Here is a 144179-nt window from a genome sequence, read left to right on the forward strand (position 1 = left end):
ATAATTGTTTTAAATAAATAATAATAATAACAATAATAATAATATATGTAAATATAAATAATTTTTAACCTCATAGTCCATAACATAGTAAGGCTGATCAATTTCTGAAACATAGGAAGGATCCACCCATTGTACTGGTCCAACTGGAACTGGTTCACATGGCATAACATTTTGCATTCCTGCATCTGGATACATTGGCCCTACCATTACTGGATATTCATAATAGTATCCACCAACAGGATCATAAAATGTACCATATACCATTTCAGGTACTAAACCATTCATTGGTTGATATTCTGTTAGTCCATTGTCACGATAATCAAATAACTGTTGATCTTCTGTTATTTCACTTCCATCTAAAAATATTTTAAAAAATTCAATTACATATATTTAGACAATTTAAAAACAAGAAAAACAAAAATATATTAAATAAATGAAATAATTACCAGCAGTAGAATGTGAAGCTGATTGACTATCAGTTGTTGATGGTGTTGCACTTGTACTTGGATTGTTACTTGAATAAACCATTTTTTTTGCTAAATAACCTTTTTTAAAAAGCATATCCTGACGTGGTGTAGTAATTTTTGTGTATTCATTTTCATTAAACACAACTTTTTGCTGAAATCGAGGTGGTGATGTTCTAGTAGAATCACTTGAACCAACACCATTTGTATTTGTTGTATTATTTTTTCTATGATGAGGTCTGTGATTTTCTTCATAACTTTCTTCTCGATGTTCTCTTGATGTTTCATTTTTTTCTTCATCTTCTTTACCAGAAGGAGCTGAAAAATTTAATATTAATTTTATTAAACAGTTTTTTGAAAAACCTAAATGTTAAATTAACATCTAAACAAAGAATATCGACTTGTATTGACATTTAAAAAAAATATTAAACTGTACATTCTTTGTTCTAACTGTAATATCAATAAAATATAAATATTATATCATCACTGTATAGAGACATAAAGCCACAAGCTATACATTCTTACTTAAAATAAAAAGTATTTTTTTGTCTTGTCGTCGATAAATTAATGATCTTGTAGAATTTAATGTTAAAAAATAAAAATATCTATTGAAGGTATTTATAAAGATCTCTTATTAATTGATTTTTCAATCTGTCAATCAACATGACAATCTAACTTGAAATAGATATTTAAGTTGCGTGAAGAATGAAAAACTGAATAAAACATGTAAAAAAAAAAAAAATACAAACATTTAGAAGGTAATTTTATTTACAAGAAAAAAAAAGAAAAAAAAAAAAGAATGATGGAAAACTTTCAGCAAGATTCTAGTGGAACGACCAACAGTAACTTAAAATAGTATTTGTCATAAAAATAGGATGGGGCTGTTCAAAGCCTGTGTACAAAGAACAAAAGAGACGTGTTGGATATAAGATAAATTTTTGGCTTCTACAAAACTATTAGAGTCCATCAACCAGTTTAGGGCCAGGCCAATTTTAGAGACCTACTAAAACTCCTTGAACTTAATTAACATTAAAAAAAAAAAAAAAAAAACAAATTTCAACTACAAAACATTTAACATTTATAAAATTTCCAAATATTTTAAATATTTTTCTTTTAGAAACAAAGCATCCAACTTTAACAAATTACAAATCAATAAAATAATAGCTTTTTCTTTATTTTAAATAATTTTTTTTTAAGTGATGAATTCATAAGATGATTGCAAAAAAAAAAATCAACAGAATAATATTATCATTGATGTATTTATTTTTGAGGCTTTATTGATAATTGAGTCACTATATTTATTTTAATTTATTTAGGCAATCAATCATAGCATATAGATTAATTTTCAGTTAACCAATTAGTCATTTAAATTATGTCATTTCGTAACTATGAGCATTGTTGAATTGAAATAAACTGTAAAATAAATTTTGTTGCGGTTGGTCTGTTGTTTATTGCATCAACTAAAAGTCACTAAAAGTTAAACATTATAGCCAGGTGTGTGTATATTATGTGTTGGAAAATTTTCTTTTATGACTTTGTTAAGACTTGAAAATTAGAGATAATAAATTGTTATTGTTAAAATTTTGTGACTGTAAATCAATATAATGAAATTATATGTAGACAAAAATTGAATCTACAGTTATTTATTTAGTGTTATTTTATTCTATAAAAATCATGAATAGATTTAATAGCCATTACCACGAATTGGCAAGCAAAGTGGCTAATAAAAAAAAGTATTCACCCTGAAAAACAAATTTTATGATGTCATAATATGTGATATTGAACTTGAGCTTTATTTGTTTTATTAAAAATATCGTATTTTATTGATTTTATTTTTTTTTTCATGTTAACTTGGTGTGATGCACTTATTACCAGACAAACCATCATCTTATTATGTGTATAGTTAAATTTAAAAAAAAAAAAAATGTAATAGTAACAATTTTAATTATTGAATTGTCGTATCACAACTGAACAAATATCTTTTTTTATATTTATTATATTTTCAACGTAAAGTTCATAAATAGATAAAAAAAATTTTCATCTACTTATAGGTTTGTCAACATTCACATCAATTAGTGAATTAATTTTACAAATAAATTATCAAATTAAATAATAATTATAATTCATTATTGATTAGAAATTAACTCGTGTATTCGAAAGTTCGATTAAATTTTTTAATTTCTTTTTATTTCTATACATTTTTTATTTTTTCGATTAGAAATTTTTTGTTAATGTTACACAGTGGACTGTATAATAATTGTTTTTAACGAATATTTAAATTAACAAGATAAGATTATTTAAAGTGTCTTTAATGTAGCTTATCACAAAATAATATTAAATATTTTTCAATATATACTGTTAAAATCATTTCAAGATAAAATTTATTTTGTTGTTAATACTTTTATTTCTAAATAAAATTTATTTCAATAATATATTCATCATCATTTCGAAAATTCAATCTGCACACTATAAATAACAAATATAATTATATGAATAAATAAAAAAAAAGGTAATTTTATAACTTCAAAAGATGGCGTTACGGGCTAAAAACTATTTCACAAATTGATGATAATATTTGCAACGGTGGTGCAATACACCGGTAGATGTAATACTGTTGAATGATAAAAAAAAAAATAACAATTTTTTTATTCTCATCAACAAATATAATAATTGAATGAACAATGTATTTAGTTGAACAATTTTATTTCACATGCAACTATTCAAGTTATGTATGCTCATTCAACTTTTTTGCGTTTCGAAATACATTGCTCATAGAGACTCGTGATTTTCAGCGAATAAATTTATTATTAGATACATTTCTATCACTGTCTAATACCTAATAATAGTAAATAAAAATTTTTTTGTTTCTTTTTTTTTTCACCTCACTTAATTTTTGAGTGTAAAAAAAATAATTACTAAAAATCACAGACCGGCTTTAACTCATTCACGAACAAACATTTACTCAAGTTAGAATATGTATCATAATTATGGTAACCAGTCTCAGTATGAGGTAAATGCCCCCAAAATCTGTAAAATGGAATATTTTATTTTTTTTACATTATCTAATAATAATAATAATAGCAAGCAAAAAAAATATTATACTCAAACAAATTTAGAAATGGAGCTAGTAAAAAAAAGTTTTTAATTTCTTTAATAAAATATTTTTGTTTATTTAATTTTTAATAATAATATTTTTTAATTAATTGATTAATTACTTTATTGATTTATCAAGTGATAAATTGATAAAAGAAGTATCTTAATTACACATCTCTGTTTAAGAGAAAAAAAAATTTTTTTATGTTTATATAAAAAAACAATTCAAGGTCAAAAAATTAACCCTGTGATAAATTGTTTGTTTGGTTTTTTTGTTTTTTAATTAGAGCACTATTTTGTAATTATTAATTAATAATTAATAATAATATAAAATATAAATTTTTAATAAAACTTACCACCAATGTTCAAAGTTCTCCATCGTGTTTTACGTTTGTAACCCTTTCCCATGTTTTAAACTCAATTTTTTTTTCTTCTTTTTTAAAAAAAGCACAATTATTTTTACAACTGTATTATAAAGCTGTTATTCAATAATTTATTATTATTAGATTTTATGGATTCTACTTTGAAGTAGCTTGATATTTTATTTGATGAAATGATAATGTAATAAAATACGTCATTATTTTTCTTCATCACTACCCCATTTGAATAATAATTATAATTTTATCTCATAATTAATAATAATACGATTCAATGAAACTGCTCATTTTTAATTGAGACAAAAAATAAGAAACAATCATAAGATCAAGTGTTTGTTTTTTTTTTTCTAAATATTTCACAGATTATAGCGTCGTTTAGTGATGATATTGAAATAAATCATAAAAAACAATAAAAAATAAAAAAACAAATAATTTCGAGAGCATCAACCGAGTGCACTATGCTCTCATATTCAACGATTTAGTGTTACGAAGAGTAAGATAACGCAATCCCTACCCCACATTCGTGCCAATCACCCCTACCTAAGAGAAGCACCCTGATCTGTTACGTAACGTGATCACACAATATATAACTTTGTTTTTTTTCGTTACTTGGAACATGTACTTTATTTTTTTTAAATAAAAATTATGATATTTTATTGCAACTGTTTATTATTAATAGATGAGCATTTGAAAATATATTATATTTAAGTTTTAAAAAATGTATTCAATACTCAACGACAATACATAATTAACTCCAACAACAATGAAAAAAATGAGTATCACCATATATCTCTCTATGAGCCATTGTCTTCTTTGAGTTAGTTTTCGATATATCCGTGAACTTTAATCGTAGCTAAGGCTTCTCCCTCTACTATTCTCTTGGTAACCCGAATTAAACCGACAAAATTTACCGTAAATCAACGACAGAGTGACGACAGTTATATTTTGTCATGTAATATTACGTTTATGACTTATGTATATGCAATTTTTTTTTTTTTTTCATCATTTTTTAAGGCTTCATTACATATTTTTATCAATAAACCTATAATTATTTAATTTTAAACATTATTTTTATACTTTTTTAATGATTTTATTATTAATTGTTATTATTGAGTACTTACAATAGCTCTCTGAAGCTTTTCGAATATATATTTCGATATATTTTGACGTTGTAAACTAGACTTTATTGTGAAAATACCTTCAATTTGTAAAATTTTGCTTTCAAATTTACGCGCCATTGTCCGCCATCTTGATAATTTTTACGCATGCGTAAACAAACTAAAAGCCTTAAAGCATAACAGAAAAAAATATATAAATAAAAAAATAACAATCTAGGTTAAAACAATAAAAATACCGGCCGGCTTATTATTTAATAATATAATAATTAATTATAGTCAATAATTAATTAAAAATTGTATACCTATTTATAAATAATTTTTATTGATATTTATCTCTGGGTAAGTTTTTATTTGTCATATTTGTTTATTTGAACATTTTGTTTATCTAAATTTGTGTCACAAAAATCAACAACAAAAATTACAATTGTTTATAATAATTTAATGCAATGTTAATTATTTTATTTAGATAAATTTGTCAACAAAAAAATGTTGCAAGTACAATCATTAAGTGAATTTGAAAGTCCAGCCACAGGTGACAGAGCAACAGTTGCATTAATTAACAGTTGTCCAATATATTGTGACAAAACTCAGCTTAATAATGAAACCCAACAATTTACAAGTTATATTCGTGATTGGAAGGATATTACAATTACACTAGACATGCTTGCAACACGTGAAACATCACGTACAATTGGTGCTGGTGATTTATTTTTACCAGTTGAAGATAGTACATTAAAAAAATTAGTCAGTATTTTACGTGATAAAGGTGTTATTGAAACACTCAGAGCAACATCAATGGAAGAACCAGAAAATGTTGGAAAAGCATTTCACTGGCTTGCTACAAAGTACATAATATTTTAAATACAATAACTATTAATACTTTTAAATTTAACATTAAATTAAATAACACATATATGTTTGTAGAATAATTACAACAATGGATTATGTAGAATCGAAATTACTTGCTTGTGAAGGTTTAGTATCAATTGATTCAAGCTCTGTTCCTGATATTGCTGCTACACAAGATTGGAAAACAGCACTGGTAAATTAATCAATAAATTTTTTACTATTATTATATTAAATATATTATTAATTTAATTTCGATTTTGTAGGTACGTTGTTTAGCATGGCATCCACATTGTTCACGTCTAGCTTTAGCATCACGTGATGATAGAATTAGAATATTTTCACCTGAAATGAAAGGTATTGCAACATTAAGACATGCTGCACAAAAATCAGTATGTTCAATGAGTTGGCGACCAAATGCTGGACGTGAATTAGCAGCAGCATGTTGGTGTGGTGTATTAATATGGACAATTGAACTTGGTGCTGCTAGTAATTCACTTAGTCATGCTGTATTATTAAGACAAAGAAATCATGCACCAGTAACAAGTGTATCATGGAATCCACAAGGTAATTTATTAGTATCATGTTCACCAAATGATTCAAGTATGATTGTTTGGGATGTTGCTAGTGAAACTGGTGTACCATTAAAACGTATTGGTGGTGGTGGTATATGTTTTTCAAAATGGTCACTTAATGGTGATAAATTATTTGCTGCTTCATGTCGAACAGTTTTCAGGTAATAAATTATAATTATTACATTTATTTTCATTATATTTTTTTTTATTTATTTATAATTGTTTTTATAATTTAATTTATTTTAGGCTATGGGATACTGGTATTGGTAATTCTTGGTCAGCTGAAAAATGGTCTGTACCAAATGGACGTGTTGCTGCTGCTTGTTTTGGACCAAAAACACTACTTTTTACATCAACTGATGATTCAGCATCATTGTTTTCAGTTGCACTTAAAGATAATATATTTAATATTAAACAAAAAATTTCATCTGATGATTTTAAAACAGCTGTACCATTAATTAATTTATCACGAGTTTCATTTACTAATAATAATGATGATGATGAAGTTATTGTTGGTGGTAGAGTATTGTCTATGGATTGGGATCCATCTGGTTCATATCTAGCAATTTTATTTCAAGTAAGTTTATTATTATTTTTTTGATAATAAATACTATTTGTCCTTTTAAATAATTTGTTTATATTTTATCATTGTTTTAGGAAAGCCCACTAGTTGCAATATTCAAAACAATTGTAACAAGTTCATTTCTTACTGAATTAATTCCAGGATGTTTGGTCAAAGGTTTTCCAAAAGAAATACCAAATTGTCTACAATTTCATCAATCTATAGATTCAAATAAAATGATTGCTTGTTTAACGATTGCATGGAGCAGTGGGCGTATCCAACAATTTCCAATTGTTGAAAATATCTAAATATTTTCAAAGGTTTTTGTTTTTTATATTAAAAAAAGTAATAAATATTTTCATCGCATCAATTTGGTAATGTAGTAGTTGTTTATTTAATATTCAATAATTATCTTAATTTTATTTGTAATTTTTTTTTTATTAAGCATTCATTTTATGAATTGTTAAGTTAATAATTATATAAATATTTTTTTAAAGTAAATAAATAAAAAAAAAACATACATATGTATTTATTTTTCTATTTATCATTTATTTTGTCAGTTCATTTGATCTGTGTATGAAAAGTAATTCTTGTTAGGGTTTAAAATCTATTTTCATAAAAGCCACATGCAGAGCGCTTGATTTATTTTTGATACAACTTGACAGTATGTAAAACGTTGATAAATCCAATTTTATACATTTCTTATTAAGTTATGATACATGTATACATATATATATTTTTAAATATACCCCATCTTATTTTTTTTCATTTATTTTGTTATTCGTTAAAAAATAAATATTCACGATGATTTTTAATCAAGATTTTTTTTGTATAGGACAATTTATAAATGATTATAAACTATAACTATTTATATGTTTGATCAGATTCGTCTATTTAAATAAAAGAAATGAATTGATCAATTAATGATTACTAAAATATCCATTCAATTGAAATAAATTAAAAAGAAATGTGTTTTTTTTTTGTTTTGTTTTTTAATAAAATATCAATCAATAAATTTAATTATTGAAATGAAAGAAATTAATAATTAATAATTACTAAATTATTACTCCAATTCAAATAAATTGAATAGAAACTTTTTTTTTTTAAATAAAACATCAATTAAAAAAAAAAAAAATCAATTAAATTAATTTTTTGTTAATTTTAATCTCACATGTTAACTTATCGCCAGGGTTTAAAAATAATTTATAAATAAATAAAATCATTGAATAATTCTCATTAAAAATTAACAATCAAATACATATTTTTTTTTTTTTTTAAATCAACAATATTCTTATATTTTTGCAAATGATTTTTAACAGTAAATTTATCATAATTGTTGATTTAATCAATTAATAATAATATTAAAAAAATCTTTCAAGATCAATTTTTGTTTTTATTGGATAATTATTATTTTTAAGTTTTTTTTTTAATGATTTTTTTAGTAATAAAATTATCCTAAAAAAATATACAACGAATATCGTATTGATGTCACGATGCTGTCATAAATAACATATTCAGGGGTAAAAATCCTGGGAAAGTTTTCAGATTAAGAGCCCCAGGCCACTTAGTCCAACACGAAAGCCAAACATGTCCTTAATGCGCTCAGTGTTTGTATGCCATAAGAGAGAAACACAGAACCATAAAACATAAACATATGATACAGTTTGAGTGATAGAAAAATTTTCCACTTTTCAACAATCTCATTAATCATATTGAGTAAATAAAAACTGTAAATTGAGTAAATAAATAATTATCCTATTCTCTTTTTTTTCATCTTTCGTATTTTTTTTTTTTAAATGAGTTCTTGACGTAAATTTTTCCTTCGAAATAATCTATTAATTATTCTCTAAATGAAATAATTGTGTATAAGTTTTTATAATTTTTGCAAAATATAATTTCAAAACACTATGATATTTTATGCTTTGGAATTTCACGTATATAATATTTGAAATATTAATTATTTAATTTGTTCAAGGGATTAAAGTATAAATCTTTGAACAAATAAAATATATTATGTGACATGTTTTGTTAAATATTTGAAAAATATTTTATGATTATTTAATCGGAACGTAGTACATATTTTATAAACGAGCTTGACAGGTGCCTTGTCCAAATAGAAAAAAAAATATATAGATGTATATAAAAACAAAACTATCTTGAAGAAATTAAAAAAAAATAAAAAAAAAAAAAAATACGCTGGGGTCCGCAAGCTCCTGAAAAGAAGAGTATATACGGTATGGCTGGCAGACCATATGTGACACTCTATCACTTTAGCTTACCCATAATATGACATACAATTTTTTTTTTTTTTTTTTTTTCATTTTTTATATTTTTTCTCCGTGCATTGGAGTTGACGCATCTGTGAGGGGCACATATGCACGTGTTTTCACGAAGGGACAAGTGCAAGGACCGACATCAAAACGATTTAACTGCAAGTAAATAAAGATAGAAAATTAGAAAAATTAACTGTAACCCCTCAGTACGGTCATGCTTATTTAATTTTATTATATATGTAATATTATCGTTATTATAAATTTCGTGCTTATTTAATTTTATTATATATGTAATATTATCGTTATTATAAATTTGTTACAAACAATATTTTTATAGTTTTTTCAATTAATTGATTAATTATTTCATTAATTCATTCAGTGATAAATTGATAAATCTTGTATTTACGTGTTTGTTTGAAAAGAAAAAAAAAAACAATTTATGGTCCAAAAATTAACCCTGCGATAAATTGTATGTTTGTTTTTTTTGTTTGTTAATTAGAGCTTTATTTTGTAACTATTAATTAATAATTAATAATAATATAAAATATAAATTTTTAATAAAACTTACCACCAATGTTCAAAGTTCTCCATCGTGTTTTACGTTTGTAACCCTTTCCCATGTTTTAAACTCAATTTTTTTTTCTTTTTTTTTAAAAAAAGCACAATTATTTTTACAACTGTATTATAAAGCTGTTATTCAATAATTTATTATTATTAGATTTTATGGATTCTACTTTGAAGTAGCTTGATATTTTATTTGATGAAATGATAATGTAATAAATTACGTCATTATTTTTCTTCATCACTACCCCATTTGAATAATAGTTATAATTTTATCTATTAATATATAATAACAAGTTTCAATGAAACTGCTCATTTTTAATTGAGACAAAAAATAAGAAACAATCATAAGATCAAGTGTTTGTTTTTTTTTTTTTTTTTCTAAATATTTCACAGTTTATATAGCGTCGTTTAGTGATGATATTGAAATAAATCATAAAAAACAATAAAAAATAAAAAAACAAATAATTTCGAGAGCATCAACCGAGTGCACTATGCTCTAATATTCATCAATTTATAGTGTTTTCTTTATATTTATAACTCAAATTATTTGAACTGAATAATCAGTTCCATTACTAATTGACTTATTGTTTTATTGATTCATCAACTTATTTCTTCACTACATTATTGGTTTATATATCAGCAAATCAAACTTTTCAATGTAAATATTATGACTAAAAATAAAAAAAAATAAAAAAATTACATGAATTGGAAGAGTAATACAATAGTTATTTATCTATTTCAATTTTAAAAATTTGTTTTATAATTCATTGTATTATCATTGTTTTTTAAAAAAAGAGGATTTTCAATGTTTCCATATAAAGACTTATAAAGAGTTATAGAGCCAATGAACCCAAACAGTTAGAAAAAAAAATAAAAGAAAAAAAATTTTCTTAACGAAAATAATGAAAGTCTTGTCACATTAAAAACAAAAAATTGTTTGTAACGTGACGCGTGTGCAGCATCTGGGAATAATTTTTGTTTTCTTTTTCTTTACATATATATGTATTTTTTTTATTTTTTTTTGGTTTTATATCTTCGTCCCTGTGAGTGCAGCGAAATGCACTCCCGTGGGGTTCATAGGACACCAAAAGGCAGGTTGAAGGGTCTCTAAACACCCTTTTGTATCTAATAGCTGACACATGGATTATCAATTTTTTTAACTATTAAAATTTTCTACTAATCCTTTAGAATAATAAAAAATTAATAGATCAAATTTGATATTTATAATCACACGGTTTCAGAGTAAACAAAATTTTTTTATTATTCTTTTGTTTTTTGTTTATAATTTTGATTAAAGTGAGACACTCATAAATTTTTAACCTAGCCGTTAAATTGCTGATATAAAAATTAAAAATCAACTGTCGTATTCTACTTGAGCTTAATGTCAACTTGGTGTGATGCACTTATTACCAGAAAAACCATCATCTTATTACGTGTAGTTAAATTTAAAAAAAAAAAATGTAATAGTAAAAGTTTTAATTATTGAATTTTTAATTATCACAACTGAACAAATATCTTTTTTTATTTTCATTATATTTTCAACGTAAAGTTCATAAATAGATAAAAAAATTTTTCATCTACTTAAGTACTTATAGATTTGTCAACATTCACATTAATTAGAGAATTAATTTTACAAATAAATTATCAAATTAAATAATAATTATAATTCATTATTGATTAGAAATTAACTCGTGTATTTAAAAGTTCGATTAAATTTTTTAATTTCATTTTATTTCTATACATTTTTTATTTTTTCGATTAGAAATTTTTTGTCAATGTTACACAGTGGACTGTATAATAATTGTTTTTAACGAATATTTAAATTAACAAGATAAGATTATTTAAAGTGTCTTTAATGTAGCTTATCACATTAAAGTAACATTAATTTTTTTAATATACTGTTAAAATCATTTCAAGATAAAATTTACTCCAATATTTTATTTCAATCCATTTCACCTCCTATATTAATTGTTTTATTTACATATAAACAATAAAAACCAATATTAAATAATTTAAAAGTAAAAATAATTCACATTAATGTCCAAAAAAAAAAATTGCAACATACATTTTTTTTTTCATCAACATGATTTTTTTGCATTTACCTGTAATTATAAAAACCCTGATAAATTCAATGAATCAATTATTTTTTAAAAGTAAATTGACAAATTAAAATCAATAAAAATTGATTGATTTGAGTCAATAAATAAGTGAGTATTTAGGTATACCGACCGTATTATGACTAGTCAAATTAAAAAATAAAAATATCACACCACTCTCTTGAATCCACTTACGATACTTTTGGGCCCAAAGTGTCTTTTCCAAAAATTAATTCGTTTTAAATATATATGAGTTATAAATGGTGACCATATTTTTTTAATACTCCAAATATTACGATGAAGCTCTTTCAGCAGTATCTACCCATAATAAAAATAAGAAAAATATATAAAAAAAAAAAGATGATGAACGCAACAGATGTTGTCAGTAGCAAGAAAATACCCTCGCTGGTAACGGACCCCTTGGCACTCACAAGTGCATACATACCATCTCCTCATATATATATATTTAACATGTAAATGATATATATATATATATTTATGTACAAAACATTAAAACACATATTTGAATTTAACCAGTAGGCGTTGACTTTTTACACATTCCCCTACTTTAAATTTTCTGGGCCTTCAAAAATAAAAACTTGAAAGAGTGAGGGTGTGATTTCGTTGATTTAAAATAAATTTTTAAAAACGTTGACACAATATTTCGTATCAGTTTAACTCGGGTCAGTAAGTTTGTCAGTCTTGTTTGAATCGTCATTGAGTGCATGTGTAATGATGTATCTTGAAAATTATCAAACAACAAACAACATACAAAATATAACAGCATATAATATGGAACAAGATAACTTATTAATTAATAATAACACAACAAGTAATAATCAAATGACAAATTCATATTTAATATTTTCTGATTCAACAATATCAAGTCCAGATGAATCTGATTGGGAACAAGTGCATAATATATTTGATAATAATATAACAACAACAACAACATCATCAACAACAAATAATAATCGTCCAGTACCATTGACACTTGGTATGTTATCACCAGGTAGTAGTGGTAGTGTTGTTAATACACCAACATCATGGATTGAAAATACACAAGATTTAGATTATACAAATGATATTATGAGATTACCATCAGTTGAAACAGCATTTCCATTTTCACGTCATTTTTCAACAAATAATTATTATGATGAATCAAATAATTATCAAGAATTTGATTATAATAATTATGATGATTATCAAGATTGTTTAGGTGGTGATGATATTTTATTAACATTAGAACAATCAAATATTATTGTTAATCAAAATAATTTGATTGATATTAAAGATATTAATACTGCACAAGCTGTTGATGAATTTGATTTGAGTTTTATAAGAGGTGATCCAACAACATTATTAACAAATACATCAACACTATCTTCATCTTTATCAACATCAACATCATCATCATCGTCGTCGTCGTCGTCATCTTTATCATCATTAGAAAATAAAAAAAATTATACAAATAAAGAAATTAATCAGTGTTATCCAGTTGGTCATTTAATATCAAGTCATTCAATAAATGACAATCAAAATAGTTTTATTGTTAACAGTGGTGATATTGATAATTCAAAAAATAAAATTGTTCTTTCACAAAAAGATGGATTGATGCTTACAAATAATATTACAACACGTTTATGCAATACAGAGAGTGAGTTGAATTATTATTTCAATCATTATGTTAATTGTTGTTTTTTTATTTTTTAATTTACAAATTTTGTAATGATGTTAATTGTATTTTTATTTTATAGAAGACAGCTTGAAATACGAGTGTCGTTGGATAGGATGCGGATGTACATTTAGTGAACAGGAAGGTCTTGTAAGACACATTGAAAAACGTCATGTTGAATCATCAGCAAATAATCATCATACAAAAAGATCATCAAAAGATAAAGATAAGGATGATAATACAAATGGTAATCAGGATGAATTTGCATGTCTTTGGCAAGGTTGTCCGAGAATGCAACCATTTAATGCTAGATACAAATTGTTGATACACATGAGAGTACACAGTGGTGAAAAACCAAATAAATGTCCGGTAAATATGATCATTTTAATATTTATTTAAACATAATATTAACTGTTATTTATATTAATATATATTGTTGTTATTTTTTAATAGTTTGAAGGTTGTAAAAAGGCATTTTCACGATTGGAAAATTTGAAAATACATCAAAGATCACATACTGGTGAACGACCTTATGCTTGTCAGCATCGTGGATGTTTGAAGGCTTTTAGTAATAGCAGTGATCGAGCAAAACATCAAAGAACACATTATGATACGGTAAGAATCCTATCAATATTGCAAAAAGAGTATGTTTTTTTTTTAAATTTCGAATATTGGTTAATTTGTTGATTGTATTTTGTAGAAACCGTATGCGTGTCAAATTGCTGGATGTGGTAAACGATATACTGATCCGTCAAGTCTTCGTAAACATGTAAAAAATCATGTTGAAATTTTACCGTTGACACCGACAACACCAACTACACCAACTATACAAATTCCACCAACAACACCAACAACACCAACAACTCCAACAACTCCAAATCCATACAACAATTGTTTATTAATGAAAGCAGATACAAAAATGTTTAAAAAAAATTCCCAAAATCAAGTACAAAATGTTTTTAATTTTGGATTCAATGAACAAACAAATGATGAATATAGTAATGATGATAATTTAATTGGAGACAGTGGTACATGGCTTGATGCCAATGAATTTAAGGACAATCAACCGGAATTTGTACCAATGGAATCAGTTACAAGATGGTTTGGTGAAGATCGAAGCTACAATGTTAATGATACAAGTAAGAATTCAATTCAATTATTATTAATAACTTAAGTATAAATAAAAAATATCAGTATTTATTTATTTATTTATTTGGTATCTTGAAGCTTTTGAAAAAGATCAAAGATACTTTTAACATTTGAAAAAAAAATTATTCAAGGAATATTGCAAGTTAAAAAAAAATCTCCCCAACTGACGAAATAAAAAATTAAAGATACTTGTTTCAAATTAAATTCAAATTAAGTAAAAATTAATTAATTAATAAATACTTCAAGGTAAAAGTAAAAGTCGAAAAAAAAGCTCTAAAAAAAATATACATGACTACCCTAACTATCTCACACGTGTAACTTTTTTTTGTAATGAGATGTTTTTTAAGTTTTTTTTTTTTCAAGGATCTTAACGTATTTACAATAACAGTTTTCTAGAAATGATTTAATATAGTTTTTTTTTTTTTTTTTTCTATTCATAAAATAAATGATGAAACTACACTTGTTACAACATCTTGATTCGATTATCATTTATTTATTTATTTATTTTTTGATATATATGTTAAATAAAATGTAATTTATTTTTAGAAAATTATTTAATTTTTAAAATTTTTCTTATCAAGTTTAAAGTTTGTTTGTATGGCTCTTGTTGAGATGACATTATTAGACCCCTTTCTATTCATTCTCAGAGGAGGTTCACCAACATTTTTTATGAGCCATTTACCACCCGTCGAGGCTTAAAATAATATTCGTTATGATGGTACATTTTTTTTTTTTTCTTTTCTTTTTTTGTACTTTCATAATTTTTATTTTTATGTTATTATTATTTTTTTTTTTAAATTAAAAGTTTTATACGTTAACTCGCACGTGCCTTTACTTGCAATATGTGCTTTTTTTATATAAATTTATATAGATGAAATAGTTTTTCCCTGAATTTTTAAATAATATTAAATTGATTCAGTTATTCGATTTAATTGTTATATAATTTCAACCAATCAAAGCTTTAATTTTTTTGGAATTTTAATGTTTCAATTTCAATTATTTTAAAAATAATTGTTGTTGAAAATTTTAAAATTGACGAAACATTATTTTTCTTGGTTTTAAATAAATATTAACTTAATTTGTTTAGTCAATTTGAATATTACTGATTTGGTTTCAATTAATTAAAGCTTTAATTTGTTTAAATTTCATTACCCAAAATATTATTTATTTTAATGACTTCAAATATTATTATAAATTTTTAAACTGATAACACATTAATAATTCGAATCCTATTTGAAAATTTGTTTCTAAATAATTGAAGCTTTTATTTATATAAAATTTAAAAAATTGTTCATTGTTTAAAATTTCATTTATTTTTATTATTCAAAATATTATTAAAAACATGAATTTTCAAAATGATAAAATACTATTCATTTAGTTTTAATTAGACTATTTTTTTATGTTATTTAAATTGATAAAAAAATATTATTTTTCTTCATTTTAAATAAATCGATTTTTTTTAGTTTAAATATTATTCAAAATTTACATTTAAATTAAATTAATTAAAGCTTCAATTTATATGAAATTTTCATTTATGTTCTTTTAATTAATAAACATTTTCTTTTGTTCCAGGTGCAGATGAAAATATTGCTGATTTTCAAAAATTCAGTCCAATTATTGAAGGACAATTTCTTGACTTAAATAATTTATGTTACGAAACAAATTTCATAGGAACATGAAAATTAATTTTTCATTCAACAATATGAAAAAAAAACCTTTGATTTATTGAATTATTCAAAAGCTCAAAATGCATATAATTTCAAGTTAAGTAAATTTAGAATTTTATTTCAAAATATATATACTCCAAAGAAATCTCTAAAAAAAAAAAAATTTTTTTTTCTCTTTCTATTATTAAAATATTATGTTTGATATAATTAAGTTTATAATATTAATTTTAGAATTTAAGTATCGTTTATATTTTTGTAAATAAAAATACATATGCAATTTAAAAAGAATAAAATTTTCTTTTTTAAATTGCATAGACTGAACAATGAAAGTTAAAATTCATTTAAAAAATTGTATCAAAAAAAAATTTATATTGAGCTTGAATAATCAACGAAAAAAAATCAAAAAAAAAAAAAAAAATACATTACCATCGTTGTTTTCATGAAAGTTTTAAAAATGAATAATCATAAAATTTATAAATTATATATTTCTATAAAACATAATTGTAGGAATAATTTTTGTACCATGTAAATGTTAAAAAAAAGCGCCTTAAAAAAGACAAAAAAAAAAAAAAAAAGAAAAATATATTGATCAAGTTGACAATATTATTTTTTTTAAAAAAACAATTTATCAATTTTTAAGATAAATAATTGTTTATTTAATAAAGAGCAAATTATTAATTAATTTTTATAAAAGTTTAATGATATCATGAATATACAATAACAAATTCTAATACAAGTCAACTTTTTTTTTTTGGATTAAAATAGAGTTAAATTGAAATTAATTAAAAATCAATTATCAATACCTTGTTGAAATTGTAGTTGTGATCTAACTTTGGCAACATCATTGTGAAGTGATATTGCACGTTGTTTAAATGATTCAGAAAGTTTATCATTTTTTTCAATACCTTCACCACGTGCATACATTTGTGATATGTTTGCACATGCATATGGATTACCAGCATCACATGATTTCATTGATAATTTAAATGCTTTTGGTAAATCAATTTCAACTTCATTTTTAAGACTACCAAGATAAATTGTTGATAATATAAAACAACCTTTTTCTTCGTTAAGTTTATGACATGCTTTTTCTAAATTTTTAATTGACAGTTTTATTTCTTCATCACGATTTTCGACAAATGAATCAAATGGTGATGCAGCCATTTCACCAGCTTTAACACAACCACGTGGATCATCAAGATCACAACTTTTTTGTATATATTTAAAAGCTTCTTGTATATTTTTTGTACATCCTCTACCTATTTTAAAAATAATTTAGATTAATTATTATGTTTTATAATTGTTTATTAATTTTCTTACCAATTGATACATAACCAGCATATTTTGCACAACTTCTTGGCCAATTTCTATCATCACAATTGTCTTTATAAAGTTGTGCTGCTTTGTCATATTCATTTTTTATTCCTTCCATATAATCACCAAGTAAATGACATGCTGAAATTGTTGTTATTTGAAAATTAAAAAACAAATATTTATTTTTGTTTTTAACAAATATTTAGGTTAGATTTATATAACTTACAGTTTCCATTTTTTTCTTTTTCACATCCAAATCTATATTCTAAATAAATATTTTGTAAATATGCTTTGACATCTTCTTCTTTTTTAAAATCAAATGCCATTGTTGTATAAATTTATTACAATATTTACAATTTATCACGTGTGTTTATCACTTTTTTAATACTTGTCAAATTCCTGAATTCTAAATGAATTTTTTAATATTAAGGTGTACCCGGCCTATGAGTACGACAGTTTTAGCTTAATTATAGTTTACATGAAAACTGTCGCCATACAAGTATGGAGTCTTAAAATTCAAATGTCAACAAGTCGATCATGTATAGCATGAATAGCTGCAGCAAAAGTGATGTACTTATGTTTTTTTTTTCTATAATTTTTAAGGAAAAGTTTTCGATAATGGGGCATGTGAGAATGTTGATGGTGATGTTTTAGCTAGCATTGTCAATAGATGTGAAAAACTTAAGAATCTGAGTATATCACGTTGTCAGGTGATTTCTGGAGATGCTCTTGTAAAAATATCGAATTTAAAAAATCTAGAAGTTTTAGATATTCGTGAAACTGGAAATGTTAATGATAATTTTATTATTGAAATTGCAAATAATTGTAAAAAAATAACAGAACTGTATATCCGATCATGCAATAATGTATCCAGTTTGGCTCTTAATGAATTAGCTAAATTAGAAAATCTTGAAGTACTTGAGCTGGTTGATGTTGATAATGCTTGAGATGAAATGTTTAAGAACATGTACAAACTCAAGTCACTTGAGTGTACTTGGTGTCGCAATGTAACTGATACTGGTATCATAAAAATTCTAAAAAATGCATCAAATCTTGAACGTTTGATGGTTTGTCGTACTTTTATAACATGTAAGACACTTGTATATGCTGCAGATGAAATAAAAAAACGTACAAACAATATTGTACTGAAAGTCATAACAAACAAACCAGTACTCCAAGATTATCAAAATCTTAAACATAACTCAGGACATCTCATAGATATGCACGGTTATAACGCATGTGTTGTAAAAATTGCTAATAATAAAATTTCAATAACATATTGTCTTGAAGAATAGTCAGTATTTTATAGTCACATCCACTGGAGTTTCTTTTTTTAGATCAAATGATAGATCAGTCTTTAACATGAGATATTTTAATTTTTAGTAAAAAAAATTTATTAACTCAATTTATCAAAACTTTTATCAACTAAATAATTTTTTGTTTCGTTTGTTAAATTTTTTTAAATGTTATTTTTCATAAACATAATATTAATATATTGATAATTTAATTTTATCATTATGTTCCTCAATAGAAAATTTATATTTCCTTAATCAAAATGCATTATTTATTGTTTAATTTAAGTACATTTGCTGTAATTTTAATATTTAAATTTATTTTTGTTCATATTTTGAAAACAATAACAAAAAGTTGAAATAGAAAAAAAAAACAGATAACACAACTTTTTCTTCTGAAATTAAATGAAAACCATACTATCAAATGACGATTTACTTTGATTTACTCTGATTATTGTATGCATTTTCTTCTCCGATTTTGTACAATCGAAGAAAACCGGAGAAATCATTTTTTCCGGGGCATCAAAAGATGATGGTCTAATTTTCATAACACATGCTTCATATAAGATTTATAAAGTGATTTGAAGGAATAAAATAAAATATACATACAACTAACCAATGAGTATGAGTTTTTCTAAAATTATATTTAAAAAAATATCATAGAACAACGTTCAGCGTTCCGCTTAGGATCAATTAATCAGAGAGATGTCGGAAAATATCCGAGAAAAGCAGGAGAAAATTCATCTACTATCTCTATATTGATGGGCAGTTAGATTTTACACATATTGTGGTATAATAAATTAGTAAATTCATATCAAGGTTGAAAAATGTAAAATATATATAATTGTTAATAATTCATATTTTAAATGTTTTATAATTTTTGTCGTATGAGGGCGATCATGAAAAAAAAGTATATATATATAGGTAAAAATATATGGTTTTGCTAGCACAAATTCTGATAAAAATAATATTAGAAATTATGATAAATCAATATTATTAATATGACCACCAAAACATAAACCAAACTCACTTGCTGTACTTTTAACACCATCACCAACTGATGACAATAAAAACCCAATGGAAATAAATGATGCTGGTGCATCATCTTCCTGGTTAATGAAAATGATTATTATAAAATATAGCAAATTAATAGATATAATAATATTAAGCCAGATGCATTAACACAAGAATTAAATGATAAATTAAATATTGCAACAACGAGTTCTAATGATTATTCAATATTTAGTGATTGTTTTGATGACTTTGATATAATTCATGTCTCAATAAAAGTATATAAATTGATGATGATTTTTTATTAATAGAAAGTGATTTCTATTCACCATCATTAATTGAAAGTGATTTTAATTATATTAATGCTGAATTAAAAAAAGAAACAACACATATAAATGATAGTTTCAACACGACAAATTGGAAAAATAATACAATATTTACATCTTCATACAATAAAATTGAAAATAATATAAAAAATTCATTATTAAATAAATCATTTAAAAATAATTTATCAATTTTAAATAATGGTAAATTAGAAACTAGTAAAATAGTCAATTGTCATTAAGTTTAAGTAATACTAAAAATGGTAAATTAAATTCAGCATCATTATCATGTACTGGTCTTGAATTTGATGATTGGTCACAAGAAATAAAATTAAATGATGATAGTAATTCATTTTATGATCTGCCTGATCGTGTTAAAAATTTAATATTCAAAATAAAAAAAATAACTTATTCATTATAGAAATGGCAGAATCAGTGTTTAAATTTGCCATCAATTAAAAATCGTAAAAATTTAATTTATTCATTACCAATAAGTTGAGGTAAAACACTTGTTGCTGAAATACTTATGTAAAAACAAATAATATTTTATAAAAAAATTCAATATTTATATTACCATTTATATCAATTGTCCAAGAAAAAATACAATCAATGGCACCATATGGTGTTGATTTTGATTTTTTACTTGAAGAATATGCTGCAAAGACAATATCCACCAATTAAAAGAAGAAAAAAAAATAGTATTTATATATGTAATATGAAAAATACTGAATATTGAAAAAGTACTTGGTTTATTAAATAGTTAAATTGAAACAAAAAGACAACTGAAGAAAAAAAATGAATTGAAGATGAGTTTCGTGAAGGTGTACTTTGTGTTATACACTGAGAAAAAAGTTTTCCTAGATCCAAAAAGAGTTCACTTGATTTAAGTATTTTCACTTAATTCTAAAAACCATTCTTGAATTAAGGGAAAAATCATTCGAGAGTAACGAATGTAAACTTGAATGAAAAAGGCATTGAAATAGAGTAAATTTCACTTGAATTTAATGATAAAAAATTAAAATGAAAAAAAAATTCTCATGAACGAAGTATTAGTGTACTTGGCTACCAACCTACTTCATTTAAAAAAATTAAAAATCTTTTCAGGAAAAAAACATGTGAAAAAAAAAAAAAAATTAATTTGGCCGAAAATAAACATTATAGATAATAAAAATAAAATACTTTGAATGGTATTAAAAATACGAAAATGAAGAGCATGAGAACTCGACACGAAGCTTATTTCACTTGAATCAAGTGGAATATCTCTGGTGATCGAATAATATTCACTAGATCCGTAAAGAAAAATAAAAAACTAAACTGAAATATTTTTACTTTTAATTTAAATAGTTATAAACTATTGAATAACTTTTCAATATAAAAAATATATGATTAAATATTTATTAAATGCATTTGAATGAATAAATGCAATAATTCAATGATATAAAATTTATTCGTAATAAAAAGTTAAGGCATTTAAAAACAATGACATAATACTGAAGTCAAGTGTAAAAAAAATCAACGCAAGGCCAGGTTCCCTTGAATCTAGTGAATACACTTGAATTTAGTGAAAATACTTTTATTTGAATAAAATTTTTTTTTCCTTGGACATTTGTATTTTTTTAAAATAAATTTACATGTATTTTATTTATAAAATAAATAAAAAATGTCCAAGGAAAAGCAGTAGCTAAGGAAAAGATGTAGCTAAGGAATTAATGTGACTAAGAAATTAATGTTGCCAAAAAATTGTGTTTCAAGGAAATAATTCCTTAGTCACATTAATTCCTTAGCTACTGCTTTTCCTTGGACATTTGTATTTTTTAAAAATATATTTATATTATTATATTTTTCCATATATTATTTAAATTAATAAATGGTCATAGGAAAAATGGTAGCTAAGGAAAGGAAGTTGCTACATGTTAATTTATACGAAATTAATTTTGCCAAAGAAAATAACAGGTAAACAACATCCTTTCCTTAGCTACCATTTTTCCTATGACCATTTATCAATTTAAATAGATAAAAAGCTATGGGAAAAATATTAGGTAAGAAAAGGATATTGCCTGCATGTTTTTTTTTTTGGCAAAATTATTTTCGTATAAATTAACATGTGACAACTTCCTTTCCTTTGCTACCATTTTTCCTATGACTATTTATTAATTTAAATATATCAAAGCTATGGGAAAAATATTAGCTAAGGAAAAGATGTTGCCTGCATGTTTATTTCTTTGGCAAAATTAATTTCGTTTAAATTAACATGTGGCAACTTCCTTTCCTTAGCTAAAATTTTTTCTATAGCTTTTTGTTTATTTAAATTAATAATACTTAACATTTTTTTTTTAAGAACCATTTGCCAATGGTTTTTTTATCAATTAATAAATGAACTTCATATTAATAATCAATAAAAGAGCCATTGGCAAATGTTACTTGTAAAAGAATGCCAAATAAATCAATTTGTAGTCTATATTTCTTTCAGTCATTCGCTACAATTATTTTAATTTTTTTTTTTATTTTAATTTTCTAAGCTCATTTATTTCTTAATTTTTTTTCATTTGTTTATCTCTTCATTCATTTAATTTATTATTCAAACAATGTATTGTTTGATTTTTATTGAAGGTCATTCTTAATAAGGATGAAAATTTCCACTTTTATATATACGCGCGATGGCTTAGGGGATAACGCACTGGCTTTAGGACGATAGGTTTAGATAGGTTTAGATAGGTTTAGATAGGTTTAGGTCGATGTAGGTTCGGAACTCGGTTAGGACAATTAGAAACAAAAAAAAAAAAACACTCACATACTTCAGTGAAAAAAAAACACACATACTCAGTGAAAATAAAGAATCCTTTTTTTTTTTGTTAAAAACTTTGAAACATATTTCAAAAATTTTCAATTCAACACAAGAGTATAATTGTTGAAAATCAAAAACTTCCACTTGAATTAAGTGTAGGCTCTTTCGTTATGAATATTTTTTTTTACATTTACAAGCAAATATTTTTTTAATTGGAGGAATTGAAGAAATTGAAAGAAAATAAAAAAAAACTCTCAGCAATGAAATTTTTGAAATTAAGTATATAACCCTTTCCAAAAAAACGAAAGTTTTTTTTATCTAAGAATTTAAGGACAGACACTAAAAATCTTTTCACGTCTAGAAAGCACATATAATCTAAACCGAGGTAATAATCTTCGACAATGAACAAACTTCTACTTTATTCAACAGTTTATTTTTTTAGAAGAGAAAATTCCATTTTTGTTTTAAATCCTCAAAGTGTTCAACGCAAGTATAGTTTCTTGATATTAAAGAATCAATACACTTGAATTTAGTGAAAATATTTTTATTTAACAGTTTATTTTTTTAAAAAAGGAAATTCCATTTTTGTTTCAAATCGTTAAAGTTTTTAACGCAAGTATAGTTTCTTGATATTGAAGAATCAATATACTTGAATTTAGTGAAAATATTTTTATTTAAAAAAATTTTTTTTTTTATTCGGTTTTTATTTGTACCACTTAAATCAAGTGAATTCTTTCTTGATCTACGGAAACTTTTTTCTCAGTGTAGACACTATATTTTATATGCCGAATTTTTAATTTTATATGAATGCCCAGAGGTCTTCGAATAAATAAATTATCGTTTTTTTAGAAATAAACGTTTATAAAGTTCTCTAGCCACGAAACAGTTGATCAAAATTTTTTTTTCAATATGTATTTTAAAGCTTTTTTTTAAGCTGTCGAATGGTCGTATTACCAAGTCTCTAGCTCAAAAATTGATAAAGTTATAAACAAAAGTATAAAATGAACATTCTGCTTACATGTATTTTAAATGGAAAATATTCAAAGTCGATGAGCGACATTGAAAAAAAAAAAAAAAAAAAAAATTGAAAATAGTAAATGGTTTGTCTTGTTAAGGCAGTATGTCAAAATATTGAAAAAAAATTCTCTCTCACAGATTTTGATCAAAGAAGGCTTATTTTTTAAGTGAAATAAAGATCTATTTTATCAAATTTTTTTTGTAATTTTCTACCACGATTTGACCGAGATAATTAGGGTCAAAGTTGACAACAATTTAACACTTCAACACACAAGCATAGGAAGCATCGGCACTTTTTCACTTCTATTGAAAAAACGCTCTCACAGAAAACCTTTATTTTACTACAGCTTATACTTCTTTTAATAACAAAAATAATTAAAAAAAAATCATCGATTTCTACCACGAATTTTAAAAGTTATTAATTATTTAAGACGAAAATTTAGGGTCAAAAACAGTCAAAAAGTACCAGGCGAAGCATTGAAAATCTGCTGAAGTAGTATTAGTGTGTGTAAATACGAGACGCCCTCACTCATACTTCTAAAGACGCGTCAGTAAAGTATACAAATTTTAGACATTAGAGGGCACTTATTATTTTTTTAAGCTATGGTTACAAGGGTGCCTCTTTGAACCCAAAGAATTATCCTACCTTGGGATTTACATACTGCCCTGTGAATACGGGCGCAGCATATCTAGGAGTTCACTTTCCAGTTTTATTTTATTTCAGTGGTCTGCGGGTCTGCACTCTGCTGACTGCTGTCAATCTGTCATTCTGATTGATAACTCTGACTGGTAAAGATAAATATAAAGATGAATTGGATTCGTTTCCAAAATTACTGTATGGCCACGGGCGTTGTAGGTACGATGTTTTTGACGTACACTCTAATTCAATGGAACATAGAAAACAAAGTAAAGAGGTAATTATTGATTTTTTTTTTTTAAAATAAAAAATGTGAAAAGAAAAAAGAAATTACGTATTAATTTTTTCGTTTTGTTTTTTTTGTTACAGGGAAGCAATCATAAAAGAAGAGTAATTATTAATTTTTCTTTTTAATAAAATGTAAAAAAAAAAAGAAAAAAAAAAAATTATGTATTAATTTTTTTATTTTGTTTTGTCTGTTACAGTATCGAAAGAAGTCTTGGAAATATCAAGTAATTATTGAAAAAAAAAATTACTTAATCATTAAAAATTTATGTAATTTAATTCAATAAAAATATAAAAATGATTGATTAATTGAAAATAAAAATAAAAAAAATTTTATTCATTGAATTTACCTATTTTCATTAATTTTATTTTATACACGTGGTTATGATGAATTTTATTTTTTAAATTATTATTATTATCTAGATTAATTTTCAACTTGAATATATATTTTATTTAATAAAAAACTAATTGACTAAAGTTGAATTAATTCATTTGACACAAACTTGCAAACTTGATTTTTTAATAAATTTTGCAAAGGAACCACCATGTACTTCTAGAAAGGTCTCGAATTTAACAAACAAAAGATTGAGGTTAGGTTTATTAATTTTTCAATTTTTTTTTTTTTTTTTTTCTTCACTCAATATACAAAGACGTTGATTATTATTTGTTGTTGTACTTGTGTTCAATGAACTTTAGAATCAATGACACTTGGTAAATTTACTATTACAAAAACTAGATAGTAATGAAACGTAAGTTGATAATCACAGGTAAGTTGATTAATAATTATCATTAATGAAAAATAGAAGAAGACAAACAATTTCGATTGAACACACTTATGCTTCAAAATTTAGAAAACAAATAAATAATAATTTTTAGATGGCTGGTGCTGTTACGACGTACCTTGTTATTTTAATCCAATTTCAAAGCTGATGATACCAAAGACACAAGTAATATGCTAAAAAATGCAACTTTATTATTGAGAAATGTCTCGTCACTTCATAATTCAACTGCGATAATAATATTAAAATAAATAACCAACATATTGATAATTATATTAATATAATAACGTTCGATTTTTATTTCATTCCAGCTGGGTATATGTTTTTGCTTGACTTTTTTTTTTAAATTAGTTTATTTTTTATATTCAAAATCAGAATGAAACTTTATTTTGTCTGGTTTGACAAAAAAAATTAAAACTACAAATGATGTTTCAACAAGTCCTTACTTTTTTTTGAGGATAATAAAGTAAGTCTAAAATATAATTGCAGTCAAAACAGATTAATTGTTGTATTATTTTTATTGTAAATACTATAATATATTATTTATTTTTTTTAGATATATTATAAGGGTCCCGTGTAGGAATCGCCAAGCATGGAAACATGGCCATACACTGGCCGATAAACGGCAGCCCATGATTGGTAGCCAAGCAAGGGCCATTAATGGGATATACTTGGCAAACGATCGGTCCATTATTGTGTTGCCAAGATTGGCAGTCTTGTCTTGGCCAACGTCTGGCCATTAATTGGCTGGCCATCCAATAGCTGCCATTCATCGGCCAATTCATGGTAAATGCATTGCTGGCCATTTAATGGCTGCCGTTTATTGGCCGATCCTTGGCAAATTCATGGCTGGCCATTTAATGGGTACCATTCATCGGCCAATTCATGGCAAATTCATGGCTGGCCATTTAATGGCTGCCGTTCATTGGCCGATCCTTGGCAAATTCATGGCTGGCCATTTAATGGGTACCATTCTACGGCCAATTCATGGCAAATTCATGGCTGGCCATTTAATGGCTGCCGTTCATCGGCCAATTCATGGCGAATTCATGACTGGCCATTAATGGCTGCCGTTCATCGGCCAATTCATGGAAAATTCATGGCTGGCCATTTAATGGCTACTGTTCATCGGCCAATTCATGGCAAATTCATGGCTGGCCATTTAATGGCTACCGTTCATCGGCCAATTCATGGCAAATTCATGGCTGGCCATTTAATGGCTGACGTTCATCGGCCAATTCATGGCAAATTCACGGCTGGCCATTTAATAGCTACTGTTCATCGGCCAATTCATGGCAAATTCATGGCTGGCCATTTAATGGCTGCCGTTCATCGGCCAATTCATGGCGAATTCATGACTGGCCATTAATGGCTGCCGTTCATCGGCCAATTCATGGCAAATTCATGGCTGGCCATTAATGGCTACCAACCATCAGCTAATTTTTGACAAAAAAAAAAACAAGACAATAGAAAAAAAAAAAATCAACAATGGAGCATTAAAATTAAATGAATAAATAAATATACATGTATTTGAATAATAATCTTCAAAAAAGTCTACCAAGTCTACGAGTGAACTTAATTACTACAAGAGAACAAAAAACTTCCGAAATATATATATCGCGCTCGTGGCTCAGTTAGTTAAAGCATAGGTTTAGTGTAGGTTTAGGTTTTCGGTCGAGAGTTCGCGCCCGGCGAGAGGCAGAAAAAAACAAACATTTATTATAAAAAAAAACAGAGTTGGACTCGGTAATCTATATATGCAATTGAAAAAAAAAATATTTTTTTTATTTTTATTTATAAAAATAATTGATTTCGCAAGTAATGGGCCAATCTTGGCAAATGTTAATGGGCCAATCTTGGCAAATGTTAATGGGCCAATAATGGCAGCCAATATTAGAATGGTGTAACGCGCCAGGCCCGGCGTATGAGTGGCCCATTAATGGCAAAATTTCGCCATGCATCGGCCGTTGCATGGCCGTGTTGTAGTCTCCTACACGGGGTGATGGTTCCTATCCCCAAGAAGTAATACTTGAGCACGTTAATGATAGTTACCAGCTGGCTGTACGGTCAGATTATATGCCAGGGTGTAAGAATCCAGAAAATGTAATCAACGGTTTTAATGATGCGGGGGAAAGCGGGGCAAAATGGAACACCCAAAAAAATTTTTTGACTCATATTTTTTTTCATTTTTTCATCACTCTTCGATTTAAAAAGCCGGAAGAAAATAGATGCAATAAAAAAAAAATTTTTTGAGCATTTTTTTTAAAAACAAAGAAAATTATTTTTTATATGTTTTTTTTTGTTCGTCGAGAAAAATGGTGATAAATTAATTTAAAAGCAATTGTTCGTAATTATACATGAAGAGAAATAAAAAAAAATTAATTTTTGTAATTAATATCACATTTTATTAAACAATAATAAATAAATTTATAAAGGGTAGTGCCTCGCGTCAAGTATGAAAAAAAAAAAGGGGGAGAAATACCTATATTCAATATTAAGTAGCAATATTAATATTAATGTTAAAAAAAAAAATTAATATATTTTTTTTTACATATTAAGGGATATCTTTAAAAAATTAATAGGAGAAAATTTTGCACTAATATAGTGTTTTTCACAATAAAAAATTTAATAAAATGCTAGGGTTTTTAATTTTTTCTAAGTCATCCAGATAAATCCAGACTTTTGCTCAGCCCCCTCCAGACTTTTCTCTGCTTTTCTCTTAGACTGTCTGGCAACCCTGTTCTGATTGATAACTCTGTTACTCTGACTGACTCTGACTGGTAAAGATGAATACTGGTCTCCAAACTTTCTGTAAGACCTCGGTCATAGGCGGTGGGATGATTTTGACGTTTTTTCTAATTAAATTGAACATAGAAAACAAAGTAAAGAGGTAATTATATTGATTTTTTTTTTCTTAAATAAAAAATGTGAAAAGAAAAAAGAAATTACGTATTAATTTTTTCGTTTTGTTTTTTTTGTTACAGGGAAGCAATCATAATAGAAGAGTAATTATTAATTTTTCTTTTTAATAAAATGTAAAAAAAATTATGTATAAATTTTTTTGTTTTGTTTTGTCTGTTACAGTATCGAAAGAAGACTTGGAAATATCAAGTAATTATTGAAAAAAAAAATTACTTAATCATTAAAAAATTATGTAATTTAATTCAATAAAAATATAAAAATGATTGATTAATTAAAAATAAAAATAAAAAAAATTTTATTCATTGAATTTACCTTTTCATTAATTTTATTTTATACACGTGGTTATGATGAATTTTATTTTTTAAATTATTATTATTATCTAGATTAATTTACAATATGTACTTCTAGAAAGGTCTCGAATTTAACGAACAAAAGATTGAGGTTAGGTTTATTAATTATTCAATTTTTTTTTTTTTTTTTTTTTCGTCACTGAATATACAAAGACGTTGATTATTATTTGTTGTTGTACTTGTGTTCAATGAACTTTAGAATCAATGACACTTGGTAAATTAACTATATTACAAAAACTAGATAGTATATAATGAAACGTAATTACGTTAAGTTGATAATCACAGGTAAGTTGATTAATAATTATCATTAATGAAAAATAGAAGAAGACAAACAATTTCGATTGAACACACTTATGCTTCAAAATTTAGAAAACAAATAAATAATAATTTTTAGATGTGATGGCTGGCGTGTTGTTTACGACGTACCTTGTTATTTTAAGGGATTACCATATCACCAATCAAAAACGCAGATAGAGCTTTGAAATTTTTAAAGTATAGATTAATGAAATAATAATACGCTCAAATTTTTTGATAATTTTCTTGTAGCTAATTACTTCGTAATTAATTATTAAAGTAGGCTACTTTCTTGGAGGTTATACATAGGTTCTTATGGAAAGTCCGGTTTAGTTTTTAGAAACCTGGTTAGCTATTTTATGGAAAACGCAGATAGCTTTATCAAAAACTAAAGATAGATAGAGGAAACAATATAAGGAAACTTTTGATATAAAAAGTAATAGGGCTTTGAGACCTTTTTATTTTACAATATAAATAAAAATAAATTTTTGTCTTTGTCTAAATACTTAGGTGGAAGTGAGAAACAAGATTTTCTCTTATTCTTTTTCATCTCGTTCGCACTCATAGAAATATTATGTTTCTAAATGCCATCCGCAAGAGGCCTTTAGATATGGGTGGGTAAGACCTTAATCCAATTTCAAAGCTGATGATACCAAAGACACAAGTAATATGCTAAAAAATGCAACTTTATTATTGAGAAATGTCTCGTCACTTCACAATTCAACTGCACTCAGAAATTTTTAATGCTAAAAGAAAAAAATGATCATACAGTTGCTGAAGCAACTGTGCCTTCCCTGCAGGGGGAATTTTAATTTCTTCTTTAATATATATTAAAATTCGTGACTACAAATTTATTTCATTCTCTATTGTTACAATGATTATTGTTACAGCTAAAATTTATTTAATTTTCATTCATTTTGCTTGTTCCTTCTAATGGGTCATCTCCATGTCCAGAATCGCTTTCTTCTAACCTTTTAAACTCTCTGTTTTCATTCATTTTGTTGTACTATGATTTTAGCCTGTCAATGTTAAATATTTATTACAAAATTGTCGAGTTCGATTGTATTTATTCTATTTACTTTTTTCTCTCGGTTAAATCAGGATTTAACGTTTTAGTTGTTGCTGAAGTCGTCATTATATTTTTAATTTTTTTATATTCATTTATTTTCAATTCCTTTAATACTATCACATCCCCCTTTTTTCCCTAGAAATTTTCTGCTTTTTCATTCCATATAGTTAGTTCAATCTAAAATATATTTTCTTTGGTAAATTTATTATCTTTATTTAGTTTAATCAAACTTTTTTTCATTTAAATTTTATTTTACTTCATAATCACTGTCGTCTGCTATAATGTTATTGTTCTTTATTTTAATAACCGTCCTGACATTGCATATATAAATTCCACTTTATTTATTGCTATTATGATTGCGATGATATCTAAATAATGTCATCATTACTATTGAATAGTTTTCTTTTTTTTTTTTTTTGCTAAAATTATTTTGCCTGCAAATGAATTAATTGGTAGATGTACAATTTCTTGTATTTTTTTAAACTCGAAATTAATGTTTGGTATATTTTCATTTTCCTCATCGTCATCGAATTTTATATTAGCTTCTACTGGTATCATTATTTCTTTATTATTTATTGATGGGTATTGTTCATTAATTTTTCTCACTAATCCTCCAGTGATCGTATATATTTTGTTTAAATTGAATATTTAATAATTTATCATGTTAATAATTTTTTTTTAAATCTTTTTGTTGAAAAATCTTGTTGAAAAATATGATTTTTCCATGATATTTTGCTATACTTTTCTTTTTTGTTTACTGATATTTTCCTAATATTTTCCTATAATTATCGTATTTTTCTTTATATTCAGTGATTTTTCTATATTTTTGTTTATTCGTTTATATATTCTTTATTTTCCTATATTTTTCTTCATTTTCCATATTCATCGTGTTTAGATTAATTAAGGGACTTGGAAAATTTTCGGGGGGGGGGGGCATAATTGATATGTTCCCTTATTTATCGTTTTTTTCTTTATATTTACTGATATTTTCCCATAATTATGAGAGCTTTCTTTATATTTACCTCTTTTTTTTTATATTTACTGACATTTTTCCATATTTATCGGTTTTTTCTTCATATTCAGCAATTTTTTCTTTATATTCAGTAATTTTTCCTCTATATTTGCTGATATTTTCCCATATTTATTCCCTTTTTTTTCTTTATATTTACTGATTTTTCTTTGATATTTTTCTATTTTTTTCTACATTGTTCTTTACATTTACTGATATTTTCCCATATGTATCGTATTTTTCTTCATATTCAGTGATTTTTCCTTCATATTTACTGATATTTCCCTGATATTTTCCCATAATTATAAGAGTTTTCTTTATATTTAGCGCTTTTTTCTTTATATTTACTGATATTTTTCCATATTTATCGGTTTTTTCTTTATATTCAGTAATTTTTCCTTCATATTTACTGATATTTTCCCATATTTATCGTTTTTTTTCTTTATATTCAGTGATTTTTCTATATTTTCCTTCATATTTAATGATGTTCCCCATTTTTATCGTATTTAGATTAAGGGACTTAGAAAATTTTCGGGGGGGGGGGGGGGGGGGCCAGATGAAAAGCGAAAACAATAGGAAATTAAAATTCCCTAAAAAATATATATATTTATGTACATGTTTGTATTTTTAAGGATAATATTTTGTTTTTTTATTAAGGTTGTTTTTAAATCGCATGACCAGGCGACGTTTTGGGTTCACAGGGCCGGTACTTACAAACGTATGTTAAATAAAAAAATTATAGCGCCCCCTCATGCCTAAAATCTTTTCACTTTACTGATGCGTCATAAGTAGTGTGAGTGTTGCCGGCTTATATTTACAGACACTAATACTACTCTAGCGCAATAAACATTCAGGGGGAAGTTCCAAAACCGTACATTTCTTGTAAGAGAAGGATAGAAGAAGAGATGGAAGATTGAGCCAGAAGAGATAGAGAGAAGGATAGAGCTAGAAGTATAAAACCGAACGGCGGTATTGGAACGTACCCCAAATTTTCAATGTAATTCAGCCGGCTGAAACCCGTAAATTTAAAAAGTAATTAGCCAATATCTTTTGAACGGCACTGAGGAAATGGATAATTTTTTTTTCATTGATTTCGTATTTGTAAAGTGTACAAATCTGTAGAAAAAAATCAAAATTTAAATTAAGAGTTTTAAAAGTACAAGCGCAAACGTACCTATACTCCCTATGCTTGCGTGTTAAAGTTGTCAACTTTGACACTAATTATCTGGATTTGCGTATGTGCCAATATGTGAAAGACCAAAACTTGCATTGGGTATGATATTATAATACTACAATATCGACTTTATTTGATTGAGAAATTATTTGGTAATCGATATTTAATATTTTTTTTTTAATGATTTTTTTAGTATGCAAAAAATGGAAAAATGCCCTTGATGATTCTTGGTTTAAAGTCAAAAAGCTTTTTTCATTCAAAGTTAGACGTCATTACTAGTAATCTACCAGAAATTTTCCAATAATACTTGTGGTAAATGTTTACCGGTAATCTACCATTAATTTTCTGATAATCTTTGTGGTAAATGTTTACTAGTAATTTTCCAGTTACCAGTCTTTTAAAACATTTTGTATTTACCAGTAAATTTCCGGTAATTTACTAGTAGCATATCGTCTTACCAGTTAGATGGTTTATGCGGTTATCTGGGAATATATATATCAATATATATTGAGATATAAACATATTGAACCGAAACTTGGCTATAGTTATGAATTTATGATTATAATGGAAGACCAAGGCCAATCTTTATTTCTGACCCCTTTGGGTGATATCATAAAATTACCCAAAGTGAGGTTAACCACAGGAACCGTATCAAAAAAAATTAAAACTACAAATGATGTTTCAACAAGTCCTTACTTTTTTTTTGAAGATAATAAAGTATACTTATAAGTCTAAAATATAATCGCAGTCAAAACAGAGTAAATGTTGGATTATTTTTATTATAAATACTAATATATTATTTATTTTTTTTAGATATATTATAAGGGTGGAACCGTATCAAAAAAAATTAAAACTACAAATGATGTTTTCAACAAGTCCTTACTTTTTTGAAGATAATAAAGTATACTTATAAGTCTAAAATATAATCGCAGTCAAAACAGAGTAAATGTTGGATTATTTTTATTATAAATACTAATATATTATTTATTTTTTTTAGATATATTATAAGGGTGATGGTTCCTATCCCCAAGAAGTAATACTTGAGCACGTTAATGATAGTTACCAGCTGGCTGTAAGGTCAGATTATATGCCAGGGTGTAAGAATCCAGAAAATGTAATTAACGATTTTAATGATAACTGCTTGGCTGAAATATTTATGTATTTGCCAGCATGTGAAAGATCAAAACTTGCATTGGGTATGATATAACTACAATATCGATTTTATTTGATTTAAAAATTATTTGGTAATCGATAATTAATAGGTATAGGTATATTTTTTTTAATGATTTTTTTAGTATGCAAAAAATGGAAAAATGCCCTTGATAAAGCTTGGTATGGTGTAAAAAAACTTGAATTAATTCATTGGCGTTATGATGAATATCCAAATTGTTTGGTTAAATATCCAACAAGCGATGGAGGATTCTGTCTTATAAAGTCACTGCTTAATAAATGTGGTCGTTATTTAACAACATTAGACTTGACAGCTTATGATAATTGTAAGATAGTGCCAGTTATTAATGAATTGTGTCCAAACCTCGTAACACTTCGCTTGAGATTCACCAACATGGACCAAGTAATATTAGCCAATGCATTCACACGTCTATCTAAACTGAAATCATTAACAATTATATTTCAAAATATAAAGCCTTTTCTGTTGTTACCTCTTGTTGCTTTAATCAATTCATTGAGAAACGTTGCTAATACACTGACTGATCTTAATCTGTTGAATTGGCTTGATGAATTAAAAGGTATCCCTGATTTTACAGAAGCATTTAATAATGTAAGTTACAACTTTATATTTATTGCGAAAAAAAAAAAAATCATAAGTATTCTTTTTATTTTTCACATATTTATAATATATATGATTTCTTTTGCAGGTGATTCGTGACTTGAATGCTCTGAAAAGATTTGAATGTGCTGGTGTAGGAATGTCTGCTGATATATACCATTATCTGGCAGCCAACGGAATTACATGTTCGAATCATACCCCACACCTTAAAAATACTCTTTCTATATCAGAGCCATTCATAAATATCAAGTCATTGAAAATGATGCAATGCCCAATAACAGATGATACATTGTATACTATTGCCAATACTTTCAAGCACTTGGAATTATTACATATAAATAGTAACCTGGTAACCGATGATGGTGTAGTAGCACTTTCAAAGATGTATAATTTACAAAATCTGTTTTTTAATGGCCGTACTAAGATCACTGATTCTTCAGTCAAGCTGCTGAAAAACCTGATAAAATTAGGCTTACCAACCAGTAATAAAATTACTGATGATTCAGTCTTAACAGTTCTTGAAAATTCACCGAAGATGGACGTGCTTTCTGTTCACCGCGCAAATGTGACTGCTGAATCAGTCAAAAAAGCAGCAGAAATATCAAGAAGTCGAAAACAACGTCTAATCTTCTGTGTTCCATCAATGCCAGATATACAACAATATGTTTCGCCTTACTTTGATTTGCGCGAAGAACAAATGATAAACGGAAAACCAGCACCTGTACCTGTCGGTGCAAGTGCTCATGCAAATAGTGGGCTCACAACGAGTTCAGGGGCAAGCACAAATCTCATGAGCGGGTTTTCTGATTCAGCACTTCTTTCAAAATCTACTATTTAGATTTTGAAATATAACATGGAGGACCATTAATTAAATATAATAATCATAAATTAAAAAAAAAAAAAATTTATTCGCATAACTCTATGGTTCTATAAATTTATGATAAGCCTTATCAATTTTCAAAAATTTATATTATATAAAATATATGTATAATATATGTATGATAATATATATATTTTGAAAAAAATTAAAAAAAAAAGTAAATTAAATAATTAACAAACAGTTTTTGTATTTATATCAACTGTTTGCAATTGAAATAATAGACCTAGAAATAATATTGTACTCGATAAAATTTGAATTAAAAATAAAGGTAAATAAACAATAATAAAAAAGTAAACTCTTGGTTTTCGACAAGTACTGAATTTATTTCTATTTAAAAAAGAAAAACTATAGTTCTACTAGGTATAAAGTAATAGATATTTTAAATTACCTTTTATATATATTTTAAGCATCAATGATTCTTAATGATACATTTCAATTGTTTCACCTTGTAGCCAGGCACGTGGTAATGTACTCATGATAACATTACCTTTATCAACAGGTGAAAATATTGTCAATCCAGCCAAAAGATATTTATTGAATAATGAACCTATTACTAAAAATTGAATCTGATAACCGCCAAGTAAACCTTGCCAGCTCAATAAATTTCATAGCAATTTAACAACTATAAATAATGATTTATAATTACTTAACTAACAAAACAAACATTAGATAGAAACACACTTGGAGTCGACATTAAAAACAGTTGCCACTTGCCACAATATAAATGTTGTTCATCAACACAATGAATTCTCCAGGTCAAAATTATTCAAATTTATTAATATAAAATTAATTAATAATCTTTGCCAATGATCATTTTAAATTTATATTAATTTTAAATATTATAAAATTAACAAACCAATTATATTTGTAACAATTATTTTTTTAATAATCGTGAGTGCGACCTCAACCAAGGAAATTTTCCGTTCTCATAAAACTTATTCATACTTGGCTGAATCAAGCTCTGGTGAATTTTTTTTTTGATAGTTGAAATCATTAAAAACATTTGTTAATAATAGAAAACTTGGTGAGACATTGGGAGAGATAAATGTTGATGGGGAAGAAGCTGCTGTTGAACTTGGAAAATCATTTAAAGTTATTTTTAAAAATGGATTATAGTTATAAATTTTAGTATTGAAATTAATAGCTTAATTTGAGTTAATAACATTAAGAAAAGTATTGCTGGAATTTAATTCTGGAAAGTATTTGTTTTTTTTTCAGACTTCTATTCTACAGAAAAAATGTCAATGATACATCTAATGAAATAACAGAGGCTATGCGATCACGTAAAGATCTTGTTGAAACTTTACTTCATGAAATGATACATGGTTATTTATTTTTAACAAATAATAATCGTGTCAGAGATGGCCATAGACCAGAATTTTGTAAACATATGAATATAGAATTAATAATTCAGCTGGTACTGCTATATCAATTTATCATAGATTTCATGATGAAGTTAAATTAAGATGTTGATAATTGTTACTATTTCTTCTCGGACATCAACAACAATAGGTAGAGTGTATATAACAAACAAATATTCAAGTTATATCATGAAATTCTTGTCATGAGTATCGTTTGGAGATGCATTACACTTAATATTTATAAATTTTTATTTATATACTTCTCATTATATTGGTAATAATCGTAGTTAAAAAAAAGGACAGAAGAAGCAAGTGGCTGTAGGCACTTAAAGACAATATTAGATGCGTATGCTCACATATATGTATAGGTATACATTATTTTTTTTTAATTATTAAATATTTTAAACCCGTAATATTAGCTTGGTTTTTATCGACAAATTTTTTCTAGTTTTATTTTTGAGTTAATTTTGTCAAATCGAATTTATTTTTATGATTAGTTTGTTACTACCAAAGAAGAAGGAAAAAGTATTTATTAAAAATAAAAAACAAATAAAATATTTATTAAAAAAATTTTTATACTATACTTCATGTGATTTAGTTTTTTATTTTTATCTGATATTTTTACGCTTTTCTATCTGAAGTTGTTTCGTTTTTCTTCGCATTACTCCATGATTTTCCGATTTCCTCCAATTTTCTCCGACTATTAATAGCCAATTAGATTTTACGCATATTGTGGTATAGAAATAGAAGGGATGAAAAACGGAAAATCATGCGTAAATGTGTAATTGCTAATTCATATTTTGAATGTATTTTAATTTTTGTCGTATGAGGGCGATCATGAAAAAATATAAAATGGCGTCATTGACTGACAAATTGACAATCTGACACAATCTGACATTTATATTTTATAAATAAATTTATAAATATTGTAAAAAATAAAAAAACCATATGTGTAATTTTAATGTAAAAATAAAAATAAAAAAATTTAAAATTTAAAATAAATAAATATCAATAATAAATAATTAAAAATGATTGAATTTTGTACAAAAAAACGTATGTTATTAGCAATTACATTTCTTGGCGGGTGAGTCAAAATATTGGCCCTCATTTTTTCTTTTTTTATTATTTTTCATTTATTTATTTTATATTTTTTATTTTTAATTATTATATTGTAATTATTAATTATTTTTTCGTTTTTTTTTATCAGATTAACAATAGTGGTTTTAATTGTGGAAAGCCAGTGGACTGATGATACAACAAACAAGCCTTATATTGAAAATCTTGAACACAATGCAACATGTACAACAAATGGTGCATATGAAATAATTATTGATTGTCATCCATGTACTGCATTTGAAATTGCAAGTAAAAGTATTGGTGTTTGTATTCATTCAAGATACAAAGAGGTATTGAGGTGTAAAACTGGTGAAACAATAACAAGAAGGTAATTTTTTTAATTAATAAAAAAATATATTTATTTATAAAACCTAACCTCAACAATAAACACACTTGACAATCATCATTATTTTACTTGAATTTTGTTTTAGCTGTGATCGAGTTGCTTGGCTTGAAGAAAACGCATTTTTAAAATTTGAAGGATTTATGTTTGCTTTTGCAGTGTTATCAATTTTATCTGTATTTTTACGTGAAAAAGTATTGAGAAAAAGAATAATAAGAAAAGTTGCTCGACAGCTTCGTTCAGGTGCTTATTAAATCAACAAATAAATTTAAAAAATGGAACAAGAAATATTTTTAGAAATATATCAGCAAGATGTTGATAATATATATCTTGCTCCAGTTGAGACTTTAATTGCATTATTTACAATAAAATATTGTGATTCAAAGATAAAAATAACACTGATTAAAACAAATAAAAAAAGTAATGATAATCATAATTTTATGATTAACATCAATGATTTTATTGTTGATATATTAGAAAATAATGAAACAACAAGATCTGTTGGATACTGTCAACTGCCATATCTTCGTTTAAACAAAAATAGTTTTATCGCTGGTCTTTGTGCATGTTTACGTCAAATAATTAAATTAACACTCAGTGAAAATCCATTACATCATTGTCAAAATCTTTTGGGTTTTAAAAATTCATGTCTTGCTGCACCATCTGAAACAAGTGTGTGGACAAAATTTTGTGAAGTTGATTTGATAAATATGTTAAATAATTGCAATGAAGAAACTCGTTCAAAAATTGAATTACCAGAGACACTTGCAAGATATGAAATACATTTATCACAACCAGTTCGTTTGCATAATATTCACAAATATACAATGTCCAAAAAATATTCACCAAATGGTGTATCAACACAAAATCGTAATATACCTGAACATGTTTATGCTGAAGGTACATTTATGACTCTTGCTGATATAGACATATTTATTTGCATACATTTATTTGTAATATTTATGTCAAATGATAAAATATTCAAGGCAATGCCACTTGTAACAAAGTGGTACACGAAAATTATGGAAAATGAAAATATTAAATCATTGCTAAATATATTTCCCATGATAATAAAATCACCATCAGACATTGATGTTAATTTTGTACTACCAAATGTCATTGATCAGAGTCTCTACCAATGTGATCCAAAATTTTATAAAACTGGAAAACAAGCATTTACAAAACAAGATGACATTGATTTATCATTGGATATAATAAAAAATATTGGAATTAAATATAATCTTGAAGATGAACCATTTGGTGTTGAATTAAATATCGATTGGAATAAAATACCTTTTGAGGCTGGTCCAAATGGTGGTGAATTACCAAAAAAACGTTTACAACGTAAATATGAACAATTGGAAAATTTATGTAAAGCAACATTAAAACTAGCTAAAAGTGGTGATAAAATTGTTGATTTTTGTGCTGGTACAGCACATTTAGGAATACTTGTTGCTTATTTAAGACAAGATTGTCGTATAATTATACTTGAAAATAAAGAAGAATCATTAAATAGAGCAAAGCTAAGAGTTAAAAAATTGAATTTACATAATATTGATTTTTATCAATGTAATTTAGATTATTTTAAGGGTAATTTTGATATTGGTTTATCACTTCATGCATGTGGTGTTGCAACTGATTTAGTTATACAACATTGTATTCGTGTTAATGCAATATTTATAAGTTGTCCATGTTGTTATGGTTCAATTAAAGATTGTCATAATATTCATTATCCAAGAAGTAAAATATTTAAAAATAGTATATCATTAAAAAATTATTTAACACTTGGACATTCTGCTGATCAAACACATGATGATAAAAATCATAAAACAAAACAAGGATATCAATGTATGAGTATTATTGATACTGATAGAAAATTACAAGCTGAAGAAAATGGCTACAAAGTACATTTATCAAAACTTGTACCTGATACATGTACACCAAAAAATCATTTACTTGTTGGTATACCAGAATTTAAATTAACAGACGACAAAACAATTGCTGATTGTTTTAATAATTTATGTAACATATAACAATAATATTCTGGTTTTTTTTTTCTTTTTTTTTTTTATGAAGAGATCTTTATTTTGATATGTACAAAAAAGATAATTAATTCACGAAATATACAAATTATTGTTGTTAAATCTTGTCTTGATACTTTCTAATTTTTTAATTTGTCAATTTTATTTATTTTTTTAATTTGACACAATCCGATGATACATAACGGAATGAGATTCAAAAGAAAAAAAAAAGCTTAACAACGATTTAAAAATAGTCTAAAACTATATCCAAGTACTTGGTACATTTTCACACAATATTATAATGTTTAATTACGTTTTTTTTTTTTTTATTTATTTTTTTTAACTTTAAAAACTTCGTAATTAAATTTAAATTATAAATAAATTATTTTAGAAGCACCATTTACGTGGCCCTCAAATTTGAATGCAGAAATTATTATTTTTTTTTTTTGCTTAAAATTTATTATTTTTACGATTTATTTACAAAACTATGGCTTGTAAAAACCATAAAATACACTAGATGCGTCTGATTTATTATTTTTATAGTACGTTATCGTTTTTTTTTTTTAATTGGACGTCAAAAAATTATCTATTTTTATATTATTCGAAAAAAAAAATCATACACGTTTTTCGTACGACTTTAATTTATTATCCGGATTTAATATTATTAATTTACGTATTATTAATTATTAATAAAAATAGTTAACCATACAAAAACGAAAAATAATAAAGATGAATCGATTCTTAAATAAAAGTATGAAAATTAGAAGTTAAAAAATGGAAAAAAGAAAAAAGTTTTATGTCGCGAAAAAGATCTCTACTAATTAATTATTTCTAGTGCAATTTTTTTTATTGTTCAAGCTAACGAGTCATCAGTAATTTGGCTATATTTATCCATTAAAAATAATCATAATGATAACAAAAAAAAAAAAAATTTAATCAATATTATTTAAAGCTATCAATTTTTTTTATTTTAGAATAATTATATTTATATAATTTTTTTTTTCTATTTTTCAAATTACGATTCAAAAAAAAAATAAAACAGTAATATTTAATTTAAAAAATCTTCTTTTAATTTTGAGATTAAAATACAAAAAAAAAAGAAAAAAAAAAAATTCTTCAAGTACGATTTTTAATGACCAAGTTATTTCAATTTTAAAAATATCATTTTCTAAAATACAAATAAAAAGGGTATTTTTTTTTTTCTACCATATTCATAAACTGTATTACTTGGTTAATTTTAAGAGCTTCTAAACTGGACAATTTTATTAGATATTTATCATCTATCTATTATCAAAATTAATATAATAAAAAAATTTTTTTACTACAAGCATTTATACCAAGTTATTATAATTTAATTTTTCAAGTGCATAAGAGTCAAGACATCCTAAAATTCTACATTTTTTATTTGTTATTAATTTTGCTATTTAATAACAACACAGTGAAGATTAATTTTTGTCATAATAACAAGTTTAATTTATTTAAATTTCAATTTACTATAGCTTGCCAAAATATATGATTATTTTTTTTTGTATTAATTTAAGTTAAAAACTCGAATTTTTTATACAACGAGTGCCCGGTTCAGAAGCTCGTTAATTCATCAATCTATACAGAATTGAATAAATGGCATTTATTATTTAATAATATTATCTGTCAAATATTATTTTATTTTTATTAATTTTTTTGTTTGTTTTTTTTCGTTTTTTTTTTTCATTTATATTTATATTTTTTTTCGTTATTAAATTATTATGATAATGATCACGATTCGCCATTACCACTATCATCACCATCTTCATAGTCACTTTGTTGTTCATTATCTTCATCATCGTCATCATCATCATCAAGTTCATATTCATCATCATAAAAATCTGTCATATCAAGCGGTTGTTCTACTGGTTTTGCACGTGTTTTTATGCAATAATCTTCAAGTGTTAATGGCACAACAATTCCTTCTTTTTCAGCTTCAATTTTTGCTGCTTGTGCTTGTTTTCTATTGTTAAATTAATCATTATTTAAATAACAATATAAATTTATTATCTTTTCAACAAAATCAGGCAGTTTACTTTCATTTAAATTTTTTTCAATTTTTATAAATAACAAGTACTATAATTATTATTCAAATTAATTACTAAAGATTACGAATTTTTTAATCTCTTTTTGATAAGCAACATGATACCAAAAATCATGAAAAAAAAAAAAACGAAACCAGTTTCGAAAACAAAAATATATAAAAACAATATGTTAAAAAATGTTTCTATATAAAACATTTACTTAATATTTTTTAGTAAAAAAAATTAATTAATTAATAGACTTTGTACAATTAGAAAAATTGTAAAAAGTTAAAAATCCATAATAAAAATTTAAAATAGTATTTAAATAATAGAAATAGTACTCGTTGTCATGGAAATTTAAAAAAAAAAAAAAAATTGATAAACTTTCTGGTTTTGCAGTTGTGTTAATATTATTTCAGAATTCAAGTTACCTTATGATATTTTCATACTCTTTATCTCTGCCTTTTGAGTCACGCCAACGTCTGTACATAACAGAAGCATCAACATTTGCTGGGCTGTATGTATTGGGTTCGTTCAATAATGATATTACTGAGAGCAAAATAGTCCTGCAATTAAATTAATTAATTAATACAAATTTATCAAAGTCAAGATGTATATCATGTTTTTTTTTTTTTTTTTGTTGAATAATTTACCTGACATTTTGAGTTGGATTCCACCTTTCACATGGCAATTCACCACTTTGTGGATCATCAACTGGTGGATGCAATATTGAAATGCACAAATCTCCATTCTATTTAAAATAAAAATTAATTTGTTAAAATTATTGTTGGCTATTATAATAATAATAAAAATATATTTATCAAGGACAGTATTTGTATCTCATGCTGACACAAGGAAGCAAAAATTATAAAAATAAAAAAATACTTTATCGGGGGATATGACCTCTGAAACAGACATTTTTAGTATACGAGGTTGTTGAAATTATAATAAAAAGTAACAAGATAATTTTGGCAGTATGACATTGAAAACAATAAAAGGTCAAAAATAAAAAAAAATCAATTTATTTTATTTTTAAATTTTAAATATTATCTACTGTTTTATGATTATTTTTTTTTTAAAAACTTTACATGTAGGATGAAAGGAAAAAAAAACGTGATTCTTGACAGAGAAAGAATAATGTTGGGTCAAGTCAAATGGCAAGTGGGCCAAGGTGCTCACTGACACGTTCTTGACAAAGCAAGTAAAAATATTTTATCAATTTTTTTATTTAAAAAAAAAATAATAACAATTCAATAAAATTAATAAATAAAAGAAAAATTAAATCTACTTTGTTTTTATATTTAAAAAAAAAAAACATATTTCATGTCCTGGCATTTAGCCAATTTTCTTCCGCATTTTTAATTCAACAAAACACACATACACACACATAAATTGTATGAGAATATAAATTTAAAAATTATAATAAAAGAAAATCACAATGCACGCATTGTGTTTTCACTTTTCATATTATTTTCTAATTAATTTTACTTTTTATAGATAAAAAAATAATAATACTGTATTTTACCACGATCAAATAGTAGATTCTTTAAGAAAATAATTTCTTGTATAACGTACAAGATGTTAAAAATAATTTCAACAAAATTAAGTAATTATATTTTTAAATCAACGAGAAATATTAGGAAGTTGAAAGAAATAAAATAATAATAAAAATACAATGTTGGCAGCTATTTCAAAATTTGAACAGAAAAAAAAAAAAAAAGTAATAAAAATTTATGTTGACAGTTAATTTGTTAAATTATAAATTTATTCAATTTTTTTTTTAATGGATTTGTTTCTTTTATATCCCGAGAGAAATAATTTTCAATTTAGCTTTTCAACAACTTTGTAAAATTGGCTTTTTAATAATCAATAATGAAAAATTATTTGTTTACATGTTTGTCGACTTAATCAATGTGCAAAATAATAATGATAATGATAGTTTGACAAGAAGGGTTATCACGGAGGGATTTAAAATCAAGAAGCCCCAACGAGTTGAAGGGAGAAAAATATATACGTGCAAAACGGGGTGGAAAAATGGTACAGAATGGGAGGAAAAAAGAAAAAAAAAATCGATAATTGTCGTTTTTTTTTATTACTTACTTCATAAACATTTGGATGCCAGACTTTTGTCATAAAACGAATACTCGGTGGACTATATGGATAGTCTAGCGGAAACTTCATATGTGCCTGTAACAAATAAACAATTTTTTTTTTTTTAATTATACTCATTTTAATAAATAAAATATTTTCATAAAATAAATAATTATGATGATGGTATTGTTGTATTTAAAATAACTGTATGTGCCAAAAATTTTATTTCAAGGCCAGAAGATTGAACTTTACTAAATAATATTTTTTTTTGAATTACTATGTTTGTATACTTAAGGCATTTATTTATTTGAAATCATTTTAGTTTTGAACAAAATATTGGAGTATGATTTTTAATGGCTATGATAATTTTTACTTGAAATATTTTTGTAACATGTGATTGGCATAAATTTGTAATATTTAGTGTTTGTTTGAATATAGATTATTGTGTATTGATAAAATTAATTAAATTACAAAAAAAAAAAATTGATATATGTAAAGCGTAGCTGATGAGAGAAATATATTTTTTTTGTTTTCTTTTTATTTTCTTTCGATAGTTAAATTAAACTATTTCGAGATAAATTTGAGATTTAAATTTACAAACTCAAATAATCCTTGTTTTCTCTCGTTTACTTTTTTTTTTTTTTAATACTAATTTTATATAAAATTGCAAATCGTCTAAAAGACATTTATTTATTTAATAGTAAAAATTTAAATCTCAATGAGAATTTAATATCAACTATGAGAGTATGATACAGATGATTAATTTTATATTTTAATGGAAAAAAAAAATGTTTAATTTTATCAGATGATCTATAAATTGTGAATATATTTTATTTATTTATTATCATTATTATAAATATATTTACATGACTTGTCTGATTATTATAAACCATTATGATTAGGAAAGACGATAAAAATAAAATTAAAAACAATTGGTAATGGTTAATGAGACTTGTGGTTTTCGTTACCGATAAAAATTGGAAATTTAAATATGTGTGTAATTGCAATAAATTATAAGTATATTTTTTGTCAATATCATATTCTTGTGCTGTAATATCAATAAATTTAAAATATATCAACTTTTGATTGACTAATATTGTTAATAAATTGGGTACCACGCAGCATTGTCAAGTAGTACAGGAGCAACTATATTGATCGTGACCTCGGTGTGTCCTAAATATCTCCCAAGCATTATTTAAAAAAAAAATAAATAAATAATCCCGAATTAACCTAGTTTTAATATTTAATAATGACCGAAATATATTTTCAAAATATTTACATACAGCAAAATAAATATCATCTTTCTTTTCTCTCAACAATTGACTCCTAATTAATGTTTCAGTATTTAAAAAAAAAATGTTAAAAGTTACGAATAAATGTAATTTATTTTTAATTTAAAATAATGATCAAATTTTAATCGACAAAATAGTTAATTTTTTAAAAGAACAAATTAGCTCAAAAGTTGGTTGGATTGATGACAATAATCATTTAAAATTTACACAAACTCGTTGTAATTTTCTGCATCGACAAATATATCACAAAGCATAACAATACCGTTATTTATTATTTAGACCAATGTTAGCTCGTCTTAATAATAAAAATAATAATAATAAATTTAACCGTTTTAACAAGTAATTATTATTATTATTATTCAACTTATATATATATTTTTTTTTCTTTTGTATGTATTCTTAATCAATGCTCTTTATCTTGCTATACTTTTAAAAAGTGAATCATGATGACACTCAGAAAATGATAATTTATAAATTATTATTATTATTATCATTTTGAATAAAGGAAAATTTAAATTATTCATAAAGTATTGATAGAAAAAAAAAATATATATATACCTCTTTTATATTTTTAAAAAGACAAAGAAAAAGTTTCAAAATTGAAATTAAAAAGTTCGTTTTTCAATCATCTTAATTAAATATTGTGTAATTTTATTTAGTGCACTTTCTCACTAATTTTTAATTATCATTTTATTTTATTCAATTTCGGAATCATTGGTTTGATTGGAATCGGTGAAAGGACAAGTTGGCTTACAGCGAATAAAGAAAGTTAAATTTGCCAAAAAAAAAAAATGATCAATAAAAATAAATTATGAATTGCAAAGATGATAAAGTATGTATAATTTTACATTAAAATGATAAAAATTACTATCATTGTTAGACAACTAAAATATTTATTAACCCAAATAAATTTTTAATTTTTAAACCAACTATTTATTTATTAAACAATTAAAGAATTATACCAAAAAAATTATTGTTAAATTTATTTTTTAGTAAAATTATTAAAAGTAAAATTAATTTATATTACATAAAATATATTTCAACTAGGGCCAACGATGCGAATAGTGGTTTTAGAAAGCAGTACAAAATTTACCCGCAAGCAAAACTCAATATGCAAGTCATTAATCGATGTTCATGCAATTGCGGAATTTTATTTTTACTTAAAAATAAAATAAGCATCAATACTCAAACTTGTTTATTTTTATTATTTTTATAATCTTATCAGTTAATCAATGAATAATTAAAACAGCTTAATAAAAATAAACATATCAAATGAAAATAAGATAATTATCCAAATAACAAATTATTGTTAATATATATTTATTATTATTATTGATAAATTAAGTATCGAACGTAGTAAAAATAAAAAATATTTGTTATAGTGTTATTGTTGGATAATCTAATCCCGCAAGAGGTCGCTCAATAAATTTTATTTATTTATGTTAAATACGTAGAGTTTAATCAATGAATCAATTTTTTTTTAATTTAATTTTTTACATATTTATGGTTTATTTGTATTTAAAAAAGCTAGGAAGTGGTGATCCACTTTAACGTCAAAAAGAAACAAAATAAATATTTAATATTTAATAATTAATTTATATTAATCAACTAATATTTTTTGTTGATTCAATTTTTTAAAATAAGGCTAACACGTGATGAAATATAATTCAACAAAAAATAATGGTTGAGTAATTATGAGGTCGAGGAAAGGAAAAAAAAAAAACAACGTTTGAAATAACGAAAAAAAATAGATAAAATACATTTACTAATTTCTAATCGGGTCAAAAGATATTCTCGTTTCTGATGCTGATCGAATGCATGACATGCTTTCAGGATTGTGTACAGCATTAAATTGGTCAAGGTCAACTATCATAAATTTAGGTTTAAAAAAACCAACAAAAAATGAAAAAAAATAAAAAAAATACCAAGAAAACCCAAAAAAAAACCAATAAAATTTGGCAAGTTTACAAAAAAAAAAAAAAAAGTTATTCAATGAAATTGAAAAAAATAACTAACAAAAAAATTGATAATTAATAATTAAAATTATAAATTAATATATTAAACTAACCTTGAAATAACCACCCTGATAAAGTGTATCAGGAGGTCCAAATATTGCAACTTCCCATTCAAACATGTTGTCCTCGTTGACGAGTTTAACACGAAATCCTTCGACAGGTTCTTCCTGAAGACTTTTATACTCCAGGGCAAGTGCTCTTATTGCGCTACTAGTTGGCTGTGCCATGTTGTTAATATTTTTTATCAAATTAAAATTTCCTTTGTCAATTTATTAAAAAAAAAAAAAAAAAAAATTTCAAAATATCAAATAATAAACATAAAAAAATGTCTGCAAAATTAAATATAAAAGTTTGTTTGTTTTTGATATAATTATCAAGATAAAATAATAATTTTATAATAAATATTTAAAATTCACACACAAGTTTAAAAACCACAGGGTTAATTACACAAAACTAATGATAAATTTTTTTCTCTTTTTCGCTCACAATTGTACTGATTCACGTTGAACAACAACAAAGACTAAAAAATTAAGAAATAAATAAATAAAAATGTCAACTTTTTTTGTATCTCTTCTCTCTGACTATATTATTTTATATTATTATTATTTTTCAATCTGTCGTTCCTTTATTTGTCGTCAGGCAAAATACAGACGTCGTGTTTTTTTCTCTCTCAATCTTTGCGCAATTACGGAAATAAAATTTAATTTTTATATAAACCATATATAATTATTTTCACAAACTAATGATTATTTTAATTGTTTATAATATTCTCATAAATAGATAAATGTTTGATAACAAAATAACAATAATAGTACACACAAAAAAAAAAAAATGCAAAAAATTTTCTCGGTTATTAAACACAATAAACTGCAACAAATTCGATGTTTTTTGGTTAAATTTGTTAATTAATTTTAATTTGTTGATTTGTTTAAACAATATATGTATTTACTGACACTCTGAATAACAGTATTAAAAAGTGAATAAACAAAGGAAATACACAGACACCAGTCACCAAAAAGAGCAGCACTTTGCTTGACTTTGCTCCAACTTTCTGTGTGTAATGCAGTTGAAAATAATGGCAGCAGGGGAAAACCAGTTTTTTTTTTTTTTATTTTAATTTTTTTTTTTTTTTGTTACCAGAATTAACAGTTGCGTGGGAAATTTTTTTTTACTGTAAAATTAAACTTTGAAGTTGATGAAAAAAATTTAATAATTATTATTGTTTATAATTTTTCAAGTATAAAAACATAAAACAGCTGATAATTGAAAAATAAATATTTTCTAAATATGCGCTTTGATCCTTTGCGCACTTTTGCGCATGCGTTTAGGGAATTTTTTTATCATTTTTTTTATTTTTTTATTTCAATTAATGCGATTGAGGTCGCCACTTTACAGGGTAAGAAGACTCCGGTAGAAGGGGCAACCACTCTCTTACAACCTGCGCACTACGTAATGCGCAGTTTGTTATCCCTTCACACCTCAGCTTGCTGCATCGCTAATTCACCAACAATAAAAACATAAGTCATAACCAAACATTAACAAATACAATTGACGTTTTACGAGATTGTTGACATTAAAATAAAAAAAAAAAAAAAACAAATATTTTAAGCTGCCCAAAAGTGAATAAATTATTAATATTATTTCGACTTTTATTATTAACTTATCGTGAGTATACACTTTACTTTGTTTTACTAAAAGACAGTGAATGACAGCTTGATTCCTTGATGCATTTTTGGAGTATCAAATATTAATAAATAAGAAATTTTTTTGATTGCTACATCCTTTTTTTTTTTATGAAATAGGAACTGCCAATTAAAAAGAAGTAATTTCATAATTATGAATAAAATAAAGAAAAAAATGGGTCATAGCAAGTTATTTCAAGAGCTTTGTAATGACAGAGATGCTGTTCCATTACCCAATGCAACGTGGGCCAGGATTGTAACAAGTGGCAATACTTTGGTATTTTCTAAGGGTTTGGATGGCATCAAATGTTTTAGTGTTGCTATTTTACCTAACATGGAAGTCATAATATCACATGGTCAAGAAGAGTTAGATTGGCTGCATTGTCAACCTCCAAAATCAGCAAATGATATTTTACGAATTATCAAAACGTTTGATAATATATTAAAATGACATTCACCATTATAATATTAAACCCATCATTAATGCTTTCGTCGTGTCTCGAGTTTTCTTGAGGGTAATATTTGCTTTGTTTTTGTTTTTATGATGATGGAATAAAACACACACTCACACACTCAATTATTATTATTTTTTTTGTTATAAAAAAATAAACATACACTGTAACTTATGGTTAAAGACAACATCATCATTTTTATTTTTTAATTGTTCAACTAAATGTAAATATTATTCATTTAAATTATAAACAATTTTTGCATGTGCAGCAATTGGAAGTAGAAATTCATCAACTCAAAAAGTTAAAATGAATTCAATACCAAAAGATATTCATAGAAGACAAAATTTGTTTTAATATATGAGTAAAAAATGCTGGTTTAGATGATAATAAAACAAATAAATATTCATATAGTGAGGTATAGTTTTTTAGATAAATAATAATGAATTTTTCATATAATATTAATTTTGTTTATTTTTAGTATCGTTGTTCTGCTTAAATGTGGGAAAAACCAAGAGTTGATGGAAAAAAAAAGTATAATTTTCACCAGCTCCAATGATATTTGTTGATCTTGTAACACAAATTAAATATGGAGCAGTTCATGAAGGTAAATGACAATTAATAATCAACAAATTAAATTAAATATATATAATTAAATTATTTGATTTTAGATCGTTGTGAGATACCAACAGCACCTATCGATGCAAATAAAAATAATTAGTATAGATCCAACAAAAAAACAAATTGCAATAATGAAAATTGATAATAATAAATTACTCAATGATTCAAAACAAAATGTCAAATTTCATAAAATTAGTCAATTATCAATGAATTATGAAAAACAATTAAAATATGTTAAAAGTTTAGAAAAAAAATTGGATAAATCAGAAAGATCAAGAATTGCTATGGAAAAAAATCACGTACGTTTACAAAGGCAATATTGTTATCAAATAAAACAGCTAAAAGATAAATTAAATAATTATAAAAATATTAATTTACAAGATGATCAAGGTAAATTATTAAATTGACATGAAAAATTTGTGGTTTATCAGGTTATTGTGAACTTCTTGAACAGTATTATCTATTACCAGCATTGAGAACATCTTGAATTTAACAATCTTGAATTTAAAAATGTTAGTTCAGTACTAGAAAAAACATAAGTATATATTTTTTAAAATTACATAAACAAATTAAATTCCTGGTGAATTATAATCAATTTTATTTTTTTAAAACAAATTACTAATTTTTTCACAGTGACCTGTTATGATTATCATAAAAAAAAATATATAATTTTTATTTTAATGATCAAGTTAAATATTTTAAATGATAATAAATAAATGTTAATGATTATTAAGTTATTTTTACCATTTATTTTAAATTATTTTTAATGATTATATCATCATTTGTACATTGAATGTAAACAATAAACCAATTATTAATAATGATTTAAATTGGAAATTGTGTTTACAATTTGTAAATAGACCTTTATTTACATCGCAAAGTTTTTAGCAACAATTTGACAAGGCTTCAATCAGCTGATGAAATATGGCTGCTATTACAACATAGTAATGTCAATAGTAATTAATAATATTTATTAATTATTTTAACAATTTATCAGAAATATATTTATCAAAATAACGCAATGTATCTTGTAAATCTTGGTAACCAGATTTTTTGCATGCTTCTTCAAGTGGTAACCATAAAAAAGCTTGATGTTCATCTGACAATCTTGCATCTTTATTTGGATTAATTAATTCAGCTAGCCAATAAATAACTATTTTTGGTCTACCTTTGACATTATATTTAAGTTCTTTTTTAACATCTTCAAATATATTTAAATCATTTTTTAATAAACCAGATTCTTCTTCTGTTTCACGTATAGCTGTTGTCATATCACTTTCACCTTTGTCAACATGACCTAAAAATTTATATGATATTTATAATAATTTATTATAATTTTAAATTTATTTATTATTAAATACCTTTTGGGGGTGTCCAATGATGTTCACCATATGATGTTTGCATCAATAAATATTCAATGGATCCTTTGAATCTTCGAAATATAACAAAACCACATGCACGCTTCATTTTGTCCAATTTTGTCAGTTACTTTCACATGTGTGTTGTGTGTGATCGTGATGTCATACATACAATTATTTTTTTCGTCAAATGTATCTCCAACCAGCCACCGGCCTCCAACGACCAACTGGGCAACTGTCAAGTGGGATCTAGGATTTTAAAAATTATTTTCTTTTTTTCTTTCTTAATTCAATAATAATAATAATGATTATTATAAATTTAAATAATTAAATTAACAATAATTTGATAATGTATTAGTTATTTTTTAATTTTTAAATAGAAAATCGATGGCGAATTAAAATATTTTATTAAAGTCAATTACAATCTTTACTCTATTATTTTTTTTTTTTTGTTTATAAATAATATTTGTATTTTTTCATTTTTTCAATTTTTTGTAATTAATTTTTGAAAATATTATTTAACATTGGTTCTTATTGAGATTTCAACCATTTTTTTCGGATAGAAAAATGATGAAAAAGTCTTGAAAAAAATCACACATATACTAGAAACCGAGTTTTATTAATTAAGCGAAAAATTTTCATATGTTGATCGGTCAATTAATGAGTAATTAATTATAAACTTTTTAAGTATTAAATAATATTACTATATCATTTTTTGTTTTTTTTTTCTTTTTTTTTTCCTTAAAAAAATTAATTAATGGCAAATTCATTTAAAGCTATACAAATTATATTTAAATATTTTTTTTTTTGGATAACTTACATCATTATCACAATAATAAATAAAATTATCTGAGTATTATTTATTTTATAAATTAGATATGTTATCCGAAAAATATTATTTATAAATTATTTCTATATTTATTTTTTATTTATTTGTTTTTCGTTAAATTAAAATTCAGGTATTATTCATTTGATTATTATGAATCATTGAAAATGTAAATGTTTTTTTTTTTCTATTTTAATCAATTCATCATGTTTGATGATTTTTTTTGAAATATATTTTTAATATTTTCCAAAAATAAATAAATAAATAATCCAAATTAATATAAACTAATTGTGCCAAAATAATGAATTTAGATAACTTAACAAACTAGATAAAATCGATGATTGAGAAAACAAAAAATTTAAATTTCTAAATGTCATCATAAGCTCATAACTATTATGTAAATAAAAAATTGAATAAAATAAAAATTAAATATATATTTACAAATTAAATGATCAATTAATATTTTTGATAAATATTCATAATTGTAATTAATTAATTTTTCACTGACTTTGTGATGCTGATTGATAATTTCCTTGATTTATAAATATTTGTGCTATTAATAAATGAGCTGTTGCATTTGTTGAATCAATATTATCCAACAGCTTTTTTAATATATTCATATAGCACCATCATAATCACAATAATATAATTTAACTTTTGCAAATAATAATAGCCCATTGATACAACCACAACAAGCATCTGTAATTTTTTCTAAAATGATCAATATTAGCTTGTCAATTGTACTGTCAGTATTTAAAACAGTTATTTTTGGTAAATGTAGCAAATTTTCTTCAACAATATCCAATGAAAAAGATAGACTAAGTTCATACAAATATTAATAACCATATGAATATTATTTACCATATCAATATTATTTAATATCAATTTAATTGCCATGCCAAGATTTTCGATTGATTGTTTTGAATTGTTTTTATGAATTTTAACAGACATATAATATAATTTTGGATGAATATTATTTGTTGATGATTGTAGTTCTATTAAAAAATCCAATTGTTGTTTAATTAGCAATGTCAGAAGAACCTGGTGTTTTTTCCATAAATTGACAATAAGCTAGACCCATCATTATCAATGATCTATTATCAGATTTAATTGCATTTTTATAACAATGCTCAGCTTCATTACAATTTTTCAACAACAAAAATATATTACCAAGTTGAATAATTGGCTCACTTATATTTGTATCATTTTGTATTATTTTTTCACATATTTTTGATAATTCAAGTAAACAACTATTATCTTTACTTGTTATTAATAACTTTATATTTATAATAAATATTTCAATATTTTTATTTTCATAACGTTGTAAATTTTTAAATAGAGTATGAATACTTTTACATGCTGATATAAAATCATTATATTTACATAGTTTAACAATTATTTCAGCTTTTAATGCATCAATATTATTTGGATCAATTGATAATATTCTCTTTGATGTTTCTAATACTTGTTCTTAATTTTTCAACGATAAATAATTAACCAATTTCTCAATAAATGATATTGTTAATTTTTCATCTCTAACAATAAGAGCATTTAAAATTAATATTGATTGTTCATTTGTATTATTCATTTCATGAAATTTTGATGTTAATAATAGTACAATTGATTTTCTTGAATAATCATTCATTAGTTTTGATAAATAATTATTTACCATTGTATAATTGTAAATCAACTAGTGTTGAATTTATTAAAACATCGAAATCATTTGAATTTATTTTGTAGGCTTTGTCAGTGTATTCTTTGGCTTTTTCATATTTTTTAAATAATAATAATATATCAATCCAGCTTTTGATAATGATGTAAAATTTAATTTTCTACGTTCATCATGTATTTTATTATCAATTTAAATTATTAACTGTTTATCTTTGTTGATATTTAAAGGATATGCTATAATGATTGAATTATTAATGCTGATAATTTTTTCATCGTCTACATCAATGACACCTGATATTTGTTGAAGAGCATCTTCTGGACAATTTGTTAGTATATAAGAAACAACTAATAGTATATTTAATATTATCAGAATCTTGGTATTTTTCATGTGCTTCTTTGGCATATGGATGCATCATGTTGTAATAATATTGTTGACAGTACAATATAATTATTGCTTAATAATCAATCTTCCATTTTCTCCATTTTGTTGTTGTTAAAAGTCCAATAAATTAAATTATCTTCTGAAAAACTGTCTACTGGATCTGGTAAATCATCAACACTGTCAGGATCAAATTTACCTGGTTCTTCAAGTATATCAACTGATGAAATAATTAATTCTTCAAGTTCATATTTGCATGTTAATATTAAATAATAATTATTTATAATTGCATATGTTAATGCTGTTTCAGCTAGTAATCTTGCTAGACCATATCCTTGATGATTTTTTGGTACATTTATTGATTTCATCTAGTATGTTTTTATTTTTTTTTATACAGCAATACAGCACGTTCATTATTTGATAATTTTATGTAAAATAATTGACGATTTTCATTGTGAATTTTGTAAATTAAAGATAACTTTATATTTATAATTTTAGAATTAAATTTAATAACTTCCAAAGTTAATGTTTTAAGTTCGATTAAAAATTGCTTATAAGATGTACATATTGCTCATGAACGATCAATTAAGTATCATTGACCCATATAATGTTGATTTATGGATTAAAATTTTAGAAAATAAGAATGCATTTAATTTAGCAAACAAATTTAAAAATTTATACTCAAACCAATCGTGAAATTACTCAGTAGATTTCATTTTGTGAAATTGAATTTATTGTGATTTTCTATTCAGTGGTTTAAAATTAGCGAACATTATTGATCTCATATTCATGATTCCCATATTTTTGATTCAACCAAAACAGAAATGCTTAGTGAGATTATTGAAGAGTGTTATTTAAACCAAAATATGTGTGAAATTATTTACAATATTTATAATTTAATCTGTATATATTGTTATTATATTTTTCCAAATTGCAATATTATAACTTCATAAGTGACAATTGTACCGACCAGCTGAAATAATAATATTTAGTTTTTATGATAAAATACAATATATGAAAATAATTATATAATTTTTTATGATGAATTAATAACTTACAGCCAGCATGAACTTTCGGGTAATTGAAAAAAACTTCATTCCTGTCAATGTGACTTCATCGGTTGTTAATTGGAAGTGAAGACGATCAGTCTTAAAAAATTAATAATTGATTAAAAACATAAATGAACACTAGTAAAAATATAATTTATCAAAGTGTATTTAAAATTAAAACAACAATTTTACGGGGGGTCATTCAAGTCTCAATTCAGGGTGACTTTATGACTACAAAACGACCATGGAAGTCAAAACGGCTGTATAAATACAAATGACTACATATGACTACGTTCCAACTACACTTCAGCATAATTACAGAAATTTAATAAAAATAATAATTATCGATAACAAGTTAAATAAGAATTGTTGTTAATAAAGAAATTAATAAATAATGATAAATATTAAACATATTTTCTTTCACCATAATAATAATTGATTCGAGGGCAAATAATAATAATCAAGATAATATTTTTTCTTATTTTTTTTAATTTAAAAAATAATGAAAATTTAGTACTTGAAAATTTTCAATATATATAATTCAATACATAATCAATAAAGTATTAAAAATTTTATCACAAAAGTATGATTTGATTTCAAAGAAATCAAGTTCAGAATTTTCACAAGTTGAAACTGTTCAAACTAATTATAAGTACGGATTTAGGTATATACAGAGTGAATCAGCCCAGAGGTGCTATTCTTGGTTCCGTATTGCGGGAGTTATTGCGGGTTCCGCAATAACGATTCGCCGACGAGAAATGTTTGTCGCGATAGAAAAACATGAAAGCGCTTGTTGTTAATTGCTTTCATGTGAAGCTGCCATAGTGGTATGCAAATATAAAAATAAGGTAAAACCTTTTTGTGACGAACCGGGTGACACTATGACTACATTCATGAATGACCCTTCGCAAATTTACTTACTTCAAGGGTCCTTGAAAGACAACAATAAATTTTTGGTAAAATAATTGTACTCTGATTGTGAATTCTAGCTGCTGAAAGTGTAACAGCGAGTGTTCTTCCAACAACAAGTATGAATGACATAAAATAATAAACATAAGCCAGGTCTTCATTTGTGTTTATGCTGAAATAATAAGAAGTTTGTTTATGAAAAAACCATTTGATAAGAATTATTATTACTTACAAAATTCCATTAAACAATTGAATGAAAATAAAATATAAATTTGTAAAATACGACAAGAGTATCAATGGAGAAAGTGCATTATCGGTTTCTTTTACCAAACTACTCAATAATGCATATTTTTTTCTACACTGATGCCAATTAATTGCATCATATCCTCGTTTACCGAGTGAATTTATCACTGATTCATTTAGATGATTATATCTTTCAGCCAAACCAGTTGCCACCTGGATATAGAACGTCAATTTATCATTTAAATAATTTGATTTTTAGTTAAAAATTATACATAAACTTACGATGACGATAAAAATGTCTGTAAAATTCCAGATAATCGTTGAGACTTCATTGGCAACAAACAAATATAAAATGACCACAAATCGGGAAAAAGCTAATAAAAAAAAGTAATAAAATAAGTGTATATATTTTTTTTCAATATAAGCTTTTGAAATTCATAACTCATAAGTACATGTATATAAATATTTGTACAAAAAATAAATTGTTTTCGTTGTAAACTTTTGTTTTTTTCAAATATACTACTTACAAATCTCGGAAAACTGTTGAACAGTTTTTAAATTATAAGCTTCTGCACATCGATTGTATGCTAGAAATAAAATTGTAGTAATATTTTGACCTGTCATAATTCTTATATAACATAAAACGTGTTCAATGATGGCAAATCCCATTATTATCAATAATATTATCATAAACTTGTAACGAAGCTGTAGGTTTTTATCAGCAAAACTATATAAAAATTATACAAAAATAAACATCAATTAATTTTTTCACATATAATTATTATATAAAAGTTTACAAACCTCTGTAATTTATATTCTGTTATTGTCCATTTTTGCTGAAGTTTTATCCATATTGGACACATAAGAAAAAAGCATGAAGCTCCAATCAATGAGTTACCAAAATAAAACATCATTGACACTTCGACTAGAAGAAAAAAAAAATATATACATCCATTGATTATTAAAATATGATGGACTGTAATTAAATATATAACTATAATACCAAGAAATTCTGAACGATTTTCTTGAAATTTTTCGATAAGTTTTATGAACGTAGCCAGAAGCATAAATAAATTTGTCATAATAATGAAAAAACTATACAATACTTTAAGCGATTTAATTTCAAAAGTCATCTTTCTTGAAAAATCATTAGAAATTCCTTCAATCGGAAAAAGTCCAAATAATTGACCAAATTTAAGTATGGGTTTAATATCCTCGACAAAACTGTCAAGATCCTGTAAAAAAAATTTTTTAAATAAAATTGACAGATAAATAAATAATAAACAATGAAAAATTTTAAGACTTATATCCTTACGCTTAATTTTGAAATGTGTGGAATGTGATCCAGGGTTTGAATTGTGTTAATCTTTTGTTTTCTTTTTTTAAGATTATCACTTATTGTTTCAAAATTTCTAACAGTGTTAAAATCCATAGTGTGTTGTTGATTAAAAAACGAAAAAACATATATTTTTTATGAGTGCAAAATAGTTCAATAGTTCACAAACGACTGTCATTATTTTTTTCAAAGTTATTATATAAGTGTTTTGATGCGCACCGTCGATCGAACATTTAAAATATTTAATACCACCAATGTTTAAATAAACATACAAGAAAAAATGATGAAAAACTAATAATAATATATACTCTTGTAAAATAAAGGAATGATTTATAATCTCACGAGCACAGTTATGTATAGTAATCATCACGCTATCTGATTATTATCTGCATCTGACAATGAAATATTATTTAGCATGATTCTGAAACGAACGCATACTTAATACTCGATCAAATAATTATAAATTATTCCTATTAAACTGAAATCAATGATTGAATGGCTTATGCACAAAAACATAATTTTAAACATTCTCAGTCAATCTAAAAAAAGTAAAATTCAATTCACAATATACTTTTGATTAAATATTGCTAAAAACATCAATTGAGTATAATATTCAGTTTATTTTCTTAAATAAAATTTAATTCAAAATATAATTTTAGTGTTCACTTATTGAAATACAAATTAAAAAAAAAAAAAATCATTCTATAGATTATAATTCTATATATAATTATGAAGGCAAGACCGTAAATTTATTTCGACTTAATCTAAAAAAATGAATAATAAATAAATATATTATTTTATTTAGAGAAATAAATATATATTCATATTTTGTTGATTCGTTTTTATAATTATATATAGGTATATATATATATATTATATTATATATATTATCTGTTTTTCTAATTGTTATCAATTTTAGATAATAAAAAAATTAAATGTGGAATAATAAAATATCAAGCTCTTAGAATGAGTATAGGTGATCAAGTTTCAATCTCATCCAATGGGATATTCTTGGAATATTGTGTTAAGACGTTGATTCAGTCCAATCGAGACGAAAGCCCATTAGACCAACCCAGCACTCATGAGTCGCAACGGAAAAAATAAAACGACAATTAGTAATTACTAATTTTTATTATACAAACAAAAATGAATATCATCAAAGAAAAAAATATATCGAAACTCACATTTTCACGTTCTATAGTAAAAATATTCTTCCTTCTTTTATAAAAATATTATCCCATCAGTCCTATATAGTTTTATGCCGGAGTAATTTCTCCAGAATCAGCGAAAATGGAGTAATGCTATGGAAAAACAATGATTCAACCAGGGATAGTTTCAATTTACAATTATAATAAATTTAAAACTAACATAGATCGTCACAAGGAATAAGTCAAAATGGAAACAATCAATGAAAAAAGTCATTTGAAATTTTCCATGAAAACAAAGTGATAAAGATTATGTTATAATGAGTATAAAATCATATTATCGATTAAATTGAGTTAATTATTATTGAGTACTATACACATCTAACGTGTTTTGATAATGATCATTATTGTTTTTTTTTACATTGTATTTTCCTTTCTAAAGGTTAGTTGTAATTTATTAAAGTTGTTATCTCGTCTGTTGTTCGAGTGTGTTGACAATAGAACAATTACATTAATTTTTTTGTCTGATGATGTTTTTAATTCATTTAGTCAAAAAAAATACTCGTATAGGCTCGTGCCTACGAAATAAATCAATAATTATGTAAAAAATTACAATTTCAATTACTTGCAATTTCAATCAGCTAATTTAAAAAAAAAGATTAAAATTCAAAATTTATGTTATTTGCATTAATAAATAAATTGTTATTATGCCATTTAGTGTTGCCGCGATACGATACGATACGATTATCCAGTCAAATTATCGTATCGTATCGTATCGTGATTATCGTCTATCGCGGCAACACTAATGCCATTATTTTATTCAAAATATAATTTTATTGAAACACCTCTACAACAAATGATTCGATTATTTTTCAATATTATGAGTTACAATATATAGAGTTCATTTTGAATTCTATTTTTCCAAACAAGTCTAATAATATTATCATTTGAAAATTAAACACTATAAATTATCAAGTCCATATGGTTGTTTTATTCTAATTATATTAGCTCGATATTTTCTCCATAACTTTCAGCCACTAATTGTAAAACAACGTAAAGTAAGCCAGATGATGGAATACTACCTGCCTAAAGTTGATAATTTAATATAACTATTTTTATAATTTAAAAAGAAAAAAAAATCATAGAAAGATTAGTTTTACCATTGGATAGTGGTATGAATTTGACTATGGATATCGATTTGATAAATCATCACTTATATTTCCATAAAATGAAAATAAATTTACCACTTGGTGAAAACCATATTGCTGGGTTCCATGAACCTAAAATATATTATTCATTTTTAAAATATTATTTCAGTTTCGATCAACGAAGTTGTTACGAACTTACCACTCGCTGTTGGGTTATTTACACCATTGAAAATTAAATTTTCAACACCATTATTTGTTATTTGATAGAAACCTTCTTATTGTTCAATTTCTGCAGGATTGATATCTATGGACGATAAAATATATTATTTTTATGAACAACTACTATTCCATTTCCTATTGTGGTGTTCATGTTGCATACTGATGAATCACTGAATTATCGACAATCAACAATGATTCATTGCTAATTATTGAAAAAAAATATAAATAATATGTCTATGAAAAAACATCATTTAATAAATAACAATGTTATATAATAAATTAATATGTTTTTAAAAATTTAATATTTTAAACTTACATCCTTTACTTTTTTTGATAGTTAGATGTATTCTTCATATGGTGAAATTTCATAATCATCATAATCTTCAAGTTGATTTATCTAAAAATAAAAAAACATCAAACACGAAATAAGAATTGAATGGTTTACCAATTAACTACTATCGGTGACGTGGTGAAAAGATAAAAAATCAAATACAACGAAAATAACAATATAATTAACTAAAAATATATGACTCATAACTTATGAGTCGTACGTTATATTAGAAAAAAAATAAATTAATTAATATTAAAGTTAAAAAAATAACAAAAAATAGAAAAACAATTCCTAGTAAATGATAAAAAACAAAAAAATACATATAACAAGAAGTAGAAAAAAAGCCAGTTTATTTTCGTATACATATAATATTCATGTCAATAATCAATTAATCGTTTTTTAAATAAATAAAATTTATTGAATTATTAATACTTTTTTATGTTGATATTTTTTACGTTCATATTTTTTAGCCCCGTTTGATTACAGATCAGTCGAATTTATTTCATTGTGAGTACTAGATCTCTCTATATCAATAATCATCCACTTATAAAGATTGAAATTATTTAATTTTCTTTAATAAGGGCTATTAATTAGACTTCATATAGACTTTATTACATTTTCTTTTCTTTATTATTAAAATAAAAATTATATTATTATTATAATATAAGAGATATTTACGAGAATGGAGCGTTTATTGGTGATGTTGTTGTTGTTGTTGTTCTTTTCGTTATCAATTGTGTCTGGTAAGTTTAACGTGTCAAATAAACATTTCATCATAATAAATCATACATATAAATATTAATTATATATAATTTTTTAAAAGGTGAAAATAAAAGTTTGTCAAATGACTATGACACCACTGAAGAATCCATAACAGTCTATTTAAAACCTTATAAAGAAGAAGTACTTCAATGTAAGATTCAAGTAGAAACAAATGAACCTGGATATTATGATTTTTATCCACTGTATGATAAAAATGGACCAATTGATCGTTTTAGAATGTTCAAGTATATTGGTAAAAAAGATAACAGCTGCTCGTTTATTATATATCAAAAACATTATCTGTTCAAACATTATTTTAATGAATATGATCCATTCAGAGGAAAATGGACAATCATTGAAAAATATTCATGTGATAAATCATTTTGGAATATTGCAACCTTTGTTTATGATTTGAAGAGAGATGGTTGTTACAGAGAATATAATATTTTTTTTAATCCCAGAACTGATGTTGAACGTATGTCAATGACTTGGACTTCGACCAAAATTATAAGAAAAGCTTCATATGATAATAGAACATTAACAGTTTTTGTACAATCAGAAGGACAACCATTATCCATTTGTAATTTAAAAATGGGATTTAAGTGGTTTGATCTCAAGAGAAATAATACTATCATTTATAATAAATACACGTCATATTCATCATCAGCTAAATCAGGAATTGAATATATTGGATTAAATGATAATAGTTGCTCTGTACGAATTCATCTTGATGTTTTAAATACACAAAATGAAGAAAATGATATTTTAAATCAATATTGGTACTTTACTGCCATGCATGATGATTACAAGGGAGAATATTCAATATATTCTTTTTATATGAATTCAAAAAGTTGGTGGATTGATCATCATTATTCTAAAGTTTTTTTGAGAAACAAATTTTTTACGTCAACAGATGTACAACATTATTAATTTTTAATGTCTTTATTTTTTTTTTTAAATAAATAAAAAAAACAATTTAATTTATAATTTATTTACTTTATGATTTTTATTTTTAACTAAATTATTATTATTTTCTATTTTAATCATTTATATAGGCTATCAACGTCTTCATCATGTTATTATTTGGCCAGGTATCACGACGTATTAATTTTGATGATTTTTTTTTTCGAAATCGTTATTGGTACGATACGGGGAAATTTACGGGAAATACGGGGACACTTACGGGTTTCACACACCATGTAATCAGTCCTACACACACGATGGTGGCTATGTTTACCGTAAATTTTTCGTGACCTGTATAAATGTCCCCGTAAATTCCCCTGTATTCGGTGCCAATAGCGTTACCGTTTTTTTTACGACTTTTATTTAATCTATACAACTAATTATTTTCCATTGATTGAATAAAATTAATGGAATAAAAATTGTTCGAATTTTGCTTATGTTTATTCAAACAAAAAACACATTAAAAAATTAAAGTACATTTTTTTTTAATGATGATAATGGCACATTAAATTTTTTTTATCTATTCATGTAAACTGCTGATTGTTCGTCGTTTAGCATATTTCTGTTTAAAAAAAAATAAATAAAAACAATAATAGATTATTAATCGAATTAATAAATTAAAAAGATAAAAAACTTAATTAATTTACCAGAAAAATTGTTACTCAAAGTATAAGTGCTTTCCGTGTGACATCAATATCACCAAAAAAATCTACCTTTGAGTAACATGAATTTGCTGATTTTATATAAATTTCACCTATTTTTAATTTATTCAAATCAAACACCTGCAGTAATTCATAAAATTTATATATTAAAACTATTGAAATTTTCAGTTCATTTGATAGAAAACAAAAAATTATATTTACTTGATATGTTTGTGCGTATACACCAGGCCAAGTTGGTAATTTAATTTTCAACAATTTTTCATTTTGACAGTCATATAAACTGTATATTTTGAGTCTAATAATTTTTTAGTCATGTATCCAATTTTTTTACGATCACAATAAGAATACATTTCTTACATAAAAAAAAGCACAAATTTAAGTAAATTAATAGATTAATTATTTTACAATAAAATAATTTTCAGTTAGTACATTTTTTTTACATCAGAATCTCGGCTTCTTATGATTTGAAAAATGTCTTTGGCATTTTTGTCATGAACTTTTGTTAAAATATGGGGAACAACAATCCCTAATTTTAATATTTTTATGTTTTTATTTAGCTTTTTCCATTCGATTCACTTATTGAATACACAATTTCTTGATTTTTATTTCTAATGATACAATTTTTTTATAATGTCCTTTTTTTTCAAAACTTAAATGTAGCTTTTTACATGCCGTGAGATGTTTCATATCATTTTTTTTTTCTATAATCATAACAAAATCTCGTTAATAAATGTTGAAAAAAAAAAAAAAACTAAATAAAATATCACATGAAATGGCTTCGGTAAAAATAAATAATTATATAAAAAAAAAAAAATTTCAATGATAAAAATGGATGGTGACTCAGGCAGACAAATATATTTTTTTTTTTTTTTTGTAAAACAATCATGTCATTATAGACAAAACCACTGACTAATCACCCGTGATAAATTTCTTTTTTTTTTTTATTTCAGGCAGTGGTCAGTCACGTATCGACAAAACAAAAAAAAAAAAATACTCAGCTCTTATCTAAACTCCACAATAATAAGTCCAAAAGAAAAATATAAAAAATGAAATAAAAATAATCACAGGTGATTAAAATTTTTTTTTTTTTTAAAACAAATTTAAAAATAAATAATATATAATTTAGTTATTTATAAATATCATCTTGATATAAAAATGCTGTAACACTCTCGAGATATAAACCATAATTTTTTAAATACCTGCAGTATTTTCCTAATAAAAAATTATGCATTAATATGATTTCGATTTCTTTAACAATGTTAGTTAGTCAGCAATATGTTTTTTGAAATTTTGGATTCATTCAAACATTGTATCGAAATTGGCCATTTAAAGAACCAATAGTTCAAGCAATTAAAGATGAATATTCTTATTTCAATTGGAATGAGATTTTTAGCAACCATATAATCACCGTGCCATATTTTTGTCATTGTTGTTACACAAGAATGAATAAAAAAATGAAATACAGGTTCTATTGATACAAATATTGGTACGTTTTTTCCATCTGCCTTAATTGATGATGATTCATAACTATTTGTATCAGCTATATATGTTAATTTTGATAATACATTTAACAAAAATACAAAATTTTCGTTACCTTTCAATATATCCAATTTACCACTGATATTTTCACCAATTATGTTTTTGTTGCAATATAATAAGCTGTCAAGATATTATTTGCTAATAAATTACCTGCTCTGTCTTCATTAACAACACTCATATTTACTGCCAGACTGAGGATACCGTGAAAAGTTGAAAAAATAAATTTGCCATCTGTACATCCACGTTTCAATGATTCTGGTTCTTTTTCAACTTCATCAAAAATTATTTTCAACTTATCAAAAGAGTTGTTGGATTCTCTAAACCCTTTTAATGTTTAACTTGAATAGCCAAATCATTTATTTTCTTTTCTTCATTTGTAAACAAATATGATAAAATTTTGTATTTTTCATTTTAAAAATGTTGAAAAAATGTGATTTTTCTTTTTCTCACTTGCATTTATTTTTAAATTAGGTAAATGAATATTAATAAAATTTTTGTGGAAATAAATATTGTTAAATTGTTGTTAGATTTTAATGTTGTTGACAGTTTTGGTTTTTTTTTTTTTCTTTTTTTTCCACCGATTCATAAGATAAGAAAATTAAAAAAAGCCACAAACACGTTATCATGAGACACGTATTAGAAAAATGTTTCTGTCTATCTATTGAAAAAAATATCCGATTGATGCCAATGAAAAAAAGAAATATTTATTTAAAATTAATTTATGGAATCATGATTGTTGCTTGAAAATATTGATTATTTATGTTAATTGCATAGCATCAAAATTTTAAATAAATGATGAACAAATATTAATTAAATTAAACACGATTTAAGCTCAGTTTAAATTCAATTTTTGATGTCAGCTGGTTTTTTTTTTTATTTCATTAATTACTGAGACCTAAATGAATGCCGATATTAATTTTACATCAATTTATTTCTAATATATGTATTTTTGTGTGTATATGTAATTAATTATGATCATCGTTAAAATTATAAATAATTTTTTGTTAAAATGACGTATTCAGAGAAAAAAAAAAAAAAACCAGAAACTTCTAGAATGCACGATGGTACGAGTGCTCTGATTGGCTGAAGAGCACGTACACGTGACTTGATGACGACACTTTGACAAGGTGGGCATAGGTGTGGTGGCTATTTTTCCCACTCAAGCCGACCACCACACCGCGGCTATAAAAGTCCCGAAAACTTTTCTAAGGCATCAGTCTTCGACCGTCAATCATCCACGTCAGGTAACTAATTTATTACTAATTTATTACTAATTAATCACCACGAGTCATTTATTTTATATACTGTCTTATTTTATTTCTATAATTATTTTATATATACGTTCGTTTGGCCAATTTTATTTTGTAAATTGAATTGATATTAATACAATAATATAATTAATAAATATATGACAAAATTACAATGACAATATTAATTGTCCAAAGTCTACGGTATTTTGTATTATTGTTATTTTGTGTATTGAATTTACAATAGAATCAAAATGTCAATGCCACAGTATTGTTTCTCTCAGTGAATAATTTAAAACAGTCTTATTAAATAATTGGGGGTGTTAACATCAAGGTTGAGGCTGCATCTGACTTTAATATGTATATTTTAATTAAATCTACAGAGGCATTTAGACATTTGATATGAGAAACAAATCAATCATCATAATAATTTAAAAATATATATTAAAATAATTATAAATTATTTATACGTGTTCATCATTTTTATTTTCTATTAATAATATAATGACACATTGTTGACCTGCGTCATTAGAAAGATAAGAAAATATTTTTGGTTTTTTATCATATGGTGATAAATATGCCAGATGATGAAATACATATATAATCATGTATACATATTTATAATATTAGTATTGAAAATTTGTTGTCTGAATTCAGTGCTGTGGCCCTCGCTGTGAGGGACGTGAGCGACCCTCGGATTATGCTCTATTCCACGAGGGCCACGGCACTGAATTCAGACATTGTTAAAACGGATTTTCATGAAAAATTTAAGCTGTTAAATAGGTTGATTATTTTGTGTACGTGTCGCCAGACAGGTGTGTCACACAATCAATTGCCTCAGGCGAATTTAAATTTCAAATATAATTATTTTGATTTCTAATTAATAAAATAAATAAAAAAATATATTTTTATAAAGTGTAACAAAAATAACTAATCTATGAAAATATCTATTTTATTTTTAAAGTTGATTGAAAATATATATATATATATATATATATATATTGTTTTCATAAAATAATTATTTTCGTCACACTTTATAAATATATATTTTTTTATTTTATTTTATTTTTTATTCGTGATGATTAATTAATTTATTTTGTATACTTTTTATGTTTCAGATTTGTAAACTGATTATCCTATAATTTCCAAGATATATTTTAATATATTTTAAAAATTAAAATTTAAAATGAATTCCAAAATTTTCATGTTGGCTGTTGGTTTAGCAGTTTTTGCATTACGTAAGTTATTTTTATTTAATTTTTTATTTTTTTTATTTGTATTGTTTGTGTACATTTCTTCTAAAAAATTAAAATATTTTTTGGATTGTGTCTTTTAAAAAACATGTTCTAATATTTTTTTATTTTTTTCTGTTGTTAGTTGGCAGCATCGAGGGAATGCCACAACCAGCAGATTCTGGAGCTGCTCTTGCAACTACTAAATCTGATTCAGCTGCTACACCTTCTGCAACTACTAAATCTGATTCAAATGCTACAACTCTTGCACCTACTAAAAGTGGTTCAGATGCTACAACTACTGCAACTCCTGCAGAGGAGCCATCAAAATTTTGGACATTTATTAAATGGACTGTTGGTATTCTTATTCTCGTCGCAGTTCTTGTTGGAGTTGGCTATGCTTTGATTAAATTCAAAGTTATCAAATGCTAAATTTTGACATTATAAACACTTTTTTTTCAATTTTAATAATTTCTAGACTCAATTGTTGTCATAAATTATGTTTACTAACTAACACGTATTTTTAATCAATTTCAAGTATAAACTAACCACTCAAATTTTATGGTATAAAATGTATTTAAATAAGACCATATTTTTCTTTTAATAAATTGTAATTTCTTTCAAGAATTTTTAAATCAATTTGTATAATAATCAGTTGTAGTTTTTTTTATTCATAATTGATATGAAAGTCATCATCGATTGATTTTTATATCAATTTTCCACCTTTTTACTTGTAAACAAAAATTCTCGTTTCAGCTGATAAAGTGTTGTACCACTTATTCAATATGGATTATTTGAAACAACCTCATCACAGTCACACAATAAAAATATTCACACAACAGTTTTTGTTATATTTATATGAGGATGAAAAAATGACCAGATATAGTTTTATTATGTATAAAAAAAATAATATTTGTAGATAAAATTATTGAAATTGATAAAATTCTTAATACGAAATGCATATCTGACTGATGTGAACAATTCCCAAACTAATCAAATTCTTGCAACAAACAAAATGCATGCTTAATAAAATTCAATACATTTGTGATTTGAGTAGTTAAACTAGAAGCTGTCATAAGCCTTACTTGAGTATTTTATACCATTTTAAATTAAAATAAATAAAAAATAATATTTGATCCTGACAGTTATTGTTTTTAAATTTAAATTTAAAATCATATTATTTTTTTATAAATATAAAAAAAATGTTGTGTGAATATTTTTGTTGTGTGACTTTTAATGAGGTTTTCATATTAATTTAATTATTTTTAAATATAAATATATTATTAAATTCAAGTGACAAAAACATTCTTATCATTATAAAAAACTAAATAAAATATTTTAAAAAACAATGATATATATAATTGAAATAATAAAATGAAAAATCCAGACTGTTACTCAGTTATTTCTACATTATTAAATTTACAGCTAAAATGTTAGCTAATGTAAAGATAGTGTGATGGGTCATCCATTGCTTCTCATAGTCATTGTCAATATATTTTTTCAATTATCATTTACGTAGTCAGTTCAGAGTCTAGGTTTTTTTTCTGGTGCATAAAAATCATTGATTTTTTGGAGGTGCTGTTGTCGTTGAATCCAATATATGTATTTATTATTTAACCCCCTTACCTCCTCTGATTTGATTAATTCATTGACATCAAGTTTTTTTCTGCTGTTAAACAAAATGAAACTTTGCCACTTTGACCTGTTTTTTTAGTGTTATCATAATTATCTGGAAATTCTATCAGCCTCATTACTATCAGCATCATCAGCAAATATACTTGAATTTGCATTTCTATTGTAAGCATATTGATTATTGTAATAATCATTATAATCATCATCATCATTATCATAGTCATCAGCATCACGTGAATATCCACTATAATAATTTCCATAATTTTCAGCATAATTACCACCATGGCCATAGTTGATGTTGTTGTTGTTAAATCCATTAAAATCACTGGACCAATTTGGTCCTGGCTGTTGATGATGAATCATTGATGATAATTATGATGTTGTTGTTGTTGTTGTTGATATTGTTGTTGATATTGATGCTGATGTTGATGATAATGTTGTTGTGGTGGTGGTCTATTTTGATTGTAATAAGGACCAGATGGTTGATATTGTTGTCCAGGATAATAACCACCAGGATAATTTCCACCACCACCGTATCCTCCTCTTCCCAAACGTAATTTGTTTTTTTTATGTGCCAAAAAATTACCTAATTTATTGACAAGACCTTGATTTGGTGTAACATGAAGATTAACAAATGGTTTAACAACTTTTTCACCATAATCATCTTTTCCAACTTTAAGAGCTAGCAATGGATTAACTGATACTAAACCAAGATTGATTCCATTAGCACCATTAGCACCTCCACCTCCGTATCCTCGATATGGATTCAATGGAGGATTTTCACCATAAGGATTGATTGGATATCTACCACTACCACCACCATTGCCATCTTGGGGTAGACCAAAACTAACACCCCAGGTTGGTTTGACATCTAAATTCGGACGATTGAAACCTTCAAGCAAGCGCCGAAATAACAGTCACATTTGCCACATACTTGAGATTCAAGATCCAGGGTTTTTATACTATTTCATGGCTTTTTTATTTTTTTTGTGATGTGTTAAACGAAATATATTTTAGCATGATGAATACCTGGACCTCTTCTCCTTTTTATGTCACTGGAAGCTGTTGGACAGCTATCTTTACATATTTTTTATGTTTATTTATTATTCATTGTTACCCTTATTTATTAAATTTTCTTTTTTTAACATGTTATCCTCAGTTATGATTAAATACTCAAATTGAAAATTTGTTATTAGAAAAAATAAACAAACAAATTTTTTGTTTATTTATTTTTTTCAATAAATTTATTCTGTAATAATGGTTTAGGATTAATGCAAAAAAATTGTTAAATATAATTATACGGAAATTAGTAAATACAATGCAAAAATATTGTTGTATATTTATTAATTTTTATGTGCAAGATAACAAATTTTTAATTGCAGCATAAAGTTATCACGACTGTAAAACTTTGCTGAGAAAATTTAATATAAAAATTATGGCTATCATTACATTATGCGAAGTTTTTAATAAACATTATAGTATTTTAATTGTTTAAAAGATTTGAATAACAAATTAAAAAATTAAAAAAACAAATAAACAAATTTTATTGATGAATAATTAATTTGTTTATTTATTTTTTTTAAAATAAATATTAAATGAAATGAAAATAATTTTAATTTTTCAATCAATATAAATATGCTTATCTTTACATGATCTATTATTGACAATTCAGAAATTATTTGTCTGTTTTTTTTTTTCTTTTTATAAACAAATAATTTAATTTTTTAATGCATGTAACAATAGTGTTTTTCTATTTTGTTGAAGTTTAAGTAATTTATGAAGACATGTCGTTACATCATAAATTTGTGCAGAATTTTTTTGATAATTTTCATAAAAATACTGAACAACTTCGATAAAGTTTTTTAATGTTTTTTCCCATCGTAAGGCATTTGAAGGTCCGACAAAATCATTTTCCTTATATTCAAGAAATGAATTTTCACGATTTTCTTCAACTGCACGTTCCAGATAATTAAGTGTTTCGTCAAAAAGCTCTTTTATATAATAATTTCCCCCGAAGGGTCGTGGATCATCAACCCATTTAATTGGCCAATGACTTTCACAAGCTTCACAACGACAAACAAAATTATATAAGCTATCTAATTTTTGCCGACGATCAGCACGTGTACTTTTAAGAAAGTAAAAACATAATTATCATAAATTTGATCATTTTTTTTGATTGGAATGGGATTTTTAGCAACCATATAATCACCGTGCCATATTTTTGTCATTGTTGTTACACAAGAATGATTGAAAAAATGAAACACAGGTTCTATTGATACAAATATTGGTACGTTTATTCCTTTTGAGTTGACTGATGATGATTCATGACTACTTGTATCAGCTATATACGTTAATTTTGATAATACATTTATCAAAAATACAAAATTTTCGTTATCTTTCAATATATCCAATTTACCACTGATATTTTCACCAATTATATTTGTTTTTGTTGCAATATGATAAGCTGTCAAGATATTATTTGCTAATAAATTACCTTCTTTGTCTTCACTAAAACTCATATTTGCTGCCAGACTGAGGATACCACGAAAAGTTGAAAAAATAAATTTGTCATCTGTACATCCACGTTTCAATGATTCTGGTTCTTTTTCAACTTCATCAAAAATTATTTTCAACTCATCAAGAGAGTTGTTGGATTCTCTAAACCCTTTTATTAGTAATTGTAAATCCAAAAGGAAACTAGTATCATCACTGTAATTTAAAATTGTTTCAATTATTGGACATTCATAATCATGAAACTCAAACATTGCTTTAGAACGACAACCAGATGAACAAAACATAACTTTCTGCATTTTTCACATAGTATACTTGACCATGTTTGTTTACGACAATACCAACAATGATTATATCTCATTGATGGATATAAAACTGCTGCATATGGTTTCTGTACCAACAATGTTTCACCTGGTTTAATGTCTCGTGTTGCCACAATATGTCTTCCATATTTTTCATAGTTAATTGTAATTGCATCAGATGCACCAAGAATATCTAGATTTTCATTTTTTAATTCTACCATTGATGGATGTTCATTATATGTTACTTTATAATACGTTGGATCAAATGTTGTTTTATTTTCTTGAAGAGCAATTTTACGTTCCATCAAATCACGTGATTGAGCTTCTATGTTTTTTACAAATTTTCGTGCATTTAAAAATGCCTCTTTAATTAAAGATTGATTTTTTTTTATGATTTGATAACATGTCGCTTGGCGAAGGTACAATTCTGATTTCACGTCATCCGGACAATTGTGAGTGAGCAATGCATTCTTAATATCTTCAAGACAATCACTAATTAACTTAGCCTTGAAAGTAATTTCACTTCTATGATTAAATGCCAATGCCAAGAATTTACTATCTGTTGGTGCATAAGCTATACTTTCGGTACAAATATTGAATGTATAATCCAAAATAGTTTCATCATGTCTTAAATCATCAACATTAAGCTGTGCTTGCATCCTGAGCATTGATGCAGCATCAGCAGATTTACAGTCAATTTTTGGCTTAGGAATAATATCATCTTTTTCTTCTCTTTTGCATAATTCTTGTAAAATGAACTTGATAAATTCAGCTCTATTTTCAATTTTCTCGTTTACAGCACTCTTATAAGCCTCTTTAGTGTATTTTTTAAAAAACTCATACGAATCAGCTGAAGGAAAAATATAAATAATTATTTCTACTATTTCAATAATAAAAAAAAAAAAAAAACACGAATAAACTAAGTTTTCAAATTATAAAAAAATAAAAATACGCTCGTCTCTTCTAGCCATTTTTTTAATTAAACAGTCCAAAAAACTATCAACAATTTATTGTTGTCTCTTATTTTCTTTTTTCATTTATAAACAATGCGATGATAAAATTTTATATTTTTCATTTTAAAAATGTTGAAAAAATGTAAATTTTATTAAATTAGTAAATTATGATAACTTGAATGGTACTTTGTCAAATAAACATTTGTTACTCATTATTTTTGCAATGATTCATTTAGAATATGGAAAAATAAATAAATTGTAAAAATAAATCTTTACAAATAACAAAATTTATTAATTAATAATATTTAATTTTACTTTGACATACATAGATATTTTTAATTTTGATTTTGACAATTAAAAATAAAATGAACATTGAAATTACATAAAACTAAAAATTTGGTTTTAATTTAAAAAAATAAAAATGACAATTTCTTGTTAAACTTAAAATAACTAAAAATATAAATTAAAAATACAATAAAAGATAATTTACTAAAAAGAAAAAAAAATTAATTAATAACAATTAAATATATAAAACTATGGAAAAAAGAAAAATAAAATTATTTTTTTTTTTGCTATTTCAATTCAATATAATTTAAATATATATACATAGCTATTTTCTACGACATAAAATGCAGGCATTTTCTTTAAAATTTCTAAAACATACGAAAAATTAAATTAATTATTAAACAAATAGTTAATAATAGTATTTCATTGATAACCAAAATCCAAAATATTTTTATTGATATCCAAAATATTTTTAATAAAAATTGTTTTTATTATTTATATCATCTAACGATTGTATCGCAATTTATTTACCCAATAAATTCAACGTTATTTGAAAACCTTCATAATATAACAACTTCCTAAATTTTTCTTCCCACGATCCTGCAACAACCACCCGCTTCGCATGACACTATAGTTCAATCACCATAATTATTATTTGATTATTTCTTTTTTTTTTTTCTTCACCAACACCCAAATAATCCTCAATCCCATTGCACAAGATGTTGAGTTAGCTTTTAAACTCATAAAATAAAAAAAGGAAAAAAAAAAAATATGGAACAGAATCTATAATATGCACCATGAAGAAACCAAAAAGAAGGCATCAAGTAGTGGACGAGAGAAAATGACAGAAGTGAGCCGAAGAAAACTTCCACTCAGCTGCAACTTGGTATGCCGGTGACCTCTCGATGAACTTCTCTCCGTTACTCCTCTCACCTTCATCCCCTTTCGGGCTATCATATGTTTAAATAAATGCATTAGAAATTACTTTTTTTCAGGAAAGTATAATTATCAGCTTTATTTATCATTAATTGATCAATAACATCTATGATCATCTTGAAGTGCTGAGGATTAATTAATTGGCAATGTGGAAATCAAGCCATTGGAAACTAGGTGTTTATATTTCCGCAATTGTTTTTCTGTAAAAAAAAACAAGCTACAATGGTTTATCTACTTCTCTTTCTAGTTTAATGTATATTTTATCTTAGAAATATAATAAATCATTTTTAAATATCTTTTTTTCTTTTGTATTTTAACTAAATAAAATTTTCATTATTTAAAATAATATTATTTGCAAAAATATAATTCCAAGTGTGACAGACAAACTTTAATTTTGTTTTTTTTTTTTTTTTTCATATACGCCAGCTAATTTTAATAATCATAATAAATGCATTATATTATTAAAAATAATTAATTAACTTATAGTACATGAATTGTAAAATTTTCGATTTAGAAATAATAATTTTCTAAAATTGTATTTATTATTGTTTTTTGATTAAATGATAATGCGTGATGATTAAAGAAAAAAAAAAATAACAATAATAATAATTGTAAGAAAAAAAATAATTTTTTCTTGAATGTTGACAATTTATTTATTCAATAATGTAAACAAGCAAATGTTTTTATGTATTTTTATTTACTTATTGAGAAATAAAAATTTTATTGACTAAAAAATATAAATTAAATTGCCATAAATAATTTTTCCAATTTTTTTTTTTTTTTCTAAGATGCTTATTAGTCTTTTTTGTGTGTCAATTAATACATTCATTTTAATCCGGAAAATTTAGAGATATGTAAATTTAAACTTTTGCGCTGAATTTTTTAGTTGGTTTTTAAGAAAAATATACTTAAAGAGGTCACCACCGCTCGATGACGACACGATGTTGTTTTGGTGTGTTTTGGTGAGTTTTGGTGTAGCCTTTTTCTTTCATTTTGCATTTTTGTTTGGCTTTATTTTGCGTAACAGTCGTAACATAACAAGATAAAGTGTAAATAATTTACTTGATAATGTTAGTGTTTTTATTATTTTTTATTTAAACAATTGCTATAATAATTTTCATCAAAAGTATATCTAAAATTTATCAAATTATTTCATAAACTTTCATCAGACTTGTTTGTTTACTTTTTTCATCATTTCAACTAATGTTTTTATAAACACAATAGATTTATACTTTATTATATTTACTTTTAAATTTTTTTCATGTTTATTCAACAAAACTTTTCAACAATAAATTCTACGCATGTGCAAATAAATAGTTTTTGAGCAATCAACATATATATTTATTCTCTTTTCAGTTGAGCTCCAGGCTGGATAGTTCTAGAATAAGTTGGCTTTTATTATCAAATAAATAAGCAAGGTTTTTTTTCATTATTAAATCACAATCTATAAACACATGGTGATATTTTATATGCTAAATTAAATAAATAATTATAAAACAAAATTTTTCAAACCATGGGTAAGTTTGTTTCATAAAAAAAAACAAAAAATAAATAATTATATTTTTAATTTTAATGTCATATTGTGTAATGTCAAGTGTTGTAACTGTGTTGATATCATTTACAGACAACATTGAAATAACTCAACCAGAATTGGAGTCTTGGAAAAAGGATATACACTTGAAAATTGTTGATACAATAAATTATGCCACACAAGGATTGGGATTGGATTTAAATAATGATAGACAAAATATTATTGAACGTTGTATTGATAACCTTGTTGATAAGAAAGCATCACGTTATATTCCAACTCCAGAAAATATAAGAACAAAAGACAATTTCATCAGCACTATTTATCAAGCTGAAGGAAAGCTTCATTATAATGATAAAGATTATAATGAATCTTGGATAAAATATACAAAAGCAATTGCTTATGCATTGCCAGATAGTCTTGAATTAACATATGCATATTCAAATCGCAGTGCTGCACTTTTTGAAGCTGAAATGCATGATGATTGTCTCAAGGATCTTAGCAGACTCAAGTACATGAAAATATTTCCAGATAATGCAAAATTATTAGCAAATTTACGTGCATTAAAGAGTCACAGAATTATTGCTGATCGTGAACTTTCAACATCATTGAGGTATGCTAATAAGAAAGAAGTTGCAGACCAGGTGGACAAAATTGGAACACGTGCTTTGAAATTAAATTCTGAAATTGCTCCAATTATATTGGAAAAAAATAATCTAGAAGTACCAAGTTTATCTGATTCAACACAATTAAATTATTCACGTGAATATGGTCGTCATATAACAGCAAAAAAAGACATTAAATTTGGTGAAGTTATTGGTGTTGAGCACGCATATGCTAGTAATATTGTTCAAGATTTAAAATATAATCTTTGTGGTTACTGTAAAAAACAAACATGGTCAAGTATACCATGTAATAATTGTGCTCATGTTGTTTATTGTTCTGAAAGTTGTAAAATTAATGCTGATAATGATTATCATAGAGTTGAATGTAAAATTATACCATATCTTTTAGCATTTGGAATAAAAGATAAATATTTATTGGCATTGAGATTAACAATTATTGGAATGTTAGAAAGTGTTTATCGTCCAGATAAAATTCCAACAAAAAAAAATTTATCATCATTTGATCCAAGAAGTAAAGGTTTCATGAATGGTCGACTTAGATCAGATGTACATACAAGTGTTGTATCAATGCAAACATCAATATCAGGAAATTTAATTGATCAAGAATGTGTATCACTTGCTGATTGTTTTATTATGGCATATTTTTTATTGATAAACATGGATGATTTGCCAAGTGATCATGATGGTGATTTAAAAGATTTAAAAACACGAAAAAAGTTCATGAATGTTGTTGGACTTATTGATAGATCTGTAAGAATTTTAATGAACAATGGCCTTGAGGTATCAATGCCACAAGCTAATGTTAAAAACCAACGAATTCATATGGGTAGTGCTTTAGTTATACCATTCAGTTTGTTCAATCATAGTTGTCAACCAATGGTCATCATAAGTCGTCATGGTGATCAATTTATCATGAGAGCAACATGTCCCATTAAAAAAGGACAACAAATATTTACAAATTATGGAGTTACATGGTATTGTCATGACAAACAAAAGAGACAAGAATTTTTAAATTTCTATAATTTTACATGTAAATGTGATGCATGTTGTGGTGATTGGATTCATTCTGAAAAATCTGATAAAAAAGTTGTAAAAAATAATAACAAAGTACGTAATCATGTATTTCAAACACTGGAAAATTTAGTAAAGGCTGTTGAAAAAGGCCAATTACAAAATACATCATCGTACTATTTAACTGAAAACAGGTTAACTGTAAAACCAGGTGACCTTGAGGTTTATTTAGTGGTTCTTAATGAGTTTTATAAGTATTTCAATATTAATTCATCTCGAGCTGTTGAATTATCATATTTATTTAGTGATTTTGTTGCACTTACTCAAGCAGCATTCATTCAATTTTTTGCTTAACAATATTTGTATATATATAGCTTTTTTTTTTTCGTCATTTAAAAAAAATTAATTAATTAACTCAGTACATTGATTGTAAAATAATTGATTTGAAATTGATAATTTTTCAAAATTGTATTTGTGTAATTTTTAGTACGTAATTGTTAGACCTGCGCGTTAATTATTATTGTTTTTTAATTAAATGATAACGCGTAATGATTTGAGAAAAAAAATAATTGTAAGAAAAAAAAAAAAAATAATGATATTTTCAATGTCATTTTGAGTATGTTGACATTTTTTTCATTTATCAATGTAAACAAGCAAATGTTATTAGGTAATTATATTTACTTGATAAATATTTACTTAATAATTATTTATATTTACTTAATATAAAGCTTGTATTTTTGTAATATTTTTATCGGTATTAATTTTGATAAATAATTTTGTAAAATATCTTTAACTAAAATGATTTCCTGATAAATAAAGATTTTTTTTTAATTGTCATTACTTGACAATGCATAAATGATTTTTTGGGCTTTCTTTATTTTTAAATTAATGTTTTAAATTTATTTAATACAATGATTTGTTTATTTCTCAATTAACTATAAAAAGTACTTGTTGACATGACTAATTAAAATTATTTTAAAATAATAGTTTACATTATTTTTTAATAAAAACTTATTAATATATATTTTGTCTGATAAATATAATGTCTAATTTTTAAATATCATTTTTTCGAGCACTAACTAAATAAAATTATTGTTATTGATTTTAAAATATCTAATTAAAATTCTGGTCTATAAAGTTATTGTTTTCATTAGTTATTCAGGTGCTTATTGTGTACGTCTTTTTATAAGTTTTAAATACCTGATTGTTTTTATTATTTCTTATTCAAAGAATTATAAAAATTTTCATCAGAAGTTTATCTAAAATTTATCATATCATCTCATAAAGTCTCAGGTAAGTGGGCGAAACTTTTTGCCTATTTTTTATCTTTGTGTAAATTAATTTTACTAATATACTTAATTTACTTTAGATTCAAAATATATATTTTATATATAAATAAAAAAAACAATAACAAAACTGTACTTCATGGATATAAAACGTGGAGTGATAAATGAATCAAAAAAATATTTTCACAAGATTGCTGAATAGCTGGTAAATCATCATACAATTAGTATGTAAAAAATATGTTCAAAATGTTTATTGTTCAGTTAAATATCGTGAAGATGCTTACCATAATCACCATGATATTGAAAGTTATTCCACAATTACTTTCATATGGAATGCAAGATAAATTTTTAATGACATGGAGATTAACAATAATTGCTATGAAAGAAATTGATAATTCAATAGATGCTATGCAGCTAAAAATTTCAGTTATTGATAAATTTAAACCTTTGCCAATTTGTAATGAATTTAATATTGATGCATCGAGTAAAATGGATATGACAGTATTTATATAACAGCATCAAAATATTTAACACATGTAATGACTCATGAATCTCAAATCTCAATCAGTTGCATCTTGTGTCATAATGGCATATTTTTATGGTGTAGAAATTAAATTATTCGAGAGAAAAAAATTTAATGACTTTTCAAACTCTTGCAAATGATAAAAATTTTTTGTTCCTTGTTCAATTTATTGAAATAAATTCGAGAATAGCAAATTTCAATAGTTTAAACATGTCAATGCCATTTATTAATCGTAAATCTATAAAAATATCAAATGAACTTTTTGCCTACTCTAATTTATTTTCACACTCTTGTAAAAAAATGATTGCTCATAGTCTTAATTATAATAAAATAAGTATTCTATCAATTTGTTCGATTCAAAAAGGTGAGCAAGTTTTTGATAACTATGATGTATCGTTTGATGATTATGACAAAAAAGCACGTCAAGATTTATTTAAAAATTTAAACTATATATATTAATGTAAAGTGTGTGTTGATAATGTTAAGATTAAACCTATTGAAAAAGACACAGTACCAAAAAAGAATCTGGAATATTTTCGTAGTGAAATTGAAACTCTTCAAAAACAGATAAATTTTCTACACTCTTATCTGGGTAAACAATATATTGTCAACGCTTATTTGCTAAACTAAAAAAATCCTGATACTTCTTAAAGAAATTGAAGAGTATCAGAGTTATAATACAAAAGAAGCCAATGAATGTATTATACTATATCTTGAAATTGTTGCTCTGGAACAGGTTCCATACGTGACTTTTCAAGATATCAGTGAGACAACTAAAATATAAAGGGTATTACTCAATAAGATATTGAAAATATAATTTAAAGTTTAAGTCAAGTAGAAAATATTTGAAGAAGTTAGTGTTGAGTCATAATTTAAAAGTAGATTCTATTTCCAATTTTTGGAAATTATGTGTTAATATTTATTGACTTGATTTCTCGAATTCTTGTGATGTTAATGACAACACAATTATTTTTATAACACAAAATTTTAAACAGTTGAGTCATCTTGACAGAAGCAATAATTTGAATTTAAAAAATGTAATTGTATAGAAAATAAAAGTTCAATAATAAAAAAATTATTCAGTCAAGGGGTGTAACCGTGTAAGTGGAAGCATGTTTCGAGAAATATTAAAAATTTATTTTTTTCTTTAAAATTGTTATAAAAAAATTTGAAATTGCTTCTGCTTACAGGTGTGAGCAAAAGCATGTTTGGAAAATTTTTTATAAAGTTAAATATATTAAAAGTTTATTCATGCACAGGAAGAAATTGGGTGATTTTTTAACATTGAAAATATTTAAAGATCTATATATCGAAAAAATTAATTAAAATTTATGTTGAAATTAAAACACACAGAAGACAACAGAACAATTAAATGATATTTTCCAATTAAAATTTAGCATTAAGATAATGTCAAATGATAAATATCTATCGATTGTTAAATATACATTAAAAAAATAAAATATATACGCATTAATTGATTAAGTTTACTGCAGTATCATGATCAATAATGATTGATGAAATTTATTATGTATACTTAGTATCAAGAAAAACAATGAATGTTATTAAAACTGTCAATAATTATTTGTTTTATTGGATATGATTAAATAAAAAAAAATGTAAATGTGAACTCAGTATGATAATGAAACTACCCATAACAATCAGTATTGATAAAGACATCCAAGAGCTGTGTATACAAAAAAATTTTTACCTATGCTTTTCATTACGATTCAAATACTTGAATTCAATTGTTTAAAAGGAAAGAAAATATAATATTTAAAAAATGAAATTTTCATTGAAAAAATATCCAAAATTTTTACAATACTTTGCAACATTTGCTGGTAAGTTTTTCCAAATGATTAATCAATACTTTCTATTCTTTAAAATTATTTTCAAATTAAAAAAAAAGTTTTTTTTTTCATTGGTAAAAATGTATTAATTTTTGTATTTAATATTCTACAATTAAGAAGTATTGTAATTTAAATTCACATCTATTTTCAAGTTCAAAATAAAAAGATTATTTTATACACTCATATATTTTCTTAATAAATCAATTAATATCTAATGATCATTATCTGTCATTTCAATTTCATATAAATATGTTTATTATTCTATTTATCAGTTAAATATAAACGGAAAAAGAAATTGATATTTTTGTTGATACAATTGTCGTTTATTTAGCCGATAAAAATGAAAAACATGTCTTGTTTTTGCAAGATAGTATCATTAAATTTATATTATGCTTTAATTTGTTTAATGAAAATTTATTTTAATTTATTGTAACTGAATTTTACAATGATAAAAATAATTAATCGAAAATTAATTAATTTATAAAATTATCAGCATGTTTGTCAGCACTTGCTTCATCAGCAATGTCCGCGTGGACAAGTCCAACTTTACAAAAATTAGAACAAAATAATCCAGTTGCTGATGACAATCCATTTGGCCATGCAATAACAGCTGAGGAAAGTTCTTGGATTACATCACTATCAATGCTGGGTTCATTGATTGGTTGTTCTTTTTTTGGATATCTTGCTAAAAGGTTTAAAAATTAATTTATTAAACAATTTATGTATATTATATTGTTGTTTTATTGCAGATTGGGACGTAGAAAATCTTTGTTGTCTTCTGTTATACCATTTTCCATAAGTTGGATAATTGTTGGATTCGCTCAAAATGTAGTAACAATGTGCATAGGAAGACTCATTGGAGGATTTGCTTCAGGTGCAACAACTTCGGTTATACCGATGTAATTCTTTATTTATTTTACCTTTATAGTATAAATTTGGTAATATTCTTATCATTTTAATTTTATATTTGCTGCAGGTATACTGCTGAAATAAGTGATAAATCCATAAGAGGTACACTCAGTTCATTTATGCAAATATTAATAAATATTGGCTGGATATTTTCATTTTCAATTGGTCCATTTGTATCTTACAATATTCTCTGGATGTCATGTGCTACTTTACCTCTTTTATTTTTTATAACATTCTATTTAATGCCTGAGTCACCTTATTATTTAGCATCACAAGGTCAACACAAAGAAATGATTCAAGTTTTAATTAAATTTCGTGGTAATAGTGCTGATTCTATTGAAGATGAAGCTAATGAAATTAAAGTTAGTATTATATTTTTAATTGATAAATTAATATAATTTATTTTATTATTAATTTTATCGAATAATTATATTTATCAGGATTGTGTTCAAGCTGCTGCTAAACTCGAAACAAGTATTATGGATTTATTCAGAATACCAAGTAATTTTAAAGCACTTTGGTACAGTTGTATAATGTTTATATTTCAAAGTTTTTCTGGTGCAGTTCTTATATTAAATAATGCTGAATCAATATTTAGTGCAACTGGTGTTAGTAGTACTATTTCACCAGCAGTTTCTGTAATAATCATTGGAGTTGTTCAACTAGTTTTTTGTTTTATAACACCATTGTTTGTTGATAATTGGGGAAGAAAAATATTGTTAATTTTATCAGGCATTGGTGAAGTACTGAGTCTTGTAAGTTGAATAATTTTTCGTTGTTACAAAATTGTTTAGAAAATAAACTGATAAATATACTATTTGTATATTTTATTATTTAAAATTTTTGTTCAGGCAGCACTTGGATTATATTTCTATTTGGCTGAAAACGCTAATAATGGTGATGGAGATATAAGTGGTATCAGCTGGTTATCAACAGCTTCAATGATATTTTTTTTTGCTACGTATAGTATTGGTTGGGGACCATTACCATGGACACTAATGAGTGAAATATTTGTTTCTGATATTAAAACAAAAGCATTTGCTGTCGTACAAACAGTAAATGGAATTGTATTATTTTTAATACTCAAACTTTATCCAACTATTGTTGATGAATTTGGCATGTACAGTTTATTTTGGCTATTTTCAATTATTTGTTTCATCAGTATTTTATTTACAATATTTGTACTTCCTGAAACTAAAGGAAAAAGTTTACAAGAAATTCAAAAACAACTTGCTAGTCATTGATATTTGATAGCAAGGAAAAAAATGATCCTTGTGCTCAACAATGATCCTTGTGGAGTCAACGGATGAGGTGAGCGGTTTTGTATTTGTCCAAAAGGACGTATAGTTTGGCGGCAAGGGTTGTGTTAAAACTCGTCTTGCTTACAAGGGCTTGTCATTGACAAGAAATCTCTTTAAAACAAACTACAAATAAAATTGTATTTCATTGTTTAGATATAATTAATAATAACTGTTGTTTATTTTAGTAATTATGAAGTTTCAATACATATATTATTTATAAATAATTGAATTTCAGCTAATTTTTATTACAATGTCCTCCTCGACGAATGGAATAATTATTAAATCCATTCGAACTGATTCCTAGATATACCCCGACACGATATACGGTACGATGATCTGCCAATTGAGAAAGATGATTCGCGTTATCGTATCGTATCGTGTATTATTAATAATATCGATGATAATTTTATATATATTACTGTGTCCAAAAGACCGACGTTCGTATTACAAATAAGAGCTTATCGTAAAGAAAATAAACAAACAAAAAAAAAAAAAGGAACACGTCTGACAGTTTTATGAAAAGTATAAAAAGTAAGTATATAAGTATAAGAAAAAGTATATAAGTAAATTTCTGAATATGATAATTAATAATTATGTATTCCTTTTCTTTTATTGTTTCTATTGAGCAAAAGGTATTTCGTGTTTTAAAAATCTTACTTTCTTTACTATATAATTCTCTAATAATTTTAAAAATTCCAAGTAAATTTTTTGAAAAAAATAAAAGATCCGTATAAAATATGACGGATGTATAAACGTTACATTATGGAACTAACCTAAACCTAGATATTCTGCTCTTAAACGTGACCCAAATTAATTTACAGTGACCGGGTCTCGAACCCTCGAACGCGGAATTGAAAATATGCGGGGGCGACAGTTTTTTTTTTTTTTTTTAAACAAAATTTATTTATTGATCAATACGTGTTACATTATATTATTACATTATAAATTCTTACAAAGACTGTTTTATTTTGTTACATATATACTTATATCTACTGTTCTTAATAAGAAATCGTAGGTTTTTTTGTTTTTATTTTTATTTTTGCTTATGTTATTTGTTGTGATTGAGTGTTGTACTTTTGTGTTGTTTTATTTAGCAGAAAATATATTTAAAAAACTGCATTTATTGAGACTACTTCAAAGTTATATAATTATAAAATTAAAATTCGAAAACAGAACACCTAAAAACTAGTATTATTAGTTAGCTAATAGTGTGTTATTTTAAAGAGCCTGTTGGCAGTTATGTTTTTATTATAATTATATATTCAGTCTATTTGGTCATTTTGTAGCCACTCGTAGTACCTTTCGTCTTGTAGGAATTTATTATTAGGGAATTTTAATTTCCTATTGTTTTCGCTTTTCTTCTGGACCCCCCCCAACCATGGTAGACACCCCCCCTAAAAAATTTTCTGAGTCCTTTAATCTCAACCATGGTAGACACCCCCCCAAAAAATTTTCTAAGTCCCTTAATCTTAACCAATACGATATATATGGGAAATATAGAGAAAGTCACTGAATATAAAAAAAGAAAAAGATAAATATGGGAAAATATCAGTAAATACAAAGAAAAATATAGAAAAGTGACTAAATATAAAGAAAAAAACGAAGAATATGGGAAAATATCAGTAAATATAAAGGAGAATATAGGAAAATATCAAAGAAAAATCGGTAAATATAAAGGAAAATATAGAAAAGTGACTGAATATGAAGAAAAAACGATAAATATGGGAAAATATCAATAAAAATAAAGGAAAATATAGAAAAGACACTGAAAATAAAGAAAAAAAAGATAAATATGGGAAAATATCAGTAAATATAAAGAAAAATATAGGAAAGTGACTGAAAATAAATAAAAAAACGATAAATATGGGGAAAATATCGGTAAATATAAAGGAAAATATAGAAAAGTGACTGAATATAAAGAAAAAAACGATATATAAGAGAACACATCAATTATGCCCCAAAAAAAAATTTTCTAAGTCCCTTAATTAATCTAAACAAGATGAATATGGAAAATGAAGGAAAATATAGAAAAATAAAGAGAATATGTAAACGAATAAACGAAAATATAGAAAAATCACTGAATATAAAGAAAAATACGATAATTATAGGAAAATATTAGGAAAATATGAGTAAACAAAAAGAAAAGTATAAAGTAATATCATGGAAAAATCATATTTAGCAACAAGATTTTTCAACAAAAAGATTAAAAAAAAAATTATTAACATGATAAATTATTAAATATTCAAGTTAAACAAAATATATACGATCACTGGAGGATTAGTGAGAAAAATTGATGAACAATACCCATCAATAAATAATAAAGAAATAATGATACCAGTAGAAGCTAATATAAAATTCGATGACGATGAGGAAAATGAAAATATACCAAAAATAAATGTGAAAATAAAAAAAAAAAAAAAAATTGTACATCACCCAACAAATTCATTTGCAGGAAAAAAAATTTTAGAAAAAAAAAAAAAAAAAAAAAAAGAAAACTATTCAATAATAATAATGACATTATTTAGATATCATCGCAATCATAATAGCAATAAATAAAGTGGAATTTATATATGTATGTTGGAATATTGAAATGAAGAACAATAACATTAGTAGACGACAGTGATTATGAAGTAAAATAAAATTTGAATGAAAAAAAGTTTGATTAAACCAAACAAAGATAATCAATTTACCAAAGGAAATATATTTTAGATTGAATTAACTTTATGGAATGAAGAGGCAAAAAGTTCTAGGGAAAAAAGATGTGATAGCATTAAAGGAATTAAAAATAAATGAATATAAAATTAAAAATATAACGACGACTTCAGCAACAACTAAAACGGTAAATCCTGATTCAACCGAGAGAAAAGTAAAAAATAAATACATCGAACTCGACAATTTTGTAATAAATATTTAACATTGACAGGCTAAAATCATAGTACGACAAAATGAACAAAAACGGAGAGTTTATAAGGCTAGAGGAAAGCGATTCTGGACATGGAGATGACCCATTAGAAGGAACAAGCAAAATGAATGAAAATTAAATAAATTTTAGTTGTAACAATAATCATTGTAACGATAGAGAATGAAATAAATTTGTAGTTACGAATTTCAATATATATTAAAGAAGAAATTAAAATTCCCCCCGCAGGGAAGGCACAGTTGCTTCAGCAACTGTATGATCATTTTTTTTGTCTGACGTTGGTATTGTCGTGTCAAATACTAGTGTTGGGTCGTTGGATTGTAAGTTTGGTCTCCAGTTAATTGCTCGTGGGTTGTGTCCTCTTTTTGTGTGGTATATTATTGGTACGTTATTTTTGTCTGCGGGGGCGACGGTCTACCCACTGAGCCATTCTGACAAACGATACTCGGGAAAATTTTTTCATTCTTATGAATTAATAAATAATAAATAAATGAGTTAGTAGATAAATAAACAAAAAATATAGATAAATAAAAATTAACTATTAAAAATATAAAGAAAAAATCAAAACATAAAATAATTATTTTTTTTGTACGTGTTCAGTCCGGAAAATATAGAAATTACTCCAGATTGGATCAAGATGTCCCTGTTAAGGATAAGTTAAGGTTATCCTGATGCTATCCGGATCAGGCAAATTGTATTTAAAAAAATAAATTATGTGATAATTTTTACTTGATCGAGACTGGATCCAGATCGGATCACGATATCCCTGTTAAGGATAAGTTGAGGTTATCCTGATCTAAAATAGATCATGCAAATAGAATTGAAAAAAATGAATTATGTTTTAATTTTTACTTGATCAAATCTGGATCCAGATTGGATCAAGATGTCCCTTTTGAGGATCAGTTAAGGTTATCCTGATGTTATCTTGATCAGGTAATTGGTATTTAAAAAATAATTTATTGATTAATGTTTACTTGATCAAGTCTGGATCCAGATTGGATCAAGATATCCCTATTAAGGATAAGCTAAGGTTATCCGGATGCTATCCGGATCAGGCAAATTGTATTTAAAAAAAAGAATTATGTGATAATTTTAACTCGATCAAATCTGGATCCCGATCGGATCAAGATGTCCCTGTTAAGGATAAGTTAAGGTTATCCTCATCTAGAATGGATCAGGCAACTTTTATTTTAAACAATAAATTATGTGATAATTTTTACTTGATCAAATCTGGATCCAGATTGGATCAAGATGTCCCTATTAAGGATAAGTTAAGGTTATCCTGATCTAGAATAGATCAGTTTGTGATGGAGATACCTGAATAGGGAAAGCCTTATCATATCCTTATCCAGATTGGAACAGGATGTGGTAAGGATACCTGAACAAGGATAACCTTACGATTTCCTAATCCGATCCGGGTCAGGGTTCAGGCTAACCTGAACACATTTCTACTCGGGTTACCCCTTGTACTTTCCCGAGTGGAAATTAAATCCGTCTTGGCCGGATCCTGATCCGAATCGGATCCAGATTGCTGGAGTTTAATCGGACTTTATTTTTTTTTTCAAAGTTATCTCCGGGTTCAGTCAGGTTTGGCTAAGGCTAACCGGATCCGGTTTTCCTTACTCTATCCTGATCCGAATCGGATCCGGAATGCCGGACTTTAATTGAAGTTTGTTTTTTTCAGGATGTTATTTTATTTTTTGATAATAATAAATACATTGTTGCATATATATAGTATTAATCATATCAAGTTTTTCTATCGTAATTTTGAAATAACTTTCTACACTTGTAAAGGACTTTAGATTTCATCGATTCCATGCACGCCGCCGTGGTCAATAGGATAGAGTTGCCGATTTTGAACAGAATAGCCCAGAGATCGATCCCCGCAAAATCCGGAATTTTAGTTTAGTTAAGGTTGAATGAAGAAGATAAAAATATTGTTAATAATGATTGTTAAAAAAAATAATTGAAAAAAGCAAATATATTTTTTTTTTAAATCAATTTTTTTTTAAAACAAAATTCGGATCCAGTTTAAATATAAATTCGGATCCAGTTTAAGTATAAATTCGGATCTAGTTTAAGCATAAAATTGGATCCGCTTTGGATGTAAAATCGGATCCGATTTAAATGTCATTTCGGATACATAATTTGGTATCCGATTTAGCCAAGGTGTCCTTATTGTAACCGGATCCGATCCGGAGCCTAGCCGGCGTTACATTTTCAGTTCTGATCCGATTCGGATATGTAATCAGGTAAACCGGATCCGACCTGGATCCGAATCGGACTGAAATTTCCACTCGGGATGTCCAATGCTAACGTTCAGTTAGGGAGAGTAGATAAAACTATCCAAATCGATGAGACATTTTTAACGAAACGTAAATATCATCGCGGTCATCGATGACAATAACCGTCCTGGGTTGGTACTGTAAGAAAGACAAGGAGGGGTTAATTTTCGCGGTTCAGGCAAAGAGCAATTAATCTGAGTTGCGGCCATACATTATCAAATACCCTGGTGAAAATGATTTCTCTGATTTTTTTCGAGTTTTGTCCGATTTTTTCTGATATTTTTCCGTTCTCCTCCGATATTTCTCCGCATTACTCCGATTTTCTACGAATTTCTCGGTCAGAGTAAAACAGTAAAAAATCATTTTTTCCGATTTTCGTCAGCATTTTCTTCGAATTTTCCGATTTTCTGCGATTCGTTCCGAATTACTTCGATTTTTAAATACGGAGAAATCATTTTCACCAGGGTATGTTGATCACAACACTGCACGGCTCTGTACAGTCAGTGCAAAACAGTATTCTGGTATTGGAAAATTATTTAATCTCGAGGCTGTACATTTGCAAAAAAATCAACCTACCCCCCTTTGATTATTTCAAAATTGATAATTTTACGGAGGTGGGATAGACGCGAAGCGTCCCACCATAGTTTTGTTTTCACTATATGTTTTATCATGGTAGAAATACTACAGGTATGGCAGTGCGCAGCCTGGTTTGGCCGCTGTGAATCGACCAATCAAAAGGTTGCCTTCTCGCCACAAAAATGGAAGACTTTATGCGCGCGCGATACAAATTTGTTAAGCAAATTTTCAAGTTTTTTTTAAATTTTTCAAAAGTTATCATATTTATTCAACTAGATTTGGTATATTTTATAATGATTCACATACATCAATAATAAAAACTAATTATTTATATTAAATAAATGAATCCAAGTATAATAAATACAACACAACCTCTATTGTTTGTGGCATCAAAAAAAACAACAACAATGAAAATATTATAATTTATTTGTTAAACTGTCTTGGTTTTTTTATTTTTTTGATTTTTTATAAACATGCTCCACATATATTTATTAGTATTTACAACAATATAAAAAATAGTTGTCAAAACAGTATGTTAGAGAGAGAGGATCTTATAATAGAGATTGCGTGTTAGAAATAGAGATGCCGCGATAATCGATAATATCGCGACAAGACGATACGATAATGACGACAACGATACGATAATGCCATTTTTTATCGTATCGTCATCACGATACGATACGATATTTGACTGACGATAACCGATAAAATTATCGTGTTATCGCGATAATGTCGGAAAAAAATATACATTTAAAATAAAGCAATATATTGTCATATTGTTAAACTCCACAAAATGTTAAATTGAAGAAAAAATAGATTACTGCAACATATAATATTAGATATATTAATCTAACTATATGAAAGTAATATAAATTATAATAATATGATAATTAATAATAATTTTATATAAATTATATCAAACTTTGTTGCATTATAATATTTTTTTTTAAATTTGTTTTTCAAGTTTTTCTTCAATATTATTTGCCAATGAACTTTTAAACCACGAATTTGAACATAATAAATTTTGAGTATATAATAATTTTTACTTTGATCATTCATGTAATTTACTTATTGTCCTTAAGATGATTCTTGCTGCTTTTATAATGGTTTTGTATGTCAAAAATATTTTAAAATTTCACTGTAAATTATACTCAAACAAAAAAATTATCGTCGATAATGTCGATAATACACGATACGATACGACAACGCCTATGACGATACGATAATAAGACGACACGATAATCCGATTTTTTGTCGAATTTTTAGACGACACGATACGATAACGACAATCATCTTTCGCGACACGATACGATAATCAGCCAATTATCGTATCGTATCGTATCGCGGCATCTCTAGTTAGAAAGAAAAGCAAAACAGCTCGATGGCGCGTTCTTGATTGGTTGAAAAAATAAGGCTGCGCAAAACGCGACGAAAAAAACATGGACTACTGCCATACCTGTAGTACTTCTACCATGTGTTTTATGAATACCGCTCATAGCTTCCATAATAAATAAGCTAGATTATTCGTATTAGGCTTAAACTAAAGATCTCGATGAGCTCTAGAGACTCTGATAAAATTGAAACTTTTCGGGTAATTATTGAGTTTACAAATGACGAAAGAAAAATGTAACAAAATCTTCGAAGCGAAATATTAAGAAAACTAAGAAAAAATCATGGATGCGAAAATTTCACAGATAACAGTAAACAATGAAATAAAGAGAATTAAAAAAAGTTTATATTTTTTAAAATCGAATTCGTTTGTTTATTCAAGAAAAACTGAAACGACATTTTTTTGGAACATACATAACTTTTTTAAAAATTAACTAAGAGGTTTTATTTTAGTTTTAATGGATTCCTCGTCAAAAAATCTACAACCAGGGCCATACTCGAAATTTTTTCAACAATTAGTTTTTTTATAATTAGCGATTGTTTATAAAAAATATCAGAGTGAGTAGTTTATAAAATGAAAAGAACCACAAAGAAATCATTCAATGAGATAATTTGGCTTGACAGCTTGTAGAAAATTTTCTAACAAATTTTTTGACTGTAATATGAGATTTTTTTAGTTAATTATTTAAACAATTAATGAAGATTTAAACAATCATTATTTTTTTTTTTTATCATTTTTTTTGCCGTACGCATGCGCACTTGTGACTGTAGAGCATAATACCCACTCATTTTTACCATTAGATTTTTTTTTTTAAGATGGCAGATGGTAGCACTCAACAATTCTAGGAATCAATTTGGTTTATTTATTATTTTGTATTTATCCTGTTTTTTGAAAGTTTAAGGTTAAAGTTTTATAAATAAATTTAATATAACGAATAATTGTAATATAACAATTCATTATTAAATAATAAATAAAAATTATAATTTCGGAGTTAACGCGTTCTCCCACCGGAGTTTTGAAAATTTTCAATTTTCAAAGAGAATGCAGCCGTTACTAAATTTTATTATATTTTTTTTTTTCATAATGAGATTCTAATGCTACTGTGTTTTTATTTTTTTTCTCTGCGGAAAAAAAAAAAAAAAGATCTGGTTTCTAATTTCAGTGAATGAACTTCGTAATTTTTTAGGTTTCTGCTTTTAAAAATGGTAAATGGCGTGTGTAAAAATATTATGTATTTACCCACAATTATTTTTTTAATTTTTCTTTCTGAAATAAATCATTGGAATGTACGTGGATTATGAAATTATTTTTTAAGCTTTATTTATTAATTTTTTATTAATAAATACATTACAAGGTTGATTAATCCTGCAAATTTGTCAAGTATATACAATTACTATATATATGTTAATAATATTTCATTTACTACACAAAATACAGCTATCTACTCCCCAATCAAAGGATTTTCCATTCATGATAATATACAACCAACCATTTAGATTTAATTATTGGCTCACAGGATTTTTTAAACACTCGATGACCTATACAGTGTATATACAAAATAATATCATTTCTACGGTTTTCGGTTTCCCGGTCAGCAGCAATAATTGTATCAATTGTTATGTTAGTGTTGGAGAGATGAAGATGTTTAAGATCTGAGCAATTTTTTAAAAATTGAATGATACCAGAATCAGTGATTTTTTTGCACTTGTTTGCTGTTAAAGATGTTAAACCTTTTAATTTGATGATAAAACTGTTTGTAACACTTTTAACATTGCTGACATTTAATTTTTGTAATAATTCCAAATTGGTTATGGCATTAAGACCTGCTTCAGTAATATATTTGCAATGAGATATATTTAAATTTTTAAGACTTTTACATTTATCTGCAATAGCAATAATACTACTATCAGTAAATTTATGTGCACCTGACACATTTAAAGATTCGAGATATTTTAATTTTGATAAATCATCAAAAACGGTTACACGAGGAACTGGTTCATCATCATGAACATTATTTTCCGAATCATCTTCAGTATCAGTATCATCATCATCATCTTCATCATCTTCCGTACCAAAAGAATATAATCTACGAGTATGTGGAATTTCCAGATGTTTAAGTTTTTTACAATTGTTTGATATTGCAAGTACAGATTCGTCACTGATCTTTTGCGGAAAACATAATTCTAAACACTCGAGATTTTTTAATTCTGTTAACTTTTGCAGAACCATATCTGTTATCTTTATCTTAAACGATAAGTATTTTAAATTATTGCAATATTTGACAATTTTGAGTGATGAGTTATAATTTATAAACCAAGCAATAGAGAGATATTCCAAGTTATTATGGTTTTCCCAGTTTTGAAGTGAAGTCGGAGGTCCAATAATACTCGACACATTAAAATATCTTAAATTTTTGCATGTATTAAAAATATCGTTCTCTGCATTTAGTGAGATCAAGTAAAAACCCTTAAAAAGATGTATATGTTCCAAATTTACAAGCTTGTCGAAAATACCAACATTCTTGTTCTTGTAAAACATTTGACAGGAGATCGAAGAATTTTCAAGATTCAGATAAACGAGTGTTACTTTTTCTGATATTTGTTGGATAATAGAGTCGAGTTTGCAGCCACTTATTGTCAAACTATGGAGATTTTTAAATTTTTCTAAATCCTAAAAAAATAATAAAAATTATTTTCAATAATTTGAGATCAATGATAATGCATTTATTCAATTTATAAAATTAATTATACTTACAAAAAAGCATGGAGTTTTTAACCTGTTACTTGTTTCAACGATTACATGAATTTCATTAATTTCTTCTGGCAGACTACTGAGTATTTCAGATTTTAACTTTGTTGTCTGTCCAACTAACAGATTAATAACATGAATTTTAATAAATTTCATTTTATGAAACTTTGTGAAAGCTTGAATATAATCATATTTATTGAGTGGCAAACTCTCGTTAAACACAAATTCAAATCTTGTTAAATTTTTGCAGTGTTCACCAATGATTGGCATGATACTTGAAGTGCAAATTTTTGAAAGAATTAATTCTTGTAAATAAGTACCACAATTTAATATCAAGTTTTCAACATATGATTGTGTCAGCAACTGGTTATTATAAGCACCACCAATTGTATGGCTACATTTGTATTTTTTAATGTCATACCAAGCTAGTTTACAGACCTCTTTCCATCTGGTACAAACTGAACAAATAAATAAATAAATAAATGAAAATAAATAAATAAAAAACATTAATATATAAATTGAAAGAACTTTAATTTCAATGATTACCTTTTTTCAAATTTGTTCTGTCACATATTGGCAGCAACATAAATATTTTTTCTAATGAATAATGATCCAGGGAGTTGATAAAATCCATCTTTTCGTCAACATCATCAGAAAATTGTTGTTCTTCTTGAACATGACGGATTTTTTTTGTACTTGACATTATTAAGTTCTGTGGATAAGAAAAAAAATATCTATGTATGTATTAACAGCATAATGATGATAAATTCAGATTTTTTTAAAGCGATTTCGCACTTTGCAAAAAGTGATGACATTGAGTAATATTTATAAGCTAAACGTGATTAGCATGGATTCATTAATAATAAAATAAATTTTGAAGATAAAAAATAATGTATTAAACAACAATACTCAATAGATGATTTGGATTAATTATTTTTAGGATGACCGCCGAAGAAAAATTTAAAATTTTTATCACTGATTTTTTCTTTTATTTAACCACCACATATTTATTTTAATTTTTAAACAATATAAGAAAATTTAGAAGTTAAGGGATTACCCCCGCATATCTAGAGACCTCTTGCGTATGAAATTTAGAAACATAATATTTCTATGAGTGCGAACGAGATAAAAACGAAAGAGAAAATCTTGTTTCTCATTTCAACTTGAGTATTTAGACAAAGACAAAAATTTATTTTTATTTATTGTAAAATAAAAAGGTCTCAAAGCCCTATTAATTTTTATATCAAAACTTTCCTTATTGTTTCCTCTATCTATCTGTAGTTTTTGAAAAAGCTATCTGCGTTTTCCATAAAATGGCTAACCAGGTTTCTAAAAACTAAACCGGACTCTCCATAAGAACCTATGTATAACCTTCAAAAAAGTAGTTTACTTTAGTAATTAATTACTAAGTAATTAGCTACAAGAAAATTATCAAAAAATTTGAGCGTATGTATTATTATTTCATTAATCTGCTCAAAAAATTTCAAGGCTCTATCTGCGTTTTTGATTGGTGGTGGTAATCCCTTAATTTATCAATTTATATAATATATCTATAATTATACCTTTTTTTAAAATTGATTTAAAGTTCAATTTTAAAAATCTGAATGCAGTATTGAAATTTTTTATTAGTTATTAAATAAGTTCACTTATCGATATTACTATATTAGCACAGAATTACAAATAACATATTATCTCTAAAAGAACACAAAGAGCGATTGCCGTACTAATGCAAGTAGCTGCTGAAAACTGGACTCTGAGATGCAGTGGTGCTAGTGGCAGGTAGAAAAGTCATGCGTAGAAGGGATATAGTCCAGCTTGAATCTGATTGGGACATTTTGGTATGATTGTGTGTCCCCAAAAGATAAAAGAAAAATTTTAACATAAAAATTTTCTATTATACCTATACAAAATTAACTGATCATCTGATTAGTAGAACCGGTAAAATCCTATTGATCCTAGAAAAATATGATGTCTACAGTTCCTGAAAAAGACAAAAGAATTTCACAAAAACATGTTGCGAAAAATATCCCGTTGAGTTTTAAATTCATCATGAATCATTTTTTTTTTTTTTTAATTCCTTTCTGTTTTATCAAAAAAAAATATCTTAATATTTTCAAACTAAAAATTGCTAATGAGATTCAAATTCTTTATAATAAATTTTGTTTATAACAATATCACCATTTAAACAATTTTCATAACAAATTTAGAATAAATAAAAAAGTTTCACGTAAGAATAAAAAAAAATAGTTTTCTTTAGTTTAAGGTTGCTAACAAGGGACATAGTCGTACTATTATTTAGACTTGAAATTTCTTTGAACTTAACTAAATGACATTTTTAAATCCAAACTTTTTTTGAAAAACTAACAGATTCCCTGGTGAAAATATTTCTCCGCGATATCTCTTAAATTTCTTCACAATTACTCCGAATTTCTTCCAAATTGACCCATGCGGAGAAATAAGGGGAGAAAAGTATCAAAATTATTTACGAATTTTCTCCGAATCGACTTGGGTGGAGAAACGTTCGAAAATATTTCTCCGCGATAACAATACGCGGAGAAACGCATGAAAAAAAAAATTTTACCGCAGAGAAATTCTTCCGAAATCAACGACGAGAGGAAATTTTTACACTTATTTCCCCACATTCATCAATTTGATGAAACGGTCACGAGTTTTGTAGACGAAGTACCTCAGGTATATCAACTTTTTTAAAAAAAAGTGTCTTCGAATTTTCATTTTTTTTCAAAAAAAATAAACATCATTATGCTTTGCGTTATGTAAAAATTAATAATTAGTCATTTTTTTTTGGAAAAATTGAGAGTTGAAAAAGTTGGAAAAAAATTGATTTAATAGCGGAGAAAGTTGGAAAAAGAGTGGAGAGATTTGTCCGCCATTTTTCCAACCATGTGAATTTTACTGCTGAGAAATTTTTCCGTCGTTTCTCCGAATCAACTTCGGTAAGAGAACGTTCGGAAATATTTCTCCGCGAAAAAAAACACACGCGGAAAAAAAAAATTTTACAGCGGAGAAATTCTTCCGAATTAAACGACGAGGAGAAAATTTCTCCACTCATTTCCCCGCATGGGTCAATTTGGGAGAAATTCGGAGTAATCACGGAGAAATTCGGACAAATTCGGAGAAATATTTTCACCAGGGTTATAGTAAAAATAATAAGAAATATTTTAATATCTGGTTGACATGGAGTTATAATACTTGTTTTTGAGTATAGTAATTAAAAATATCTGATAAAAAGACAATTTTTTCAAATTTTCTGGAGACCGACCATGACAACTTGGCAACACTGTATGAGAGAGAGAAAAACAACTTGATAAAATGTTGTTCTTTACTGTTATCCATTTTTATATTTGTGTGTGTCAAAAGTCACACAGCTACACATCTGTTTACGAGCAGTGATGTACACTAACAAAAAAAAACTGCTATGTTGAGCGCAATATTGAAATGATAGTGAAATGATTGCATAGTCCAAAAGTTGTGGTCTTACATGGTTTTGTTGAAGCTCTTGACAAAACTGATGTATATAAATTTTTTTATTATACAAAATTATTAATGAGTATAGTAATATAATTGTTATTTTAATTAAATTATAGAGATTTACTAAATTTTTGTATAAGAAATTATTATTTTTCGTCCAATTAAATTACTATAGAAAACAACAAGCAATATTCAACAATTGATAGATAAGAAATAAAACAGAAACGTCAGTGAACAATCGGAGAAATAATAATAGGCTGCATTCCTACTTTCGTATCAATTTTTTCATCAATAATTTTTTTTATATTCAATAAATTTTACATCAAGGATAAAACTACACAGTAAAAAAAAGTTGGTAATTCGTTTGTAATTTGTAGACTTTAGTCGTTTGTCAAATTTTTGTTTGTTAATTTAACAAAAAAAAATTTGTAAAATCTTATACGGTTGCTATGATTGTTCATTTTCGGCAATTAATTTATTTGAGTTATCAAAAGTCATATTACAGCTTTCCATTAAGTTCTATATATTCGAATTGAATAAAAAAAGTATTGTTATATTTATTTATATATTTATGAATACAACTAATATATATTACTAAATTAATATTTGAATAAAAAAAAGTTAGGGTGGTTACTACGTTATGGTTACTACGTTTATCAAAAACCTCATCATATTTATTAATATTACTTAGTTGAAATAATATATAGGTAGATTTAAATATTGTATAAAGTATAAATATTTATATAAATAAGTAAACAAGTAGAAAAAGTTAGTGTGTAGTACGTACGATTGCTAATTATATTTTTTCATCAAAAATAATAATACAATTGATTTTATAAAAAGCTGCAATATGACTTTAACTAAACACAACTAAAAGATTTAATAATTGTTTATAATTAGATCAAATGATATTTCTATTCATTACGATAATTATAATATTGATAATTAACTTCAAATAAAAATAGTAATTCATGGAAATGACAGATAAGAAAAGTACTTCACATGATTAATAAAAATTATAATTATGATGAAGAAAATAGTATTAATAAACATATACTCAATAATATATACAACCATGCGCCGGAGGTTTGATAATTCAAAAAAATTATAATTCTATGTATTGAAATAAAATAAAATTTGAAATAAAAATTATTATTCTTTGGATTGAATAAAAAAATTAACATTCAAATGATAAAGTCTGCCAATGTTCCCGAGTGGAAATTTAGTTAAGGTTCTGATCAGAACCGGATCAGGGAACCTGATTTCAAATCAGAACCGGATCAGGAATCCTGTTCAGGAACGGATCAGAATGTAACGCTCTTTTTTAGGATTCTGATCAGAACCGGATCAGGAAACCTGGCCAGATTGTAGGGTTAGAGCCAGGATACCTGAACAGGAATGGATCAGGATTCCTGACTAGAACATAACCAGGAATCCTGTTCAGGAACGGATCAGAATGTAACGCTTTTTTTAAGGATTCTGATCAGAATCGGAACAGGAAACCTGAGCAGGATACCTGATCAGGAATGGAACAGGATTCCTGATCTGAAACGGATCAAGTAATTCTAAAAAAAAATTAATTTTTATTATTTGATGTTTAGTAAATCGGCTAACTAATTTACTATAGCGATGTTAATGATGAAACAGGTTGAATGATAAGATTTTATATACCTAACATAACTTAAATTACCTAACCAGTAACCACTAGCGGGACGCGAACTCGGAACTTTCAGATTACAACTACGGGCCTTAACACGCGCGGCGATGCCGTCTATCGATGGTCTGATGTGATTTTTTGCTTTCATAAATTACATCAGCTAAAAAAAACTTAAGTTAGAATTTGCGACGTTAATTTAACGTAAAAATAAAATATAACAATTTGTTAAATTGTCCCTTGTCATTTTGTTTTAGAATTAAAATTAAAATTAAATCCAAAAAATATTTTTCCTGATAATATTCTGGTCAGAATTTGTTCAGGAAACGTTCAGGTTTCCTGTTCCTTTCCTGAACAGGAAAACTGAATAAAAAAAATTAATTTATTTGATAAATTTTTCCTGATAGTATCCTGGTCAGAATCTGTTCAGAAAACCTTATTCAGGATACGTTCAGGTTTCCTGTTCCTTTCCTGAACAGGAAAACTGAATAAAAAAAATTAAATTATTTGATAAATTTTTCCTGATAATATCCTGGTCAGAATCTGTTCAGGAAACCTTATTCAGGATACGTTCAGGTTTCCTGTTCCTTTCCTGAACAGGAAGACTGAATAAAAAAAATTAATTTATTTGATAAATTTTTCTTGATAATATCCTGGTCAGAATCTGTTCAGGAAACCTTATTCAGGATACGTTCAGGTTTCCTGTTCCTTTCCTGAACAGGAAAACTGAATAAAAAAAATTAAATTATTTGATAAATTTTTCCTGATAATATCCTGGTCAGAATCTGTTCAGGAAACCTTATTCAGGATACGTTCAGGTTTCCTGTTCCTTTCCTGAACAGGAAAACTGAATAGAAAAAGTTAATTTATTTGATAAATTTTTCCTGATAATATCCTGGTCAGAATCTGTTCAGGAAACCTTATTCAGGATACGTCAAGGTTTCCTGTTCTTTTCTTGAACAGGATTGGAAAAAGTTACCTGACTTAAGGAAATCGTAAGGTGTCCTGACCAGGTTCGGGTCAGGAATGACTCAGGTTCCCTGAATAAGGAATCCTGATCCGTTTCTGATCAGGGTTTGAGGTCAAATAGGGCATCCTGAAAATTTTTCCACTCGGGTTAGTCTACCATTATGTTTTCTTTAAGATTGTTCAAATTATTTTTTTGAAAATATAATAATAAATAATTTTTTTGAACCTAATCTTTTGTATAATTTATATAATTGCTTCTTCTTTAATCAAAAAAATAAGCATCACAATTTGTCATTAGTTATAATTAAAATATTATTTACCAGTTTCTGTACTGTCAATTATGTGATAATAAAAATTATACAATCATTAAATAATAAAGAAAGTGTGTTTCAAAATGTTGAAACTTTTGATCAATTTTATACTTGAGATATGTGTTGTGTTACATGAAATTACATAAAAAAACTTCAGTGTAAACACCCAACTTCATGATATACTTCAGATAAATAATACGAAAAAATATTATTTATAAAAAAAAAAAAAAAAAAAAAAACATATGCAAACACGCGCCGAAGGCGCGTAATCGGTCTTGTTATTAAAAAAAAAAAGAAGAATAAATATTACATTTTTTCTAATAAACGTATAATACCTTTATGAAATAGATGAATATCATCATTGATTTATGATTTATCAATAAGTAAATTAACAATTATTTTTACTGTGTGTTTTTTCTGGAATATACCACTGAAATGTGAATGTTGAAATTTTTTTTTGAGTTTCATTTATCAAATTTTTATTAATAATTACATTACATGGTAAATTAAAAATATATGAACTTGACGAGTATACAATTGTATTCAATTACTATATGCATGCTAATAATATTTCATTTACTACTTGTTGATAACAAAAGTTTTAATTTGGAATTTTACTATACTACAAAAACATCAGTAGTAAAATTTTAAACACAAAATATAACTATCTGGCTCCATCTCAAATGTTTTTCTCTTGGTAATAATATATATCCAACCATTTAGATTTAATTATTGGCCTACAAAGGTTTTCACCCTGCACCCGACAACCACAGTGTATAAACAAAGTAATATTATTCATACGATAGTCAGTTTCCTGGTTAGCACCTATAATTGTATTAGCTGTCATATTAGTGTAACGAAGATGAAGATGTTCAAGATCTCGACAATTTTTTATCAATTGAATGATACCAGGATCAGTGATTTTTTTGCACTTGTTTGCTTTAAAAGATGTTAAACCTTTTAGTTTGATGATAAAACTATTTGTGACACTTTTAAGATTGCCGACATTTAATTTTTGTAATAGTTCTATATGTTGAATATGGCATTAAGGCCTGTTTCAGTAATATAGTTGCAATGAAATATATTCAAATACTTGAGACTCTCACACGAATTAGCTACAGCAAAAATACTACTATCAGTAAATTTATGCATACCTGACACATTTTACATTTAAATATTCGAGATATTCTAATTTTGATAACTCATCAAAAACGGTTACATGAGAAACTGGTTCATCATCAATGAATTCATCATTATTATCTTCAGTATCAGAAAACGATGGTTTATATTCATTAAGAATTTTCAGATGTTTGAGTTTTTTACAATTGTTTGATATTGCCAGTATTGATTCATCACTGATGTCCAATAAACCAAAAAATTCTAACCATTCGAGATCTTTTAATTCTGTTAATTTTTGCAGAACGGTTTCTCCTGCTTCTGTCTTAAATGATAAGTATTTTAAATTCTTGCAATATTTGACAATTTTGAGTGCTGAGTCATAATTAAGAGTCCAAACAATAGCGAGATATTCCAAGTTATTATGGTTTTTTTTTTTTTAATTAGCTTAGATCATAGACAATTTAATAAAAAAAAAAAAAAGATAATTTAGTAACGGCTGCATTCTCTTTGAAAATTGAAAATTTTCAAAACTCCGGCGGGAGGACGCGTTAACTCCGAAATTATAATTTTTATTTATTATTTAATAATGAATTGTAATATAATAATTTTTTTATATATTACAATTATTCATTATATTAAATTTATTTATAAAACTTTAACCTCAAACTTTCAAAAAACAGGATAAATACAAAATAAATGAACTAAATTAATTCCTAGAATTGTTGAGTGCTACCATCTGCCATCTTAAAAAAAAAAACTCTAATGGTAAAAATGAGTGGGTATTATGCACTGAAATATATTAGCTGTGTTCGATGGTCGTCTCGGCTCAGTTCCGTCTCACTTACGGCTCACTTATTGCGTTTTTTTTTGTTTTTTTTTTTTTAACTAAATTATTTTATTTCTCATCATAACTGAGAGTATTAATTTAAATATAAAATTACAGTTTTAGAAAAAAAAAGTGATACCACGTACGTTTTTCTAATTGATATTGTCTTGCTTTTTTAAATTCTAATATATTATATAAAATAAATAAAATAAAGTATATAAAAACAATATTTAATATTGTTAAAAAATATAGTTATTAATACAATTAGAATTAGATAAAAATGTAATTTTAGATTTAAATTAATACTCTTAGTTATGATGGAAAATAAAATAATTTAGTTAAAAAAAAAAAAACAATTTTTTTTTATGTCTAAGGAAGTTTTTTTACATGCATTATATTTATTATAATAAAACAATAAATTTTTTTTTTTCTTTGATATTTAAATAATTGATATACGATGATTAAAAAAAAAAATAAAACATAACCATTAACATTTTCTTCTAATATCCAGGTTCATCAAGTACAAGAAATAAAATTTTACATTCAACATGCGATGACGTGGTGCAGCGGTTAAGACGTCCGCTTCCCTACTCGAGGGTCTAGGTTTCGAATCCCGGTTACGGCAATTTAGGTTTAGTTTAGTATTTAGGTAGATTTTTAGGAATAAATAAATGAAAAAAACTATAAATAAATAATTAGACCCTTCTCGACAAACAAAAATTAATGATGAATAAATATAAATGACAGAAAAAAAAATTAATAAAAAATGAAATTTCTTTTTCAATAATTTTTTTTTTAATTATTTCCAAATTTATTAAACTTTTAATTATTTAAATTAAACTAAAATTGATTTGTATTAAACAATAATTTAATTGTTTGTAACTTTAAATTGTTTGTAAGAAATGTCAAATTTTTTATTTGAAAGCCAAGTACTACTTCCTACATTTGCTTATTATCATTTGAATTAAATAATTTATTAATTAAAACAAATGGTACTTCATTTAAAAAAAAACGATAAAAATTTTCTATCAAACATTTACTATTCGAGTCAAACATATTGTGGCATAACTTTAGAAGTTTATTCCTTAAAAAATACCCCCTGCCGTTCGAAACAAGAATGTAGTCTATTATAGGGAACGTAGTAGTGTTAGTGTCAAGGCGTGGTGGGGATACTTTTTAGAAGTTTTTTCCTTGACGAAAATGATCTATCGTTTGACACAAAACGCCATCTGTATGAAATAATAAAATTTCGATTATTTCAAGACTTTTTTCTTTCTTCTTACAAAACAATTATAATTTATATAAAAAAAAATTATTTCTTTTTTCAAAAATTTTCTTGCCAAGAAGTTTATTTCTAAATGTCAGAAGTTTTTTTTCTCAGTGAGCTCGCTTCGAAGATTTCGTTACATTTTTCTTTTGTCATTTGTACACTCAATAATTACCCAAAAAATTTTAATTTTATCAGAGGCTTTAGAGCTCGTCGAGATCTTCAATTTGAGCCTAATACGAATAATCTAGCTTAATTATTATAGAAGCTATAAGCGGTATTCATAAAACATATAGTGAAAACAATACTATAGGTGGGACGCTTCGCGTCTATCCCACCTCCGTAAAAAATTATGTGAATAGCTCAACTCTGTTATATAGTTAAAAAAATTATTTAGTCAACAACCCCTTAATTTGTTCTTTTTAAATAAGGTGTAACTTATTCCAGAGGGTTGTTTTTTTTATATCCGTGACTATTTTGTAGTATATTAATACTTAATTAATAATTTCTAATAAATTTTGTTGAATTTCATATCATTTCTAATTATTTATTCAAATCGAGGCCTTGAAACCCGAATCATCCCTGATGGATAAGGAGATTCGAGACGCTAACTTAGAAGATAGCTTCAGCGTCATATAAAAGATTCGTATTTAGAACGTAAAATGACTGAAAAGATATTTGATGTTTCGGAAAATTTATCGAGTGTACTTTATAATTCCTCAATTTTTTCAAAAATTCTCAGAGAATTCTTCGTAATAATTAAATTTTTTTATCAAGAAAATAGAATCACTGAAAAGGTATGTAATGTATAATTATTCAAAAAATTATCCGTAAATTATTTTGAAAAAATTGCAAATTCGTATATTAAGAATATAAGATGATCAAAGTGGTATTTGGTATTTTAGGAAAAATTTCTTTTTCATTAAATAAATTTACAAACAAGGCGTTATTTTCAAATCCAAGCGGCAAATCTTATATTTTAATATTATTCAAATCTTTTATAATTTCGTTTTCATAAATATAATTAAGTTTTTTTTTTTAAAAAATGAAACGTATAAAAAATATTGTAATTATGACAATATTGAACACAAATCGTTTTGAGTCAATATTATTAATTGTCGAAGCCAAGGATGAAATTGATTTCTGAGTCGAAATAAACGTGATTCTTGATTCAATACCTGGATATACAGGGCTGTGTATTTGTATAAATTGACTAAGAATTTCAGCATTTATTATATTCAATGACATCGATTCTAAGTTCTGAAACATCGTGTAGCCGTCACCACCAGCACCAAAATATGCAGTAGTAATCGCTGTATAATTTTTATTATGATCAATATCTTCAAAATGAGGAACTCGACATTGAGAACAACGAATTTGTGCTGAAACAACCCTTGAACCAAAAGGATTTTCTAAATTATATGTAACCTAAAAAATAAATATAATTAATTTTGACAAAGATATAATATTTTGTATTCTAACAATATTGCATAAATTTGTTACCTTTATGCCTGATAACTGTAGAAATGCACCACTAGATTGGTTACCCTTATTTACACTCCATTCAAGTACGTCAAAAAGTATTTTTCCAGGAATATCAATAAGTATAGCTGGGTCATCAAATACCAAAACTGATAAAATTTCACCCATTGTTATCTACAAAATAATTGCAATAGTAATTAAAGTACAAAAATAATTATTTATTTTAAATTAATGATAATATACCTTGTAACTTGAATGCTGATCAATTGAACCACGAATATTGCCAGCTCCTACAAAAGCAACTGAAGGTTGTTTCCATTTTCCAGTTAAATTAACATGTCTATATGTCTATAAATAAAATAAATAATTAACTTTAATCTCATTTTAATAAAGAAAAAAAAAAACTTATTATCATTAAATACGTACATAATAAATCATAGCATCGGTTAAAAGATTTCCAAAATTACATTCTTCAACTCTACATTTTTTAGAATCACCATCAAGTAAAACTAGACTAGTACCAACAACTTTTGCTTCTACATCCATCAATGCCAATCGAAATTCTTCAAACTCAGCTACAGCATCTTTATCATTTTCAATGCTATCATCAACTAAAATTGGACTTCCAGTAATATTTATTACTTTTTTTTCTTTCTCATCATAATTAACGACAACATGTCCCATGTACTTGGTGTATGCTGAAGCCTGGATGACATAAACAATTTTACCACTTTTTTGTTTGATTTCAGTTGGATAAGGTCCTTCAGGTGTATCATAATTCGAATGATTTCCACTGTACAAAAAAGTATGTGAGTGGCCACCTATTACAAGATCAATACCATCAACTTGTTCAGCAATTATTTTGTCCATTTCATAGCCAGAGTGACCCATCGCTATCAGGATATCTATACCATCAGCTTTAAGTTTATTAGCTTCTTCTTGAATCACTATAACTTCATCAAGAAACTTGACATTTCTAGAAAAAGAAGTTATTTTTGTTTCGTTTGTTAGATAACCAATGATGCCAATTTTATAACCATTCACTTTCAGGATTGTACTATTTTTTATTCCTGTTGCAGATAATTCAGGTTCTTCTGTTAAATCCAAGTTTGCTGCAAGCACAGGGTATGAAGCATTTTTAAGAAATGGAATAAGTCCCTCTGGACCTTTGTCAAATTCATGATTTCCAAGACACTGAAAATATATTTTTTTAATTATCAATTGTTGTAATACTAATATTGTTTTAATATTTACTTACCATTGCATCGGGTTTTAAAATATTCAGGCCTCTTGCAACAATTTCCCACTTATATTTTGTGAACCAATAAGTACCTTGATATGTATCACCAGCATTTAAAAATCCACCGTAGCATTTTTCTTTCGATGTATTTTTATCAATACAAGTTTCTAAAAATCTAAAAAAAAGTTATAAACAAGGCATTAATTTTTATCATAATTCTATATTATTAAATTTGCAAAAAATAATTTTTTTTTTATACCTGGATAGCTATTCTCGACATAATTATCCCCTGTAATAACATGAAATAATTTATAGTTTTATAAACCATTGAGATTGCCATAAATTAAGGTGAATTTCCACAAAATAGTTATCCCTGTCGCCGGGGATAACTGAGGGGATAATTATGTCGAGAATAGCTATCCTGGAGTGCATATCATTCGTGTGTATAATATTGAGTTTGAATGATTGAACACTTAATAGTGTCTCAAAAAATATACCACTCGATAAAATAAATAATAATATGGTTCCTCGAATTTCTTGTATTGGTGCCATTTCAAATTGCTTTATAACAATGTACTGAAAAATAAAATTAATACAAAGTATAATATTTCACGTTTATAAATGAAAAGCTGTTTCATCCAGGTTCGCTCGGGATTATTCTTACGATTTGAGAATTATTGCTATTCGATGTATTATATTCTTTTTAAAAAAACTAAAGACTGGCTAGCCCCAGATAATATTTCCATTCCAAATTTAATATTATTATATTTTTTTGTAAATTTTTTAACGATGAAATTTTTCAATTTATTAGAAATTATTAATTAAGTATTAATATACCTCAAAATAGTCACGGATATAAAAAAAACAACCCTCTGGAATAAGTTACATCTTATTTAAAAAGAACAAATTAAGGGGTTGTTGACTAAATAATTTTTTTAACTATATGACAGAGTTGACCTATTCACATAATTTTTTTTTTATTAAATTGTCTATGATCTAAGCTAATTAAAAAAAAAAATTATCAATTTTGAAATAGTCAAAGGGGGGTAGGGAATGGATTTATACGATTCTACGATGATTACTGGTTTTTATTTTTTTATATAAAGCCATATTGAGAAGCTTCGTTGTCCTACAAATAAGTGCTTTTTTAAGCAACTTATTTTGATTTGCCAAATCATTGATACTATCGATTGGATTGAACGTATCAACGTGTTCTTCTTTTCTGTGATTTTTTTGCAAATGTACAGCCTCGAGATTAAATAATTTTCCAATACCGGAATACTGTTTTGCACTGACTGTACAGAGCCGTGCAGTGTTGTGATCAACATACCCTGGTGAAAATGATTTCTCCGTATTTAAAAATCGAAGTAATTCGGAAAGAATCGGAGAAAATCGGAAAATTCGAAGTAAATGCTGACGAAAATCGGAAAAAATGATTTTTTATTGTTTTACTCTGACCGAGAAATTCGTAGAAAATCGGAGTAATGCGGAGAATTATCGGAAAAGAACGGAAAAATATCAGAAAAAATCGGACAAAGTCGAAAAAAATCAGAGAAATCATTTTCACCAGGGTATTTGATAATGTATGGCCGCAACTCAGCGTAATTGCTCTTTGCCTGAACCGCGAAAATTAACCCCTCCTTGTCCTTTCTTACAGTACCAACCCAGGACGGTTATTGTCATCGACGACCGCGGTGATATTTACGTTTCGTTAAAAATGTCTCATCGATTTGGACAGTTTTATCTACTTTCCCTAACTGAACGTTAGCATTGGACACAACAAATTCAGCGATTTCCCGACAATAGCTTTAATAATCTGCTACAGTAGAACAACTGACTGTTGAGTCTTCAGTTGTTGCGACTTCCGAGACGCCAGTTTGTCAAATGTTCAAAGACATCAGTGACTTTGAACTTTAAAATAAACATAATCACAATTTCCGATGATCCGCGGATTTCAATACGACACGCTTTCCCGCCAAAAAAGTACCCTCGGATGGGTTGATAATTTTTCGACAATCTTTTAATTTTTTCTTTTTTAGAGCTTTGGATGAACATCTCCATACCCAGCCAAATTTTTTATCCGGAAATGACTATTTTTATGGGTGCATTACAGCAATGCGGTGGTGTTGAATGACGGCTGGGTATGACACCAACTTGCTCTAAAAAAGAAATAGCCAGCTTCGATTAATTAAAAATAGAAAAGTTATTGAGTTTAGAATAAAGAGATGGATGTTCACTCATTTTTAATCTGGTGTATGACGATAATACGTAAAAACCTGACAGAAAAAAACAATGGCTGAAAAAAAAAAAAAATGAAAGAGTCGTGGTAATTGTCTTTGATTGTAAAATGCTTTTTTGCAAATTTATTCTTCATTTTATCGGTTCATTAACAACTTAACAAGATACAGTGGCAGTTGGAATTGGCGATTAGTGGAACGATTTGGAGGTAAGGTATTTAAAAATTAAAAATAAAAAAAATCTATAAAAATGTTAAAAAATGTAGCACCTGAGGAAAAGACGTAGGGGCGAATAGAAGGAAAAGATGTGGATAACCATCTTGAAAAAAACCAGAAACTTAGAAAAAATAACGAAGTTCCCCCGCCGGGAATCGAACCCGGGTCTTATTTGCTTTCCGGGCAAACGCCTTGACCACTAGACCACAGGGCTTTTTACTTTTTCTAAGTTTCATCAAATTAACTCCGACGTCCTTCTATGCGTCAATTCATTTTTTGTATATTATCTAGCTCGGACTGAATCAGGCTATCCCTATTGAAGATCGAGTAGGGATAAGCTGATCAAGATAGCATCCGTCTATCTCTATTACATCTTTAATAAAGATAGCCTGATCCACATTCTAGATCAAGGCTTGATAAAAAAAAAATCATTCGAAAAAAAAATAGATTCAAAACTTCTATCTTGTTCAAGTCTGTTGATGCCGCGATACTATTCAAGTCTTGATACAGAATGGATCAGGTTAATTTGTTTTTTTTTGTTTTTTTCTTATCCAGCAAATTATATAACTTTATACTCCAAAATTTTGACATTTTTGTACAACAACATGAGAATAATTTTACTTGAATTCAAGTGCAAATTGAATCCGGCTTGGCCGGATCCTGATCCAAATCCGATCCGGGATGGCTCAGGTAATCCGGATCCGGCTTTCCTTACTCTTTCCTGATCCGAATCGGATCCTGGGCGCCGGACTTTATTTTATTTTCTAAGTTATTTCCGGGTTCAGTCAGGTTTGGTTCGGTAAGGCTTGGCTAAGGTAAGCCGGATCCGGTTTCCCTAATTTAAAACGGATTTAACTTAGAAGAATTTGAAAAAAAAAAAAAAAAATTAATTTCAGAATGTCATTTTATTTTTTGATAATATATATAAATACATTGTTGCCTATAAATAACATTAATCATAGCAAGTTTTTCTATTGTAATTTTTAAATAACTTTCTACGCTTGTACCCGAGTGGAAATTTCAGTCCGATTCAGATCCAGGTCGGATCCGGTTTACCTGATTACATATCCGAATTGGATCAGGCTGGCGGATCCGATTCGGACTGAAAATGTAACGCCGGCTAGGCTCTGGATCGGATCCGGTTACAATAAGGACACAGGGGCTAAATCAGATACCAAACTATGTATCCGAAATTACATTTAAATCGGATCCGATTTTACATCCAAATCGGATCTAATTTTATGCTTAAACTAGATCCGAATTTATACTTAAACTGGATCCGAATTTATATTTAAACCGGATCCGAATTTTGTTTTAAAAAAATTTTGATTTAAAAAATAAATACATATATGCTTTTTTCAATTATTTTTTTAACAATCATTATTAACAATATTTTTATCTTAGAAAATTTAACCTAAACTAAACTAAAATTCCGGCTAAGGAAAACCGGATCTGGTTAGCCTTAGCCAAACCTGACTTAATTAGTAAGGTAATTTAGTTTTTTTTTACGGATCTAAAATAATATTATAAGGATTCGCTGATGAATTTGACCTTCCTTTGGAAATATCTTTAACTTTTATATAAAGTTAAAGATATACAAGTTAAAAATAATTAATAAAAAAAACTAATGACGAATAATGGCTTCAGGTGTGTGATAAAGATATTTTTATAACAAATAAAATAAAATATTATATATACTCGAAAATATTTTTTTTTTTCTAATACAAATGACGTTTAAAATTGCTTAAAATTTATTAATTAATTATTTGTTATAAACAAATTAATTTTTTACAAGTCTGGATATGGTCTGGATTGAGTTTGATTCTAAAATATAATATAAAATTAAAAAAAAAAGTTTTTTAATTTGTCTTGGATTTTTTGTTTTTCTGATAATTTACAATTATAAATCATGAATTTATTCAGTTCTCTATTATAGTTTTTTTTACGGATCAAAAATAATATAAAAATTCGTTGATGAATTTGACCTTCTTTTGGACTTCTTCAATATTTACATATAAGAAAAAAGTTAAGAGAACGATGTTAAGACAATGATGAATAATGCTTCAGGCGTGTGATAAAGATATATTTTTATAACAAATAAAATAAAAAATTATATAATACATTTTTTTTATTTTTTTAAAACTTAAAGTTTCAAAAATAAAATTTACTGTTAATTGTGTAATTATTTATATAAATTTATAATAATTTTTGAAAAGTAAAATAATTATTTTAAAAAAATACTACTAAGTTTTTTACGAGTCACCTGTTTGATAAATTTTATTTTCGTCAAATGTAATAAAAAAATAAAATAACAAATATTTATTTTTATGCTTTTGAAGAAGAGATAATTCTATACTGGCTTATTCATGCTTTTCTTTTTATAAATAATTAATGTCATTAGTATATTTTTTATCAATACTGTAGTTTGATGTTTCTTAAACATATACTGTTACATAAATCTTGATCAATATATATACCTATATATAGATACTGCTTTGTTTTTTGACTTCTAACCAGGATCAAATTTTTATATTATACGATTGAATTGTTCAGATAATTAAAAGTTATATATATATATATATATATATATATTTCTATTTTTAAACGGAAGCTATAATTTCAAGTTTTCGAATAAAAGGTTGACTTTTTTCGATACATCATATGTTCATTAGTGTATTAGTTATCGACTGATTAGATTCTGAGTATAAATAGAAGTGTAAAACATTTCAGAGTTTATTAAGAAACTAAACCTTTAAACGATCGTACGAGTGGATGATGTTGAAGACTTGTTGAAGACTGCACAAAAATGAAGAAGCCAGTGTTAGTGGTTTTACTAGTGTTTTCAATAAGTGGGCTCGTTTCTGGTAAGTTATAAAAAAATAATAAATTATACTATTTCTTTTTATAATATTAAATTATTTTACTTTTTTTTTAAATCAAATTCTAAACAATACATTTTAAACTTGGTGAAAAAAATTACTATATCCAAGATATTCACCCTTGTGTATGTCTTCTTTTTTTTCTAATAAATTTCTATTCAAGTAGTAATTAAGTATTTAATGTTTCCCAAAAGTTATTACACTCATTATAATTAATAATTTATCATAAAAGTGATATTCCATTTTTTTTTTTAATTGAAATTATATTGATAACGAACGGACGAAAATTAATTATATGTATATTTTTTTTTCTGTTTTATTTGACAGGCACTCAACCATCGTCTGCTGACAACAATGCAATTTGTGAAACACCTGCTTGTGTTCATGCTGGTAAGGAAAAGAACATTTTTGTCGTTATTATCTAACTATCTATTCAAAACCCACAATTAATAAAAAAATATTTCATTTATATTACTTTTTATTTTAATTGATGATAAATAAAATAATACGTAATTAATTTTTCTATCGAAAGTTTTCTCGATACAATACGATACGATAATCCAGGCAGTATTATCATCGATTCTACGAGATTGTCGTGAATATTTTAATATTATATTTTTATTTGACATTATAATTCTTACTTCGTATAGCCTTAACTTTAATAAATAGATAAATAAACAAAAAAGTTATTATATACTGATTATCTAACGTATGTGTATAGTAATATTTATGAAAATTTTTGTCTGTATTGTTCAAAGCTTAAATTTAAATGAAAAATCCCCGTGAATTATATTCTTTTATTAAAATTTCTTAAATAAAAACTAGGGATATCCAAAATTATAAATGTAAGAGCTTTAACTATTGCTGGGACGTTAGATTTACCCGCAAAAGCACTTTTTCTTAACATGAAACAATATAATGCCAAGTGGGGGTGCCATAAGTGTGAGATTTTAACCGATAAAATAGGTGGAACACGAGTTTATATAAATAATAAAACTTTAAAACTTCGGACGACAAAAAAAACATTATTATATGCGGAAAAAGCAACTCAAAATAATCCTATCCTTGGCGTAATGGGCCCTACTCGTATTTCTAAAATCGTACCTAATTATATACAGACTACTAAACTCGATCCAATGCATATGATATCTGGTCTCGTAAAAAAGCTCTTAGCAATCACATTTTCGGATGATTATACACAACATCCAGCGTCTCTTATTAAATACTCGAAATTAGTTGATAGTCGTTTGCTGTCAATGTCTCCTCCGGGTTTTATTAAAAGACTTCCACGTAGTATATCCGAATACAAATACTGGAAAGCATGGGAATATATAATGTGGCTTATGTATTATTCTGTAATAATTCTGCATGATATAATGGATAAAAAATATTTTGAGCACCAAAAAAAATTTATTTTAGCTATTTATTTATTGAGTCAATCTAGTATAGCAAGCATAGATATTAGTGATGCATCTAGGTTATTACAAACATATGTATCAGACTTTGAGAATTTATATGGCCTAGAAATGATGACTTGCAACCTTCACTCTCTGTTGCATCTTCCTGATGCTGTTAAAGAATTAGGAAACCTGTGGTTTATTTCATGTTTTTCATTTGAAAATGCCAATGGTATTTTAAGAAAATTAGTCCATGCTACACGTGACGCACAGTTACAAATTTGTAACGGTGTGAGTGTGTTCACTATGCTAAAAGAACTCAAAGACTCAGTCTTACGTCCAAATAGTCATGTTAAAATTTTTTGTGATAAATTAATTAGTAAAAGCACTCATAGGTTAAAAATTAATTATATTTCTCGTGGTATTGGTGTTATTGGTCGTCCAAAAAAAGCAAAAAATCTCAATGTACGTGTAGAAGAAGCTATAAACAATGTAAAAAATCTTTTCACTACTGTGTATTATTTTAATAGACTCTTCAAAGATGGAAAAGTGTTTTCTTCATTATTATTTACAAAAAAAAAAAAAACAAATTCAAGTTGTGTCTCCTGGAAATGTAATAATAATAAATCAATAGGCATTATTCAGATTTTTGTACGTTTATGCCGTAATTGCAGTTGTAAAACGAGTTTCTGTGAGAATTGTATTGAAAATTCAGAGACATATGCCATTGTTCAAAAATATCAACATGAAAATATATTCAGTACTAGTAATCCTCGTCGTGTCATCTCGTATGTTAGTCATTTAATTCTCAATCCTAGCGAACCACTTCGGGCAATAAAAATAGATGATTTAGAGATGCCATATTTTAATATAACTATTGAAAAAACTCAATTAGAAACCTATGCAGTTGAGCCATTCAATTTTTTAGGAAATTAATTTTAAAATCGATAAACTAATTTATTGATTGTCTATTTGATTTTACTAAAAAAAAAATATAATGCTATTTATAAATATTGTTTATTCTATAATTTGTTAAAATAATTATGATAATTGTATTAATTATTGTATTCGTTATTGTATTAATTATTTAAAACGTATGTCAAACATTTGTTAATTATTTTAATAATAATTTACTACTGTAAAATAATATTCATATGAAGTTTGTATTTATTATTGATTATATAATAATTGTTTTATTAAAATTATTGTTTCATTACAAAAAAAAAATAGTTTAATAATCTTATATTTTAAACTGATGAAGTTATAATAGATTAATTAAATTTTTTTTTGATTATTGAGATCAAGATCTCGATAAGATCTCAGAAAGATCTTCAATTCATCTTCAAATTAAAATGTCTCCTATTCATCTCTAAATTGAAGTACCCCGTTGTCTCACAAACGATAAAGATAAAAACGAGATCTTTTTATTATCTTCACGAGACAACCCATTTTTACCCTATGAGAAAATTTTGTGACATGTCATGACGGTCAAATGAAACGACATGATGTCATGTGACGATTTCGTCATAAAATAAAATTATGACAAAAAAAAAGTTTGATCGTCATTTCTCATTAAGTACTGGTCCTGTTGATTAGCTGAGCCAATCAACAATTTATATGTTTATACTTTGAGTGTAATAAATATTTTTATTTTGCACGTTATTTTTTAATTAAATAAATGACTTAAAAAATAAATATCGTAATAAATACATGTAAAATATTTAAATGTTTTTTAAGGGCTTTTATTATTTATTTGTAGACCTATGACTGCTGAATTTTTTTTGGTAAAATATGTCAAAAAATATCAAAAAAAAACGTGACGGTCATTTTTCATCTATATATATGATCGTCACATGACAACTTCGTGACAAAAAAAAGACATGACAATATTTTGTGACAAAAAAAAAAAAAAAAATGACGTCACAAAGTTGCCAAATGACGGTCATTTTTCTTATGACATGACAAAGAAAATTATGACCGTCATTTTCACATCCCTAGACAACACCAATAATTTTATTTCTATAGAAATATATTGAAAAACAATAGTACTATTTAACTAATAACTAAATTTAACTACTAAATAATAATAACAATAATTTTTTTTTATGTTTATTTTCATATTTAGCTTCGCGAATAATAAAAATGAGAAATCTAAGTGTTGAACCTTGTGATGATTTCTACGAGTTTGCCTGTGGGGGTTTTTTAAATCCCACTGAACCAACCAGGAATTCAATTGAAATAGATAGCTTCACTGAACTAAGCATTAAATTTGAAAAAAAGCTTGAAAAAATACTTGAGCAAAGTGTTACAATTAATGACTTTAAATACTTGAAGCTTGCCAAGACTTTATATAAAATATGTGCTAATAAAGATTTTGGTATGTTTATAAATTCGATGGAGCCTAGTGGAGGCTGGCCTGTTCTCAAAGGATCTCAATGGAATGAAAGTGCATTCGATTTTAAAAACACTACATTTACAGTTGATAATACAACAAAATGGGAAAATTATTTTTTTAAATTCGACTTAGTTGTTGATTATCCTTCTGTCACAGTGGAACCATACCCATCTGAGTTGAATGCAGATCCATCTTTTCAAGGTCTTAGTAAAACTATGGTTGATAATTATTACAATGACATGGTCGAATATGCACAAGCTATGAATGCTTCAGTTAACAACCCTTATTATGAAGATGATCTCAGAAGTTTAATCAATTTTGAGAGTCAGTTAGGTAGTGCAAGGCTTGCAATCGATCGAACGTCGGATCCCACTTTTGATAGTGTTGAAATGACACTCTATGAATTAGAAAATAATTATCCTTTTTTCAATTGGGAAGAATACATTACCTATCTTTATGGTTATCCAGTTGATTCATCGACAACTATTATTATTAAAAATTTTAGCTACATGAAAAATTTACAAGATTTATTAAATTCAACTGGAATAAGAATTCTAGCCAATTATGTTATGTGGAAACATCTAAGAAATTATGACAAATTATCTCTTTTATCAACAAATAATAATCAATGTGTTGAATTTGTTTCATCTCAACTACCAATTGCAGTAGGAGCTATCTATGTTCAAAGTTATGATCGTTCTAGGATAATGAATGCTGATGATAGTATTTTAAAAATGGCTTCAAATATCAAAGAAAAATTTCTCGGAATGATTAAAGAAGCTAATTGGATTGATCCTGAAACAGAGAAGGAAATTGTCAAGAAGCTTAAATTATCTAAGAATATAATTGGATATATAAATGAATTTACTAACAATTCAAAAATTAATGAATTTCACGACGATTTTGAATTATTCGATGAAAACAATTTTTTTGATTCAGCCGCACGAATTGCCATGAAAAAGCTGACACCTGATGACAATATTTGGTATGGTAATGCACGGAGTATGTTGGAGAATTCTGCTTCGTTTAATTTTTCTTCAAACTCCATAAGTATTTTTTATTTTATTTAATACTATCATAATTACTCAAATGTATTGTTCAAATTATATATATTTTAATATTTAAATTATTAATAATGTTATGTGTATTTGTTTCAGTTATTTCGTATAAGTTTTTTGAGAGTGAATTTTTCAATTTAGAACAACCAAACTATATAAACTACGGTTCTGTGGGTATTAGCATAGGCCATGAAATTACACATGGCTTTGATAATGATGGAAAAAAATACGATGCAGAAAGTCATTTAAACGATACATGGACACCAACTTCAACAAACAATTTTAACAACAAATCTAAATGCTTCATTGAGCAGTATTCAAATTATACAGTCAAAGAATATGGATTAAATGTAAATATTTATTATGAAATATTTTTTTATTTTTTTTGACGTTAATTTTTTTTTGTTTTATCAAAATTTTTTTTAGTTGGATGGAGGTATTTCTCAAGGCGAAATCATTGCCGATCACGGTGGAATAAGAGCTGTCTACCGAGCTTATAACGAATTATCAGATACTGATAAACGACTTCCTGGTTTGTTTTATACTTCAAAACAAATGTTTTGGATCAGCTATGCAAACACGTGGTGTCAAAAAACAACACCGGAACAACTGGAAAGTGAAGTTGCTGATGAACATCCACCCAATAAATTTCGAGTAATTGGTACTTTATCCAATATGCCAGAGTTTGCAAAAGACTTTAAATGTTCATCTGGATCTAACATGAATCCAGTTAATAAATGTTCTGTCTGGTAAAAAAATATTCAAATAGATTATCACCTTGAATAATCAACGAAACTTTTTTTTTCAAAAATATCGTAAAATGTTAACAATCAAAAAAAAAAAAAGATATAATTTTTATTGATATAATTATAATTGTAATAAAAAATAATATTTGAACTAACAATAATTAATGTAACTCTTAAAATCCTCAAGTTTATTATTTCTTTGCATAAAAATATTAACTTAATAATTTGTAGATGTATAATTATCAATTCTTATTCACCAATTGAATAATTTCCAAAATTATAACATCGAACATATGGCGTATTTTTTTAAATTGATAATTATACCTCAAGATCATTTATAATATTATTTTTAAAACAAACGTAAAGTTGTAAAGTTTATTAATATTTCAATAATATATAAATAGTTGTTAAAATTATGATACATGAAAAGATTATAATTATTAATTACATATGAATAGTTTTTTTTACATATGTTTATTCATTTATAAATAATTTATAAATACTTGTTAATAAGCTATTGACTTATGTATTTTTATTTAAAATATTAAAAATATTATCATTATAATTAAAGAAAAAAGACTAAAATTACATAAATTAGTTATTTGTTTTGATTATTTTGTCTTCAGACAAAATTAAAAAAAAACCAAACAATTTGGTTGTTGAAAAAAAAACTTCCCAAAAACGATCATCATATTTTTTTTTTTGATTTTTGGGCCTGATCAGATTAAATATTCCCATTTTCTCACAGGGCCCAATTGTAAATACTGACCGATCGATTCCGGAAATGTCCCAAACGACGACGCTTCATCTGTAGACTTTACGATGTTTTTTCAAATTTTTAGGTCCTTTATTTTTTTTTTTATTTAACAATATGTAGTGTCAGAATTTGTTATTTCAAGATATTTTTTGAACTGACCAACCAAATCGGTCGATGTTAAATCAAATTTATGTTTTTTTTTTCCAAAAGCAATCATCGTATTTTTTTTTTTTATTTGTGGGCTTTATTAAATTCAATACAGTTTTGTGTAAATTTTTTTTTTTTATGTTTTAAAAAAATTTACACAAAACTGTATTGAATTTAATAAAGCCCACAAATAAAAAGAAAATAAATTTATTTTTTAAACATCAACGCATTTTGATATACTTTCTTCAAAAAAAATACAAACAACAAAAACTAAAAAATAGTCATTTCTTTCAAAATAAAAAAAAATAAAAAATCAAACATTAAAAAAAAAAATTTTAAATAAAAAAAATCATACGGAACACTTAGGATGCAACGAGCATTCGACTATATTTTTTTTTTTTCTGTTAATATTTTTATTTTCAATAAAATATTCTTGAAATATTATGGACAGTTTTGAGTAGATATAATTAAAAACTGAAGAACAATTAAGCTTAAGCTTAATGATTGATGTCTACTTGAATAAACAGAGCCAAATATAAATTTATAGGTCCAGTAAATCAATATCAAAATAATGAAATTACAATAAATTATATAAAATAATATTTTTAAAACCTATTCATTTATTCTCTAAATATGCGCTTATTAGCTTTGCTACAAATCAAATTATTTACACTGAAAATAAAGTACATATATTTCTTTTTGCCCCAGTTGTGTTTTTTAGATAAATTTACAAAGATTCTTCAGTTTATTTGTTATATATTTATAAAATATTTCATATATTTTTATAAATAAAGATCAATGAAGATCATTGAAAAAGAAAAAAAAATAATTAGTTCATTAGGGCCTCGTTTAAAGGTCTCATACGTGAAAGTCGGATAAACTAACCACTCAGCCATTTCTTAAATTGATATAAGTTGAATTTATTCACATCATAAACTTTTAACTTCTAATTTTTTTTTTTTTGAATAAATTTTACATTGTGAATACTTGAATCCTATTATTTTTTTATTTATTTTATTTTATGTAACTAGGGTGCGGTCACCGCTGCGCCCGCATAGGCAATTAGACCTCCGGACCACTTTGCCGTCCCCTTATTTCCCTTAAGCCACCAATACCCCTGATCTTGCAGCAAACGCCGTGATCGCGCCTAATGGTAGCTTCATGATCTCTCCGGGCTCACAAAAGTGCTTCCCAAAGCATTGAAATCTAAGCTCGACCAGTCCAATGCAATAGCATAGCACATGACCTGCTGTTTCTTCCACTCCTTCGTCGCACTTGCGACAAGTGTCATCCCGTACTAGTCCTATCCTTTTCAGATGTGCCCTGAGTCTACAATGTCCCGTTACCAGTCCTACTACCAGCCTCAGCTGACACCTGAGTTTGCCTCGCCTTGGGCTCCTCTCTCCATAATTTCTTATGTACCCTGTGTTGATAGTCGCGAATTTCTGTCTTAACAAAGCAATTCGCAACCTCTACGACTGGTCCCGACCCATCTGTCTCAATGCTGAACCTCCACGAGCCAGTTCATCGGTTGTCTCATTACCCTGGATTCCCGAATGTCCCGGTACCCATAAAAGTTTGAGCTTGTTTCGTAATGCCAGTAAATTCAATTTTTCCCGGCATTCCCTCACCAAGGCTGATTTGTCTGCTGGTGCGTCAATTGCCAACAGCGCTGCTTGACTATCGGAACAGATACAGATCCTCTTGTTCCTATAGCCACGTTCTAAATTTATCTATGCCCATACTAACACCGCGAATACCTCCGCTTGAAAGACCGTACAGATTTCGCCCAGAGTAAAATTCGTACCCTTGTTTGATCTTTGGAGCCAGATTCCTGCCCCAGTGCCCTCCCTGATCTTGAATCCATCTGTGAACCAGGTGAGATCACATCCCGAGGTTGGACCCGGTTCATTCATCTACTCCTCCCGTTCTGGATAATTTACTCTGTATTCCTTTTTAAAGCAGTATCTTTCTTCCAAAAAGTCCTGCCTAGCTAAAACCGCAGAATTTAACTTTTTCTGTTCGAAAACAATAGTACAGTGTCCAGTATCACCTACGCGTCCCACCCACTGCCTATTTCTCATAAGTCTGCTCGCGACCCTCAGTGCTGCTATCCTCACTATTAGAGGGCATATCCAATAGTGCTCCCATAGCACAAATGGGGGTCGACTTACTAGCCCTTCTAATGCCTCTCAGCGCTAAGCCTCTGATCTGTTCTAGAAGACCCCTGGCTCCTACCTGCTTGGTTCTCTTCCACCAAACAATAGCCCCATGCACCACTGCAGGTATAACTACCGCTCGGTACATCCAGGCCATGATGCTTGGGTTGATACCCCAGTTTCTACCGCAGATTCTCCTGAGCGTATATAGCATCATAACGGCCCTGTTTAGAACTCTTTCTACTTGCAGTCCCCAATTCAGTCTTTTATCTAGTATAACACCCAGATGTTTGACCGAGTTTGAGGGTACAATCTCCTATAGAACTTTGGATTTTTCCACCCTTCTAGCTTTCTTTTACCCGTGAAGATCACCAGTTCCGTCTTGACCGGATTGACAAGTAGCCCTGTTCCTTCACACCACCTTTTCACTATACCTAGTGCAATTCGAGTAATAGATGCCCTTCCCCGGTATAGCCCATCGGATCACCGAGATACTCAAGCCCTCCCACCGACGTCAAGGTCATGTAATCCGGAAGGAAGGTGAATCCTATTATAAAAAGCAGAACTGCACGGAGAGAAATTCGCAGCAATCAATGCTGTAGAGTACCAAACAAATTTTACTGTAGTCTACTGGAAATTGAGAAGTTGCGTGGAGAGGCCACCAGGATCGACTAGAATTTCCTACTACACTACAGTAATGTTAATCAAAACAAAACAAAAAAACTACACAAAAAATTAAATAAAACCTTATTGTTTAAACATCAAAATAAAAATGTCACGTGTTTATTAACTTTTAAAAAATAAACTATTTTATAATTTTCATGTGTTTCACCGCATTTTTATTTAGATTCAGGAATAAAAACAATAAACTTTTTTAGAAGAGGTTAGGCACACAATGATTTCCAATAAATAATCGTGTCATCTGGCGGGAAAACCTGCTGTACACTACAGTAATTTCTGGCGTAAAGTATACTATTAACTCAAGACTTCCAAAAATTCCGGTAGACTACAGTTAAAAACTTAGATGAAATATAATAATAATCATTATAATAAGTGGGAATTAGTCGCTTTAATGACGTCGGCTATGATTTTTCTGATACCACTACAGTAATATATGCTGTGGATTTCTCTCCGTGTGTAATGCTGGTTCTTTGTTGTGAGATTGGTTGTCACTCAGGTTCCTAGCTTGATATTTTTTTTTCTCTCTTTATTTTAATTAATAAAATCAATTTACTATTCTGTTTCGTCGTCTCCCTGGTGGAAATTATTTCTTCGGAATTGTTCCGGATTTCTCCGGAAATTCTCCGTATTATTCCGGAACTTTTCCGTAAAATTCCGGAATCACTCCGTAAATTTTCAGAGAGCTCCGATTAATTCCGTAATTTTCCAGAAAAACTCCGAATTTTTTGGTGAAAAATAAGTTCCAGAACAATTATGAATAAGATTAACATTTTTATAGAAAAATATTTTTTTTAATAAATTAAATTTTACATTATTCTTGAATTTCTTTATTTTTGGTTTTAGTTTTATTTTGTTTATTGATGTTATAAACAACACGACCCATATGTCCGCCGAGACGACGAAGTTTCAGTTCCCTTGCTTCTTTTATGTATCCCTTTTTTTCAACCATTTAGACAATATTAAACCAACTCGTTCTATTTTCTTAGGGGTGAATTGTATTTTGTTTGAATTAGTATTTGGTTTAATTGCTTATTGCTGTAGTTCAGCAGTTGTCCAAATTTTTTTGGTTATGGCTCTTGCACACTCTCCTGGATCTTTGAATCTTTTTGCTAGAAGATGACTCACAGTCACTTGAACATAATTTCGTCGGTCATAGTAGTTTTTCTGTGGCTACAATAATCTTTATACTCTGCTACTTTACCATTGAAGCTGTTTATAAATTCTTATATTTATTAGAATTCATCATTTTCTTAGATACGACCATTTCAACGCTAACTTCATTGTCCGTTTTTTGCAGTCTTCATAATTTTTTTCCCTGTCTTCATTGTCATCAGGGAGAACTATAATTTCAATAATAATCGATGCGTCTTTATCTACATTTATTCTTAAATTTAGTTTTACATCACTTGTTGTAGATCGGATTTTCTAATAAACCATATACAAGACAATAAATAAACATGAATCAAATCACTTTAACGTTATATTTGTTATAGGTCAGTATTTCGAACGACACAGTAACACCAGATATAAATTCACATGAAAGTAGCCATCATGTGAGTAATGAAGACAATGATAATGAAGTAAACTCCAGTGATGATAGCTCTGATGTCAGTTTAAAATTTGTCATATATCTGAAATAATTGTTATTTCGCAAAGTTTATTAATTTTCCGTTTCTTTATTTATTTCGGCTTGTGGATTAGCCCAATGATTATGATAATTCTTTGTCTCAAGAAATATGTGATTTTTTAACATGTACACGTGGAGAAGTAATTTTGATGGTAATGACGTTAGTATTGTGTCACTCACTAACTTGGAAAGCTGCTACTGACATATTAAAAATGGTGAATCAAATTGTCAACAAAAAGGTTGTTCCTGATTCAAAATATTTTCTAACAAGTATTAAAAATAATGTTTACCATATTCATTGTCCTGAATGCCGCAGATACTTAGGCACTCAGGATAATTTGAAAAACCATGTTATTTGTATTTGTGATCATAATATTGAAACAATGAAAACGGAATCATATTTTATTGAATTTGATGTCAAAGAACAATTAAAATATTATTCAAAAATTCAAATGTCGTAGAAAAAATAAATTATTGATTTACAAGAGTGATGAAGCTTTAGAAGACATTATCTCGATGGCAAAATGTATAAGAAACATATATTCATATACTGATATTCATATACTCGGTGCAAGTTAAAATTTTTCTTACACTTTTAATACAGATGGATGTCAAGCAGAAGATTCATCGAATATAACAGTGTGGCCAATTTACATGATGCTCCATGATTTACCAGCAAAAGAACGTAAGAAACATATGCTGATCTGTGGGCCGATACAGAAACACCAAAAATTCTTGAAATTAAAAAATCTATTCAATTGAAAAAATAACAATTTTTTTACGATTGTTAGAAATTTGTTAATTAACGAAAAAACTAATTTAACGTTTTTTTAGATTTCGTATAACTCTTGAATAATTGAACTTAAAAACTTCAATTTAGTCTCAAATTGTTAGTTTGTCGAATACCGAGAGCCACACTCTCTTGAGCGCTCCAAGCTCAAATTAATGAGCTATTAACAATTGTTTATAACAATAAGTACTATGCACTATCTTATAATGAAAAAATAACCATGAAGGATTGGTTTTAACAGTTTGTTTGTGAATAGTGTGGCTCTGAGAAATTTAATAAAGAATTTTTTGAGCTTTATAAAATTTTTCTACGTTGATTTGTTCAAAAATTATTCAATGCCTAAACAATTATTGTCAATTCGGTTTTTCATATTTTTTAGAACGACTCACGTTTCTGCTGCAAACCTTCTTTACCTTGCTCGCTCGATCGGTAAAATCGGTATTTATGTTGATACATAATTTTTTAAAAAAAATATTGAGGGTTGACACTTTAAATTTTGTTGTTTGAAGAATAAAAAAAAAACTATCAACTATTTTTTTTCTGTCACTATATTTTAATACTTAATTTCTCTTTTTTATTAAAACTTTTTAAAATTTTGGCGTTTTTAAATTAAAAAAAAAAACAAAAAAAAAAGTATAAATTGAATGTTTTTCCATAAATAAAGTGTTATTAATATAAAATTTGAAAAATCTAATAAATATTTGATCTCAGAGCTGTAGGGACCACAAAGGCTTTTGCCGAAGTTTTGAAAATTTTCAATTTTCAACCAGGAACGAATTCGTTACCAAATTTTTTTTTGTTTTAACTTGAAAACAAACATTTCGGTTTTTTCTATTATCTTCAACTCCATCATATGTATATTCAGATCAACAAAGAGCATTTCTTTTTTAATTTTTTCCGACTTTAAAGCCAATTCCTGAACTTTGAGATGATGATTCTGTTCGTCCAATTTCAATCTGGAATCTTCAATCTTCAAACGAGCTTGCTCAATATTTGTTCTTTCATGCATGGTTTTTTTATTGTCTTTGGCAAAATGATATGCGCTCATACCACCAATGACAATTCCAAAGTTTTTTAGATTGAAGTTCCATATTTTGTGTCACGTATCAGGGTCAAGCTTCGAATATAGCTTACCACCATGATAGCATTTATCAAATTCTACAGCACCCGTATTCAGAAAATGTTCTCATTAGGGCGTTTTTTTTCCGATGCTGGCGTTTGTGAAACTTCTCTATGTGAAATCTATATAAAAAAAATTTTGTCAAGCGCCATCAGCGGAAAAAAAGCCCTAATGCGAACAATTTTGCCCCGTGAATACGGGTGCAGGAATCAATGAAGTTGAGTCGATACCACGGTCTTGTTGAACACTAAAGGCTACCTTAGTGGTTTTTCGGAAGCACGCTTTGGCCGACTGTACCACTATAATAATATAAAACAATAAAATTACTTATCAAAAAAAAAAATCATTATTTAAAGATACACGGACAGAATTTCACTCTGATTATCTGAGGGGAACACCGAGTCAACGGAATCATTGACATACAACTGGCTTTTCACGATTGCACACTTAGAAAGCTTAAGTGTTACCCCGTGATTTTCTGAAATTTATAACTATATTCTTGACCCTCACTTTTTCTCAGTATTATCAATTTAAAACCTGAGGATACATTTAAAAAATCTAGTGGCATCCCTTGATTTAGTGCGAGTTGCCCTGTTGACATCTCGTGATTGCTTTGAATTAGCATTCTCCGGTGAAATTCACAGGGCACCACGAGATAAGATAAAAAAAACAACGTGATTTTCTCAAGGCTTCGCTTAATTGACTTCGTCATCGTTGCCGAATTCAGCCGAAGTCAAATTAGGTGATGCCTTGAGAAAATCGAGTTGCTTTTTTAATTTCTCTCGTAGCGCTTTTTTTTTAAATACTGCTTGTTATAAGGAATTATTTTTTTTAAAACAATTTGGATAATTAATTAAAAAAATATCGAGTATTTTTAAGAAATATTTTTAAAAGATAAAATTGCATGTATGTTTTTTATTAAATCAATAAAAAGCCCAAGGAAAAGCAGCAGGTAAGGAAAAAATGTAGCTGAGGGATTAATGTAGCAAAAAAAATTGTGTTTGAAACAACACTAATTGCTTAGCCACATCTTTTCCTTAGCTACGGCATTTCCTTGGACATTTTATTTATTTTATAAATAAAATACATGTAAATTTATTTTAAAAAAATACAAATGTCCAAGGAAAAGCAGTAGCTAAGGAAAAGATGTAGCTAAGGAAAAGATGTAGCTAAGAAATTAATGTGACTAAGGAATTAATGTTGCCAAAAAATTGTGTTTCAAGGAAATAATTCCTTAGTCATTATTATATCTTGTTACATTAGCTACTGCTTTTCCTTGGACATTTTTTATTTATTTTATAAATAAAATACATGTAAATTTATTTTAAAAAAATACAAATGTCCAAGGAAAAGCAGTAGCTAAGGAAAAGATGTAGCTAAGGAAAAGATGTAGCTAAGGAATTAATGTGACTAAGGAATTATTTCCTTGAAACACAATTTTTTGGCAACATTAATTCCTTAGTCACATTATAGCTTCTATTCTTTTCTTAGCTACTGCTTTTCCTTGACATTTCTTATTTATTTTATAAATAAAATACATGTAAATTTATTTTAAAAAATACAAATGTCCAGGAAAGCAGTAGCTAAGGAAAAGATGTAGCTAGGAAAGATGTAGCAAGGAATTAATGTGACTAGGAATTATTTCCTTGAAACACAATTTTGGCAACATTAATTCCTTAGTCACATTAATTCTTAGCTACATTTTTTTTATTACTGCTTTTCCTTGGACATTTCTTATTTATTTTATAAATAAAATACATGTAAATTTATTTTAAAAAAATACAAATGTCAAGGAAAAGCAGTAGCTAAGGAAAAGATGAAGCGAAAAGATGGAAGCGTTGTTACGTATAGGGAATGTTGCCGTTATGCAGCCAAATTTCCTTGTCACTAATTCTGCTACTATCTTTCAGCTACTACTTTTCTGGACATTTTTTATTTATTTTATAAATAAAATACATGTAAATTTATTTTGAAAAAATACAAATGTCCAAGGAAAAGCAGTAGCTAAGGAAAAGATGTAGCTAAGGAATTAATGTGACTAAGGAATTATTTCCTTGAAACACAATTTTTTGGCAACATTAATTCCTTAGTCACATTAATTCCTTAGCTACATCTTTTTTTTAGCTACTGCTTTTCCTCGGACATTTGTATTTTTTGAAAATAAATTTACATGTATTTTATTTATAAAATAAATAAAAAATGTCCAAGGAAAAGCAGTAGCTAAGGAAAAGATGTAGCTAAGGAATTAATGTGACTAAGGAATTATTTCCTTGAAACACAATTTTTTGGCAACATTAATTCCTTAGTCACATTAATTTTAATTACATCTTTTTTTCTATTACGCTTTTCCTTGGACATTTTTTATTTATTTTATAAATAAAATACATGTAAATTAATTTTAAAAAAATACAAATGTCCAAGAAAAAGCAGTAGCTAAGGAAAAGATGTAGCCCCGGAATTAATGGTGAAAACATAATTTTACCGGCTACATTAATTCCTTAGCTACATTTTGTTATTAGCTACCTCTTTCTCTTGGCTATTTTTTTTTTCCTGAATAAAAATATATGTATTTTATTTATCAAATAAATAAAAATCCCATCGACAAGACGTAGCTAAAGAAAAGACGGATTCAAAGAAAGTATAAATTTTTTTCATTCGAATTAATTAAAATTAATTAAAATATTTTGTCTTATTTTATTCTTAGCTATTTGCTATAACATGTCGATTAAAATATATTAATAAATGTAATAAATCTCATTATTCAATATTTTTTCTTTTTATTTTTATACTTCTATATTTATTTTTAACTATCCTACTTATTATTAAAACATCTTCTATTTCGCATCAATTGAACGTCATTCTTAATAAAGACAAAATTTTTCCTACTGTCACGTTAGCGCGCGATGGCTTAGTGGATAAGTCACTGGCATTTGGAATATAGGTTTATGTAGAGTTAGGTAGACGTAGGTTCGAATCAAGGTCAGGACATCGAGATACAAAAAAAAAAAAAAAAAAAAATATATATATATTTGTTATATTCTTATAATAATTTTTTTTTTGTTTTCTTTAATGGTAACCCCGAGATTTTTTCGGTGCGCCACTGCCAAAATGTCATTGTTTACAAGACTCAACGGAGCCGAACTATCCTAAGGGGTTACCCCGAGATTATGTCATTGGACCAGTAGAGAAACTAAGTGTTGGCAACAAATTCCGCCGACTCGGGGTTACACTGAGATTTTATAAAAATTCACATTCTGATTATCTATCGGAAATTCTCTCCGTGTACGTTTACTATAATGTTGTAATAATATAATAATAAATATTATACCTCTGTCAATAGCCTGAAAGATCATCTTCTTGAGGACACGTTTTTAGATGATCCCTCGAGCCCCGGTCAGAGTCCAGAAAAAAAGACTTTAAAATTTCACAATGGCGGAATTTTGTACTGGAGGTTCTAAAACTTCAGTAGGTTCGGTATCTTTAAGATGGCAGATATCAGTGTTATTTAGTTTTTTTTTTATAGCAGTCTTGACTTTGCGTTATTTGCCATTTTTGTAGTCGCAATAATAATTCAATCATTTATACCATATTATTGATATGGAAAAAAATAACCGACTAAGTAAGCTTAGATAACCTAAGTAAATAACCTATCTTCGCCTTTTTTCCGAAAATGATCCATGCTTGGAGAAATGGCAGACAAATTTCACTGTGAAAAATATAGAGGCAAGTTTCACCGAAAAACTTGGGAAGATATTCTCCGAAAGCATCTTGGGAAAATTACTATACCATATTGTAAAACTAAATGTTGGAATTTTTCAAAGCAGAATTGGAAATTTACAATACCACACTGTAAAACAAAAATTTTAGGAAATTTTTTCGGAGCCGAATCCAAAACTTTTTTTAATTTTACAAAAAGTTTTATAATATGATTTTCAAAAAAAAAAAAAATTGTAATCCGCCACAACCATTTTTGTGAACGTTACATTCTGAAATTAAAGGTATGACTCCAAGTGAGTTCGAACCTACATGCCTAACTATCTTACCGATTACTAAACCTAACGCTATACTTTTTTTTTTTCAACAAGTTTATTTCTTCAACTTTTTAAGTCGAATTTACATTTTGTTATTTAGGCGAAATTAACCATTAAACCTCCCAGGAAAAAATCACGTAGATCTACGTATATCAAATTAAATCTACTTAGATCAAATTAGATCTAACTAGATCTATTAAGATCTAATTAGATATAATTAGATCTGAAAGTAGCAAGATCTACTTATATATGCTTATATCTAACTAGATCTCATTAGATCTAAGTAGATATAATCAGATCTAATCATATCGAAAATGCTGCGGGATCGAATTATATACAAGCATATATAATTAGATCTAATTAGGTCTAAGTAGATATAATCAGATCTAAGTAGATATAATCAGATCTAAGTGGATATAATCAGATCTAATGGTATCAAAATTCAGAAAGATTTAATTATATCTCGATATATACTTATATACGTCGGAATTTCATAGGAAACTGCTGTTATTCTTTTGCATTTTTTTTCATGTAACGAAAATTTCAAGAAAAAAAAAATTTTTTTTTTAATCATAAAAATACATTCCGGGGTGTATAAAACTAATACAAATGAAATTCATGTTTAATTGTTTATATTTATAAATATTATTTTATGGCTATAAAATTTGCTGATCATCAGGCGAGTGTCGGTTGATTTTCGGATTGTCATGATAAATATTCAAGTGAAACAAATTTTCGTTGTTTTTAGTTATTGCTGCTATGGTTGAGTAGGTAAGGCTCTGGACTTTCATCAAGAAGATACCGTGTTCAAGTCCAGGTGATGGTAAAAATTTGTGGTCTAAATCTTTCGGTGAAAAAGATCATTAATTATATAAACAAAAAAATAAAATTGTTTAAACAATTTGAAATTTTTTTTTTTTTTCAAATGAATAAATTTTTGGAATCTCAGTAGATCTAAGTATATCTAATCAGATCTAAGTAGATTTAGTTTGATCTAATTTGATCTAAGTATATCTAAGTATATCTAATTAGATCTAATGAGATCTAGTTATATACGAGTAGATCGCGCCACTTTGTGGATCTAATTATATCTAAAGCAGTTAGATCTAATTTGATCTACGTAGATGTAATTTGATATACGTAGATCTACGCGATTTTTTCCTGGGCTATTAGTTTTTCTGCTTTCTGTCAGCTATTAGGGTGATTGGCCAATTTCTCGGTTCTCGCATCCTTCTTATTCTCTGCTACTGCTACTTAGGATATGGTATCTGTTGCACGTGCTATGTTTTTGGAAAATTAACCAATTGTTTGTCTATTATTGTGCGTTTTTTGTTTTGTTTTTTTTTTTTTTTTTCAATTATATTTTTTGTTTTTTTTCTTTATTTTTATTTTATTTTATTATCTTTTTTTTAATTTTTAAAATTTTTATATATTTTTTTGTTATTTTTTTTTTTTTTATTCTTTATTTTTATATTTTTTTGTTTTTTATTATTTTTTTCGTGCTTAATTCTAAGTTATTTTATTTGTCTATCTAATTACATTTTTATCTATTTTGAGTTAAAAAGGGTACATTTAAGTTGTTTCGTCTTCTTATTTTTTCTTCGAGCAATTTTTCTTGTCTTTTAATAAGCTCGTTGTTATGTGTTGCTTCTTCTAGCCACCAGTATTTGTTTATTATGATTCTGTCCCAGTCAAAAAAGTCTCTGTCTGGTATTTTCATTGAATATACTGGTTTTTGTTTTTTGTATTCTTCAAGTCTTGTTGGTATTTTTTTGTTTGCTCTGTGTCTTGGCCAGTGGTATAGAATTGGTCTGTTTTTTCCATTTTGGATCACTCTAGCTTTATCAAATATTGTAAAAGCTTGTGGTGGAGTGTATCCTTTCGTGTTTTGTATTTTAACTTTTTCAATGTCGATGTTCTTGAAGTTTTTTATTATTTCGTTGTCGACATATTCTACTTTTCTCAAACATTCTCTCTAGACAATAATAAAGTTAATTCTGGGAATGCCTGCCATGTTTAGCAGTTTTTTGTTGTCTATATATTCAAAGTATACTGTTTCAGCTGTTCTGTGCTAGCTTAGGCATATTCTGATACATGAGCGTTCGAAGGTTCTGACCAATTCCATCAATGCTGCACCAGTGTTCCACCAGATTGGTGCGGTATATGTGAGTATTGGTCTGATAAGGAGTAAATAGCATATGATTTTTGCTTTTTTAGATAGGTGTTTGTTGAAGAACAGCCTTCTGTTAGCTTAAAATGCTTGTTTGGCTTTAGTGAGCTGTTTAACTATGGGGTTGTTACCTCTTATCAGTTTATCTGTCCATACTCCTAGATATTTAACTTCTTGTTTGTGAGGTATATTTATCACTGTGTTGGTGCCTGGTAATGTTGTTTTAATTTGGAAACTTTTGTAGTTTTTTCTATTGTGCTTAGAGAGGTAGTCACTTGGTTTCCTTATTAAGATTGTTTCACATTTAGTCGGGTTTAGTTTGAGATTCCATGTTGCATAACATGTGTTTACTTGGTTTACTAGTTTTTCCAGTTTGTTCTGTATAATATCTGTTCTATTTGCTGCTACGTACATAGGTCATCAGCAAATACAATGGAGTATGTATCGTTGTTTTGGTTCATGAATCCAATGTTGATAATTGCACTTGTGAATATGTTGAATAGGATTGGTGAGTTTACTGTTCCTTGCTGTAGTCGCTGTAGTCCTTCTCGTATATTGTATGCTTCTGTTGACAAGTGTTTACCGTCCCATGTCTTGAAAGTTTTGTTTGTTATCATGTCGATGATGGTCATGATGAGTTGTCTAGAGAACTTTTCTGATATGAGTTTATATATTAGACCATTTATCCAGACTGAATCAAATACTTTTTCTAGATCTATGAGTGCTGCTCCCACTAGCTTGCAGTTGCTTACGTGATAGTTGGTGTCCGATAGGAATTTATTCAGTGCATGGACATGCAATGTCTATGTTTGAATCCAAATTGGTTGTCAAGGATAACTTTTTCTTTTTTACAATGTTTTAGTATTTCTTCATTGATTAATATTTCATATACCTTACTTAATGTTGGTGTTAGGCTTATTGGTCTGTCGCTAGTAGCTTCGTTCTCATTTTTCCCTGGTTTAAGCACTGGTAAGATTTTAGCACATTTACAATTTTTTGGGAAGTAGTAATTATTGTATGCGTTGTTGAAAATAATTAAAATAATAAAATTCTGCGAATTTTTGTCCATTATTTAGAGGTCTCAGTGAGTTGATGGTTTCATAAAACGCTCTAATGATGTTGAGTTTTTCTGTTGGGTCTGTTATGATCAGTTTGTTATTTATGATTGGTATTTTATTTTTGTCACTGTTGCTTCTGTTTATGATTGTGTTGTCATTTTTATGTATGTGCATGTCATGTATGTTTATTTCTTTTTTTGTTCTGAGCATTCTGTTTATTTTTGGGAAGAATGATTCTGCATGTCTGTGGTCGATTTAATTTATTTGGTTTGACCAGTAGGCTTCTGTTGTTTTTATCAATTTTTTCTTTAGTAGTCTTTTCAGACCTTGTATTGTGGTTTTTATTTCTGCTATTTTTGTCAGTTGCCATGGCAGGGTGTTTTAAGGTATGATCTGTTCAATTATGTTATTATTTTTTATTTTAATTTTTGTAATTTGATTATTCTTTTGGAGACGTATTTGTTTACACTGTCGTTTGATTTGAATGTTGGTACCGTTTTTTCAATTGTTTTTATTATTGCAGTATTTATTTCTGTTATTTTTCCATAAATTTCTTCTGTTGTTAGGTTGGTAGTTGGTGATAATTTTGTTTGGTATTCGTTACTTAGATTATCTGTAAACTTTTCCTAGTTTGTTGCTTTGTAGTTGAATTTATGTTCGTTGCTGTTCATATTTATGTTGTAATAGTCATTATTAATTGTGATTATTAGGGTGATTGCTTTATGGTCACTGTCATAATCTAATGTTCTTATTTTTCGATTATTATTATTTTCTATGTTGATTCTATCGTCTATGATGGCCAGGTCTAAGTATGATTGCCCTGTAGTGAATGCTGGGCATTCTGGTAGGTGAATATTGGCTTTATAAAATAGTGCTTCACCTGCTTCCCATTTTATCAGTTGTCTTCCTCTTTCATTACTGGAGTTATTACCTCATTGAGTTGGTCTAGCATTGAGGTCACCTGCTAGAACCAAGTAATTTTTAGTATTTTCTAGATTTAGGTCGTTGAATAGTTTGTTGAATTCTTTTATGAATATTACTTTGCTATCGTTTGTAGCATATGCACTTATGATGTAAAGGTTATAATTTTTTTGTGTTTTTATTTTTATTATTGTGTATTCTAGCACTGAGTTGTTTTTTGATGATGGGTATGTTATTAATTCATGCATGATTTTTTTTTTGACCATTATTCCAGTTCCACCACCTTGTTTTGAGTTTGGCCTATCTGTTCTGTAAATATTGTATTTTTCAAATGATAGTTTATGGTGGTTTGTTAGTTTAGTTTCGTTCAATAGTATTATATCGTGTTTGTGTTTTTTTGTGAATTCCACTAATTCGTACCTTCTTTGGTTGGTTTCAATTGAGTTTACATTGATTGATGCTATACTTATCTTTGTTGGTCTCGTGATATGTTCTTTGTTGTTTCTATTTACCATTGTTTATTTTCAGATTAAGTTCAATGAGTTGTCTTTTAATTGTGTTGATATCTTCAGTGTTATTCTGTATTTTCTCGTTCATAGCGTCAGTGTTTATTTGTATTTTTCTATTCAGGGCATCCATGTTATAGTTGATTCTGTTGGCCATGTTTTCCATTTGTGTTTGTATTTGTGACATTAGTGTCGGTACACAGTTTGGTGGGTTTTCCCCTTGTTGCGTTTGCTGTTGGTGATGTTCATATGTGTGTTGGTGGTAGTCACGTTGGTAGCTTTGGTTATGTATATTTGTTGCTTCTGGATTGTTGCTTAATAATTGTTTGTCTGTATGTTGGTGTTGATAGTGTTGTTGTTTTTGTTGTTGTGTTCGATGTTGTTGTTCATTTATTCTTATGGGTTGTTTTTGTTCAATTTATTGTCTTTGTTGGTAGTCTTGTTGATAGTTATGGGCTTGTGTGTTTGGTTTCTCTGGGTTGAGTCTCACTTAGACGTTAGTATGTTGCTTTTGTTGTTGCATGGTTGATGCGTATGTTTTATTTATATTTACTGTGTTTATTTTGTTTTTTTGATAGTCTTTACGGATTTTATTTAATTCATCATTTGTCGCATTTTTTGTGCTTATATTAATCTCTGTAGTATTTTTGTTTTTTTTTTTCAACACGAGAGCTGCCTTGATATAAGGGCATCCATCTAAATTGGCTGGGTGTCCTTTTGCTTTGCAGTTAGCGCAAGTTAAGTTTTCTCTTTCAGTTGTTTTTGTTAATGAGCATTTGCCTATCTCATGGTGTTGTGTGCATTTAATACATCTGTATTCAAGGTGGCAGTTTTTGCTAGTGTGATTAACTTTCTGGCATTTGGTGCATTGAGTTATCGGTTTACTTCTCATGTTTTCCCAATATATTCTCTGGTTTAGTAGTAGAGATATTGATGTTAATTGTCGTTTGTCACTTTTGTTACTAATTTGCACGATTGTGTAGGGATTGTTGATTTCTGTATTTTTTTTTGTGTATTTCATTACTTTGAGTATGTTTACTCTGTCTAGTTTTTCATTATTTAAGGCGGCTTCGATTTCTTCACTATCAAAACCTCCTTTGATGCCTTTCAATAATACATTTATTGGTTTCTCACTGCAGTGAAAAAACGTTCCCGCTGCAGGCACGGTCTATTAGACCGGTAATGGTAGACCGCTACAGTAGCAGGATGTCCATGTAAATCCACAGTAAGCACCCGTATGTTCTCTGTAAACTGTACTGGGGGGCTATTCTCGAATTCATACGAGTCGACTCGTTCACACGGACCGAGGATCTCACATCTTTACTCAAGGCAAGATCCGTCCACGGACCTCGATCCGTGTGAACGAGTCGACTCAAGTCGACTCGTATGAATTCGAGAATAGCCTCCCTGCTGTGAGAGCAGTACAAAGCACTGCTGTGGCAACTGAATGCGCGCATCTGTATGCGCGGTCATATACGGTTCACGACTTTGACATCACTTATAGGTTAGGATTGAAATTTAGCATTTTATTAAATGTTCAATTAAACATTTCTTTCAATGTTAAATTAAAAAATTTTTTTTTACGTTTAAAATTAAATTTTTTACATTTTTAATTTACCGTGTAATATTATTTTTATGTTATCATCATAGTTAATGCAATTTCTTCGTTTATTCAATAAGTTAACTTATTATTATTACACGGTTAATTAAAAATGTAAATTTTTTTTTCAATTCTATATTCAAATGAAATATATTTTTTTCGAATTCTTTATACATATTTTTTTACAATATACAAGATTTTAAAATCAATTCACATTCAATAATAATAGTAATATATAATTATATTTATTAATAATTAATATTAATAATATACATATATACATCATTTAATTTATCGAATGAGTCTTTACGTGTCATACAGCTATTCTTTGTACTGCTAATACGCCTGAACTCATCGACAGTAAAATGTTCGGCTGTCCGGGTTTCCGAGTGATTTTTGGAACGTCCCCTGAGAGCAGTACAGAAATTCCAAGTTGGGTGTACTGCTCTCACAGCAGTACAGCGCTTCGCAGTCTACTTTACTGCTACGGCAGCAGGAACGTACCGTGCCTGCAGCGGGAACGTTTTTTCAGATGGTTGGTGTGTATGTGAAGAATTTTAATTTTAGGTCAATCAGTTTATTTTTAATTGTTTTAATATCATTTAATGTTCTTGGGTAGATTACTGTGTTATGTCCACCTTCCTCGTTGACACACTTGACAGTATATTTGTCTTCAAGTGTCAGTGTGTTTATATTATTTATTTTGCCTTTCATGTCAGTGTAATCTGGCATGTATAATGGCGGTGGTTTTTCTGTGTTTTTTTTGTTGGTTGTCTCATGTTGGTATTGATGTTTTCTTTTCCATCATCAATGGCCATGCTTTCTAGACTACTGTACCGATTCTCGTCTAGGTATGATGATGATGTATTTTGGGTTCTATTTTTTCTTATTTTGTTGGCTTTTTTTCTGTTTTGTGTTTCTTAATTTCCCTCATTATTTTTACTGCCTTCATTAATGATTATGTCACTTTTTCTTTTTAATTGCGGGTTTGTCTTTATTTGTTTAATGTTCTGCTCAGAAACTATTGGTTGTATGTTTTTTTCAATTGTTTTTTTAACTTTATATTCGAATCTCATTGGACTTTTGTTTGGTTTATTTAGCACTTTGTTTAAGTCTTGTCTGAGATTTGAGTTTTTTGTTATTCTTGTGTTAATATGTTGGTCATTGTTTAATATTGAGGGTGGTGTCGTCATGTTGAATGTTTATTTTTTTTTTTTATATTAGCTTATTTACTGGGTATGGGTGACCCCCCTGGTGAAAATAATATGGCGGATTATGTCATAATATGCCATAAAATGACAGGAAAATTATGGCATAATATGACATAACCTGACATTTTTTGTCATTATTACTTTTCAGAATTTGTCGGAAAATGCCGGAATTTCTAAGGTTATTTGGACTTCCGACAAATTCCGTCAAATTCTGACAAGATTTTTTTTTGAGGATTATGCCATATTATGTCATATTATAACATAATCCGCCATTTTTTAACGTCAATTTATGGCATTTTATGTCATAATATGACATAATTTACCACTTTTTATGGCATTCTATGGCATATTATGTCATAATCTGCCAATTTTTTATGGCATATTATGCTATAATATGACATAATCCGCCAATTTTTTTAGCAATTTTTGGCACATTATGTCATAATATGGCATAATCCGCCGCAACTTTTTATGGCATTTTATGGCATCTGGCGAATTTCTGATATTTATTAAACATAATTATTTACGTATTTTTCATTTTTACTTCCTTCAAACAATTAAGAGAAACATTGATTATTTAAATTTTTGTATTATTATATCGTCATATTTTTTGGATATGAATATGATGGATCCATATCGTATATATAAGAACTAGTTGTGAGATGACCACATGCGAGAAACTTTAAAAAGCAATATACAAGAAGAAATGTTAAAAAAAATGGTATCACTCAAAAAAGTTCTTGCGTAATAATTTAATAACAAAGTCACATAATTGAAACAATGACGTGACCGAGAAGGAAACATTATTTACTAAAAAAATTATTATCAAAATGATTTTGCCATTACAAAATTTTTAGATGTCAGAATATGGTATTTTCTGTCAAATGAAGTTTGTCAGAATATGCCATTTTCTGACAAATGAATTATTTTTAACAGTGCTTTCTTCACCTAAAATTCATTCCAACTTTTCTCCAACCTTTCTCCACCCAAAATTTTTTCGGACTTTTCTCCAACCTTTCTCTAATTTTTCTCTACCATTTGTCCGACTTTTTTCAAACTTTTTCAATTTTCAGTTTTTCCAAAAAATTGACTAATTATTAATTGAGGGTCTGGATGCAATAACCAGTCGAGCGCTCGAAGACAAGAAAACGTTATGTTACTCTGAGTGAAAAATAAGAAAAATTAGAATTGATAAATCAGAAAATAAAAAATACAATAGAATTAAAAAATACATATTTTTCTTCATTAAATTTTTTTTAAAATAATAATTAATTAACGCGATAAAAAATAAAATCAAAAATTTTTTTTTTGAAAAAATCACTTTTTTTAATCATATAACTCGTGACAACTTCTTTAAAAATTAATAAAACGACTTGAAAAGTTGACTGTAGCTTTGTTATTAGCTGGCGATCGCAATAGTATCATAAAATCGATAAAAAAAATGCAACAATATTAATCAATCTGCAGGTCAATTTTAAAAAAAAAAAAAACTTAAATTATTAAAATTTTTTTTTTTTATTTGTCAATTTACAATTATAAATTTATTTAGTGACGTACTTTAGTTTTTTGTTACGGATCTAAAATAATATTATAAGAATTCGTCGATGAATTTGACCTTCCTTTGGATATATTTTTAACTTTTTTTATAAATTAAAGTTATTATAAATTATATAATATTAAAGTTTTTTAATTTGTTTTGAATTTTTTGTTTTTCCGACAATTTACAATTATAAATTTATGTAGTTATGTATTTTAGTTTTTTTTTACGGATCTCAAATAATATTATGAAAATTCGTTGATGAATCTGACCTTCCTTTGGACATCTTAGACTTTTATATAAAAAAAAAATTAAGTTAACAATAGTTAGAAAACTAATGCCAGATGACAATGATGATGCTTCAGGCGTGTAATAAAGATATTTTTATAATAAATTTTGATAGGAAACTTTATGTGTCATCATATGTTTGATAAATTTATTTTTGTCAAACATGATGAAATAATGAAAAAAAATGATGAAACAGCGCAAGTATATATATATTTCTAGAGTTTCGAATAAAAAGTATACTATAAAAGTATACCAGCTGGTTGACTCATGGTTTTTTCAATGCATCATATGTTCGTTATAATGTATTAGTTATTGACTGATAAGATTTCGAGTATTAATATAGGTGTGAAACACTTTGGAGTTCATTAAGAAATCAAACTTTTTAACGAGTGGATGAAGACTGCTCAAAAATGAAATAGCCAGTGATAGTGATTCTGTTAGTGTTTTCAATAAGCGGGCTTGTTTTTGGTAAGTTATTAAAAATTAGTATATTATATAATATTATTTCTTTTATAATAATTAAATTATTTAATTTTTCTTGGATTCGAATTTTTAATAACTAAATCTAGCTAAGTAAAATAATGTAGATATTGGTTGTGTGGCTACAATTACAGCTAAGTAAAAAATCTTGCTAAGTAAAATAATGCAAATAATGATTGTGTGGCTACAATTACAGCTAAGTGAAAAATCTAGCTAAGTAAAAACTTGAGCTAAGTACAAAATTTAGCTAAGTAAAAAATCTAGCTAAGTAAAAATCTAGCTAATTAAAATAATATAGATATTGATTGTTTGGCTACAATTACAGCTAAGTAAAAAATCCAGCTAAGTAAAAAATTTTGCTGATAAAATAATGTAGATATCTAAGTTTTTTTTTTTTTAAATTTAATTTTTTTTTCCAAGTCCATTATTTTTAGCTTGGCAAAACTAGACAAAACTAGTCAATAAATAAAAATAACAACGGACGGACATGGAAGCCAGAATGAACGATAAGTCACGTTCCGCCTCCCTGGAGCGCTTGGGCCTGAGTTCGGACGTTGCCAAAAATATTATCATTATATACAAATGTTTTTATTTAATCTTGCATTTATTGAAAAAAAAAAAAATGGATTCTATTCAAGTTGCAATAAATTATTTAATATTTTACAAAAGATATTACTCTCATTATAATTAATAATTTGACATAAAAGTACTATTCAATTTTTTTTCTTTTTCAATTGAAATCATATCGGTATAACTAACGGATGAAAAACGAATATAATTAAAAATTTTGAAAACTCCGACGAATCGTTCGTTTTTTTTCGGTTACCATTAATTTAAATCGGGAATTTAAATTGATTAAAAATAAGCAAACAATCATTTTTTTATTCAAAAAAATAATAATTTTTTTAAATCACTCATTGATTATTATTTATAGAGAATTAGTAATTATAAATTTATTTAGTTGTACGTATTTTAGTTTTTTTTTTTTACGGATCTTTCCGGGAGAAAAAAGCGACCATAGAAATAAGTATAGAAATGACAATTTTACCGGTTACACCCATTTTTTTCCGTAGAATACCCATTTTTTCCCGTAGGATACCCATTTAAGACGTTTTTTGAGACGTTTTTGTCCACTGACAATGAGGAAAATGATCCAAAAGATTTTACCGATGAGAGTGCTGATGATGATGACGTTATTGAGTTCCAAGGAAATAAAAAAAAAAACACAGTAAAATAACGAACATTAATAATAAAAAAGTAAAAGATTTTACCAGTAATGATGACGACGATATTGATCAACAAACAAAAACGAAAATAAAAAACAAAGAAGTAAAAGCCACCTTCGAGCAGGATGTTGATGAATCACATGATGGTACATTCAATGTTGTTCATAATTATAATCAAGGGAAAAATGACGAACCTGAACATTACGTGGAAAAAGAACCAAACAATTCCATGATATCTATGTTTGGTATCGACGACATTTATGGTTAGTAATTAAATGGTTTTCTTTTCAATATACACCAATTAATTTTGTCTTGAACTAGGTAGATCAATAATTTTTTTCTTTTCAGTAACTGATGACATGATTTGGATTCAAGAGAGGTATTTGAACTATTTGAAGTATAGAAAATCTCATCCCGATCGAGAAAAAATAGATAATGATTCTAGTGGGTTGAAAAATATAATTGAGGGTCCGGATGCAATAACGACCTGCACGCTCGAAAAACGGTAGAAGTATTGTCCAATGGCTCGGACAATTCTTAATTTTCAAAGTCGTCAAAAAAAAAATTAAAAAATATAGGCATGTAGGAAAAGTTAAAAGAAAAATATATTGCTTTTATGGTTTTTTTTTTTTTTTAATTATTTTAATTGAAAAAAATTAATTAAGAAAATTATTCCATCTCTGATTTTTTTCATTTTTCAATAATAATACGAGTATATCTCTTTTGTTTATCAATAAAAACTCTTGAAATTTTACATATATATATATTTATTAACAAAGAATAATGAAAAAAAAAAATTTTTAGAAAATAATGATATTATTTATTTATATTATTTATTTAATTTGTATCAATAGAAAATTGAATCTTCTTATCTTTGACTCAACCGTTTAGCGAAGAAATTTGAAAATTTTAATAACTTCCAGCGTAAAAAATGTTTATTTATATATGTAGAATATACTTCTAAAATTTCAAAAATTTAAATTAATAATTAAAAAAGTTATTGAGTTAATAACAATGGAGCGCGGTCGCTTTAATTATTACGCGCGCAACAAAACAGCGACTTGCCCGAGTGGAAATTGAATCCGGCTTGGCCGGATCCTGATCCGAATCGGATCCAGTATGGCTAAGGTAATCCGGATCCGGGTTTCCTGACCCTTTTCGGATCCGTTATGGCTAAGGCTAACCGGATCCGGCTTCTCATCTTTCCTGATCCGAATCGGACCAGGTTGCCGGACTTTATCGGACCTTATTTTTCAATGTTATCTCCGGGTTCAGTCAGGTTTGGCTAAGGCTAACCGGATCCGGCTTTCCTTACTCTTTCCTGATCCGAATCGGATCCAGGTTGCCGGACTCTAATCGGACTTTATTTTTCTTTTCGAAGTTATCTCCGGGTTCGGTCAGGTTTGGCTAAGGCTAACCGGATCTGGTTTTCCTTATTCTACCCTGATCCGAATCGGATCCGGAATGCCGGACTTTAATCGGACTTTGTTTCAAAGTTATCTCCGGTTTAGTCAGGGTTGGCTAAGGCTAACCGGATCCGGTTTCCTTACTCTATCCTGATCCGAATCGGATCCGGAATGCCGAACTTTAATTGAAGTTTGTTTTTGTCAAAGTTAACTTCCGGATTCAGTCAGGCTTGGTTGGTAAGCCGGATCCGGTTTCCCTGATTTGAAACGGATCCAACTTAGAAGTATTTGAAAAAATTAATTTCAGAATGTCATTTTATTTTTTGTAATAATAAATACATTGTTGCATATATATAGTATTGATCATATCAAGTTTTTCTATTGTAATTTGAAATAACTTTCTACACTTGTAAAGGACTTTGATTTATGGATTCCATGTACGCCGCCGTGGTCAATAGGATAGAGTTGCCGACTTTGAACAGAATAGCCCAGAGATCGATCCCCGCAAAATCCGGAATTTTAGTTTAGTTTAGGTTGAATTTTCTAAGATAAAAATATTGTTAATAATGATTGTTAAAAAAAATAAAAAGCAAATATATTTTTTAATCAAAATTTTTACTCGGATCCGGTTTAAATATAAAATCGGATCCGATTTGATGTAAATCGATCCGATTTGAATGTAAAATCGGATCCATTTGATATAAAAATCGGATCCAGATGTAAAATCGGATCCGTTTTGGATGTAAAATCGGATCCGATTTAAATGTAATTTCGGATACATAATTTGGTATCCGATTTAGCCACGGTGTCCTTATTGTAACCGGATCCGGTTCACCGGATCCGATTCGGAGCCTAGCCGGCGTTACATTTTCAGTCCGAATCGGATCCGGCCAGCCTGATCCGATTCGGATATGTAATCAGGTAAACCGGATCCGTCCTGGATCCGAATCGGACTGAAATTTCCACTCGGGTGCCATAACCCATATTAGAACCTTCGATATGCGTGTCAAACGTGACCGCACTCTATTGTTGTTAACTCAATAACTTTTTTAATTATTAATTTAAATTTTTAAAATTTCAGAAATATATTCTACATATATAAATAAACATTTTTTACGCTGGAAGTTATTAAAATTTTCATATTTCTTCGCTAAACGGTTGAGTCAAAGATAAGAAGATTCAATTTTCTATTGACACAAATTAAATGAATAATATAAATAAATATTATCATTATTTTCTGAAAATTTTTTTTTTTCATTATTCTTTGTTAATAAATATATATATAGGTAAAATTTCAAGAGTTTTTATTGATAAACAAAAGAGATATCCCGAGTAGAAATTTAAGTCAGGACCTGATCAGGATGGTAACGTTTTTTGGTAAGGTTCGGATCCGGATTGGATCAGGTATACCTGATGTCGTCTTCAGGATAACGTAAGATTACATGATCCAAAATGGATCCAGAATCTGGATCGAATCCTGGTCAGGATACATGATCCGAACCGGATCCGGGATCTGGATCCAATCCTGATCAGGATACATGATCTGAAATGGACCAGGGAACATTTGCATTTTCGAAAAAAAAAAAATATTTTTTTTTTTCATATTTTTTCTTATAACATATAGTGGTTAATATATGACAGTTACATTATGGAACTAAACCTAAACCTAACCTGAATATTCTACTCTTAAACCTGACCGCAATTCATTTACAGTGACCGGGTCTCGAACCCTCGAACGCGGAATTGAAAATATGCGGGCGACGCTCTACCCACTGAGCCATTCTGACAAACGATAATCGGAAAGATTTTTTCATTCTTATGAATTAATAAATAATAAATAAATGAGTTAGTAGATAAATAAACAAAAAATATAAATAAATAATAATTACTATTAAAAATATAAAAAAAAAAACAAAACATAAAATAATTATTTTTTTTGTACGTGTTCAGTCCGAAATATATAAATTACTCTATCAGTTTAAGATCAAGACATAATTACAACAAAAATATGAAATTCAGCCAATTTCTAAATACAGAATTACATATATATACATAAATAAAACGTTATGTTTATGTAAAATAAATGTATATGTTGAGGGTGTAATAAGTTATCCTGATACTTTCTTTAACAAGAACATGGTGAAAAATTAACTTATTCTTTCAATATTTTTACTTCAGCAAGTCTGGATCAAGATTGGATCAATATATCCTTAGTAAGGATAAGTTAAGGTTATCCTGATCTAGAATGAATCAAGCAAATGGTATTGATAGTTATAAATTATGTGGTAATTTTTACCTGATCAAGACTGGATCCAGATTGGATCAAGATGTCCCTGTTAAGGATAAGTTAAGGTTATCTTGATTTAGAATGGATCAGGCAAATAGTATTGAAAAAAAATAAATTATGTGGTAATTTTTACTTGATCAAATCTGGACTTAGATCGGATCAAGATGTTCCTGTTAAGGATAAGTTAAGGTCATCCTGATGCTATCCGGATCAGGCAAATAGTATTGAAAAAAATAAATTGTGTGGTAATTTTTACCTGATCAAGACTGGATCCAAATTGGATCAAGATGTCCCTGTTAAGGATAAGTTAAGGATATCCTGATGTTATCTTGATCAGGTAGTTGGTATTTAAAAAATAAATTATGTTTTAATTTTTACTTGATCAAGTCTGGATCCAGATTGGATCAAGATATCCCTGTTAAGGATAAGTTAAGGTTATCCTGATGCTATCTGGATCAGGCAAATTGTTTTTAAAAAAATAAATTATCAGTTAATTTTTACTCGATCAAGTCTGGATCCAAGCTGGATCAAGATATCCTTAATAAGGATAAGTTAAGGTTATCCTGATCTAGAATGGATCAGTTTGTGATAGAGATACCTGAATAGGGAAAGCCTTATCATATCCTGATCCAGATTGGATCAGGATGTGGTAAGGATACCTGAACAAGGATAACCTTACGATTTCCTGATCCGATCCGGATCAGGGTTCAGGCTATCCTAAACACATTTCTACTCGGGATACTCGTATTATTATTGAAAAATGAAAAAAATCAGAGATGGAATAATTTTCTCAATTAATTTTTTTCAATTAAAATAATTAAAGAAAAAAAAAACCATAGAAGCAATATATTTTTCTTTTAACTTTTCCTACATGCCTATATTTTTTAATTTTTTTTTTGACGACTTTGAAAATTAAGAATTGTCCAAGCCATTGGACAATACTTCTACCGTTTTTCGAGCGTGCAGGTCGTTATTGCATCCGGACCCTCAATTGTAAATATCTCTGATTGGAAAAAATTTGATGACTCGAAGGTATTTCTCATTTTTATTGACTCATTTTATTTTTAATTTTAACAACAATATGTTTATTACATTTTTCAAATATTTTTACACACATAGAAAGAATTGGTACCTGGTTCAGGCGTATGGATAAGCATCACTTCATTAGAATTATATGAAACAGAGTCAATAAATGATCCAGGTAAACTAGTCAGATTAATTCTAAAAGATCTGATCGGAACCAAAAAATTAAGAGATTTATCAGCTCTCGGAACACGTGGTCGACCTGGGATTGATCCTGAAGGGAAACTTTACAACGTAAATATACAAACTTGTGAAATTAATTTTTTAACACAAATATAAGTAAATCTAAATGTAAAATTTTGTTTCAGGATACATTCAAAAAAAATATTTTCCATCACAAAAAAAACAATGGTCCAACTTTAATGAAACAATCAATCAGATGTGCCAAAATATAAGATCAGATTATCACAAAAAAATGAACGTGGTATCTGATTCTAATCATCATGGAACTGAAAAAAAACAAAATTGCAAGAGTACAGATCAAACCAGAATCTCAAGTAATGGTGGTAAAAATTCATCAACACGAAATATTCCAACAAATACTCATATCCAACTCAATCAAAATCCATCTGATTCCATACCAGTCAACGTTATTTCATCAAATGTCAATCCTGGTGATACTGGAGATGGTAAAAAATCATCAACACGAAATAGTCCAACTAATACTCACATCCAACTCAATCAAAATCCATCTGATTCCATACCAGTCAAAGTTATTTCATCAAACGTCAATCCTGGTGATACTGGAGATGGTAACAAATCATCAACACGAAATAGTCCAACTAATACTAAC

The 144179-nt window shown here is 26.6% G+C and overlaps 14 protein-coding genes and 1 long non-coding RNA gene across 16 annotated transcripts in view; 9 read left to right on the forward strand and 6 right to left on the reverse strand.

Annotated features, from left to right (window-relative positions):
• The window catches only part of LOC122849045 (uncharacterized protein DDB_G0283357-like), a 7807-nt gene extending 2939 nt beyond the window's left edge, over window positions 1–4868 (reverse strand). The window contains exons 1-3 of the mRNA XM_044147573.1: window positions 3914–4868; window positions 447–782; window positions 70–356 (exon numbers count right to left, since the gene is read on the reverse strand). Of these exons, the coding sequence (XP_044003508.1) occupies window positions 70–356; window positions 447–782; window positions 3914–3965 (675 nt within the window). The 5' untranslated portion in view covers window positions 3966–4868. The remainder of the gene's footprint in view (window positions 1–69; window positions 357–446; window positions 783–3913) is intronic.
• A 652-nt stretch (window positions 4869–5520) lies between these two features.
• LOC122849046 (aladin) lies at window positions 5521–7405 on the forward strand. Its single transcript, XM_044147574.1, has 5 exons — window positions 5521–5897; window positions 5977–6094; window positions 6165–6634; window positions 6720–7050; window positions 7131–7405. Exons 1-5 carry the CDS (start codon window positions 5539–5541, stop codon window positions 7341–7343), a joined length of 1491 nt encoding a protein of 496 aa, XP_044003509.1. The 5' UTR covers window positions 5521–5538; the 3' UTR covers window positions 7344–7405.
• A 5152-nt stretch (window positions 7406–12557) lies between these two features.
• On the forward strand, window positions 12558–16471 carry LOC122849047 (zinc finger protein 286A-like). The gene is made up of 5 exons (XM_044147575.1): window positions 12558–13625; window positions 13726–14012; window positions 14097–14258; window positions 14344–14782; window positions 16365–16471. Exons 1-5 carry the CDS (start codon window positions 12701–12703, stop codon window positions 16469–16471), a joined length of 1920 nt encoding a protein of 639 aa, XP_044003510.1. The 5' UTR covers window positions 12558–12700.
• Window positions 16472–16594: 123 nt separating this feature from the next.
• On the reverse strand, window positions 16595–18223 carry LOC122849048 (cytochrome c oxidase assembly factor 7 homolog). The gene is made up of 3 exons (XM_044147576.1): window positions 18000–18223; window positions 17780–17914; window positions 16595–17718 (listed from the first exon to the last, which is right to left on the reverse strand). The coding sequence occupies exons 1-3, from the start codon at window positions 18097–18099 to the stop codon at window positions 17249–17251; spliced, it is 705 nt and encodes a 234-aa protein (XP_044003511.1). The 5' UTR covers window positions 18100–18223; the 3' UTR covers window positions 16595–17248.
• Window positions 18224–32787: 14564 nt separating this feature from the next.
• LOC122849049 lies at window positions 32788–35397 on the forward strand. The gene is made up of 4 exons (XM_044147577.1): window positions 32788–32819; window positions 33718–33916; window positions 34016–34500; window positions 34598–35397. The coding sequence occupies exons 2-4, from the start codon at window positions 33808–33810 to the stop codon at window positions 35345–35347; spliced, it is 1344 nt and encodes a 447-aa protein (XP_044003512.1). The 5' UTR covers window positions 32788–32819; window positions 33718–33807; the 3' UTR covers window positions 35348–35397.
• A 2051-nt stretch (window positions 35398–37448) lies between these two features.
• Window positions 37449–41934, forward strand: LOC122849051. The gene is made up of 3 exons (XM_044147579.1): window positions 37449–37834; window positions 37958–38194; window positions 38298–41934. Exons 1-3 carry the CDS (start codon window positions 37779–37781, stop codon window positions 38461–38463), a joined length of 459 nt encoding a protein of 152 aa, XP_044003514.1. The 5' UTR covers window positions 37449–37778; the 3' UTR covers window positions 38464–41934.
• Window positions 38693–41746, forward strand: LOC122850342 (glutathione S-transferase C-terminal domain-containing protein homolog). Its single transcript, XM_044149499.1, has 6 exons — window positions 38693–38709; window positions 38754–39096; window positions 39196–39685; window positions 39788–39949; window positions 40049–40231; window positions 41730–41746. Exons 1-6 carry the CDS (start codon window positions 38693–38695, stop codon window positions 41744–41746), a joined length of 1212 nt encoding a protein of 403 aa, XP_044005434.1.
• On the reverse strand, window positions 40707–48967 carry LOC122849050 (ubiquitin-conjugating enzyme E2 R2). Its single transcript, XM_044147578.1, has 5 exons — window positions 47730–48967; window positions 44379–44465; window positions 42932–43029; window positions 42710–42844; window positions 40707–42217 (listed from the first exon to the last, which is right to left on the reverse strand). The coding sequence occupies exons 1-5, from the start codon at window positions 47901–47903 to the stop codon at window positions 41986–41988; spliced, it is 726 nt and encodes a 241-aa protein (XP_044003513.1). The 5' UTR covers window positions 47904–48967; the 3' UTR covers window positions 40707–41985.
• A 96-nt stretch (window positions 48968–49063) lies between these two features.
• On the forward strand, window positions 49064–51171 carry LOC122849054. Its single transcript, XR_006373496.1, has 5 exons — window positions 49064–49341; window positions 49479–49873; window positions 50079–50225; window positions 50289–50414; window positions 50479–51171. It is a non-coding gene; the product is annotated as an uncharacterized LOC122849054 (long non-coding RNA).
• Window positions 51172–51405: 234 nt separating this feature from the next.
• LOC122849053 (bis(5'-nucleosyl)-tetraphosphatase [asymmetrical]) lies at window positions 51406–51918 on the reverse strand. The gene is made up of 2 exons (XM_044147580.1): window positions 51790–51918; window positions 51406–51725 (listed from the first exon to the last, which is right to left on the reverse strand). Exons 1-2 carry the CDS (start codon window positions 51893–51895, stop codon window positions 51406–51408), a joined length of 426 nt encoding a protein of 141 aa, XP_044003515.1. The 5' UTR covers window positions 51896–51918.
• Window positions 51919–66193: 14275 nt separating this feature from the next.
• LOC122849055 lies at window positions 66194–67990 on the forward strand. Its single transcript, XM_044147581.1, has 3 exons — window positions 66194–66212; window positions 67334–67453; window positions 67593–67990. The coding sequence occupies exons 2-3, from the start codon at window positions 67402–67404 to the stop codon at window positions 67877–67879; spliced, it is 339 nt and encodes a 112-aa protein (XP_044003516.1). The 5' UTR covers window positions 66194–66212; window positions 67334–67401; the 3' UTR covers window positions 67880–67990.
• A 7430-nt stretch (window positions 67991–75420) lies between these two features.
• LOC122849056 (SET and MYND domain-containing protein 4-like) lies at window positions 75421–78088 on the forward strand. The gene is made up of 2 exons (XM_044147583.1): window positions 75421–75583; window positions 75691–78088. Exons 1-2 carry the CDS (start codon window positions 75580–75582, stop codon window positions 77583–77585), a joined length of 1899 nt encoding a protein of 632 aa, XP_044003518.1. The 5' UTR covers window positions 75421–75579; the 3' UTR covers window positions 77586–78088.
• Window positions 78089–80684: 2596 nt separating this feature from the next.
• LOC122849057 (facilitated trehalose transporter Tret1-like) lies at window positions 80685–83207 on the forward strand. Of its 2 annotated transcripts, none has more exons than XM_044147584.1 (6): window positions 80685–80878; window positions 81381–81579; window positions 81637–81786; window positions 81864–82158; window positions 82237–82551; window positions 82648–83207. In XM_044147584.1, exons 1-6 carry the CDS (start codon window positions 80821–80823, stop codon window positions 83038–83040), a joined length of 1410 nt encoding a protein of 469 aa, XP_044003519.1. In that variant the 5' UTR covers window positions 80685–80820; the 3' UTR covers window positions 83041–83207. The 2 variants fall into 2 exon arrangements, with proteins under 2 accessions (XP_044003519.1, XP_044003520.1); XM_044147585.1 differs by having other exon boundaries at window positions 82652–82822.
• Window positions 83208–91720: 8513 nt separating this feature from the next.
• On the reverse strand, window positions 91721–93719 carry LOC122850343 (F-box/LRR-repeat protein 14-like). The gene is made up of 5 exons (XM_044149500.1): window positions 93563–93719; window positions 93226–93474; window positions 93023–93135; window positions 92855–92938; window positions 91721–92512 (listed from the first exon to the last, which is right to left on the reverse strand). The coding sequence occupies exons 1-5, from the start codon at window positions 93717–93719 to the stop codon at window positions 91721–91723; spliced, it is 1395 nt and encodes a 464-aa protein (XP_044005435.1).
• Window positions 93720–103679: 9960 nt separating this feature from the next.
• Window positions 103680–105925, reverse strand: LOC122850344 (protein 5NUC-like). Its single transcript, XM_044149501.1, has 6 exons — window positions 105871–105925; window positions 105392–105540; window positions 104560–105327; window positions 104377–104481; window positions 104155–104307; window positions 103680–104079 (listed from the first exon to the last, which is right to left on the reverse strand). Exons 1-6 carry the CDS (start codon window positions 105923–105925, stop codon window positions 103690–103692), a joined length of 1620 nt encoding a protein of 539 aa, XP_044005436.1. The 3' UTR covers window positions 103680–103689.
• Window positions 105926–144179: the final 38254 nt, after the last annotated feature.

The sequence above is a fragment of the Aphidius gifuensis genome, linkage group LG2 (assembly GCF_014905175.1).
Source record: "Aphidius gifuensis isolate YNYX2018 linkage group LG2, ASM1490517v1, whole genome shotgun sequence".
NCBI classification, from domain to species: domain Eukaryota; kingdom Metazoa; phylum Arthropoda; class Insecta; order Hymenoptera; family Braconidae; genus Aphidius; species Aphidius gifuensis.

Bases quoted from the DNA above. Each gene is read 5' to 3' on its own strand.
- LOC122850342 (XM_044149499.1), top strand. The intron at 39,097-39,195 runs GTTTATGCTGAA...AAAATATTCAAG, and splicing joins ATCGTAATATACCTGAACAT to GCAATGCCACTTGTAACAAA. The intron at 39,686-39,787 runs GTATAATTATAC...AATGTAATTTAG, and splicing joins TTATTTAAGACAAGATTGTC to ATTATTTTAAGGGTAATTTT.
- LOC122849057 (XM_044147584.1), top strand. From the start codon at position 80,821: ATGAAATTTTCATTGAAAAAATATCCAAAATTTTTACAATACTTTGCA. The intron at 80,879-81,380 runs GTAAGTTTTTCC...TAAAATTATCAG, and splicing joins ATACTTTGCAACATTTGCTG to CATGTTTGTCAGCACTTGCT. The intron at 82,159-82,236 runs GTTAGTATTATA...TATATTTATCAG, and splicing joins ATGAAGCTAATGAAATTAAA to GATTGTGTTCAAGCTGCTGC.
- LOC122849055 (XM_044147581.1), top strand. From the start codon at position 67,402: ATGAATTCCAAAATTTTCATGTTGGCTGTTGGTTTAGCAGTTTTTGCA. The intron at 67,454-67,592 runs GTAAGTTATTTT...TTCTGTTGTTAG, and splicing joins TTTAGCAGTTTTTGCATTAC to TTGGCAGCATCGAGGGAATG.
- LOC122849046 (XM_044147574.1), top strand. From the start codon at position 5,539: ATGTTGCAAGTACAATCATTAAGTGAATTTGAAAGTCCAGCCACAGGT. The intron at 6,095-6,164 runs GTAAATTAATCA...TCGATTTTGTAG, and splicing joins AAGATTGGAAAACAGCACTG to GTACGTTGTTTAGCATGGCA. The intron at 6,635-6,719 runs GTAATAAATTAT...AATTTATTTTAG, and splicing joins TCATGTCGAACAGTTTTCAG to GCTATGGGATACTGGTATTG.
- LOC122849050 (XM_044147578.1), bottom strand. From the start codon at position 47,903: ATGGCACAGCCAACTAGTAGCGCAATAAGAGCACTTGCCCTGGAGTAT. The intron at 42,845-42,931 runs GTAAATTATTCA...ATTTAATTGCAG, and splicing joins AATCCAACTCAAAATGTCAG to GACTATTTTGCTCTCAGTAA. The intron at 42,218-42,709 runs GTAACTTGAATT...ATTTAACAATAG, and splicing joins GAGTATGAAAATATCATAAG to AAAACAAGCACAAGCAGCAA.
- LOC122849053 (XM_044147580.1), bottom strand. From the start codon at position 51,895: ATGAAGCGTGCATGTGGTTTTGTTATATTTCGAAGATTCAAAGGATCC. The intron at 51,726-51,789 runs GTATTTAATAAT...ATAAATTTTTAG, and splicing joins TCATTGGACACCCCCAAAAG to GTCATGTTGACAAAGGTGAA.
- LOC122849047 (XM_044147575.1), top strand. From the start codon at position 12,701: ATGATGTATCTTGAAAATTATCAAACAACAAACAACATACAAAATATA. The intron at 14,259-14,343 runs GTAAGAATCCTA...TGTATTTTGTAG, and splicing joins AAAGAACACATTATGATACG to AAACCGTATGCGTGTCAAAT. The intron at 14,783-16,364 runs GTAAGAATTCAA...CTTTTGTTCCAG, and splicing joins CTACAATGTTAATGATACAA to GTGCAGATGAAAATATTGCT.
- LOC122849051 (XM_044147579.1), top strand. From the start codon at position 37,779: ATGATTGAATTTTGTACAAAAAAACGTATGTTATTAGCAATTACATTT. The intron at 37,835-37,957 runs GTGAGTCAAAAT...TTTTTTTATCAG, and splicing joins GCAATTACATTTCTTGGCGG to ATTAACAATAGTGGTTTTAA. The intron at 38,195-38,297 runs GTAATTTTTTTA...ATTTTGTTTTAG, and splicing joins GGTGAAACAATAACAAGAAG to CTGTGATCGAGTTGCTTGGC.
- LOC122850344 (XM_044149501.1), bottom strand. From the start codon at position 105,925: ATGGCACCAATACAAGAAATTCGAGGAACCATATTATTATTTATTTTA. The intron at 105,541-105,870 runs GTATATTTTTTG...TTAGATTTTTAG, and splicing joins ATTATTTATTTTATCGAGTG to AAACTTGTATTGATAAAAAT. The intron at 104,482-104,559 runs GTACGTATTTAA...TTTTATTTATAG, and splicing joins CCGATGCTATGATTTATTAT to ACATATAGACATGTTAATTT.
- LOC122850343 (XM_044149500.1), bottom strand. From the start codon at position 93,719: ATGTCAAGTACAAAAAAAATCCGTCATGTTCAAGAAGAACAACAATTT. The intron at 93,136-93,225 runs GTTTGCCACTCA...TTAATCTGTTAG, and splicing joins TGAATTTGTGTTTAACGAGA to TTGGACAGACAACAAAGTTA. The intron at 92,513-92,854 runs GTAACACTCGTT...TTATCGTTTAAG, and splicing joins TCCAACAAATATCAGAAAAA to ATAAAGATAACAGATATGGT.
- LOC122849048 (XM_044147576.1), bottom strand. From the start codon at position 18,099: ATGGCATTTGATTTTAAAAAAGAAGAAGATGTCAAAGCATATTTACAA. The intron at 17,915-17,999 runs GTAAGTTATATA...CAACAATTTCAG, and splicing joins AAAAGAAAAAAATGGAAACT to CATGTCATTTACTTGGTGAT. The intron at 17,719-17,779 runs GTAAGAAAATTA...TTTTTAAAATAG, and splicing joins TGCTGGTTATGTATCAATTG to GTAGAGGATGTACAAAAAAT.
- LOC122849049 (XM_044147577.1), top strand. From the start codon at position 33,808: ATGCCAGGGTGTAAGAATCCAGAAAATGTAATTAACGATTTTAATGAT. The intron at 33,917-34,015 runs GTATGATATAAC...TGATTTTTTTAG, and splicing joins AAGATCAAAACTTGCATTGG to TATGCAAAAAATGGAAAAAT. The intron at 34,501-34,597 runs GTAAGTTACAAC...TTTCTTTTGCAG, and splicing joins TTACAGAAGCATTTAATAAT to GTGATTCGTGACTTGAATGC.